A 143179-nucleotide genomic window follows, 5' to 3' on the forward strand; every position below is an offset into this window, starting at 1 on the left:
CCGGTTGCATCTCTGTCTAGCAATGCCCCTGAGCCCCAGGTGGAAACCCCTGAATGCTAAGACAAGACTCGTGGCTCCTTTCTGATAACTGCCTTGCTGTTCTCCCACTGCTTTTGGCTCTGAGTGCTCCTCTTTCCAGATGTTCACAGAATAGCTACACAAGGTGTTTGGGTTGGGGTCCTTCTGAGCAGTCTCTGGTCATGGGGTTGCAACAGGGAACCTGCATTGTGAGGCATTACTCTATAGACTTCCGCACCCAAGCCAGTTTCTGCGGGTGGAACTCTGCTACCCTGGTGGATACCTGCCCAAGAGTTGCCTGTACTCTTTGTACTCTTTCCAGTGGAAACCTGCAGCCAATGAAGCCTTCAATACCTTCAAGTCCAGGTTCACCTATACACTCATCCTCAAAGTACCAGATCCTGATCATCTGTTTGTGGTTGAGGTGAATGCCTCAGATGCTGGGGTTGGAGCTGTCTTGTCCAAAAGGTCCAAAGCAGATCAGATGCTCCACCCCTGCACCCTTTTCTCTCAGCAAATGTCCCAAGCTGAGAGAAATTATGACACTGACAACAGAGAGCTGCTTGCCATGAAGTTAGCTTTGGAGGAGTGGGGACACTGGCTGGAGAGCACCAAGGAGCCATTCTCAGTTTGGACTGTCCACAAGAACCTTGAGTGCCTTTGCACTGCAAAGACACTAAAGTCCCACCAGCCCACTGGTCCCTCTTCTTCACCCTGTTTCATTTGTCCCACAATTCCAGAAGGGGGAGGATCTTACTGTGAAGCCTGTCACCATCCTTACTCCTTTTTGTTTTATCACCACCTGAGATCGGAGAGAGAGTGAGAACCGCCACTTTGGGTCAGTCAAGTCCCAGTGCCTACCCCCCCCCCCCCAAGTGCCTCTATGTTCTAGAAAACCTGAAGTCGGAATTTTTTCAGTGGGCCCACTCCTCCAAGCTCATCTGTCAGCCCAGTCCCATACACACACAAGATTTCTTCCTCCAGCGATTCTGGTGGCCCACCTTGGAGAATGTCACCTGTGACTTCATCAGTGCTTGCTCCATCTGCAAGCAGCAAAAGACCTCCCGTCATGCACCTACAGGACTCCTGCAGCCACTTCCCATTCCACATAGACCCTGGTCCCACATCAACACAGTCATCCTCATTGTAGCTGCTTCAGCAAGATGGCCCACTTTGTGCCCTGTCCAAACTGCAAACAGCCAAAGACACTGCAGAACTGGTCTTGCTCCACAAGTTCTAACTATCCACACGCTGTCCCATGACACAATGCCAGTATTATTATTGTCATTAATATTATTATTACAACATTGTAAGACTTATTTACACAATTGTACCACAAGATGACCCTCCCGCAGTCTAAAAGTACTGGTATCCACAGGTGTCCACAGTGGCTTTGCTACAATCATCTGATCAACATTTACCAATAACAAGAAAAAATGATGACTAGTACAGGAGTTGCAGTCTTTAATTAGCTCAGAGCTAAATTTTAAAGTAGGTTTAACAAAAATACTGGAATTAATTTGGAGAACTTTCATAGAGAAACTGACATGTTAAAAAAATAACACCATTAATTACACTCTTGCGTGGATTCAGCTTGTAAAATGCAGAGCTGTGAGTGACCAGTGGAGGGCAGCTGTATGCCTCAGCTTGTCAAGTGTACTGGATATTAAAAGAAGAAGGGCGTGTGCATGTGTGAAGAGAATCTGTTTATGTGTGTGTGTGTGTGTGTGTGTGTGTGTGTGTGAGTGAGAGAGAGAGAGAGAGAGAGAGATTGTGTGATTGTCTTTGTGTCATTGAGTAATTGTGTGCTTGATTGTAAATGTGTGATTATGTTTAGGTGTGTGTGTCATTTAGTGATTGTGTGTGGAAATGTGTGTGTGTGATTTTGTGTATGATTGTGAGTGAGCATGTGTGTGTGATTGCATGTGTAGTTTTGTGAGTGTGTGTAGAGTGGTTGTGTGTGTGAGTGTGTGGGGGGGTTGTGTGGTCATGTGAAGGGGGCTGGGTGTTAGTGTGTGGGGGTTGTTTGGTCATGTATGTGTCTACATGTGTGTGAGGTGGGTTGTTTAGTTTTGTGGTTATATGCGTGTGTTTGGTTGAAGGTTGAATCTTTTATTGTCCCTGACAACATTGTGTCACACCACGGTGAGGTGGTGGTTATTTGTCTTGTCACTTCCTGTCTTATTGTGAAATATTGACTCTCCTCTCATTTCAGGTCACTTGCCCTTCCTCCTGTGCCAGTCTGATTGTCTGCCCCGCCCTGATTGTTTCCACCTGTGTCCCCTTACCTTGTGTTTAAATAGTCTTTGTCTCCCATTGTCTGCTGCCAGTGTGTTTCGTCTTTGTGCGTTCACCCTTGCCAGGGAGTCAAAGCCCTGCCACAGCCTTGATCAAGTTACGCAGTGGTGCCTGTTGTTTTCTGTTTGCATCCCTCTGAGAGAGTTTTAGGATGTAAGTTTTATACCTTAGACCAGGGTTAGTAGTTTCGTTTACAGCCCTTTTACTTTCCTCCGCTTGGAGTGATTTTTCATTGATTAACTTTCATAGTCCTCAGCCTCCAGTTTTCAGGAGTGCTTTTGAGTTTCCTTCATTCTGTCTTTTTTCCTCCACGGTTGGAGTGATTTTTATTTATTGATAATATTTGATAGCTTTTGTGTTTTCCTCCTTGATCTGAGCGATTTTCATTTTGTATTTGTTTCATAGCTCTGATTAGATTAGTTTAATTTTCAAAGCCCTTTAATTTCTCTGCTTAGATCATCATGAACCCTGCATCTGTGTCCTGTGTCTGAGCCTGGTCCTGTCACATGGTCACCAACATTAACTGCGAAAGTCCGTTTTAGCAGCTCCACAAGACACCAAGAACACTCGACACAAACAGTATAACACAATAGACAGAGAGGGTTGTGGGAGTGTGTGTGATTGTTTGTATGTGTCATTTAGTGGTTGTGTGTAAATGTTTGTATGTGTGTGGCTCATTTAGTGATTGTGTGTGTGAGTGTCATTTAGTGACTGTGTGCACAGTGAATGTGTAAGTGTATTTCTGAGCGAGTGTGGAAGTAGTTGTGTGGTTATGTGATTGTGAGTGTGCATGGGACTGATTGTGTGTTTTCTTGTGTGAATGTGTGTGGGAGGATGTGGTTGTGTGTGTGGGAGGATGTGGTTGTATGTGTTGCTGTGTGGGGGGTTGTATGGTTGTGTAAGTGAGTGTGTGGGGGGGGGGGTTGTTTAGTTGTGTGGTTGTGTGTTTCCAGTAGTTTCCAGATATTTGTCGATCAGGCCGTAGCTAGATTTAAGGACGTGCGTTCTATTGGCGCTAAATTCAGTGTCATGTCCCATTGTAACAGAGGACACTGTTGTCAACATTAGTCCCTCCCAAATATATAATTTTATCGATAGTGCTGCAGGAAACTTAGGAACAACTTTGGACTCTATTGCCCTGTCAAAAAAGAAAACTATGAATCCAAGGAAACAAGCACCTTGGTGCAATTCTGAAACCCGACAGCTTAAACAAAAAAACTCAAAAACTGGAGAGGAGATGGTGCTCCTTCACACTGGAGGAGTCACATATATTCTGGCAAGGTAGCCTTAAAAACTATAACAAAGCCCTTTGAGGAACTCGAGCTGGCTACTACTCAGCACTAATAGAGGAACACAAGAGCAACCCCAGGTTCCTCTTCAGCACAGTAGCCAGAGTGATAGAGAGCCACAGCTCTTTTGAGCCAAGTATTCCTGTTTCCCTGTGTAGCAATGACCTCATGAACTTTTTCAATGACAAAATTCTACTTATTAGAGAGAAAATTCTTCTCCTCTTGCCATCAGCTGACAACATTGCACCTATAACCTCAGAAACCTTAGAGGCAGTTGTAGGCCCTGACAACAATGTCTTCCTCTAAAGCACTTATTGCCAAATGATGGAGCGCGGTCTGAGTCCAGACCAAGTGATGGTTCTGCCCAGACCTGTTAAAGTCTAATATTGAAGAGGAACCTGGGGTTGTTCTTATTTTCCTTTATTAATGCTGAGTAGTAGGAAGCTCTAGTTCCTCAAAGGGCTTTTTTTACAGCTTTTAAGGCTCTCTTGCCAGACTATATGTGACTCCTCCTGTGTGAAGGAGCACCATATCCTCTCCAGTTTTTGAGTTTTTTGTAAGCTGTCAGGTTTCAGAATTATACCAAGGTGCTTGTTTCCTTGGATTCATAGTTTTCTTTTTTAGTTGTGTGGTTGTGTGTCTTAGTGTGAGTGTGTGCGTGTGTGTTATGTGGTTTTATGGGGAAGTTGTTTAGGTGTGTGTGTGTGTGTGTGTGTGTGTGCGTGTGTTTTGGGGGGTTGTGGTCATGTGAGTTTGTGTTGGGGGTTGTGTGGTTGAGTGTCTGAGTGTGAGTGTGTGGGGGTTGCATGTTGTGTGTCTTAGTGTGCATGTGTTGGGGTTGTGTGTGTGTGTGGTTTGTTTTTTAGAATGTGTGGGGGGAGGTTGTGTGGTTGTGTGTGTGATCATGGCAGTTATTTAGTTGTGTGGGGGGTGGGTTTTGTGTTTGTGTGTCTCTCCGATGGGGGCCTGTGGTTTTTTTGTCTGTGTATGTGTTTGTATGTGGGGGCCTGTGGTTTTGAGTTTGTGTTTTTATGTGGTTATGTACGTGAGTGAGTGTGGCTGTGTGTATTTTAGGGGGTTGTGTAGCTGTGTGTCTGCCCAATGGGGGCGCTGCAGCCTCTCCCACGTTACAGCTGCTGCGCTTGTGTGGAGGTAAATAAGGAGCTACGTGCTGACATCATGGTGAAAAGTCATTCATGTGTTTTCAAGACAGATGCAGGGGTGTTTCGCTTTTATGTGGTTCCAAGAAGACATTTCCCTCAGCTGCTTGTCAGGCAATAGTGGTGACGTCACTAGGTCCAGGAGTCGCCGCTCAAGCCACTTAGCCACGTAAATACTTTCTCCGCTTGTTACTTTCAAATTAAAATGTGAGTGACACGTTTCAGCCTGTCTGATAAACTTTCTCTTGACCACTCAACACGGCACACACTTGGAAGTGAGTGGACGCGTCCCTCAGTGACGTCAAGCTTAGTGTGACTAACTGTAAGAAACAGCACAAACTCAACAATGAAGCTAGTTCCGGTAGACGTGGTGGGGTTCAGCGGTCCCAGCTTGACTCGACTCCTGCAGCGGTCTGGATATGGACCTAGGCACCCTGACCGACTGATGGCCGCGGGGGTGTGGATTCGCTCGGTGCTCTAATAGCTGAGGTTGATTCTAGGTTTATTCTGGGTCTAATCAGGCCGTTAATTTCTAAAGAGGTGACGCGTGTCCGGTGAGAGTATGTCTGTGGCCGGGCTGAAGAAACAGTTCCACAAAGCCAGCCAGGTAAGGAGACACTGCTGCTGCCCAACAACCGTCAGGGTTCGGTTGTCACCTGCTGATACCCACCCACACTCTCCTTTTGTCCGTGTGATGTTTTTGTTTTTTTCTGAATATGATCGGATCGTGTCAGATTCCCTTCTAAAAATGTAACGGTCTGATGTCTTGTAGGTCCATCAGTTAAATCAGTCTTGAGGACTGACTCACTTGACAGCTTCTGTTTCATTTGGCTGGAGATGCAAGAACCTGCTGTCTGTTTTTGACTTGTTCATCTCATCCCTTGGTCAGCTGAGCTGAGCTGGACCTCCAGGAAGTGATGTGCCAGGACCTGAGATGATTGTTAAAAGGACAGACGGGGCTTTGAGATGACAGGCAGGACGACTGAGATTATTTACAGGGTTCTGCCTTAATAGCTTTGATGCTGTGGGACATCAGATATTTAAGTCAAAACCAAGAGAATCCTTTGTTGATTGGGGTTGTAGAAAACAGGATGCTGGTTCCTTCCATTCTGTTCACGTTAGAGAGAGCATAGTATTGCACTACTGGAACATGATTTGAATAGAAACATCAGATTGTGACAGACTGGTGCAGAGAGGAACAGAGACACACTACACTATGAGAAAACAGGTCTGTGGCCATCTCCATGCCCATGATTGACCTCATCAGCTAGACCAGGGGTAGGGAACCATGTGCCATGGAGGGCCGTGTGTATGCAGGTTTTCCTTCCAACCAAACATTTAACAGGTGATTCCACTGATTAACACTCTTCTGTGGCTGAAGGTGTGTTAATCAGTGGAATCACCTATTAAAGTGTTTGGTTGGTTGAAGGAAAAACCTGCTTACACACGGCTCTCCATGGCACATGGTTCCCCACCCCTGAGCTAGACTGTCCAGCTGGATGCCATGAATACAAGTGATCCACCTGTGACCCACTTCCTAAAGTTACCAATCTTTCTTTTAAACCTGGTTTTTGGACTGTTTTGCTTTGTTTTTTTAAGAGGAGCTGCAACATACTCAATTTCAAAAATGGTTCTCCAGAAACAGAAGCATGCATATGAGTATTGTATTAAGGCCATTTCACCATGCTGCGCTGATGAAATCATTGATTTATAGTCACAGCCAATGAGGAAGCCTTGTTATGTGACCTGTAACAAGGAGGAGCACACTTTACAACGTGATGTACCTGGAACACAAGTGATCTCATGGAACTGCATGATGTTACACATGCAATGCATGCTATCATATGTTACAGCATGATGCAACTCTTGCAATGCATGTGATCACATGTTACAGCATGATGCAACAACTGGCACAGAGGGGATCCATGTTACAGTGTGATGCAACACAAGTGATCCCATGTAACAGCAAGATGCAACACATGGAAAAGAGGTAGGCACATGTTACAGAATGATGCAACACCTTAAACACATGCTACCACATGAGGGATTTTTTCTTTTCTCCAGACAAAGCAGTAGGATGACGCAAAGATACCTCGAACATGTTTCAGTTATCAAGTTGCCACCTTCTTCAGAAAACATCATCTGATTCGTTATCAGCTTTTTTTTTTTTTGAGGCGTGACGGTCAGATCTGCTGGGATGGCCAGGTGTTGGTCTCTGGAGCAGGGAATCCCAGGTGTTGGAGAGCATGTATGCCCACTTGTCCTCGTTGATTGTGTCACAGGCGCGCTTTCCGATCTCAATAGCCTCCCTGATCCAACGTTTGTATTTATTGCTCTCTGATACAACAATCCTTGCACTGTCCCAATCCATGATGCAGTTGTTCCTCCTGCAATGGTCCGATATGGCTGATTTTAAGTTTTCCTGTTCTGCCTTTTCTTTTTGTGTTCTCGTGAGTTGTTCCGCTGTTTCTTTTTCACATTCTTTTTGATGTTCATTTTTTCTTTTGTTTCAATGTCCTTGCTGTCTCTCCTATGTATGTTTTATCACATGATCTGCATGGTATCTCATATATCACATCCCTTTTCTCTACTTCTGGCAAACAAAAATCTGCTGTTTTGAATCGGTGGGATCAGGACGGAGTGGACTCTGGTGCCCTATCGATCATTTCCTGGGTCACACCACACCTTTACACTTTCAGACAATAACACTGCAGTGCCCTTTTGTCTTATCAAGTCTGATGGTGTGTCCAAGAGGCCTGCAACTATTGATTATTTTAGTATTCCAATCATCCATGAATGTAACTGGCCGATCTTTAACCGAGAGCAGTTGTTCTGTGTGTGTGTGTGTGTGTGTGTTTTGTAATAGCAGCTGGTAGAACTAATAGCAGGGGGAAAAAAACAAAAAAATTAGATACAACAAGTATCCCACAGAAAGGACAGCTGAATCACACAATACAATAATGAATGGATATGTTCATAGTTAAATTAATGAACACAATAATTAACAGGCTAGTAACAGTCTAGAAAAATAAAAGATAAATGTGCCAGAACATTAATTCAGTTGTAAATTTGATTTCTCTTTCTCAGCATTGACATGTTTGACATCACAAAGACAGTCACTACAGTGGAAAGAAGTGAAAGGTGTTCATACTGCAGCAGAGTGAAGTATCTTAGTGTGATACACTGTAGTTTCAGAATACTTGGTTACTTTTTGTTTATCTCTGGTCTAAATCTTTTATTTACATTTTTGTTATTTTAAACATTACTTTATTAATGGCCGTAATAACCAGACAGATGCTTCATGTAATTTCAATATTTATTGTGAAGAACAATGTCAATGTAGGAGGGGGAAAAAAAGAAAAGAAAAGCAGAACCAAAGTGCTGGTAGCATTGCACCACGGTGCCCAGGGTGGGAGACACTTCCCTCTTCCCTCAGTACGAGAATTCATGATTCTGTTGTTCAGGAGAGTTGAGAGCAGTGGATCTGAGCAAAAATCATTTGTTCCTCCAGTTACACATGTTGAAACTCGTAACATTAGCTTAAACATAATCTGTGTATATTTTCAACGGTAGTAGCAGCAGCATGGAGGACAGTGACAGTGTCTCTGATGTACTTGTGCTCATCAGAATGATGCTGAAGCAAATTTGTGACAGAGGTGATAGACAGTTCTCTAATGTTGGCTGCCGTCTGGGCGCTGCTGCTTTGTCTGCCTCTTAGATCTCTGCTACTAGATTACAAACTCACTCAAATTCCACAACAATGGTTGACAAAGAACATCAGAGCAGTCAGGGTTTTTTTTTTCATTTGAAAGTTCCTATATATCAACAGAAAACAAATAGCCTAGTAATCCATCATTTACAGTATTTTAAAAATCGTCATTCTCAGACGTGAAGGAAGAATGAGGCAGTTTGTTTATCAGCCACATAAGGTTTAAAAAAGAAAGAAACTAGTTTGGACAAGATTTTGAATGTTGCTAACAAGACACTGTATTGACAGTAAAAACAAGCTTACAAGACATCCCTCTCTCAAACTTTTACAAATTCAGTTTCACATCAAATTTACCCACTATTGGTAATTGACACACGCCAGTAAACCGTCTTTAACCCAAGAAAGTCCCATCACAACACATGATAGGGCGTAATTAGCTGGTTGAATTATGTCAGCGGCATCTGAGAGGAGACATTAAGGCAGTGGATCAATCTGAGTCAAAGGCTGCTGTAGTAGGATGTCACGACCCCAGATACACCAGGAACAAACTGCCCAGGGCTTCTGCTCAGCAGCAGCTGCCGAGCTGAAGTAATGCTGCTGGATCTTCTAACTCAGGGGTGTCAAACTGACCCAGTAAAGGGCCGTGTGGCTGCAGGTTTTCATTCCAACCAAGCAAAAGCAACACCTGGTCCAACCAATGAGCCATGTGGACACAGCTTGATTGATTTAAGTAGATTCAGGTGTTGCTTTTGCTTGGTTGGAATGAAAACCTGCAGCCACACGGCCCTTTACTGGATCAGTTTGACACCTGTGTTCTAACTGGACTTAAACTCATTTGCTTGTCATGTCGAAGACTGATTGCCAGCTGCTCTGTAGACTTCACCCCTCTGCCTTCATATAATTAGTGTGATGACCCTGGTTGTCACCCTGCCTGGTCTCTTTTTTTCTAAGTGCCTGTAGGTGGAGGGTCGTCAGGGGAAAAGCAGCACACCTGTGCAGATTGGCTCACCTGCCTTTAAAGATGGCTGCCGACCTCAGCTCATGCGGTCTCTGCCACCATGCTGCTGCCTGGGTCCCTTCAGCTCTCGTCCCTTTAACCTTTTTTGATTTATGCACATATACACTCGTCCACACACTCCAGACACCACTGATGCTACTGACTTCAACACCTCTTGATGTTATGTTTGGATGCCCAAATACATGGCCAATAAAGGGTTAACTTACCTTCTGTGTGAGCTTCCATTATAGGATAGATCTTTCCAAGCAGGATCAGAAGGAGTTTCTCATAGCAACTTTAACAGACCAGCTAGAGCAGTCTCAGATTTTGCAAGGCCAAGCAGACTCTAGTCAAGAAACAGTCAGTGATAAGGCCACAGGGGGAGCAGCTGTTGGTCCTGTGTCATCTGGGGGTGTAAGTTTTCTTTTGTCTGACTTTGGTGCGCTGACCTTTGAACAGAGGAAAGAAATCTTGCTGTTACAGAGTGAGCGTGCTAGGGAGCTAGAGTTAGAGCTTGAAAAGCTGAAGGTGACTGCAAAGTTGCGTGAAGCTGAATTGCAGCAGGAGCGTTACAGGTTAGATCTTGTTAGGGATGGTAAGTTTTCTCCAGTGTCTCCTGGGGGTTCCCCAGCCACATTTGATGTAGCTTATAACTTGAGGTTGCTACCTAGATTCAGTGAGAAGGATGTGGATACTTTTTTTTGCCTGTTTGAGCGGCTCAGTCAGTCACGGCAGTGGTCTGATTCAGAGAAGACATTGCTTTTACAGTGTATTTACTGGTAAAGCTCAGCAAGCTTGCTCTGTGCCAAGTGGAGCTGACAGTCAGGACTATCGCAAAGTTAAGTCTGCTGTGTTGAAAGCTTATGAACTGGTGCCGGAGGCGTACCGACAGCAGTTTAGGAGGTTAAGGAAGTCAGAAGGGCAGACGTATGTAGAATTGGTTCGTGAGCTGACTGTGCAGTTTGATCGGTGGGTTTCAGCTTCAGAAGCAGAAAGCCTAGAGAAGTTGAGAGAACTTGTTCTCTTGGAGCAGTTCAAAAATATCCTTCCTGAACGTGTTACCACCTACCTGAACGAGCATCAGGTTAGTGAGGTGACAGAGGCGGCAGGGTTAGCTGATGAGTACACCTTAACTCATAGAATGCATGCAGGGGGGAAGAGTGACTGGGTGCGTAGAGAGGACTTCTCTACCGGCCGCCCAGTCAGGGGGGTCGAGGTGGAGAGCCCAGTGTTTAGGCCCTCACTAGGCTGGCGTGGTAAGGAGACAAACCGGACTTGTAACTTTTGTTTGGGGAAAGATCACTGGAAAAATGAGTGTCCAGTACTGAAAGCTAAAAACAAGTCATTCCGATATAGTCGGGGTCCTAAGTCGGTTGCTCTTGCCGTTTCTGTCCATCCGGTAGTTAGGGATGAGGTTATAGCTGCTGTGACGTTGCATACTGCCCCTAAGCCAGCTGCTGTGGCAGTTTCTGACTCAGGCCCAGATCAGCCCGAGTTACACCCTCCGGCCTGCCTGAGTTGAGAGGACTGTGATCCAGGTTATGCACCTTACGTTTGTGAAGGTCATGTGTCTTTGCCTGGCAGTGACAGGAAAGTGCCGGTCAAGATTTTGAGAGACACCTGGGCGCTGGAGTCAGACATTGTGGAGTCTGTTCTCCCATTTTCTTCAGAAACGGACACAGGGAGTTCTGTGCTATTTCGGGGGATGGGTATCAAAGTGTCGTCTGCTCCTCTTCATCGGCTGATGTTGCACTGTTCTTTAGTGCAGGGTGAAGTTGCCATGGGCGTCAGGCCTGAATTGCCGGTACCAGGAGTTTTGGGGAATGATTTAGCTGGTAGCAGAGTATGGTCTGTCTCCATCACCTGTGGTTACTTCTAAGCCTGTAGTGCGAGAGCTGGCTGACCCCGAGCAGAAGCTCACTGGGGTGTTCCCATTCTGTGCAGTCACTCAAGCCCAGACCGGGAAAGTACTGGTGCCACAGGAGGCCAAAGCTGAGTCAGGGGAGGTTGTTTCGCTTTCTGTTTTTCCACTTTGTCTCTTGCCGTGAGTTGGTAGAGCAGCAGCGAGAAGATCTTTCATTGCAGGAGCTCCAATCTCAAGTTCGCCCTGCCAGTGAAATGACCAGTGCAGCCCATGGGTATTTCCTACAAGAGGGGGTATTGGTAAGGAAATGGTTGCCTCAAGGTGAGAGTTTTGCTGGAGAGCCAATATTCCAGATTGTAGTACCAGCCAAACTGAGAGGAAATGTTTTGCAAACAGCTCATGATGATGTTGCAGGGCATTTGGAAGTGCAAAAAGCATACAACCGGGTGCTGAAGTATTTTTACTGGCCTCGGCTGAAGAGGGATATCGCTGCATACATTAAGACTTGTCACACTTGTCAGTTTACAGGTAAACCAAACCATTAAACCTGTTTCATTTGTCTCCTATTCCTGCAGTGTCCGCCCCGTTTGAGCACCTGCCGATAGACTGCGTTGGCCCTTTGCCCAAGTCTAAATCTGGGAGCTCTTTCCTGCTGACCGTGATGTGCCAGATGACGCGGTATCCAGCTGCATATCCCCTGCGTAATATAACGACTAAATTGGTGGTGAAGGCTTTGAGTCAGTTTATCTCAGTCTCTTGTATTCCTAAGGTTATTCAGTCAGACCGGGGTACAAATTTCACTTCACAGGTGATGGCAGAGATTTTGAAACGACTCCATGTGAAACATTCCACCTCTAGTGCCTATCATCCTCAGAGCCAGGGAGCTCTTGAGAGGTTTCATCAAACCCTGAAATCATTGTTGCGGTCCTAGGAGGGGTTACTTTGGTTATTACTGGCTGCCGGGGAGGTGGTTCATTCCAGTACAGGTTTCAGCCCAAATGACTTGGTTTTCGGACACCATGTTAGAGGCCCATTAGCGGTACTGCAGGAGGAATGGCAGGTACCTTACCCTCCAGTTAGGCTGGTGGACTATGTTAATGGTTTTAAAAAGCGGCTCTTTGAAGCTGTGAGGATGGCGAAAGAGAAGTTGGGAGCTCCTCAAAAGAAGATGGAGGGGTTATATGATCGGCGTACTGAAGCACATGTTTTTTCCCCAGGTGATCAAGTGTTAGCCTTGCTGCTTCTGGTGAACTCCCCTTTTCAGGCTAAGTTTGTGGGTCCCTATTTGGTGGTCCGGCGGATGACAGAGTAGAATTATGTCATAGCCACCCCAGATAGGGGGAAGGCTAGTCAGCTGTGCCACATAAACCTGTTAAAGCCCTATTTTTCTCGCTCTTGTCCTGCAGAATTGGGAGTAGGGGTAACCTCAGTGGCTGTGGCAGCGCCTCCTTGGGTCACTGGGACTCAAAGAAGCCAGGGTTGAGGAGCTTGAGGTCACTGACTGTATGATACAAGGGCGGTTGAAGAATTCAGAGTCTCTGAATAAGCTTGAGTTGTTGTTGGGTCAATGCCACCATCTGAGTGAACTGAGATGTGTTCTTTGATCAGGTCATATACTTCCCTTTTTTCAGATGTTCCTTCACGAACAGACTTGGTGGAGCATGACGTTGAGGTGGGAGATGCTGCCCCTGTAAAGCAACGCTTCTATAGAGCCTCACCTGAAAAACGTGAGCAGCTGGAGTCAGAGGTCAGATATGTTGGAAGCAGGTATTGCTGAACCGTCCTATTCTATGTTTGTTGGTTGCAAAGCCAGATGGCACCTTTAGGCCTTGTACTGATTTTAGGAAGGTGAATGCCATAACTAAGCCAGATAGCTATCCCCTTCCTCGGATGGAGGATTGCGTTGATCAGGTGGGTTCAGCCAAGTTTGTAAGTAAATTTGATCTCCTTAAAGGTTACTGGCAGGTACCCCTGACTCCACGGGCTCGAGAGATTGCTTTGTGTTTCACATCTTCTGGGTTGTATTCATACACGGTGATGCCTTTTGGGTTAAGGAATGCCCCTGCCACATTCCAGCGCCTAATGAACAGGGTGGTTTCTGGACTTAAAGGGTGTGCTGTGTATTTAGATGATGTGGTGGTGTACAGTAACACTTGGCCAGAGCATGTGCAGCATGTTCAGGCCCTGTTCGATCGTCTGTCCTGGGCAAACCTCACAGTGAACTTGGCAAAGTGTGAGTTCACCAAGGCCACTGTGACATACCTGGGTAAGGTGGTTGGGCAGTCACAGTCGCTGTCACTGGTCATATTCAACGGACACATTTCTGCTTGTCTTGTCTTGTGCCTAATGATAGCACCAGAATTAGTCTTCCATGAACCAGTCTGCCATCCAGTCCCCCATCAAGCTGGCTTGCTCTCCCTGCCTCCCCTACCAGAAGCTTCCTTCTTCAGCTGTTATTAACATTTCCGTGTTTCCCACATTTTGTATTGTAAACTGTTTTCTTGTCTGTAACAACATCTACTGCACGTCTGTCCGTCCTGGGTGAGGGATCCCTCCTCTGTTGCTCACCCTGAGGTTTCTCAGATTTTTCCCTGTTAAAAGGGTTTTCTATGGAGTTTTTCCTCAGTCGATGTGAGGGTCTAAGGGCAGAGGATGTTGTTATGATGCCATGTGAAGCCCTTTGAGACAAACTGTTTGTGAAAACGGGCTATACAAATAAAATTACCTTACCTTACCTTACCTTGTGCGGCCTGTACAGGCAAAAGTGGAGGCTGTTGAGGTTTCCTCCTCCCACTACTAAGAAGGAGCTTGCTAGGTTTCTGGGAATGGTTGGTTACTATCGAGGGTTCTGTGAGAACTTCTCAGCAGTAGCTGCTCCATTAACTGACCTGGTGAGCCCAAAGGTGACATTTCAGTGGTCAGATAGATGTCAGAGAGCTTTTGATGGGGTTAAAGCGCTCCTATCTTGTACTCCAATGCTTGCAGCTCCCCGTCTTGATGAGCCATTTCAGCTCCAGGTGGATGCTAGTAATACAGGTGCTGGTGCCGTGTTATTGCAGCAGGCTGTGTGTGGTACTGAGAGGCCGGTCTGTTATTTCTCACGCAAGTTTAACTCCTCTCAGTTGAACTACTCGATAGTTGAGAAAGAGGCACTTGCATTAATTTGGGCCTTACAGCACTTTGAGGTATACATTGGTAGTGGGTGTAGGCCTCTAGTGGTGTATACTGACTACAGTCCTCTAACGTTTCTGCATTCCTTACAGAATCCTAACCAGCGGCTGATGAGGTGGTGCCTGTTCTTACAGCCTTTCTGTGACGTATCTAGACATCTGGCACCTGAAAGGGTCTGACAATGTTGTTGCTGATGCACTGTCAAGAGCGACACCTTAGCGTGGTTTTGGTTCCCGTCTCCCTGTCTTCCACTGCTTCTCTCTCCTGCCTCTTAAATATGCTTCTCAGGTGCCCAGTTGCCGAGTCAGAGTGGGTTAGCAGAAATTGGGCAGAGGTAGCTGTGTAGCCTTAGCGCCTGGGTAAGATGCTTTGGTTTTCTCTATTGAAGGGGATTTTGCTACTATATTTGTTGGAGTTCCCATTATAGGCTTGGTCAAGGATCACACCCTGTTTTTATGGGGGGGTTGTGATGACCATGGTTGTCACCCTGTCTGGTCTCTTTTTTTCTGAGTGCCTGTAGGTGGAGGGTCGTCAGGGGAAAAGCAGCACACCTGTGCAGATTGGCTCACCTGCCTTTAAAGATGGCTGCCGACCTCAGCTCACGCGGTCTCTGCCACCATGCTGCTGCCTGGATCCCTTCAGCTCTCGTCCCTTTAACCTTTTTTTGATTTATGCACATATACACTCATCCACACACTCCAGACACCACTGATGCTACTGACTTCAACACCTCTTGATGTTATGTTTGGATGCCCAAATACATGGCCAATAAAGGGTTAACTTGCCTTCTGTGTGAGCTTCATCTTTTGATTCAAGCTTGAGCCGGCTTGTAACATTAGTGTGAGCTTGGGTTACCATGCATCCCTTAAAAAATGGAATCATCCTGGATTTGACAATTCAATGTCCCATTTTTACTGTAATTTCATCTCACACCCATTGCGCAAAGAAACCACCCTACTATACATCGGCTTGTCTTCACCACAGATCGTCACTCCATCTCTGCCCAAGACCAATACGGCGATAACGCCTACTAAAATCTTTTTGTGTGATACCAGGAATCGCTGTGCTACCCATGAATTATGAGTCTTTTACCGTTTGTCAACTTTGCAGGCTTCAAGGCTGCCTATGTTTCCATTGGAGGAAAAGAACTGATGTTATATTCTCAATCAACATGGAAAATAGCATTGTACCTTTTATAATTTTAAGTGTTTTTTGGGGATGGGCCTATTGTGTGTTGTTTTTTTTTGTAGCTTTTTTTGATTATAAAAGCATTCTCAATAACTTGATCATCATGAGCTGTCATGATAATCATGAATGTGTCCTGTTTGTAATGTAAATAAAATAATTGTTTTATGATAAAAGTTAAATTCCACTTTGAAATGAGATCAGTATGTTCCAATGAAATTTTGATAATATAATTAGAACTATGGGGATTGTATGATCACAATTATGTCAAACATAATAAAAACAATACATTTTCCTACTGTCCAATGCCTAGTGTTAGTTTTATATTTAAGAAGCACACTGTCCCATATTGATTAGTTATATAAAATTTTAACAATAAAATGCCTTTTTAATTTGATTTTGATTTGAGGTGTTTTGATTGTCACTACAGTTGTAGGGCTTGCAGCTTGCTTCCACTTTTCCTGTGTTGCTGTAAGCGTGTGATGTCACTCCCTGTTACTGCGTGTTGCTGAACATAGTGCCTTGCTTTTTTGCGCCAGCTAAAGTTTGATCAGCCCTGCTAATTCCTTATTAAGCTGATTAATAACCTGCCAAACCTACATACATAATTGCATTATTTGGCCGAAGTTTATAAGACCATCTGTCTTGTAGCGAATGTCTTTCTCCACTTTGAGCTAGCGATGGCTTCTCTCTTTCGCTCTCCTCTCTCCGACTCAGTTTGCCATATGTTTAGTTACTCCTCTGCCTCCTGTAATGATGCTGATAAGTGTGTTAAATGTAGTTTGTTTGTAGTGCTGGAGGTGAGGCTTGGCAAGGTTGAATTGGACCTGCGGTGGCTCCACACTGATGGATCCAAACAATTAGTCACTAGAGCTAGCTAGCCCCCATTAGCTGGTGCGGACCTCCTAGCTTAGCTTCTAGCTTAGCCCCCACTAGCGTTCCCCTGGCTGAATCAGGGCAGCTGAGTGACTGTCTAAAGGAAGCATGGTCCTAAGCAGAAGCCTACTGTCAGTGACCAACCACCGGTTGATGTTTTGAATAGGTTCTCCCCACTCAGCGACACACCCGCTGAGAAGACGACTGGAAATTGGAAGTTCCATTCTGAGAAATGTGAAATTAGCGACACCAGCGACCACAGTCAAATGTATTCCAGGGGCAAGAGCGGGCGACGTCAAGTCAAATCTAAAACTGCTGGCGAAAAGTAAACGTAAATATGATAAATTTGCTTTTCACATTGGTGGTAATGACATTCGACTATGCCAGTCAGAGGTCACAAAATAAATGACGAGTTGGTGTGTACATTTGCAAAGGCAATGTCAAACTCCGTAGTGTTTTCTTGACCCCTGCCTAATCAGACCAGTGACGATATGTTTAGCCGCATGTCATTATTTAACCCCTGACTATTGAGGTGGTGTCCAGTAAACCAAGTGGGCTTCATAAAACTTTCTGGGGGAGACCTGGTCTGCATTCATCCTACGTTGGATGGAGCTGCTCTCATTTCAAATATGGCCCAGTTTATGATAGAACCAAAACCCTGACAACCCAGAGTTCAGACCTGGAGGCAAAGCTGACGTCTTACACGCTTCTCTGCGTGTCCACTCGGGCAGTTACCCACCTAAACCTCACAGAGACTGTGTCTGTCTACCGATTATGTCAGTTTATTCACTCTAATTCTATTGTAGAGGAGTCAATAAGAAAAACATAATCAAAATTAACACGTCCACCAAATTATTTCAAAGTATATGAAAATTAGATGGAGACTATTAGATATCAGATCTCTGGTGCCAAAAACTGTTTTAGTAAATGATTAAATATCTGAAAATTTCATTGACTTGCTCTGTCACACTGAAACCTGGCTGTGTGAAGATAAGAGTCACGTGAATCCTCAAATTCTTTGAGGCTCTGGTCAAGGAGGTGGAGTTGCTGCCATTTTTGACAGAAGTCAAGTGATAAGTCCCAAACCCAAAATAAGTTTCAGTTCATTTGAAAGCCTGATTCTCAGTTTGTCTCATCCAGCCTGGAAAACACTATAGCCGCTTTTATTTATTATTGTGAACCACCCTCCTGGTCCTTACTCTGAATTCTTATCTGAATTCTCAGAGTTTATATCCAGTTTAATTCTTAAAACAGATATCAGCTGCAGGGTTACTTGTGGTCCCAAGAGTTTCTAAAAGTAGAAAGGGAGCCACAGCCCCCAGTTATCAGGCTCCCCTCCTGTGGAACAGTCTCCCAGTTTCAGTCCGGGATGCAGACACCCTCTCTATGTGTACCAGCAGACTTAAGACCTTCATTTCTGATAAAGCTTGTAGTTAGGTCTGGCTTAGGCTAGCCCTTAGATATGCTGCTATCGGCTTAGACTGCCGGGCTATGTTCCATGGTGCACTGGGCTTCTCTTTCCTCTGTCCTCCTGTATGTGTTATACATAAATCATACTCATATGTGTTACCAACTCGTCTTCTTCATCCGACCCTTTGGGCTCCTCACATCCCAGATCCCAGGTGCTGCCAGAGGAGGCTACAGACCTGAAGAGCCTCAAGCTGCCACCTGTAGCACCACCTGCTCACATCCCTGTCTGTCCATCAGTCTCTTCCCTTTCTCTTCTTCTTGAACTCTCTCCCTCTCTTTTCCTCTGTATATCTGATTTCCGCTGTTATCTGTCTTTGTCTCCATCCCACTCTCCTGCTGTCTTTCCCCCAACCAGTCAAAGCAGATGGCCGTCCCCACTGAGCCTGGACCTGCACAATGTTCCTGCCTGTTAAAAGGAAGGTTGTGGTCGCTGTTGTTGCCTGATGTGCTGCTGATGGAGAAATGTTGGGTGCAAATTGATTGGAGTGTGGTACTAGACCTGCTCTTCTTGTAAAGTGTTGTGAGATCATTTTGGTTGTGATTTGGCGCTATATAAGTAAAACTTACTTGACATGACTTTTATTATTAGGGCCTGAGCCAGAAGGTACTTCTGGCGAAGACCCTATTATGTTTGCTTGGCAGAGCAACACATTAGCAGCACTAAAAACACTAAAAACACCCACTAAACAGTGTCCCAGGCCCCCCCAACACCCATGAGGCAACTGGGCCAGACGGCCCGGAGCCAGTTTTCACATACACACCCATTCAAAACCTGGTATTATACTGTTCTTGCTCTCAATGAGTGCGCGCTATATGCGCATAATGCGCATAACGCGCATAATTAGGGCCTGAGCCAGAAGGTACTTCTGGCGAAGACCCTATTATGTTTGCTCGGCAGAGCAACACATTAGCAGCACTAAAAACACTAAAAACACACACTAAACAGTGTCCCAGGCCCCCCCAACACCCATGAGGCAACTGGGTCAGACGGCCCGGAGCCAGTTTTCACATACACACCCATTCAAAACCTGGTATTATACTGTTCTTGCTCTCAATGAGTGCGCGCTATATGCGCATAATGCGCATAACGCGCATAATCTAATTTGACCCCCTGAACATGCATGAAATTCGCTGAAATTTGGCACAATCGTTCGGTATGTCTCAACATTCACTAATCAAAAACAAAAACGCCACTAAAGTCTATAGCGCCACCTAGGGAGCCACACAAATAAAAGATAATTTTTTTTAATTTCGCGCGCTATAACTCCTCACACAAAACTCCCACAGACATGGGACCAACACCGTTGGACTCGTCTCATCAAGACGAACAATTCTTACACTCTGACCCCTCACCTATCTCCAACAGAATGTCCACAAATTGGACAAAACTGTCAAAATCAGGACTTTTTTTACTCCCCGAACAAAATCTATCTCCTCCTAAACCGTAAATGCCAGGGCTTCCAAACTTTCACACATTACTCTCCCAACTGTGCTCTTCAAAAATCTTTAAAGGCTAATATACTACGCGCTCGGTTTGGATTTTATAAGCCCTCAAAGTGGGGGAGACACGTTTTACGCTTACAATGGAAGTCAATGGGGAGGCCGTGTCCTCTCATGGTACATACTCTCGAACAAATGCTTCTCACGTCTATACCATACATCGCACAGCTTTTAAAAACATATCACTGTATTCCTGACAAAAATCCCTACAAAAATATGGTATTTTGTGTTACTTTCCACCAACGTAGGCCGAGTTATTCAGCTTTTACACACTACATTTCTCTTAATCCTCCACTCTCTCCACTCTAGCACAGATCAAAGAAAGTGCAGCGGGGGAGGGGTTCTTAATGGGCCAGCTGGCAGCTCTGCTCTCAGCTCTGCTCTCAGCTCTGACAGAGATGGCAGAGATTTGTTTACTGTAGTCATGGAAACCACAATTGGAGCTTCTCTGCCCTCACGTACATACTCTCAAACAAACACTTGTCGCTTCTAAATTAAAACACTCACACCTTCAAAAAGCACACCATTGAATTCCTGAGAAAAAACTCTACGCACTGATGTCTTTACATTCCACTTTTGACCCATATATGCAGAGTTATGACTGTGTTTCACAGTTAAACTGCCAAATCCTCCTCTGCTCTCCACTCTGACAGAGATGGCAGAGAGCGAGCAGAGAAGGGAGGGGCTCTTAAAGGGCCGGCTCTCAGCTCTGCTCTCACACTGTGCAGCGCACTGAGGCTCGTATGTCCTAAACTACAAGGCCTAGGGATTTGCCGATTACACCGTTGGATTCGGGCCGGTGTCAAGGACGCGGCCGTAGGCCGCGCGGGGGCTCAGGCCCTAACAACGCTGCTTGCAGCTTTAATCTGAATTTACTATTTCAACTGTTTGACTTCTTTTTAGTACATAAATTTGTTAAAGGACCAATATTGTAGTTCAGCCTGTGTTCACGCACATGTAAATAATTCAAACTGTTAATTTGTTGTTTTACTTCCCCTGCTGTAGGTTACAGCAGTTGAGTTAATGCAGCTGTATCACACTGTGAAGCACATGCAAACTTAATCAAAGATTCTGCATGATTTCAAAATTGGAAAGAAAATGTCCCCAGGAGGAACAAAGGCACAGCTTAAAGACATACTTGCTCTGAAGGTAATGGGTAATGTTCGTAATGTGTCAACATCAGGTAAACCCCTCCCATTCTCCATATGAACTAATGCATCAAATATAGGGAACAGGAAGATGTTTGCCAGTCCATGGTAGGGCCAACACATATAGACGGACAACCACTGACTCTCACAGCCACACCTATGGTCAATTTAGAGTCATACAGCAATCCCTTGAAAAAATGTTCTTGTCAGTAGAATAAATGACTGCAGCAAGTGCAGATAATATGAAGGTAAATGATGGAATCTACAACTCTGTTTTCACCCCCCTGAAGAACTGTAAAGCATACTGTCGACCTGCTCCCTGTAGATATGGAAAATGTTGTTCTGATGATTTATGGCTTCTGTTCCACATCTGCTTGAAGAGAATCCCTCAGAGACTTTTGCCGGCTTTGCCATGTGGAGTTTCATGAGATTCTGAGACACATTACAACAATGTGGCTTTCCTTAAATCCAGCCATCACCCACCTCATGCTGATGTGGACTACTCTGAGGGCATATTTATCACCCTGGGGGATGAGTGTCCCAGACAGATCAGAGCTTGGTCAAGGCTCGGTGAAGACACAGCTGAGGAAGGAGGTGATGTTGTGGAGGTTTACCACCTATTTTGCAGGAACATCCTCTCCCTCTTTGATGGAGCTATAAAGAAATTGGAAAATGATTCAACTGCCTATCTTGAGTGTCATTCCATCATTGTAACCTCAAGCAAAAACTCATGCAGAGACGGGATTCTACAATTTCATTTAGTAGACACTTTTGTCCAAAGTGATGTACAACACAAGGAAGAATTTAGACTGGAGATAACCGGTTTTATGGCTACTGGATAACAGGGAGGCTTCAGCGTTTCTGTCCACAGGATGCAAACATGGCAATGGCAGACTTCACAGCATTTCAGAACACTGCCATTGCATACGAGGCTTCTCTCTGTTACATGGCACACTTACCTTCAGTGGTATTGATAATGTCCTCATCCTTAAAGTCAACATGGATGAACTAAATGATGAATGCACCATAGCAAAAACCACTCTGAAGGGGCTCAAGACACAATTTCAGAAGATGAAAGTCCAAAGGTGTAGCATCCAGTTGGATGTCCATTTTTCAAGCAAGTGACTTGCTTAACTTTCTGTCCATCATCAGCCACATCCTGAGCATTCCAGCTTCCATTGGTTATGTCAAAAGGACCTTTTTCAAAATGGCCAACAATTGCCTGACAGCAGAACCAGATGCTCCATGGAGCTCCTGGTCACTCTTAACATTGACAGATACTGTGTTGAAGTTTACCACAGTATATTGAAAGACACACAGCTACTTAGTGCTGCAAGATGTGACAAGAGGTACACCTGGAAAAATAAGTACCACACAATGAGGAAGACAGAAAAAACTGTTTACCATAAGAGAGCCCCTCCTGTCAGACATCTGAAGACATTAAAATACTGTTTGGACCAAAAAATTCTGTGTCTGACATGTTTTCTTTTTGAGCCCAGAACCAGCCTGCAGCCTCTCCTGCCCTCCACTGCTGTTGCACTCAGCTGCTTCTGTTTATCAGTCAAAGATACTCAAACACAGCTGATATACAGACGCACATTCAGGAGACGTTTATTGTTCCTCTTCCTGTAGGAAGGCACTTTATATAATCTATCTATATATATTACTAAGACTTGTCAAGAAAAGATCCAGTAATTAGTGCAATTTGGGGGAAAGTCATTATTTTCTCATTATGGAAATAAAAGTTTCCATTGTTGAAAGATTTATTTATTATGTTTTATATTCTGTCAATTTTTTGCCCTTAAACTGAAAATTGATATCAACAAAATTGGTATCAACAAATCACACCAACACCACACCACACCAACAAAATAATCAGTAATCAGTATCAGCAAAAAAAAATGCAATCGGTGCAGCTCTAATCATTGTTCATGAAGCACTTTAAATTTATCTATGAATGTAAGTTCTTTCTTGCACATTTAAATGAATGATTTATCAGCAGTGGTGTAGCACCCTGGAGCTCTGGCCCATTGTGGTTGGGGTCCCAAGGACTGCAGGGCAACCTTTACGTTTATACATGAGAGGTGGCAACACTAGCATGAGCTTTGAAGCTTTGTTGCAGGTACCTGTACCTAACAAAACACGCCTGCCTTGAACTGCAAGTGAATCAAACAGATCTGATTTGTTTGTAGAGCTGTTCCAGCCCTTGAAGGTGTTGGTTTCAAGTCATAGCTGCTGTAACTACAAGATGGGGGACTCTGGAAAACCACCTGCTTGTTTTGTAGATATGAAAAAACACAGCATCTTAGCTTCACGTGATCCTGCACAAGTGAACATTTATACCCTGGTTACACTGCTTCTGTAGCAGTTGACCAAGCAGTTAGTATGCTGCCTGACTTATGGAATGGTGATTCAGAAGGAGAGTAAGATCATCAGCTTCAGGGACGCAAGTGGACACGTGTTTCTCTGCTCAGGATGTGTCTCTGGTGAGCAGTTACCTGGACAGGAGTTTCAACCTGTCATGACACCTGCCAAGTCTGTTTTCTGATAAATCCCCTCTTTTTGTTGCTGTGAAGCCCATCCCACTTGTGCTTGGAGTCAGAGAGCAGTCGAATTCCCTGAAATGCAATGGTGGTGTATGGTGCTGTGTAGTAAATATAGCGAAACAATACACCACCTGCTGTCTCACACACACTTACTCTCCAACCTACACACACAAGGGAACTCCCTCATCCAGTGGGAGACTGCTGACTCCTGATACTCCACAGTCATGTTAGGTATGATTCTGTTACTGCTACTTCCCCTCATAAGTTCTCAGACACAGTGGACAGATGCAAGATAAGAGCATTTGCTAGGCGGCTGAAAACAATAGCCCAACAACAGAGAGGCACATCACAAGTCATGCATCCGCTGGAGCGCCCAGTGACCCAATGCGTGAAGCCGAACAGTTCAAAGCCCAGGAGTATTTGCTTGATTTTAACACTTTTATTTCCAGTAATAAAATGCCGTTAATATGTTTTCTGTGAAATTATGTCCTTGTGTACCCAGTAGAGGGCGCTCCGACTTCTCTCATGTCACGCCCCACAGCAACCCCACAAGTGAGAGTGAAAAAGTGTACAGTACTTAAAAGGTAACAGCGCACGCATACTAAAACCAAGCAGTTTGCCTCAATGGTAGGTTTATATTAACTTTTTCTTCGTCTTCTTCGTCGTCCTCCGCTTCATCCGGTGGGTCCGGGTCGCGGGGGCAGCAGTCTCAGCAAGGAAGCCCAGACTGCCCTCTCCCCAGCCACTTCAACCAGCTCTTCTGGGAGGATCCCGAGGCGTTCCCAGGCCAGCCGAGAGATATAATCCCTCCACCGTATCCTGGGTCGGCCTCGAGGCCTCCTCCCAGTTGGACATGCCTGGAAAACCTCAAGAGGGAGGCGCCCAGGAGGAATCCTCACCAGATGCCCGAACCACCTCAACTGGCTCCTCTCGACATGGAGGAGCAGCGGTTCTACTCTGAGTCCCTCCCGAATGACTGAGCTTCTCACCCTATCTCTAAGGGAGAGCCCAGCCACCCTGCGGAGGAAACTCATTTCGGCCGCTTGTATTCGCGATCTTGTTCTTTCGGTCATTACCCAAAGCTCATGACCACAGGTGAGGATTGGAACGTAGATTGACCGGTAAATCGAGAGCCTCGCCTTTTGGCTAAGCTCCCTCTTCACCACAACAGACTGGTTTAGCAACCGCAAGACTGCGGATGCCGCCCCAATCCGCCTGTCAATCTCCCGCTCCATTTTACCCTCACTCGTGAACAAGACCCCGAGATACTTAAACTCCTCCACCTGAGGTAAGACTTCCCCCCCGACCCGGAGTGGGCAAACCACCCTTTTCCGGCTGAGGACCATGGCCTCAGACTTGGAGGTGCTGATTCTCATCCCAGCCGCTTCACATTCGGCTGCAAACTGTCCCAGCAAGAGCTGGAGGTCGTGGCCCGATGGCGCTAAGAGGACTACGTCATCCGCAAACAGCAAAGACGACATCCTCCCGCCACCAAATTTTATATTTTATATCAACTTTTTGTGAAATAAAAAAAATAACTTAATAAGTCACCCATTTCCCATGACATGCCTTGTTGTGTCTGTCACGCTTCACTTCTAGTAATAATATCAGTCGAGTGTGAATATGTTAGCAAGCTAAAGAAAGTCAGGATATCCTCGCATAAATATTAGCTACCTTGCAAAACTATTAAACTGAGTCAGTCACGGCACCATGAATGATGTAACAGCAACGTAACAATACCTCAAACTAATATTAAGCTCACCCAGGCTGGTATCAGACTACATAAAACCGGAGCAAATTAGAATGATGCTTCATCGCCGTACAAAAACTTTTGTGTGCTGCATTTGTTTTCAGCAGCGTGAAGACTGTTATTTTTCATTTGTGGCGTTGAGGAGGAAAAGGCGTTTCTGGTGGAAGTTATAAATTACCGGAGTTAAGAAAATGGGAACGTTGCATGTTGCGAGGACATGAGAGGCCTACTACAAATCCTGTTTTAGACTTTTATGACGCTGTTTATTCACCTGCCTCTCACCTACAGATACAAACTTACTGACCTCTTAATTAGACACTGTGCAATGTAATTCACACCGATAAAAGCCCTACTGTGAATTCTACTTAAATGTATTACTTTGTAAATGTTGACACGAGGGTTGTCAAAAGTGTCGATACCCAGATATTATTCAGTACTATTAGCATTGTCACTCATTTGCAAAAGTATCGATACCAACGGCACCGTCTTCGCCCGCAGTTGTTCCACAGCCTCACTCAGCACCGCCGCACATGCACTACCTCTTTGCTCCTCCTCGTACTAGAAGCTCGACGTGTGTAGGACAGAGCTGGCGAAACATGACAAGTGCTGTTGCTGGACCTTCGCGACCAATTTTGGTCGAAAATGTCAAAACCGAATGCGCAGCATGGAAGTATTATGCACACGAGGCAAACAGTGAGGGGAAGTCGTAGGTATTAACAGGCCTGTTTGCAAGCACAGCTACAAGGCAGTGGCAACAAAGTCAAGTAGCACGAGCAACTTGACAAAACACCTGAAAGATAGACACTCCATTCTGTACACCGACTTTGCGAGAGGTCACTAAAGCTCACATTTCAACAACATTGAAGTATTAAGCATTATTATGATCAGCACTCTCAAGTTTGCTTTCTCTGTGGGCGTGAGATGTGAGAGCGGGGAGTTGGATCATAGATGTTTTGTTTTGTTTGTACTCATTTTCAGCTATTTTTCCCAGCATCAGCTAGGCTACATGCTATATACTTCACCATGACTGAATGTGATATTTAAGGTTGACAAAGACAGTCATGTGCAAGAAGCGTTTATATTGACTGTATCATACTGCGAATGTGTAAGACTAGAGGGCTCTGAATTACGTTGACTGACGCAGGCGCAGACCTTAATGTCAACCGCTTAATTAACTCGTGTTATAATTGATGTCATATGTAATTCTTAAATATGATTAAAGGCTGCACGGTGGTGCAGTGGTTAGCACTGTGGCCTCATAGCGAGAAGGTTACGGGTTTGACTCCCGGCTCAGGCACGGGATCTTTCTGGGTGAGTCTCCATGTTCTCCCTGTTCCTGCGTGGGTTCTCTCTGGTACTCCAGCTTCTTCCCACCATCCAAAGACATCAATTTGGGGATGAGGCTGATTGAATGCTCTAAATTGACCGTAAGTATGAATGTGAGTGTGAATGGTTGTTCGTCTCTGTATGTTGGCCCTGTGATAGACTGGCGACCTGTCCAGGGTAAACCCCGCCTCTCGCCCGTAGGTGCTGGGATAGGCTCCAGCCCCCCGCAACCCTTATTTGGAAGACAACGATGGATGGAAATATTGTTAAAAAATATTTTCATGCCTATTATTTCTATCATATTTTTCCCTGTGGTATCCAAAATGCTATTGAGTATGGAGTGTTTTCCTTGGCATAGGTGTGGAATATTGAAATTCTAGTGCTGTAACCCTTGTTGACACTGTCAGAGAGACTTCTTTATGTTACTCAGATAATACTGGGTGTTGCCCTTTCATTTAACAAAATTTAATTTAATTAAATCTTTGTAAAAAGTTTTTTTGGAACTATATTTAAGCCATCAAAAGCAGGTATTTTGTCTTTTTATATATGAAAAATGTAAAAAAAAAAAATTTAATCGGCTGATATATCGGTTATCGGAATTTTTGATTCCCCAATATTTATTTATAGGCTTCTGCCACAAAAAATCCATATTGTCAGGCCCTAGTTTTTAATGGCATGAAGGCAGTTAACCAAAGATGGTGGAGGGAGCCGAGTGGACGTGAGGTGCTGAGGTAAAGCTGGGAGTCATCAGCGTAGCAGTGGAAGTTCAGACCATGATGGTGTATGAAATGGCTGAAGGGGAGCAGGTAGATAGGACTGAAACCATGTAAGTGCTGTACCGGTGATGCCAAGGTGATCTGATAGGTGTCTGAGGAGGATCGTGTGGGAAACTGTGTCAAAAGCTCCAAAGAGGTCAAGGAGAATGAGAATGCTGATTTTGCCAGAATCTGCAGCGATGAGGATGTCATTAGTTATTTTGATTAGGGTGGTCTCTGTGCTGTGGTGTGCTCTGTTGGCTGATTGCAGGAGTTCATAGAGCTCCTGGTCAGACAGATTTCGATGAAGCTGGACACCCACTGCTCTTTCCAGAACCTTGCTGATGAAAGGAAGATCAGGTGGAAGTTGTTGAGATCATCAGGGTCCAGACCAGGTTTCTTCAAGATAGGAGTGATGGAAGCTGTTTTAAATCTGGGGGGGGGAACAGATGCCAGGGAGGAGCTGATAATGTCAGTGATGAGGGGGCAAATGGTGGGGAGGCAGGCCTTTAATGGAGTTGACATGGGGTCCAGCAAACATGTGGAGGCTCTGGCCTTTGACATCAGCCTAGAAACTTGTCTGGCAGCTCAACAGGATACTAATGTCTATAGCTTCAGGTTCGTGCCTGTCCCATTCATGACTGCTGCTTGTGTCTCAGTCCTGTCCGAATATTTCAGTGGCTCAGTCAACAGACTGTCTCTTTTTAGGTGGTCAGGTATTCATACTAGCTTGGTGCTGTGTATTGTGTTCTCAATTGTGCTCAACTCCCTCAGCAAGGCCCTACCATTTCCAGGCAGTTAGAGAATATGTCTGTGTGAGGACACACAGTGTGAAGAAGAGGATTCCTGCACCTGTGGGTGTTGGCCAGTGATTCGCCTCCTCGAAAGATTCCACTTTGTTGGAGTCCTCCAGGTAGACGTTAGGCTCATGACTTGTCCAGACCTCCAGAAGGCTGCTGTTAACCTAATCTCTGCTTTACATTCCTGATTGTGAGCTGTTATTTATGAATGAATCTTCCTGTCTTTCCTATTAATGCCTTAACCTGAAACTGCAATTCCTTCCTAAAGGTTAAGGACATCTCACTTGTTCACGTTGATGTCAAGTAGTTTAATGAACTGTCCAGGATTAAATTGCTTCATCTCACTATTAGAAAGATTGAAATTTAGAACAGATGTTACAAATGTTTCAGATTTCAACTATAAACAATTTGAACAGAATTTCTGTGTCCTGGCAGTTTCACATCCATCACTGACAGTTTTGAACTGTGTGGCTGATATCACAGTATTTTTTTTTCCAAAATGGTGGTTATGAGGTTTGGTTTTGATCTCGTAGGTCATAATAACCCCATCCTAAGCCATAAGCAACATAAGCTTAGTGAGCTCAGTTTGAGACCAGAGGAAAGTTTGCACCAGCTTGGTGCCAGTTTTTCCATCTAAAGGACAGGTTTTTTTTTTTTACATGGAAACAGGAAGAACGGGTTATAATTTAGGCACTGACTTTGAACCACCGGATTCATTAAGCCAGTTGTTGGAGGACTTACTGTCTTACTAATTTGCCATCCCTCAAAAATTCCTTGCTTTTCCACTTAAAAGCCTCCTCACATGCACAAACACTGCAAGCCATATGCACTACTGCACTGAGAATTTATTGAATTCAAACAGTTTTTGTAAGGTTTTTCCAGAAAAATTCTTTATAAGATATTGTTTAATGTCCTTTTAGACCTGAAATCTGTTAAGTATTTTTACTAGTATTAGTACTGCAAATGCTAACAACTCTAAACATCTGAAATGTGCGAAGGGTTCACCGGGCTTTTTTGGAGGAAGGAGAGTGGTAGAAGGTATTTTGTGAAAGGCAGTCCCTGAGCAATGCTGGTGGTGGTTCCATCCTACTTTCTTTAATCATAAATGGCCTCATTCTCTCTGCATTAACGGTTTTTTAATCCTCCGGGGTGAGGATGCATGATATTGGATTTTTGGCAGATATCCAATATGCTGATATTTTACAACTCTTTTGGCCGATAACCGATACCGATATTTTTTCCTCCACACCTGATTTCAGAGATCATCTCGTTTCTGTTGTGGATTCAACATACAGCATTATTCTGCATACACTTAATCATGTTGGCTCGCCAGCAAATGCAGACATAAGAGAAAGGTGAAAATGATTTAACATCAGTAATCGTTCCATGAGCAAGCCCTCAAAGGCAGTTGTGATTGTAGCTGCAGTGATATATCCTCGGCACTCTTGTGCATGAAGGATAGCCTTTTTAAGTTCAAAGTCTTTGTCTATCATTGTGCCATTAGGCTCAGTGTGTTACCAGGGCTAATACTTGATGCCCAAATGTCCGAGGTAAAACTTACCCATGTGACATCAGTAATGAGCTTCTCAATGTTGCTAGATGTGACTGCTTGCAACTCAGGCAAGGCTAAATCAGAAAGATCCCTCAGACTGGGGACCATGTAGTTAGGCTCAATGAAGTCCAAAAATCTGCAGAATCCAATGTCTTCAACAAAATGGCTTGTCCAGAGCAATGCACTCACAGCAATCAGTTTCTGAGTGATGCCTTTTGCTCTTGGATGGTCACAGCTGTATTTCCTGGCTTTATCCAAGGATTGGAGAAGAGACTGCTGGTGAGGGTTGTTTTTTTTGTCGCCACCAATGACCTGTTGTTTCTCACTTTCCATCTTTACAGCCAGAAACTCGTGACGGTTCTTGAGATGGATAATTAAGTTTTTAGTGTTGAAAGACTTAGTATTAGCTCCTCTTTGCATCACCGATGCAGAGCAGTCATTGCAAATAGCAGTTTTGACATCCGACACTAAAGAACTTCCACACTGTTGACATTTTGGCTCCTCTGTCTCCTCTGCTGCAGGAAGACACATGTGACATCATCACTCTGTGCTTTTGGCCACATCCTCACACCAGGAACATGATGTCGAATTTGGGAGGTTGATCAAGGAAGCAAAGCCTATTATTTTATCGGTTAAATAAATGGGTGGATATTTTGGAATGGCCAAGGGGCGGCTGGAGCCTATCCCAGCGGCTACGGGCGAGAGGCAGGGTTCACCCTGGACAGGTTGCCAGTCCATCGCAGGACAAACAACCATTCACACTCACAGTCATATCAACGGTCAATTTAGAGTACCCTATTAGCCTATTTCCCAATTGCATGTCCTTGGACGGTGGGAAGAAGCCGGAGTAGCTGGAGAGAACCCATGCAGGCACAGGGAGAACATGCAAACTCCACACAGAAAGATCCCGTGCCCGAGCCAGTACTCGAATCCGGAACCTTCTTGCTGTGAGGCGACAGTGCTGACCACTGCACCAACGGGCTGCCTGGATATTAAAGTATGGAGTGTAAAATAGTGACAGAAACAGTAATTCAGCAGCAGTCACTGCGAAGCTGCTACTTACTATCATGTGACCACCAAGATAATATTAGGCTGTTCATAGGTTATTACACCATCTAGCCAGGGAAAGCTAGAAACAACAGAATATCTGTGATGTGCAGCCACCGTGTGAACTTACTGCTGTTCTGCATCCCTCTGGAGTGTCTGGTTTTAAATGTGTTGGTGTGGTTAGTGAGGCCAGTGGTCTTCACATTGTCCTGCTAACAGACACTGAAACACTGTTCTTCTTGTACTGACTCTTGTACTGTGGTTTATATTTGTGTTCAAGCAGCTCCTCAGTGAAAAGATCAGCAGAGTTGAGGGGACGAAGCTGGACGAGAACTTCATGGAGATGGAGCGGGTGAGTTGATTTTACTGGCTCTATGTTCTCAGTGATTTCAGGCTTTTATGTGAAGTGCACCATCCAAACAATAAGCTTGTCAGTCATTACTGTTCATGTATTTGGCTTCAGAAGTATTTAAAACTGAAGAGTGTGTGACCACAGTAAAAAAACAGAGGTCATTTTTGCAGCACAATCACCAATATTACTAACCAGTCTTCATGTCAGATTGCACTTTGTGATGTCAACCAGGAAAAATACTGACATACAGCAACATTTATTGTCTGTTTTTGTTTGACCTAAATCAGAAAATTGTAGTGACCAACAAGTCAGTGTTGGACCTCTTGTCAAAAACCACTGAGTACCTGCAGCCAAATCCAGGTAAGATCCTATCAGGATGCTTCTCACCAATCTTCTGTTCACATTAACAATGCATTCCTCTTGTCCCTGCAGCTTCTCGAGCAAAACTCAACATGCTCAACACCGTTTCCAAGATCCGGGGGCAAGTGAAGACCACAGGTTACCCCCAGACTGAGGGCCTACTGGGAGACAGCATGCTGCGCCATGGCCATGAACTGGGAGAGCAGTCCGTCTTTGGTGTGTTGTGGAACCACCAGGCCGCTGTTTTCCACAGTTTTTATAACTGTGTACAGCAGTAACATTTGCACAGATGATGCACAGGCAGGAAGTCTACATGTGCTGTAAATTATTCACCCAACATCCATCCGAAATCAGGTGTCAAGTGTCAGGTTATAGATTCATACACACATGTCACCTGCAGATCACTTTCATAAATGTTACTTTCCAAAGTGAACTGTGCAGCTTCTGTCTGCACTGTTTAGTGTAAGGTTCAGCAATTCAAAGTACAACAGCATACCAATCTTCTTCTCATCTACGCATTTTGGAGCAAGACTAAATTTAAACATGACAGACAAAATTATAAGAATGAAGCATTTAGTACACAGAATATCAGGAGGCTTCCAATCACTTCCATTTCCTACAACTTTAATGTCCTTTTATTTGTTTTTAAATCTGTTTATTCCATTTTCTCTTTAATCTTCCCTGCGTTTGTATATAAAGGATCCCACAGGTACAAAAGTGTTGTAGTTGGCTCATTCAAGCCTGATAAAAATGAAGTTTTTTCTTATTTAAATGAATGTAGTTCATAGTTACCTCATTTACAATTTTTTTTGCCACTACTCATGACCTGTCCACTATTTATCAAAATTGTATTTTTATGACTTGACTTGCCTGGCGAATACAGCTGCAGTACTGAGCATCAGTAGTGACATACTTGAGAGTAATGTGCCAAAAAGGACCCTCAGGACACTGAACAACATCTGCTTAGAGAGGGTGAACACAAATGTGCTGTCTCTGTGGATCAGGGTGGCACATATGAGGAGCAGCCTCAGTATCGTTCAACAGCCTTCAAATAACTCAAAAGAACCAGGAACTCTCTGAGAGCAAATTGATGAAATGTGGTGGTCCCCATGACATAGGAGTAATGTCACCTGTCACCAAGCATTTTCCACAATTAAATACCAGTTGGATAGTGTATATTAGTAACGTTATACATTTAATATTTATATAATATATATATATGACAAGAAAGCATCCGACGGCCTGTGCAGCTATGTGTCCATCTGAGGACTGGGTCTCTGTGTCTCTCAGGTTGTTCTCTGGTGGACATGGGTGAAGCCCTGAGGCAGATGGCCGCTCTGAAGGACTCCCTGGACATAAATGTCAAACAGAACTTTATTGATCCCCTACAGAATCTACAGGAAAAGGACCTGAAAGAGATCACAGTACGTTGAAACTTCCTGTAGTATATTTTACTTATCTTTATCCATCCATCCATCCATTTTCTACTGCCTATCCTGTTAAAGGTCATGGGAGGGCTGGAGCCTATCCAAGCAGCCTTCGGGTAAGAGGCGGGGTTCCCCTTGGATGGGTCACCAGTCCATCTCAGGGCCAACACATATAGACAGACAACCATTGGCTCTCACAGCCATACCTACGGTCAATTTAGAGTATAGATTAACCCTTAGGGACCCGAGCTGCTTTTGGGGTAATTTTACATCCTTTGCTTTCGAGCTATTATCTTGGTCATTGTAAGGTCAATCTCTACATGCTATATCTTGTTTGGGTTTTTTTCAGGACAGTCTATGCTGTCCAGATATGCTATCAGTTCACTTGGTACTGCTTAAATATATTTTATTTAAAAAAAATGTTAAAAACAAAAAAATTGTATCACAAAAAATTTGGATTTTCTACATGTTTCTCATCATAGGTTTCCAGCACACATATCTTTGCATATTGAGCTGGGGGAGTTTCCCTGGAATCTGACAATATAAGCACCATGATGATGGGATGTTCTATGACACAGCTGGGTATGTTAAACAAACTAGTGAAACTCGACTTGATGTAGCCACCTGTACCTGCCCGACGTATGTGCAGAACGTGATCAATCTGGATATTGTGATACGTTTTCAACCCCAAATAAAATTATCCATAGGCCTACCTTATGCAGGCAGCTACAGACAGGTGCCTGCCCTACAAAATACCATAGACCTAAGACGGACAAGACTGAAATTACTGCTCATTGTCACTGCTACTGTGTTTGTCAATTCATGTCTGTCCACAAGTAGGCTAGTTGATGAAAGCAGAGCTCCAACCAAAGAGCCTGCAATCATTGAACAAATCTGATGTGTTAGCCTATATGAATTTTGGATGTCTGGGGCCAACTATTTCACACTGTTTGCACTGTGAACTTTATGTAATTAAATGTATTTAAGTAATGTCACTGTGTGTGTGTGTGTGGGGGGGGGGGGGGTCGCGTCACATCATGTCATGGTAGATGCACCATCTATTTTCTACTTTTTTGTCCTTTGCCAATCACACCTATGATTATCCTATCTTGTCCTACAGCAGCCTTCAACTGGTACCTGAATGTGCTCAAGCACTGTGCTAGGATTTCCATCACCAGGCAGTTTTAGCTTCAATAGATAGATTGAGATCAATAGATAATTACAGATCTGTGGAATATTTTCTTGCATATTTTAACTGTTACATAGCAGGAAATGCTTACATGTATGTATAAAACCTTATAACAGGGCTCTACTCTTCAGAACAGTTGATCGAAGCGAAGTAAAATCTGGTCAACTGGACGTAAGTAACTTACGTCCAGTTGACCAGATTTTACTGCCGAATGTACCTGCCGAATTTGTGTGCACCAAGACACCATTGCAGGTGGAGCAGGTGGATGTCTGACATGATGGAGGTAGAGGTATAAGATGGTGGAGGTGAAGATGTTGGAATTGGAGCTTGAGGTCTAAAATGGAGGAGGTGTTGGAGATGGAGGAGGTCGAGGTCTGTTGTGTTGGAGGTTGAGATGTCAGAGGTGGAAGTATGAGGTGTTGGGAGTGGAGGTCTGAGGTGGAAGAAGAAGTCTAAGATGGAGCAGGTGTCTGAGTTGGAGGAGGTGAATGTCTGAGTAGGAGGGGAAGACTGAGTAGGAAAATATGTTTGACAAGGAGGTCTGAGGTGCAAGAGGTGTTTGCGATTGAGGTCTATGGAGGAGGTGGAGGTGTGAAGTGTCAGAGGCAGATGTGGATGTCTGAGGGGTCACAGGTGAAGATGTCAGAGGTGGCAGGATCAAGGTGTTGGGGGGGGAGGTCTGAGATGGAGGAGGAAATCTTAAGTGACAGAGGTGTCTGAGGTAGAAGTCTCTCAGAGTTTAATAAAAGGAAATTATGGCAAGGCAAGGCAAATTTATTTGTATAGCGCATTTCATACATAGGGCAATTCAATGTGCTTTACATTAATAGATTAAAATACAGGAAGGAAAGAAATGAAGAGAAAAGAAAAGAGAGAAAGTCAGTGCAGACTATGAATGGGCACATGAGAAGAGGAAAGTTTTCAACCTGGTTTTGAAGATATCCACGCCTGGTGAAAGTTTTACCTCCATTGGTAGCTTGTTCCACTGATTTTCAGCATAGTAACTAAATGTCCTGGTTAAGTTGAAGGAAATTGTGGCTCATCCAATTTTTAATTTGCTCCAAACACTTATACAGTGACTCAACTGAACTTAATTCCCCTGGCGACACAGATACATAAAGCTGTGTATCGTCAGCATAGCTGTGGTAGTCAATATTGAACTGCTTTAGAATCTGACTCAAAGGTAACATGTACAAATTGAACAGAAGGGGGCCTAATATGGACCCCTGGGGGACGCCACTCGTCATTGCCAGTTCTTCAGATTCATAGATGCCGATTGTAACAAGATACATCCTGTCTTCTAAGTAAGATCTGAACCACTTGAGGACCGTTCCTGAGAGTCCAACCCAGTTTTCTAACCTGTGCAGAGTGATTCCATGATCAACAGTGTCAAACACAGCACTAAGTTCTAATAAAACCAAAATAGATACACGGCCAGAGTCTGTATTCAGTCTTATGTCGTTTAACACCTTAACCAAGGCCGTTTCAGTGCTGTGGTGAGGTCGGACACCTGATTGAAATTTGTCCAGAATGCCTACCCTGCCCAGAAAGACATTCGGCTGATTAAATATAAATTTCTTGATGATCTTGGCTAGAAAAGGGAGGTTTGAGACTGGTCTGTAATTATTCAGAATTAAGGCATCTTGGTTTCTCATTTTTAGAAGCGGTTTCACAGCAGCTCTTTTTAGCATCTCTGGAAAGACACCTGATGACAGTGAACTGTTTACTATTTGCAGTAAATCAGCTTCCACTGAGGGAAGAACAGTTTTTAGAAAGTCAGATGGCATTACGTCCAGAGTGCATGTTGTTGATCTTAAATGATGGACATTGTCTTCCAATACTTTTGAGTCAATCAGATTAAACTCTGACAAAACAGTTGAAGGATTAGGTCTAGCAGACAGGGAAACCTCCATGTTCAACTGTGTGTCATTGATGTTATGTCTAATGGTTTTGATTTTGTCAGAGAAAAAGTTAACAAATTCATTGCATTTCTCTACGGAGAGAAATTCTGGGTTTATTTGTTGAGGGGGGTTTGTAAGTTTATCAACCACAGCAAACAGAGTTTGCGGGTTGTTGACATTGGTGCTAATCAACTCAGATAAGTGCTGCTGTCGGGCGTTGCAGAGCACACTGTTGTACTCTCGTAACATGTTTCTGTACAGCTCATAATGAACATGGAGCTTGGTTTTCCTCCATATCCGTTCAGCCTTTCTACATTCTCGTTTCAGGGCTTTGACGGCACTAGTATGTCTCCAGGGAGGTTTCTGCTTTGTCAACTTCATTTTAGATTTGATAAGTGCCACAGCATCCATTACCTTTAGAATTTTTGAGTTGAATTGATTAAGTAGTTCATCAACTGACTCAGCCCTCAGTGTATCTGCTGTAGCTATAGCTTCCATAAAATCTAAGGCTTTTTCTCATTTATGCATCTTTTTTTTAGAAGTAATGCAAGGAGTTTTAATGTTTTGAGTTAGGTGCATATCAAAGAAGACGCAGGAATGGTCAGACAAGGCCAGATCTGTAACCACAACAGAAGAGATGTTGACCCCTTTGGAGATAACCAGGTTCAGTGTGTGACCTTGAGCATGCGTTGGCTCATGTACATGTTGTAAAAAACCAAAAGTGTCAAGAACAGAACAGAAGTCCCTGGTGTTAGCATTCATTGAGTCGTCAATGTGAATATTAAAGTCCCCTGTTAAGACAATGCAGTTAAAATCAGTGGACATAATTAAGAGTAACTCAGCAAGGTCCTCGTTAAAGTCAGCAGAGCATTTTGGAGGTCTGTTGGGTGTTACGGCCACAGTGCTCGGCCCCTTACCTCGCCCGGACCTCTGGGGATCGGAATAGAGACATCCTTCACATTTTCTGGATGACTATGGCCAGAGGGTCATGTGTTGGTGGGGAGATAACGACTGCCTCCCTGCTTTTGCTGTTGTCCTTGGTGGTTATCATCACGCAGTTGTTCCCGAGGGTGTGACGTAAGTTGGTGGCGAGCAGTCTGCACCCCGTGATGTTAGGATGGATCCCATCTTGTTTGAAGTGGTCACTGCAGTTCCAGAAGATGTTGAAGTTGTCAATAAACTTAATCCCTTTAGTGAAACACGCTGAGGTCAGCCAGGATTTTAGGGCAAGGAGCCGGCTGAAAGACTCTGAAACGCTGAAAGATTCCCTTTCCCAGAGTTGGAATGGGGCCTGAGATGAAGATGTTTTGTCATTGAGAGACATTAATTTTTTCCAGTAGCTGGGAGAAGTCTTTAAAATCTCAGAGCCAGTTTTCATCCACAGAATGTCAAAAGACCCAGTATGGATGATAATGTTCATGTTGCTGGGATGTGTGGATATGATGGTGGGGAGTATCGATGTTAGCTCCTCCACTGTTGTGTCATCCACAGTTAGATTTTCCGTCCTTTGCATTCTGAGTAGCCTCGTGATAGAGTCTCCAATTAAGAGGGTGTCTGGCTGGTCATGTCGAGGCATGGAGTTTCTTTCACTTGTCTTGTTTCTCCTGACCTTCGGCTTGGCTGTTCTCCTGGGGCTTTCTCTTTGTCTCTGATTGACTCGTGTGTTTGAGGTATGATTGACCTCCCGAAGTTCAGGCCAGTTCTCCAGTTCAGGCAGATTTAGAGGATCATACCTATTGTGCAGAGAGAGCTCAGCCGGAGGAGTGAGTGTAGAGGGTCTATTATTTGTTTTCTTACTGGTTTTGCCTTGGCGACACACAACATCCGACCAGCTTCGGGCTGGAGTTGATACTTTTGGTCCGGCTCCGGTGCTGTTCCAGTCTGACACACTGTTACTGATTCTAGATTTTGGGCCCTCAGCAACTATCTCAGTTACATTAGGACAGATAAAGGGAAGAGTAGTAGCTAGGTCTGCAGTAGCATGTCCAGCATGAGATGTGGCACCAGGTACTTGTGTCAGTTCATTCCTATCTTCTGCAAATATAGAAGCTGCTACTGCAGGGGTGGGCAACCATGTGCCATGGAGGGCCATGTGTACGCAGGTTTTCCTTCCAACCAAACCCTTTAACAGGTGATTCCACTGATTAACACTCTTCTGTGGCTGAAGGTGTGTTAGCAACTGCTGTCTCCAGAATTTTGGAGAGAAAAGGAACATTTGATATTGGTCTGTAGTTGGCCAAAACTTCTGGATCCAGGGTTGCTTTTTTGAGAAGGGGTCTAATTACTGCCACTTTAAAGACTGTGGGATGTAACCAGATAACAGTGACACAATGATCATATCTCAGAGAGAGGTGCTAACGAGGGGTAGAGTGTCTTTAAGCAGCTTAGTTGGGATGGGGTCCAGAAGACAGGTGGAGGGTTTAGAGGAGGAAATTATTGTACTAAGCTCATGAAGGCTAATGGGAGAAAAACTGTCAAAGTGTACACACCACCACGTCCCACCTCTACCTGACATTGCCACCTGGAACACCTCACCTCTCCACCTCTGTGACCTCAGACCTCAATTTCCAGCACCTCCTCCACCTCAGACCCACACCTCCTTCACCACAGACCCCCACCGCCAACAACCAGATAACAGTGACACATTGATCTTCTCCAAAGCCCCTTTCACACTTCACCAAATATGCAGATGAACACAGTGTTTGGGCACTCTGAAAGTGTCGCCTCGGCATTTTGACCCGCATCCACCGACACTCCAAGCAACCCGGTGTTTTGCAGCTCGCCTCAGCTCTGCTCGGTTCGCCTGCTGTGTGAAAAAGGCAACCTGCTTTGTCTCAGGTTTCCTGTGATATGACCTGTTGACGTAGAGCTAATTTCCTGTTGCATTCTGATTTTGTGGCACCTGTCAGGCTGTCATTGTGGAAGCTCTGGAAAAAAACCAAAAAAACAAAAATTGGGCTGGGCTGAGCTGGGCTGGGCTGGGCTGGGCTGGGCTGGGCTGCGCTGCGAGAGCTGCTCACTCTCTCACTCTCAATAAAGTCTTCCTGTTGATGTCCCCAAGACACTATTTCACTCCTTTTTTTCAAACAATTTACATGTGGATTATCTTACGTGAATTAATCGACATCATGCTTGGGAAGTCAAGTCAAGTAAATTAATTTATTTGTCTAGCGCCAAATCACAACAAAAGTTATCTCATGACTCTTTACTAGTAGAGCAGGTCTCACATCCTGCAACAGCAGCAACGAAAACCTTCCTTTTAATAGGCAGGAACGTGTAGCAGATCCAGACTCAATGGAGACGGCCTTCTGCTTTGACTGGTTGGGGGGAAAGAGAGCAGGAGAGCAGGGCAGAGACAAAGACAGATAATGGAGGAAGACAGATATACAGAGGGAAAGAGTGGGACAGAGATAAAGAGAGTGATAAAGGGAAGAGACTGATGGACAGACGGGGACGTGAGCAGGTGGAGCTATGGGTGGCAGCTTGAGCCTCTTCAGCTCTGTACCCTCCTCCAGCAGCACCTGGGATCTGGGAAGAGGGGAGCCCGAAGGCTCCGGAGAAGAAGACGAGTTCGTATGAGTAAGATTTATATTTGACACATACAGGAGGAAAGAGAGAAGGAGAGAGAAGCCCAGTGCACCATGGGAGATCCCCCAGCAGTCTAAGACTATAGCAGCATATCTAAGGGCCAGCCTAAGCAGCCCTAACTATAAGCCTGATCAAAAAGGAAGGTCTTAAGTCTGCTCTTAAAGGTAGAGAGGGTGTCTGCATCCCGGACTGAAACTGGGAGACGGTTCCACAGGAGGGGAGCCTGATAGCTGAAGGCTCTGGCTCCCATTCTACTTTTAGAAACTCTAGGAACCACCAGTAACCCTGTATCCTGGGAGCGAAGGGTTCTAGCTGGGTAATAAGGGACCATGAGCTCTGTCAAATATGAAGGAGCCTGACTGTTGAGGACTTTGTATGTTAGAAGAAACTCCCACTAATCGGGGAACCCGACGTGAACTGCACAAGCGCGTGTTTCTAAACAACTTGTGTAGCGATCTACCACATCTTTTTATCGATCACGGCAGCGCACTGGCAAGATTGTGACGTCTGCAAGCTGCTCACCATCTGCGGTGAAGAAGAGATCCAGTGGCAGATTTCTGGAACCGTACAGGACACTGTGATTTATGGCATTTTGCTTCGCTGCTTTCGTGCTCAGACATTTTCCAATCTGCATGAGTTTGTATGCTTTGCAAAAGAGACAAAATTGCAATGCACGCAACGACAATGAAAACATTAGACTCAACGACGTCCACATTGTCATTTGTTTACCTTGCAGTGTTCCCGCGCACTTTTGTGTGTTATGATGACATTGTCAGCTCAACGACGTACAACAGAGAAAAACATAGGCACACAGCCCTCACAGCGGGAGCTCAGACCCACGTCTGCTGGAAGCTTGAATGCGCCCTAATACCGAGCAAAAAAAAACAAAAACCCGCTTGGACACGCGTGTTTCAGTTTGAAAGGGGTATAAGAGAGAGGTTCTAACTAAGGGTAAAGAGTCTTTTAGCAGCTTAGCTGGGATGGGGTCTTAAAGACAGGTGGATGGTTTAGAGGAGGAAATTATTGTACTCCGCTCATGAAGGCTAAGGTTTCTGGGGTTATACATGCCATGTTGTCAGCTGATGGCAGGAGGAACATTTGTGGGTTTCTTTGTTTTCTTGAACTCAAAATCACTTGAGAAGTTGACTAACCCAGCCAGGGATAGATGCAGCCCTGCTGGTCACTGCCCGAGGTTTGTTATTTCTGCTGATGTGTGCTCAAAATTTTTATATCAATATCTCTTTTCTCTTGCCTTTTCTTACTTTTGTCTTTTATTTTATGGTCTTTGATTCACCTTTCCATATCCTCACATACTACCGCATCAAATATGCCATCCTTGGGCCATGCTGGGGTCATCCCTTTTGTTTGCTTCTCCCACTTTTCAGAAATTTATAAAATTTGTTTTTAAAAGCTCTGTTTTTTTGGCCTCTTGGAAAAAAATTAATTTCTCTGTGCAGGAGTCAGGGTGAGCACAAGTGAGGGGGGGCTATTTTTAACTTGCTGCATCTGTGTACTTTCTGGGCCGGTTGCCAACAAATGAGTCAACTGTACTACAATACACGTGTACGCCTTAATCACTCCCACTGACCATTCTCACCAATCACTTCAACCACTCTTCAAACATCCAACACTTCTCTCATACCCTCACACCCACTTCCAACTTTGCAATTCAAATATGCAGTTACACATGATCTTTAGAATAAATGCACATTATAGATTAGCTAGATAAAACAGTTTACATGAACAAAGTGTTTACATTTATGGACTAAAGTACATTAATTCTTTTATTTAAAACAAATGCATTACAAGTTTTGTGTGAAGGGAAAGAATGAATTTTTGCTTTTACAAAATGTATTCAAGCTTTAAAATTGCAACAGTTTTAAACACAGGTTTTACTGCTAAAGAATCAACATAACCCACCAAGATTTATATGATGTGTAGTTTAATAACTCACACAGCATTTTTCTCCCTCTCCTCCTTCTCAACCACACGCTGGGATTAGGTTCAGTCACACAACAGATATTAACACACATGAGGTAGAGAAATTAGATGTTGGAGGTGGAGGTCTGAGATGCAGGAGGTGTTGGGAGATGGAGGTGTGAGATGAAGGAAGAAGTCTGAGATGGGGTCTGAGTTGGTGGCGGAGTGAAATGTTGGAGGTTGAGGTTTGGGTTGTTGTGCGTAGGTGTAGATTTGAGGTGGGGCAGGAGGATGATTAAGGTGTTGGAGGTGGTGATGTCAGAGGAGGTGGATGTCTGAGGCGGAGGAGGTGTTGGAGGTTCAGGTCTGAGTTGTCAGTCTGTGGTGTTTGCAGAAGAATGGCGGAGATATACAGTGATCTGTAAATGTATGTGTCCCAAAGCAAACCTCTGTGCCCACATTGGGCAGAACCAGAATGTTAAATCTCTTCTCATAAAACAAGTCAAATAAAATGTTCATCACATGAAATCCAGGTATTATCAGATCAAAAGTTATCATTCTATACTTTTGCCTTCTTTGAAAAAGAACTAAAACTTGAAATATCCTCAAATATTCGTTCAGAAGAACCTTTCATTATCGATGTTTCCACATCAGTCAGTGAACTTTTAGCTCAGACCATAGTCACGTTAGCAGCTAGCAGTGAGGGTATTAGCATGTGAACATTTAATGATCAGCATGTAAAATGTCACATTTGCTAATAAGCAACACAAAACACAAAGTTCAGCTGGGACCAATGTTTTGACCTGATGATGCTAGTGTTGTAAGGGCAGCGTAATTGGCGTATTTCCTCAGTGAGAATAGCGCGAAAGTGTGTGTGTGTAGCGTAGTGGGCGTGAGTGGTGAAGCGAGAGAGAGCGAGCGCAGCAGCGGGCAGTAAGTTCGAGCCGAGCAGATGTGTTGTAGGCAGAGTACTAGTGAAATGTATGTATGCTAAACTGCTAATAAAACAACCCGGTGTCCCAAAGACCCAAAAAGCCACGTCTCCTGCTGCTATTCTGGACGTTTGTGGGGAGTTGGTCCCGAGGATAAAATAAGTATTGGACTTCGGCCCTGGAAGAGAGAGAGATTCCCCTGTGTCCCCCGACTACGGTCCGGAGACTGCACAGGAACGACCAACACTAGTAATGCTAGTGAGTGTTTATGTTGTGCAACAACCCCCCCCCCCCCCAACACACACACACACACACGCACACTCCTACAGCAGATCACTGGTCACATACTGTTACCCACATTGGTTTCTGATAAACCTGTGACATAAATACCAAAATGACAGTATACACAGCTATATTGTAAAACAAACCTCCTGTGTTTGTGTATGTGTGTGTGTGTTTGTGTGTGTTTGTGCGTGCATGCAGCACCACCTGAAGAAGCTGGAGGGTCGGCGATTAGACTTTGACTATAAGAAGAAGCGTCAGGGGAGGATTCCTGAGGAGGAGCTCCAGCAAACACTGGAGAAGTTTGAGGAGAGCCGAGACCTGGCAGAGAGGAGCATGTTCAACTTCCTGGAGAATGACGTAAGAGAATGAGCAGCTGATTTTACATCTTCACATCAGTTGTTTCAGACCACTTGAGTCACCTTCTGTTTCTGAACAACTCGCAGCTATACTCATCAAAGGACAAAGCTTCCTCATGTTCAGTTAGTGTATTGCTGCTTCTGCTGTGGAGGACACTGTCCAATTAGTCTGTCTTTGTAGATGATGGGCCCATTCTGGTTTTAGGTTGTATTTAAAATCTGTGTGTGTGTGTGGGGGGGGGCACAGGTGGAGCAAGTGACTCAGCTGTCAGTGCTGATTGCTGCAGCCTCAGAGTACCATCGGCAGTCCTTTGAAATCCTGGAGGAGCTCAATAGAACGCTGCAGCACAGGTGAGGGTGAAGCCTGTGGGTCTATCAGGTGTTTTAATACATGTTCAGGAAGCATGTACATTTGAAGACATGCATAACAATGTAATGTAAATCAGGTAAAAATGTCTTTAAATATGAAGTATTCATAGTAATTGCTTGAATTTAATTAAACAAGCAACAGCTGAAGTGAAGATGAAGAGGTGGATTCAGAGGTACATGAATATACGTTTGGACCTCTGGTCTTCATCATCACTTCATCAACTATCTACGCCTTCATCAACTACAGCTACAAATGAACTGTCAGATGTGTCTGTGTGTGTCTGTGTGTGGGCATGTGCTATCTATGACCTCCCCTCAGGATTTCCTCAGCCAGCAGTCGACTCAGGAGAGAATTCAAACCCAAGTCCAGCAGGATCAGCATGGAGATGCTGGACAACATTCACCATAATGGCCTCTCCTACAGCTCCTCACTCAAGTCAGCAGGTGCAGCTGCTTGCCTGTTATGTCTGCTTGCATTCCACTGGTGTGTGTCTGGTCTTTGTGACGTCGTTAGTCTCCTGTCTGTCTTCCGCAGACGTACACTTCAGACACAAAGTCAATGGTACGTCTTCTTGCATTTAGGTCTTCATGCTGCTTGCCTTCATGCTACATGCTACTTGCTGCATGTAACATATTCAGGTTCAGATTCAGAAAACTTTAATTATCTCCCTGGGGGTAATTAAGGGAGCAGAGAGCAGTACAGTTGGTTACAATAGTTACACAACAATGTATATAAGGTGAGGAAGTGCAGTGGAACGGTCCATACATCCTAGAGTTAGCAGCAGTTACCTTGTAAAGTGCATAATAGAAGTAGTAGTGCACAATAGATAAGTAGTATATTTAAAATATTGCACTGAGAAGTACTTTTGTTCTTTTGCATACCACATGCAACATGCTACATGCTAAATGTGCCTCTTACCAACCAATCAAAAGTAAAAAACTTTTTTTTTGTTTGGCCAGTGGAAAAACAGCATAGAACATACCATGTCAAGTCAATTTTATTTATACAGAACAAATTCACCAAAAAATTATCGAATGACTCATACAAGCAAAGCACGTTGAGAAGCATATCTTTAAATTTATTTATTAAAGAAATTAGTTCCCCACGAGATGGCACACCTGAAACAGCACTGATGGAAGAACTGTCTTTTTACAGGCAGAAACATTGACTCGACCCAAGCTCTGTGGAGGCAGCCATCTGCCTCGACTAATAGGGTTAAAAGAGTGTAGGAAAGAAGGACAGATAGATACAGCAATACCATGTCTAGCGAATGACTGGGTGGTCAGCTGACAGCCACCTCCATCAACTCTTCTCATAGTGAGGTCCCAATAACAGATGGAGGGATAAAAGAACTAAAGAAACTAATATATCACTAATTTACTGAATATATGGATTTCTTCTTAATGAACAAAGTGAAAAAAATAAATCACATATACAGATAGTGTCCTGATTGATTACTGATTACTGTTTAATTCAGTTCATCCACCAGCAAACAAAGACAGTGTATGTTGTTGTATAGTAGGCGGAGGGAACATGTTTGGACTTACTTCAGTCCTTGTGGTCATGTCTGAAGTCACCAATAAAACACATACCAACTTGAAAGCCACTAGCACCTAGGACTCTGGAAGAGTGTGTGTGTGTGCATGACTTTGTTTTGTCTTGTGTGTCTCACCATCTCCATGTGTGTTCATGTCCCACCCAGCTGATCATATAAGCTCCGTCTAGCTGGTGTGGACTGATGGTGCCATCATCCTGAGTATGGTACGCTGACACCTACTTGTCAATGAATATGTACTGCTTCCAGCCCTCAATCACAGACCCCTCATTTTTCATCAGTGGGTGAAGTTTGCTACGTTTTTATGGAGATTGTTTGTATTGACAACTGAGCAACAGTCCTATTGGGTGGTCTACTTCACTCCTTTATTGATATATTCAAGGTTAAGTCACTCATGAGCAGTTTTTGGAAGAAACACTCAGTTTCAGCCATTGTCTCAGACATGACACGTGTCCACTACCTTACTGATAGAGCTCTGAAATCACTGACTCATTATAAACTGATCATCTGTAATGTGGATCAGCACACTGGTATTGTGACATATACAACATACAACATTATCCTAAACTTTAACCGCCTCATCCAACCCTCATGGTGATAAAAAAGTCACAAATAAAATCACTTGTTGCACTTGTATTCATGGTGATGATGTCATCATCACGCTCAGACCAGTTGAGCATGTTGAATCCTGAGTGACGTGTATTGGCAGCGCTGCCCCTCATTTAAGCATTTGTTGCAGTATGTTTCTGGTATTGATAACATTAAGCAGACAAGTGCTGCACCTTCCTGTCCTCAGCGGTGTGTGTGTGTGTGTGTGGGGGGGGTCCTAAATTGTCATGGAGATAGATTATTATGAACTCCACCCACTAATGGAAATTGAATGGGGGTTGAGAGCTCTGTTAGAAGTTTGAAAGTGAACCTGGAGTTTATTCCCAATTTGGTTAAAACTACTGAAGGTCTTGTTATGGTGTTATGGGTGAACACAGCACATGTTGAAGTCACATTTCTTGATCATGGAAACATATCAGGACAATTTCATGTATGAGGTCATTTCCTGTGTTGGGCTGCAGAGTCAGAGGTTCTGGACCAGCCGTGCTGTCGCTCCCTCTACAGCTTTGAGCCAGAGAATGAGGGTGAGCTGGGCTTCAAAGAGGGCACCATCATTATCCTCACTAACCAGATTGATGAGAACTGGTATGAGGGCATGATCAACGGCGAGTCTGGCTTTTTCCCCATCAACTACGTGGAGGTGATGGTCCCCCTGCCAAAGTGAAGATGCTCACAAGACCTCTACAAACACTTAGCCTCTGTTCTCCTCAACCTGAGGCCACATGGAATCTCCACAGTGCCCGCTGTGCCCCGAACTAGATTCTGTGAGCTGACTCTCACTCTGAGACAGAGGAAGAAGTTTAGTTCCAAATCAGCTGAAGATTATATGTTGCAGATTTTTTTTGTATTTTTCAGTGGATATTTATGCACCTGAAGCCAACTGAAACAGAGCCATTAACTGGGACGCTTCACCAGGCTCTGCCTTGTCAGGCTCCTCCTCATCAGGTATCTCCTCACAAGGCTCCACCTTGCTAGCTGCTACCTGGGTGGGCATGTCCCTCAGATTCCTGCATCATTTTTGGGTGTATAGCTGGACCAGATTTCACTCTTATTCAAGAGCTGATTTCACATCCTGGGCTTTTGGTCTGCAACAATTTTAGCAACATTCCAGGGGTTTATTCATTGCATGCCCCCCCCCCCCAAAAAAAAAAATAAAGTCAGAACATCAATCCCCTCTTTACATCCTGCATCTAGGTGTCCCAAACCTTTGTCAGCCACCCTGGGTCTTCGTCAGGCATTCTGGGCTTTCATCAGGTGTCCTGAGTCTTTGTAAGTCATTCTGGGCCCCTGCCACACATCCTGACCCTTTCTCAGGCATCCTGGGCCTTTATAAAGCGTCCTGGGACTTCATCAGGCATCCTAGGCCTTTGTCAGTGGTCCTGGGACACTATCAAGTGTCTTGCATGTTATTCAGGCATCACAGTCCTTCACCAGGTGTCCGGAGCCTTTGTCAAGGATCCTGGGCCTCAACCAGGTGTCCTGGACCCTCATCAGGCGTCCTGGGCCTTCATCAGATGCCCTGGGCTTTGTTAGGCATCCTGGGCTTTGTAAGGCCTTCTGAGTCTCTGCCAGGCATCTTGTGCCTTCATCAGGCATCCTGAATCCTCATCAGTCATCCTGAACCACTGCCAGGTGTCCTTTATCTTCTTCAGGCATCCTGACCCTTTGTCGGGCATCCTGGGCCTTCATCAGGCATCCTGAGCCCTCGGCAGATGTGCTGGACCTCTGCCAGGTGTCCTGGATCTTCTTCGGGTGTCCTGGGCCTTTGTCAGGTGTCCTGAGCCTCTGTCAGGCATCCTAACCCTTCATCAGGTGTCCTGGGCCTTTGCCAGGCCTTCTGAGCCCTCAGCAGGTGTCCAAGACCTCTGCTAGGTGTCCTGGATCTTCTTCAGGTGTCCTGGGCCTCTGCCAAGAGTCCTGGACCTTTTTCAAGCAACCCTAACTCTAGCCCTCCGCCTCTACCATGTGTCCTGGGACTTCATCAGATGTCCTGGACCTTCATCAGGTATTCCGGGCCTTTGTCAAGTGTTCTGACCCTTGGTCAGGCATTCTGGGCCTCTGTCAGGCATGCTGACCCTCCATCAGGCATCCTGTACCTTCATCAAGCATCCCTTGGCCTCCCAGATGGGGTCTGCTGCATCACTGCATCACTGACGCTTGTCTCAATCTGGCCAGTTATGATCACATAATCAGTTAACAGGTTACCTATATTCCCTCAGCCAGTTGGTGTGATGATGTCTGGTGTTGAGCTGCCAAATGTCAATCTGGATTCAGGTAAGAGAACATAAACAAGCCCTGATCAGCTAATAAAGCCTTCGCTTAGCCTTGGCTTTGTTAGTTTCATGTACCTCAGTGAGTGTGAAGCCTTACGTGGCCTTCAGCTGAAGTTCTGCCAAGGTTAAAGGATCTTTACGGGTTATTCATCCTCCATCTTGTTTTGCTAGCTTGGTTGTGCTCATGATAACATCACACTCTTCACATTTGCTCTCACTCCCTGATGGCCTCAGAGTGTTTGATGATGTTATCATAAGTGAAATGTGAAATGTTGTCAGCTTTTCCCTCTCACACAAACATTTTAGTGGCATTTCTGTGTGTTTTTAATCACGTGTAGTTGAACTGTGGTTGGAAGGCAATCATGTGATGATGTTCACCTGCTGCCATTACCCCTGTTTTTCTTCCTTAACTCTGCTGTCTCTGAAGGTCATTGCAATTGGAATGACCTTCTTCTTATGTTGCACCTATATTGTAGTGCTCCACTCTAAAAACAGGAGAGTGCTGCCCTGAAACTTAAGAATGTACCAACTCCACATGTTCAATGTCATGTTAGTGTTGCTTTTGTAAGCCGTCAAAGGTCCTGCGATGTAATCAAACGGGTCTTCTCCCAGGATTGATGGACTCTGTCTGAGCTAAACATGGTCAGACAGCTTTTTCTTTATCACAAAGAAACTCTTACTTAATGTTTGTTTCATTCATTCTAACAGCAGCATGAAAGATGATAGTCCAACTTCTGTCTCAAACTTCTTCTTCTTCTTCTTCTTCTTCTTCTTCTTGTGGTTGTTACATAATTTCCTCATGAATTTTGGAATAAAATCAAAAGTCATCTAACTCTGTTTACACCATGTTGTTAGGTTTCCAGTGTTCTGTGAATTATCTGGCAAAAATCTGTTGAGACTATAGAAGTGTAGCCTGACAGGATAGTGCTCTGTGACTCTGATGGGGAGAATAACTCTTTCAAGACCCTTTGCACCCTTCAACCTGAAATATAAATAGACCAACCAAGTCCAACAGTAGAGATCCAATGGCAGTGATGATGCCAAGGAAGAGGATGTTCACAGCAACTCTGAAATGCTTTTTCTTCTGCAAGTTTGACACTCCATCTCATGTTTTTTTGGGGGTTTTTTTGTGGGCGCTGGGGGATGGTCCAATTGGTTTGTGATATCTTAGACGATTGACAACATCGTATGTAAAACGTATGTTTGCTTGCTCAAATGTTCATAGTGTTGCAAAATAAAGGGGAGTGTGATCATTTATTTTGGATCTGGGGAGATCACATACTTTGAAGAGCATTAAAACCTTCATCTGGTTTCATGCTAGAAGCCACATTACCAAGGACTGGTCAGACTGGTCAGCCCTGATCCTCTGTTTGCCCTCTCTGCTCATTTGATATCTAACATCAAAACAGCATGCTAATTTTTTTATGCAAAAGATGTTTTGTAGATGTTGTAAATGAATATATGTATAAATTTATTGCGGAAATAAATGACTAGCACATATTTACCAACAATTACCACATGGTTTTTTGTTTGTGTGCAATGGTCCAGTGATTGGTCTGCTTGTTTGCTGCAGGATATGTGCCCAAAGCTTCTTGAAAAAAGGTTTTTCAATAAAACCTTCATCTCATCACTGAGGGGGAAAAAAAATCACTGAACTGTTGTGGCTGAACTAATTTTAGACCCCTCTGTTTATGTGGGCCTCACCAAACAGTTGAATGACAAAATACATTGATAAATGAATACCAAAAAAACTCAGGAAATACTATGAAGCATTTTCTAACGGCTTTTTATTTGGAAGTTAGTCACTGAGAGTGTTCTGATCCGGTTCACACCTGGACGCTCAGAAAGCACAGAAGATCACAGCAAATGTTGATGTATCTTTTACCAGATTATGAGCATGAATTTTCTTTGTGTTCTTTCATCACGCTATGGGAAACACACTGACATCTAACTTGACAGGACTGATCATTTGGTTGATTGATTAATTAATTGAATCTACCTCCAAATTTGGACTTGGGACAGACTGAATAAGCAGGTGATGACAAACTCTTCAAGTTCATCTGAGACAGCAGGACAGAAGCATGTAGTAAAAATGATAATCATTGATGTGCACCAACATTTTAATTTTGTTAAATGAAGTCAGACAATCAAATCTATGTGAGCAAGTGGCCAGAGGTGAGGTGTTTATCGTCCTCAACTCTTGAAATCAAACTTACCTGTCATCATAAAAAGGCTCCCTCAGCTTTGGTGCATAAACTAGCATTTATTAGCAGCAAGAGTTTGGTTTGGTGAGCTTGATCCAGGTAGAAGGAGTTGATGGAGCACGGCATGTGATTGCCTTTACATGAAGTAATAAATACACTGAACACATTTGAGACAGAACCAATAACTACAGTCCTACTTCATTTCAAAACCTCTGAGAGGAATTTTGGTCAACCTCAAAATTTACCATTTTCATTCCAACCCTATTAGCGTTAGTGAGGTGGAACCAGTCGACTACAGGGGACATCTATCATACATTTTTCTACCTCAAAACCAATTCAGTGAAGGCAAGTAGAAGGTAGATTTTGTTGGTGACACCTTTGGCTCTTGATATTCTGAACGTGGATGAATCTAGTTTGAAACTATTTTCTTTCAAAGAAACCATGCCACTAAAACTGTGGATTAGCCTGATTCATGGTTTATGTGCTATATCCAGACCTCAGCACCCCTCTGTTCAGACACCCTCCCCTCCCTCTTACTCCTCAGGGGTTGCCTTTCCTCTTTATGGCAGTCCTGTCTTTTTGGATACTCCTGTCTGGACTCTCTGGCTTCCCCTGATGTCTTCTTCATTCTGCCAAAATTGGCAGCAAAGGTCCAGTCTGGCTGGTGACCCACCACCAAGTCTAAAGTGGGTAAGGAGGTGGTGCTGGTCACATCCTTAAAACCTAGAGTGGAGGTGAGGTAGGGGCTGTCTGGTGCAAAGGTTTCGTAGCCCCCTGTCATACCTGGACAGCCTCCCCATGATGCTGTCTCCCCCATCCTGACTGCCTGGCGGAATTTCTTCCAACCCAGATGGTTGAGCTCCAGCAGGTTGAGCAGGATGCAGAAAACTCCCACGCAGAACATGAAGAGGAGGAAAATGGTCTTCTCTGTGGGCCTGGAGACGTAGCAGTCCACTTGCTGGCTGCAGGGTGCAGAAGAACACAGAAAGTGGACTGGCACCTGGAAACCAAATAGCTTCCACTGGGCCAGGACAAAGCCCACCTCCAGAACAGCACGGAGGCACACATGGAGGACATAACACTTGGACAGGACACCTCCAGAGACCACAGGACCCTCTGCTGTCTCCTCTTTGTAGCTGCAGTCTTGAGCTTGACTGAAGGGTACTTTGATGTCAGTGTCTGCCCCCTGTAAGCTCTGGACAGTGATGCCCTCCAGGACATCTGCCAGACTGTGACCCAAATGCTTATGGGAGCGAATGGAGCAGCTGTCTGAGTCACAGCTCCGATCATTGGCCACCTGTCCACCGTCTAGCCCAACATCCAGGCCTGCCCGTCCAGGGTAGTCCCTGCACCCTTGCCCCTGCCTCTGGGTGGTGCTCTGGGGCATCTTTGACAAGTTGTGCCACGTGTAGATGATGAAGCAGAGAGATGGTGTCGAGACACTGATGATGTGGAAGACCCAGAAGCGTGGTTGTGAAATGGGTGCAAATGCATCATAGCAGACTGTGGAACACCCAGGCTGCATCGTGTTGCACACAAACATCTCCTGCTCATCGGTGTACACATCTTCAGTCGCCACAGCGACAATGAGCAGCCGAAATATGACCATGACGGTGAGCCACAGACGGCCAATCATGGTGGAGTGCTGGTGTACAGCATCCAGCAGGCGCTTGAGCAGAGTCCACTCCGTCATGGTGGTCTGTGGCCGCCAGCTGCCTCGAGGAGGGACAGGCTGCCTGGAGAAGAGCTGTCTGCTAGGGACACGTCCACCTCTCCTACAAACCCTGAATCTAAACTAGAACAACCCACATAAACCACTTTGCTCTTGAGTTTCCCTGCTGCCTTTCATTTCTCAGCCAGCTGGTTTGTCACCAGCCAGCAGAGCAAACCTTCCTGACTGTAGCTGCAGTAGACATCCTCCCTGCCTCCAGAGGGGTGGAGCTGGCCCATCTATCATAGATAAGGATGTCCACTTGGAACACTCACTGTCTGTTATGTCTTTGGGATCCATTTTAAACCCAGCAGACGTGGCTGTCCTCTCATGGAGGACCCACTGATAGTGCCGACTGAGAGCATTCTTCACTGATTAGCCCTCTGACAGCTAATCATGCAGAGCTGCACTGGAAACACTAGTGCAGATGACCAGCATGCCTCACATCACATCCTGAAGAACACTTGAAGATGATGGGTGCACCAAAAATCAAGAAACAAGGACACCCCCCTCACACACAAACACCCCACCCTCCTATCTGTTGTTTAAAAAAAGACCCTTTAAAGGTCTGCAGACATCACATCTGTGTGCCCCCCAGATAAAACTCTCAATGACCCTTGCCTTTACTGTCACTCTCTGGTCTCTCCACCACTTTCTATTTATGACCTAGATAGAAACACATATGATGTCACAGAAGAGCTTCTAACATGGGAGCTCAGCAGACCAATGTGGCCTGGACCATCCTGGACGAGGGCTCCAGTAGGAAGCAGGAAAAAACCCAGAGGAGACATTCACGAGATATTTAGCTTCAGATCTTCTCACAGAATGTTGACTTTTCTGTTTAAGATGTCAATTCAGAAAAATTGAGCATTTTTCCCAAATGACACCAATATGCTTCTGTACATCCATGGACATTTTGACATTTTTAGTGTGTAAAAAGAAAAATTGGCCCTGCAAGACTTCACTCCATCCTCAAACACGCACACATGCACACACATGTATGTTTTTTTAACCAATGCAACTCATGGTTGAACTACACAGTTAACATTCATTCATCTTCAAATCAGTAATCAACTGGAAAGCCATGAGTGGCTTTAAGTGGGCCCTCCCATCCATCGGGGCATGACACAGCACAGTAGATCATGCAATGTGTGGAGGACTAACACATCCACAATGTGGCGTGAAAGTCACCTACTGCATCCAGCAGGTGGCACTATGACCAAGGGTCAACACTGACTTGTAGATATCTTCATGGAACATACATTTTCACCAAGATGGAATTTTGTGAAGAGTCTCTTGAATGTTTGAGCATATTGAGTTCTGAGCAAGGTGAGCGGTTGACCTGACCACTGAGAAGAATCATTCCTCCACCTGAAGACTGGAGATTTATGATGAATCTATGTGACTATGTGTATGTGACTGTGTGTTTATGTGAGAGTGTGTGAGTGATTGTGTGAGTTTGAGAGAGTGTGAGAGAGAGTGTGTGAGTATGAACAAGTCTGTGTATGTGTGTGTGAGAGAGGGAGAGAGAGAGATTGTGTGAGTGTGTATATGCGTGTGCATGAGAGAATGTCCATCCATCCATCCATCCATCCATCCATCGTCATCTTCCGCTTATTCCTTACTAGTAAGAGTTGCGGGGGGATGGAGCCTATCCCAGCATCTACAGGTGAGAGGTGGGGTTCACCCTGGACAGGTCGCCAGTCCATCACAGGGCCAACACATAGAGACAGACAACCATTCACACTCACAGTCACACCTACAGTCAATTTAGAGTATCAATCAGCCTCGTCCCCTCTTGATGTCTTTGGACGGTGGGAGGAAGCCGGAGTACCCGGAGTGAGAGAATGTGTATGTACATATTGGTGTGTGAGAGAATGTGAGTGTGTGAATCTGTGTGGGTGGGTGGGTGGTTGTGTGAATGTACTGGTGTGTATAAGTGTATGTATGCGTTGTTTTGTATATGATGGAGTGTGTGTGTTTGTGAGTGAGTTTGTGTATGTGAGAGTGTACAGGAGTGTGAGTGTGCGTGTGTGTGTGTTGGTGTGTCATTGTGTATGTGAGTCTGTGAGTTAGAGCCAGTTTGGGAGTGCTTGGGTGTATGTATGTGAGAGAGACAGAGAGAGTTTACTGAAGTTAAGCAGACATACTGATAAACCGGACTTTTATGTTGCTGAGTGTATTTTAAGTGTATTTAAAATGTTGTCACTTCTTTTAACCTGGATGACCTGTTCCCACCTGGATGCCTTTTTCTCTGTTCCATGATTGTTATTAAATTATTTATTTCATACTTTTTTCTGAATGCACTTTGATAAATGCACCATTTGAAAGACATCACTCCTAAAATAATGTGTCAAAGTAAGATCACGCAGACGGATATCATTGTCGTTTTGTATTCATTTGTTTGAATTTCCCCGTCGTGGCACTAAAACAGGGATATCTTATTTTGAAAATATCTCCGGAAATACTTTGCATCGTTTTTCAATGCCCCTCAAGTGCGCCCAGTGCGTCTACTAGTAACAGTGATTGGCGTCAGCTGCGCGTGCCGTCTCCAGTGTGAACGCGTCGTCGCACGTTGTGACGAGCGGTACCGGGTTTCGCTAGTTCGGCCCGTTCCCGGGGAGCTCCCAGTACATGCGGCCTTGGTTTCGTCAACGACTCGACCCATCAGTGTGGGTTATTGCCGAGCTTTGTGAAGCCCGCCGCCACCACCATGGCCTCCGCCACCTCCACCCCGTCCAGCGGGCGCTCCGCCAACCGCCGCAGCTGCGCGGCGGGTCATTCCGCGCCCAGTAGCCGGAGCCCAACCTGCCGCTCCCGCATCCAGGAGAAAGATGACCTCCGACATCTCAACGACCGCCTCGCCAACTATATCCAACGTGTGCAGGAGCTGGAGAGCGAGCGGTCCTCCATGCTGCTGCAGCTGGAGGAGAAGGATGAGTCCAAAAGTCGAGAGATGGGTAACGTGCGGCGACTGTATGAGGAGGAGCTGGCCGACGTCAGGAGGTCCCTGGACGAGCTGGCTGGGGAGAGGGCCCGCCTGCAGATAGACTACGGCAATGTGTGCGCCGACTACAGCAAGCTCCAGGCCAGGTGTGTGTTTGTGATATAATTTATAATCCGTATACAAATTGTTCAATTTGCCATGTCTGAGTTTGTATTATTGATATCACAATTTAAAGAACTCAAATAGAAATGTTGTAGCACTTCATTGTATAAATTGATCAAAAAAATGCAAGATATTGTTTGATAACATGAAGTAATATCAAAACAAACTATTTAAACAAATTTCTGTATTTATGAACATGCAGTGATAAAATAAGAAAAAATAAGTTTCTAGAGTGAATATTTGATCCGAAGATGAGTTTTAACTGGAAATATGAGTCTCTAATAAAGACTGATGTGAGCTTGTAAACATGGACACTAACAGCTTTGAAAAAGAATCAGTTTTATTTCCACATCAGCTCTTACATCCATCACTAAAGTTGAATAACCTTTTAATGAGGGTAAGTGTTAAAAGGCTCTGAAATCCCAACCTCGGTATGTTTGACATAGGGGTGTGGAGTCCTGTTGGGGGTCTGCTCTGGTCTCAAATTGTGCAATCCTGTTCAATGGAGATCACAATTTATGATCCAAAAGGATGGGACGAGTCTGTAAGATGGCAGCAAGCAAGGCGGATGGACAAGTTGGTCCAGGGACCTCCTGACGTCGGCCAGTGGTCCAAGTTACAGGGGACCATAATAACTAACGGACAGGCAGATGAAACGCTGCTCTTATAAAACTGTTAAGGTCACCATGTGACTGCACTGTGTTACATTTACATAGCCCAGACTCAAGAGTTTACAGTCAGGTTTGATATGAAGCTAATGATGCTAACAGTCACATAGCAACATTAATGCTGCGGACTCACCATCCCCCAGACTGCTTAACAGCGTCAAGCTCGCACTGCAAATGCTGCTCACCACTCCTCTTTAATGGCAGCTTTTTACAGAAGGTGGAAACTACAAACATGGCAGCACAGATGGTCGAGTCTAAAAGATATTTAGGAGTCGGTTTCATTTTACCAGTATAAAACAGGAGAACCCCTGATTAAATACTTAATTACTATTAAATAATAATAGACGATTCAATCATCTCTGGAAAAAAATCATCCTGATCATCCATTCAGTCACTGATTGGTCCTTGAACAACCAGGTACTTATGCAAGGATGTTTTTTGTGGACTTCAATTGTGCTTTTGATACACTCTTCCTCCTTCAGACTGTTGTCCAAACTGCATAGTCTGTGTATCGGTGAGCACACCTGCAGATGGATAAGAGATTTTCTCACTGATCGTCTGCAGTCAGTCAGACTGGGGTTCCATCCCTCCTCGGTCCTGACAGTGAGCAATAGTGATAGACTGATGTGGAATTTTAGGGCCGATTTCGATTCCAGTTCTTTTCCATCACCCTTAGCCGATGGCTGATTAGGGACTGCTGATTTTCTTGAGCTGATACTGCTTTTGCCCCCTCAATTCATATGAAAAAAATAACCCAATGATAACAAATATTACAGGTCAAGAAACAATTTATTGAACAGTGCAGTTTAAATAAACTAAACACACGTATTTAAACATAAATAAAACAAATATTTTAATATAAATAAAACAACTGTATCACAACAAGCCTTCCCCAAAGTGGGCTCAGTGAAATGTTGCCACACTGGGTTTCGTTCAGCAGCCATCTGTATAAAAAAATAAAAACACAGATTAGTATCAATCTTTTAGTATCATCTGGCATTCATGTCACCCTTTCATCAGTATCTACAACACAGCCTTGATGATGCATTGCCGACATATAGGACGGATATAATCATTGCAAAATTTCCTTCCTAAGTGTGTGTGTGCAGTAGGGCTGCAACTAACGACTATTTCAATAGTCGACTAGTCACCGACTATTGAAACGAGTAGTCGACTATAATAAGTCTCCCTCGGGACGAAAAGAATTTTGAAAAATTCAATTGGCTGGCGCGCTCGCGTGTGTGTTGTCCAGTGAGAAGCAGACTGATGCAGCCACTGTCTGCTCCAAAGACCCTTTATTTCCTGTCTGCTGTCACTGTGTGGTGAGTCAATGATGTTGCGTTGACTGTGTGTTCACACCAAACGCGAACGCAAATTTCGCGTCGCGTCATTCGCGCGAATTTGATCATTCTAGTGTCCATTTGTGTCATTCGCGCGAATAAGTGAATTTGCTCACCTCCCGAGTAGCGAGTATTTCCGACTACGTTTCTTTGCGCCATTTCGCCATGAATATTCAAACAACTGTTGCGTTGTACCTGCTGCGGAAGTCCGAAATAGGTCGGAAAACTAAACGCCGTCGTATGTGGGTTAACAACGCCATCTAGAGGCGAGCTCAGCTCGGTGAAGTTCACCGCTCGGTGAACCGAGCTCCTCCGGGGGCTGCGGTGGAGAACTGCCGCTTCCAGCGGTGTTTTTGGATGACGACTGGCCAGTTTAACGACCTGCTAGCTAGGATCGGTGACAGGATTTCACGAATGGACACCAACTTATTCAACTGGTTCTTGTAATTTTGACACGTAGTGTCGTATCGCACCAGGTTCCCACTCATAGTCAAAATCAACTTGTCCTCCATCTTGTTTCAGTCAGCTGTGACGTCGGGACATCCTCAACGCTGATTGGGTGTCTTGACGTGAATCTTTCGCCAAAGTTGAATATTTTCAATGGCGAAATTTCACCTCGCGAATTCCGCACTGCGAAGTGCAATTAAAGAATACACTGACGCAGATTGTGCTGCAGAAATGTTAAGTACAGTAAATTTACTTCAATACTGTCCACCACTGTAAATATCTTTTCAAAAACTGCTGTTTCATTACATGATTTCTATTGAGATGTTTTGTTTTGTTTTTTTTTTAATTAAAAATCGGGACGGTTCAAAATGGTTTTCTGGACGTTTTCGGGAGGATGGGGAAAAAAGTTAGTTTTAACCCCTGATATGACCTCTGACCTTGTCCCCTCCTCAGGAACCAGAAGAAGGAGACGGATCTGGCCAATGCCTTGATACAGTGGAGCAAAGTTGAAGCTGCACTGAGTGCTAAGGATGCAGAGTTCATGAGGCTGTTGTCGGAGAACAGCCGGCTGAAGGACAGCGTGGCAGACCTGCAGGGCCAGCTGGAGAATGTAGGAACTAACTTGTTGTTTAGTTTCAGCATTGATGTGCACATTTCTAAAATTATTATCTTCTAGTAGTATGAAAACATGTCTGGCTCAGTAATTGTTAGTAGGCCAGCTAATTTGCTTGTATAAATATTTCATTAATATTTTCTTTCTTTTAATTCATATTATCCTTTCTTCTTCCCCCTGAAAATGCTGCTGAAACTATTTAAATTTCCCCTGTGTTATAAAGTATTCTTATTCTTATTAAAGAAAGTAGTTATAATGAAGAGTAGCATCTATTATGGCGCTGAACTTGCTTGCTTACTAGCTTAACTTGTATTATGACTACAGGTTAGCTTTGTCACACATTCCGCCAGAGATCACTAACATTAGTCCCTTTTCAAGAAGCTGTATCATACCAGAATGTCATCAAGTCCGGGCTGCCAAGGGGAGCTCATCCTTCTCCAGAAATCCCTGCCACTTGTCGATTGCTGCAGCTCACCATCTGACACTTTTAGATGAAGCTAGGGGAAGTTGAGCCAAACAAGCCAGTCTGCTCCCATTCACAGACAATGTCAGGATTGATTCAAGTTAGTTTTGATAGAAGCCAACCCCAAAGCAACGTTGTACATATTTGTTGTCTTGAACTGGCAGCTTCTTTGTCATTCTGATAGAACACTAACTTGTGGCCTCGAGTCTCCTGTGTGATTCTGTTACTGCACAATGTCATCTAAGCTGATCAAAACTTCCACTAGCATGTTGCTCAGGTACTACAAGCTAGCTTGGAATTCTCAGTCAGAGGCAACAAGACCAGAGAGGACATCTGTGGTGGAAAGTAAGAGAACCACTGACCATGTTAATGTGGATCCTATGATCTGATTTAACGACCTGATTCAGACAATGATTACATTTACAACAAATACCAAATTCCATATATCAAATAGAGGTTGCATCCCTCTAAAAGCTGTGCATTCCACAGTGACCATGAAATTATGACCTTTTCACTACTTAAATTTTTAAATTCTTCCAGAAGGTCCGGTGGAAGTTAAAGCCAAATTTGAAGAAATTCCCTCCAGTAGTTCCAGAGGGATCTGAGTGATAGGTGATGGTGGCTAGCATGGGAAACCAGACCCATAACGACCTCCATTTGGGATAGAGTGTAGACTGGTAGTCCCAGTGGACGTGGTGTGGGTGCATTTAGAACTAGTTGAGCTGTCTTAAACAAGCCAGCACTGACGTTACTGTATGATGTAAATGTAAAAAAAAACAGTGCTACGCCTTGTTGTTAATGACTCATGTGGACCTTGTGAAGTACATCTAAGGATAAAGAGTGGAATAAGTACACTGAATTAATGCTTGCTTTACCATTTTCTTCACCAAAAGGGCAAACTAATAATTTTCTACCAAACCCTGCTGGTTGTAAAGCACACATTTACCTTCAATTCGTAGTTTTGGGCATTTTTCATGTTCCAGCTTTAATATCTATATATAAAAGTATCAAGAACTGCTTGGATTGCTTCATCAAATTCCAACATGGCCACAACGAGTGAGCTACCTTAAATGAGTGCTTTACTTCTGAGTCGCCAAACACGCCACTCCCACTCATCCCTGATGATATGAAAATTTTACTTGTGGAATCGTTAAAATGACTCAGGTCGCCAGACTGAAACTCTGTGAATCTGTGTTGGACTAGATGTCAATCAGCCCACCAATGAATCAAATCAATCTGATGAAAGTGTGTGCTTCCTCACCAGGTAGAGGGCATTCTGACAGAGGCTAAGAATCAGCTGAGCTCTGAGATCCTGAGAAGGGTGGACATGGAGAACCAGGTGCAAACACTCAAAGAACAGTTGGAACTCCACAGGAACATCAATGAACAGGTGTGTGTGTGTGATGCACTGATCAGTGTCCGTCAGCTGCAGCTTACACAAGTGCCGCTGGGCCTTGTATTTGATGGGTATTCTAAGCTGTTACCTGAGACGGATCTTTGTCCAATTCTTTCATAGGAAATCCTGGAGATCCGCAGCAGACATGAAAGCCGTCTGATGGAGGTGGACTCAGGGCGACGACGAGAGTTTGAGAGTCAACTAGCGGAGGCGATGCAGCAGCTCCGGGAGGAGCACGAGTCTCAGCTGAAGCAGTACAAAGATGAGCTGGAGCGGACGTTCAGCTCCAAGGTAGCAGAGTGAGACCTTCTAAAGGCTCTGACACTTGAAAAGGGCTGCATGGCATTCTTTCTTCATTGCAGCTCCAGAACGCTCAGCAGGCTGCGTTGGACAAAAACAATGTTGCATCAGCCACCAAAGATGAGTTGGAAGCCACTAAAGTGAGAGTGGAGACACTCAGCTCCCAGCTGCAGCAGCACCAAAAAGATGTAAGCACTCCACAACCACACAAACATCAAGACCTACCATGTAGATTCAGGTGTTTTTCAGTGTCAGGGAAAGAAGGTTGCAACCTCATTGAACCCTGCCTATGTATATCCTGGGGAGTCCTGAATCACCCACAATCCTCTGGGCACATAATGTGAGAGAATTGTACATAATGAGCAAAACAAAGGTGAAGCACCAGCATGGCTGGTGGTGCAGTGACCAGGTCACCTCGGTTGAAGTCAGGTTCCAACTCAGTAAATATGTAGAAATAATAAAAAGCAGATTTCCTTTTCTGGCTTAAGAGCAGAAGTATACACTCACTTTTTTGAAGGTAAAAGCTTTGTAACGCACCAGTTTGAGGTAAATGTCATACTTTCGCTACTGATTCACTGTTACTACTACCTGTACTGACTCATTTACCAATACTGATGCTCGTTACTACTTTTTAAATTTTAGCATAGAATTGAAGGTGGGACACAAGGACACACAATTATGTTTGGGTCCAAGAATGAGTGACGCCACATCCCCTCAGACCTACAGCCCTCTGAAGGAGTCTGCATGAGAGGAACACACTCCTCATCCTTTTTAGACCATGAAAATTATGTCAAAATGACATCAAACAAGTGACAAGTTTGTCACCTGTGCACGTGTGTCCTATGTGTTGGTCAGTATTTTCTGAGGGTTAAACTTGTTCAATGAAAGTGAGAATAATTAGCATTCCCTCTAACCTGCTACAGCATCATGCTACAACCAGTTAGTTGAAAAACCTGATCGGTCGTGCTCTTGTCTCTCTTTCAGAAACTGGTGTTGGAGGCCCGTTTGCAGGATCTTGAGAGGACTGTTGATAGAGAACGGGAGGTCTGGCAGCAGAAACTGGGTCAGAAGGAGCAGGAGCTGCTGAGTATGAGGAGCCAGATGTACAGCCAGCTGGAGGACTATGAGAACCTGCTGGATGTCAAACTGGCCCTGGACATGGAGATTAATGCCTACAGGAAGATGCTGGAGGTTGAGGAACAGAGGTTTGGATTTGTCTTCTAGCCCTTTGAATGTCTGTCCATCAGAACTTGGAATCTGGATCTTGGGTGTGTCTGTCAGGTTGCAGCTGACTCCCAGCCCTCCTCGAGCTGCAGCCATCCCCCGGACACATGAACAGAGCAGTCGCAAGCTTCGAGGGAAGAAAAGGAAACATGATGGAGCCTCCGGAAGCTCCCCCGCCTCTAAAATGGCCAATCATCCAGCAGAGCATGCAGCAGTGGGCGTGGCCGAGGTTGACGTGGACGGAAAATACGTTTGCCTGAAGAACCTTTCTGAGACGGTAAAATGGTTTCTCCCCTTCATGAATGACTGTGACTCTTCTACACCAGCTAGCCAGGAACTGCCAGAGGTGAGGTGGTGATTTACTAACTAAACCAGATCTCAGGTGTCCTAAGTCCACTCAGCTGTTCTCCCTCAGCTTTTTCAGGCTTTTGGGTGGTTAGCTACAGGATAGTGGAGCAGACGGGTATGACCAAAATGCCAGCAGAGGAGACATGAAGCAAATGTGCAAGCAAGGGTATGAGGCTGGTAGTTCTTGGAACTTTCGCAATAATTCAATCAAAGCTTTTTGACTGAACCCAACCTGAAAAAACATGAGTACAATTCGTGTTTCACATTCTCAACCAGCAGGGGGCAGCATACTGCCTCAAAGCTTGGCTGTCCATCCTCATTTTAAGAGAAGACATGCTAGCTTCTGCAGGATGAGGTGAGGTTGGAACACTACAATTTCATTTGGCAGATGCTTTTGTCCAAAACGGCGTACAACACAAGCAAGAATTAAGACTGGAGGGAAAACCTTGGTTACTATGACAAAGTGCTTCAGGTTGGATTGGCCACTGGTGCTGCCATCTAGTGGCAGAAGTGACACTTTTTTTTTCTTAAATCCACCTGTAGATCTACACTCTCAGGTCAGACTTCCCTTTGCTGGAGGAGAGAGTGTATCACTTACACTTGGTAACTCTTGCTTCTGTGAGCACAGCCGCAGGGCTCTCTCTGTTAAGGAGGCTTCTTGGTGGGAGGAGCCTTTAAAATCAGGTCCTCCAGATACGATGCATTTGCACACTTCATTGGAAGACCTGTCATTGAAAAGGTTTTGCCTTATAACTTGAAGAGTCTGTGAGAAGGATTCAGTCCTGGTGGTCCTAGAAACAGAAATGTGGTCTGATGGTGTAGCATCATTGACATGCAGACCCTTCAGCTGCTTCTGTGATGGTGCAAAATATCCTGGGACTAGACCTGAGATGAGTAGACTCATGGCACCTTCACGCCACAGTGACTCAGCATGGCCCCCTTGTGGAATAAAGTGGTATTATGAGATCAGCTTGACGAGCATCAAATCAAAAGCCTTTGTCATTGTATAGCATACAAAGAAATTGGAGTGCAACTCCCTTGGTGTAATTTTTCAAATGACAGTGCAAAAGTTTATATATATATATATATATATATATATATATATATATATATATATATATATATATATATATATATATATATATATATATATATATATATATATTAGAGCAGCGAAATATCAAAGGTGAAACATAGTGATGTGAATTTAAAATTGCACATGGAGATTGAACAGTTATTGCACTTGAATGAAAGCAACCATTATTGCACATTATTTTCTGTTGATTATCAATGATCAATATACATAAACACATGATTGCAGGGGTGAACAGAGTCCTTGATTATGTTGACTGCTCTGCTGAGGTAGCGAGAGCTGGCAATGTCCTCTAGGCTGGGCAGAGAGCAACCAGTGATTTTCTGGGCTGTGCTTACAGCCCTTGTTAAGGTTCTTTTCATTTTCAGAATTTGTTTCGTTTTAGTAAATTCATATTTAATGTCAAAAGGAAATGATTTATTATAGTGAGCAGCATTACTTTTGGAATATGAATGTGTTTGTCCTGATGCCTCTAGGAGCAGTCACTAGGAGGCTGGGTGGTTCAGAGGATGTACTCGGACTCTGGAGACATCATCTTCCCCCTCCCCTCATCCTGTGTCCTAGCTGGGGGACAGAAGCTCACGGTAAGCATGTCTCTGGTAAAAGCAGTGTTCCTGTCAACACTCTGTAAACCAGTGTGTGTGTTGGTGTGATCGGTAGATCTGGGCTGCAGGTGCAAAGGCAGAGGCTGAACCTGGGGACCTGGTTCTGCAGGGCCACAGGAGCTGGGGCCCCATCACTGACGTGAGGGTGGTCCTCCTTAATCCCAGTTTGGAGGTAGGTGAAGCAGACCCGACACCCTGCCTTCCCCTCCTCCTCCCTCAACAATTGTCCATCATCTGTACGGAATCTTCCTCATGAGTTTCAACAAATTAAATGAAAAAAGGTCACCCCATTTATAAAAGCAGAATTCGGGTCAAGTCGTGCTGCCCAAGTTGTACCTCAGGAGTGGCGAGTGTGCATGTATGTTTTTCCTTCTAAGGAGGTTGCAGAGCGGAGAGTGTGTGTGCAGAGCCGAGGAGGCCAGGATAGTGAACCGGAGTTCGAAGAGATCGTTGAGGGCAGTGACATCCAGCACTTTAGCAGACAGGTACAAAAAGACCTGAATGTCTGTCACGAGGGTCACAGGAGTCCCAAGGCTCCCGTCACGTTAAGTTTGTTGATGTTGTGTTTCCTCTGCTGACACTGAAGCCAAAGAGGAAGAAGAAATGCTGTTCTGTGTCCTGAGTCAAAGCAGACAGCAGGTGGGTGAAGACCCCTGCTGGAGACACTGTGTGCTGCCTGGCTTGTGAAGCTTTTCATCAGCACGCCAATGGCTGCATTCCAGCATGCTGCTAAAGTCTGTCGCCATGATGCTTCCATTAATCAACACACTTACCCCAGCCCAGCACTTTTTACACATGGAACACGTGTGTACAAATGTGTGTGCTCCCCTTTGTTTTCATTTCTTTCTGTTTTTGTTTGTGTGTGTCATAAAGATGACAGATGGATGGATGGATGGTGTTTTAGTTGACCCTCAATGAGGTCCTCACTGTGGGGAATGTGGGCTTGTCTTGTTCGCCCCGTTGGGCCCACTACAAACGCTGCACAAGGAATGCCGGAGAGCTACTAGAGGTCACCAGGTTACATTTATAATGTCCTCCGCGGGGAAATTGTTGTTCCTTTGTTCAGTTGAACATGAAGAGAACTGCTAATGAAGTTTCCTATGTAAGAGGTCCTTCATCTAGTCTCTAACCTCCTGATATAACAGACGCACATTAGTTAGGCTTCCTTTATATGTCCCACCACTTGTCAGCATGCACATTAGCCACTAGTACTATTACTACTGCTATTACTGCTACTGCTACCACTACTTCTACTACTATTATTACGACTGAATGAAACTATAAACCAACAGAGCTGTTAATTTGAGTGACTCTGTGTGACCAGGAGTCAACCAGCACTTAGGCATCTCATCCCACCATCACGCCAGCCATGTTCCCAGTAACACTTGTGGGGTAGAAAACAAAGTCGACCCATCGAGTGTGATGACGCACAAACATCTTCCAGTTTTAAAAAGATTTCAGGTAAAAGTCCACTCAGTATGTCAACAGCAGAGGGGCACCAGAGTGTATCTGATGACATCATCAGGTCTTGTTTCTTGAGCAAGGTCCTGTTGGAGCACTGCAGAGCAATCCAATGTTCTAATTACTGTATTGCTCTGCCCATCACCAGGTACCTGTTTGTGCATCTCATCTTCATTATCTTCACAAGTATCACCCACCTCACCCTCAGTATTCCTCTGTAATCACAGCTGTATTTGAGATTGGCTTCAGCTATCAAAAAATTTCCATTAAATAATAGGACGCCGCTGGTTGATGACATCATGGCGTAAAGCTGTAAATCTGATACTGCAGTGGCCCTTATATGTGAGGTCACATCGGCTTCATGTTCATTCACGAGCTGCTTTGACCATTCAAGTGTGAATGAGAGCGGGATATTCACGTGTGCATTTCCTCATCCCAAATTACTTGAAGCTCACAGGATTTTATAAATCTGAATATTTTTTGTGCACGTCCTTTTTTTTGTGCATGCACTTTTCTAATAAGGATGACATGGCCTGCTTTTATAAATGTGGCCCCAGAACATCAGTGAAGTCACTGACATACATTTCCTCAAATAGAAAGTCAACTACTGATTGAATGAACTTTGAATATTATCAAAACTCAAATTGCAAAACATTTGTCTTGGGTTTTGGGTTTGTGCTTGTGTTGAGATGACTTATTTCACTCAGTCGTATGTAGGTTCTCTTCAGGTGATGCCTGTAGTGCCATGAAGCTTGAGGTCAGTCTGTTATCCAGTGTGTTACTGACTCCATCTACTGGCTTTGTGTTCAGGGCTAACCAGAAGCTGGTATCACACCACACAAGTGATCTCAGCCCAGTAACCTTCTTTTCCCTCAGGATCTATCGAAGGAGGCCAGCTGTGCTGTCATGTGATTGCTTGTCCATCGTCTGTTCTCCAATGCCAAAGCCTTACTGCAGTGTTCCCCCAATAGCAGAGGATGGGAGTTTATCTTCCGTCTGACCTCATTTAATTGTATGTGTGAAATCTGTAAGCTAAATAAAGTTTTTCTAAGCAAAGTTGAGTCACCATATTTATTACAACAGGAGAAAGTGCATTGAGTTCTGTTGAGAAGTGATGTTGAAAGTGTTACTTGGATGAGTCCAAGTAGTATGTAGTATAGACACTGTACGTTCATAGTGGCCTTGGTTCCGCCAGCCAACACTGTCCCACCACACATCCGTATCCCAAAAGTTCAGCATGCATGATCAGCTGATTGATCTGGTGTTTGAAAAGGGTGAAGACCACTGTTGCAGTTTGTTGGAGCAAAGAGATGGTCTGCAATCATGTTGGCCTCTTTGAGGTGACACTGTACACGACCTTAGCAAATGTCATTTTGGGGTTGGGTGCATTCAAACAGTCTGTTATGCTCAGGAAGAATATCAGATGGGACGCACAAAAGGAAAGATACTTGAGGAGAGATGTGACGTCAGTTTTATATGTTTGTGTCTCCAAATCCCTCCATCACTCTGTGCTGGCTCTGTCCTCATAGAGCTGGTCTAGAATCTGCCTTTTTCTATGAAACTCCACCCAGCAATTCTCCATGAACCAGCACATCTTAGACAGCAGAGATGAAAACCTTCCTTTACCAGTAAGGAAGGTGGAGCAGATCCAGGCTCAATGGGGACAGACGTCTGCTTTGACCTGCTGAAGAAAGGCAGAGTGAGAGGAAAAGTAGGGAGAGGCAGAGTACATGGACAGACAGAAAGGAGGGAGCGAGACAAGAGAAGCTGACAGGAAAGCAGGACAAAAGAGAGGGATGAGGGTGAGATGGAGGACAGGCATAGAGAGAAAGGAGGCAGAGGGTGGACAGAAAGATGGAGAAGAGACTGAATAGAGGGAGAGGGAAAGAGATGAGTGATTGACAGATTGGGACCTTTTAAGAGGCAGAGAAAGATGATCAGAAAGGCAGGGATGGAAGATGGGGAAAAAACGACAATAATGGTAAACTAGCTACCAATAACATCTACCATCTACTGAAGCATAACCTTCTGCAAATTATGAGCATTAAAGTGCTAATACTGATACAAATCATGCTGATATCACTACTAGTGGTAGTACTACTAGTACCAATACCTTCAACAGCTGTATCAGTCAGGGATCTGGGATGCGAGAAAACACTGAGACTCAGGGGAAGAAGTCAAGTCAACATGCGGTTATAAAACATGAATGAGGACAGGAGAGAGAGGCCCAGTGCATCATGGCTGTTTCTGTGCTATGATGAGCCCTGAAACCTGACTGGAAATCCTCTAATAGGCTTTTGCTTTGAAGAAAGTCACAAAGCTGTTCAGCAGCTGCTTTCTCCAGAGTCTTGAAAAGAAAAGGAAGATCACATACTGGTCTGTAGTTGGTAGAACTTCTAAATTACTGCTACTTTAAAGGACTGTGGAATGTGACCAGATGACAGTGACATGTTGATCATATCTAAAAGAGTTGCTAACTAGGCATAAAGAGTCTTTAACCAGTTTAGTAGGGTGACAGAGTCTAGGTGACAGGAAGATGGTTTAGAGGAAGACATTGTTGTACTAAGTTGGTGGAAGTCAGTGGGATAAGTCCAGGTGTGTGTCTGGCCTGCATGCATCTCTAAGGTTCACCTGGTATCAGCTGATAGCAGGAGGAGACTAATTTGATCTCTAATAGTGACGTTTGATCATTAAAAGCTGATAAATTCATTGCTACTCAGGGAAATATGAGCACTTAGCTCAGTAGAGCTGTGGCTCTGTCAGTCTGGCTACAGTGCCGAAGAAAAACCTGGGCTTGTTCTTGTGTTCCTTTATTAATGCTCAGTAATCAGCCGCTTTAGTCTGAGTTTTAAGGCTCTCTAGCCAGATCACACCTGACTCTCGCAGTGTGGAGCAGTGCCATATCTTGTCCAGGTACTGAGCTGTTTGTTTCAGCTGTCGGGCGAAGAGTGAAATAGCTCCAAGCACAATGGTGACTTTCCTCTTTGACAGCATCTTTAGACAGCCTCCCTACAAATGTGTCAGGGCCTGACTGAGTGTCTGCGTAACTGAGTTAGTGACCAAGCGTGACTGAGATAGTGATTAATTGAATGAGTAGGCGAATGAGAAAGTGACTTAGTGAGTGACTTAATGAGGGAGTGACTGCCTTACTGAATGAATAACTGGGTGACCAAGAGACTCTGAGTGAGCGAGTGACTTAGTCAGCGAGCGATTGATTGACTGAGTGAGTGACTGGGTGACTGAGTGAGTGAAAAAGTAAGACAGTAAGACATAGAAGAATAAGTCAAGTTCATAACATTCAGCTATGAGACAGGAGTCCGTATGAAATGGGTGACTCTTTCATAACCGGAAACGTCATCGTTGAGGACTGACGACTGTCAGTGACAGACAAGACAATGGCTTTCTGGCGAGCAAATATCAAAATGTCACCTTCAGCTGTGGTGATTTTTCAACTCAAGGTTATCATAGTTTTTGAAATCTCTATTTAAATACTTACATTTATGGATGTCTTTCGTGGCTTGTGAATTGTTCCCCACCATCTTACTGGTGATTTGCAAGGCATTCTGGGAGATTACTTGTAACACTCGCTTTGGGGTGTGCCTCTGAAAAACTCCATTTGGAGGGCCATATAGCCCCAGCACTCCTCCCTTCCCTCTGCCTCAACAAGAATTTGGACATCCCTACCCTATGTCTGAACATGCAAACAGAGGGGTAGTGACAAGTGGTAGCGTTAAGGGGTGAATTGGGATTGGCCCATGAATGTGGACAGAAGGAGCAAATGGCAGCATAGCTAGGGTGGGGGGCTAGCCTGAGCACACCCTAACTGTGAGCTTTATGTGTCACATGATCTGTAAATGTTCAGCAAACTTGAGCCCTTTAATGATTAGCAGAAGCAAGTCAAGAACAACAGAAGAAGCAGCTACCTCATTCACTCACCGTTTTTTCTTGGTCTTTTATAACACCATTGAGTTGAGTTTTACTATGTATTTAATTGTGTATTACCTTAGGTACCAGAAAGATAAAACACTTGCACAATAATAGTTGCTGACCATGAAGTCTAATGAAATCTTTGCTCACTGTGCATGAAATGTTGCTCAGTAATGTACATTTACACCCCTGTAACTTCAACTTCATTCACATAAAAAAAGCAAACAAATTTATCAGAGTAGACATATTAGAACTGTAGTGGTGCAAGAGAAGACTTTACTTCTCACTGGAATATATTTCATAAACAGTTTTTAGAAAGCAAACTTTTTTGTATCATCCATTGTCGTCTTCCGCTTATTCCTTACTAGTAAGGGTCACGGGGGGGGGGGGGGGGGCTGGAGCCTATCCCAGCATCTACAGGCGAGAGGCGGGGTTCACCCTGGACAGGTCGCCAGTCCATCACAGGGCCAACATACAGAGACAAACAACCATTCACACTCACATTCATACCTACAGTCAATTTAGAGTATCAATCAGCCTCGTCCCCTCTTGATGTCTTTGGACGGTGGGAGGAAGCCGGAGTACCAGAGAGAACCCACGCAGGCATGGGGAGAACATGGAGACTCACACAGAAAGATCCCGCGCCCGATCCTGTGGCCTCATTCTTTAAATTTGTTCTTTCTGAGGATGTTCAGTCTGACCAAGTCTCCGCCATCAATGGGGCTCTGACATGTTCACCAAGACTAAAGGAAATAAAAGACGGAGCCCCCATTTGACTCTAGATGGCGTGGTAAAGAACAAATATGGATACAGCCTGAGTGAGAGAGGGGGAACACGTAAATGAGGTCGACCATCCAATGTTACTCAGCCTCATCTATAAAGTCATCTTAACCAGTATTACATTTAAGTATTTCCAGAGAAGGAGTTTGATGATTTTAACTTGGAAATATATTAAAATGTTTATTTGACTCCGAGTTCGACGCTGGGCTGCACAGTGGTGCGGTGGTTAGCACTGTGGCCTCACAGCAAGAAGGTTCCGGGTTCGAGTCCCAGCTCGGGTACAGGATCTTTCTGTGTGAGTCTCCTTGTTCTCCCCGTGCCTGCGTGGGTTCTCTCTGGTACTCCGGCTTCCTCCCACCGTCCAAAAACATGCAATTTGGGGACTAGGCTGACTGATACTCTAAATTGACCGTAGGTATGAATGTGAGTGTGAATGGTTGTTCGTCTCTGTATGTTGGCCCTGCGATGGACTGGCGACCTGTCCAGGGTGAACCACGCCTCTCGTCTGTAGATGCTGGGATAGGCTCCAGTCCCCCCGCGACCCTTATTAGTAAGGAATAAGCGGTAGACGACGATGGACGATGGAGTTCAACGCCAGATGCTTGGATGGTGCTCACTCCCAAATACTAAGATCTCAAATAATATTATTCAATAATCAAAGGAGTCTAAAGTTAAAGATTTTTAAAAAAAGCTAAGATTAAACATCATGTTCAATTAATATTGAGGTAGAAACTTTATGAGTCACCGTTTTATAAGAGCAAAAACAATTGGAAGAAGACATGCACTTAATTATGAGTTGAAGCTACATATGTATACATACAACACACACACACACACATATATATATATATATATGTATATATTTTACTGATGTCAAAGTAGAATACAATGGAAATGTGAGGGAAGTTGTGCATGTGAGTGAAATACTAACATGTACGCTATGTGACCAATGTATTGTTACTGTGTGACTGTGACAGCTGTCAAGGACAAATCTTCAGCTGCCACTAAACTGGCAGCAGCAAACCCTGGGCAATATTCACATTCCCTGTATCCCTGCCATTATCTGTCTCCTCTTTCAGCAAGGCCACTCTGGCTCTCCCTCAGCTGCATGGCATCATCACTACTTGTAACTGTGTCACAAGTTGGTTTCCTATGAATAGAGTCTGTTCTCATAGCTCTTAACACATTTTTCAACAACCGTTTGCTCTCGACTGGCTTTCATTTCTCATGATGATTTAGGAGAAACACTTCAGATGAGCAGCAAACTTTCATTGAGCCTTTTTTTGTACTGGCCTTGCAATTAATTTAGGAATGGACTGAAGATCTACACCAGAGAGATGATGGAGTCCAACAGCTGTCCAGATTTAAAACAACAGAGAGGACAAAGCAAGTCACTTAACAGCCTGCGGGTGAATATTCACAACAAGATTTTTGTGGTGGATAAAACCAATCTTGCTCAGCATTGTGAGTACTTCAGGGCATTGTTCCAGTCAGGAATGAGAGAATGCAGAGAGAACGAGGTCCTGTTGCAGTGTGTTGGGGCTCTGGGTTTCTGTGTAATGATGCGAGTCCTGGATGGAGAGCACCCTGTGCTGGACAGTGACCAGATTGTGGAAGCTATTGAGTGTACAGCATTTCTTCAGGTGCCTGCTCTCACAAAGTACTTGATCAATATTGTGAATTCTGAGAACTGCTTACTAATGTACCACACAGCTGCCACCTATGGGGTGTGGGAGCTCTATCACAATTCAGCCTTATTCATCAGAGATATGTACACGGAGATGAAGGAGGACGTTCACATTTTACCAAAGATGTTGGTTGAGCATATTGAGTCTCTCGTCCCGAGTATGTACATGGCGGTGTGTAGCCATTCGCCTTCCAGTGAGCTGCTGCAGGACTTCCAGAGGACAGTCTGCTATTTGGATGAAGAAAACAAAGAATGGAAGGTCCTGACGCATCTACCCCTTTGCTCCAGCACGACAATGGCAGGTGTGACTGTCCTTGACAACAAACTGTTCATCATCGGAGGGGTTCATGATGTAAGCAAGCGGGTAATAGAAACTGGTTTCTGTTACAATCCTGCAACAAATACATGGGTCCAAATCTCTGGCCCCCATCAGCTACGCTACAACCTTACGCTCATAGGTCATGAGGGCTGTCTTTATGCCATAGGAGGTGAGTACAACAAGCAGCTCTTGTCATCTGTGGAGAGCTACAGAGTGTCGAATAGAAGTTGGCATTTTGTCTCCCATCTCCCCTGTCCTGCAGCTTCAGTTGTGTCTGCTGTTGCCATGAGCAGAATATTTATCTGTCTCTGGAGAGGTAAAGGTGCAACAGATATCCATGAGTATGTACCTGAAAAGAACCAGTGGCTTTTAGTCACCACAATCATCCGTGAGTATAGTTATGGATTTAATATGGTGGCTCATAAGGATAATTTGTACATGATGCGCAATGGACCCTGTAATGACTTCTTATTGTGTGTGATGGACTGTTACAACCTAACTTCATGCCAGTGGACAACCATGCCAGGCCAGTACGGCAACAGCAAAGGTTCTCTTCTTACTGCTGTGGTCAGAGGAGACTCTGTTTTCACCCTCAGCAGAAAGGTGACCACCGAGTACACAATTGAAGATCACAAATGGAGGCTAAAGCGTGAGATGAAAGGTTTTGGAAGGATTGGATCCATGTACACATTTCTGATGAGACTGCCTAAAGTCACAGCCCCCATCAAGGGGCAGACTCTGGATTTGACCCAGAGCCAAAATGACCTTGTTGATTGTCCAAGATTCTCCATGAAATGCTTCAATAACTTTTAAAGACTCTTTAGAATACCTGACTAATCTGCTGAAACAGACATTGCCCTAAAGAGTCATTCTGGTTTACCACATAGTCTATTTTTCTTAGATTTGGCCATTAGTAATTAAAAAAAAAACTGTGACAAGGTCTAAAAAAACATGAGCAGTCACACCTTCAGATGGGTTTTATACATCCCCCCATCAAACTCAAATACCATGTATACCTCACAGTTCACAAACTCATTTCCTGATTCAATTCTGAAATAATGCTAAAATTCTATTTCCTCAAGTGGCGTGTGTAAAATTTTACCTCAAAATAAAGAAATTCTGATGACTGAGCTAAATGTAAATGGATGATTTCTTCTTGTTGGAATTAGTTTGGGGATTACAAAGTTTGAATAAATGGCAACTGAAAATGAATTATTACTCAGTGTTATCTTCGCTGCTTATTATGGACTTTGTGGATGTTTAATGGACTGAATCTTCTCTTAGTGGAAACTTAAGTCTGATGGAAACAGAAAACAAGCCTTGTTAAAAAAAAAAAAACATTGAATTTGAGATTTTGGTCCTGCAACCCCTGAATAATTTTTATTAATTTAAATTCTGGAACAGGTATTGATGAGTTCACCTCTTGCTACTCCTTGCTGAGATCTGTAGACATCCATCCCTATTAGTTGCAACACTAACAGAATCTGGCGGGAAATAGCAAAACACCTTGGGAAAACACTTCATCATTGCCATTAACACTGACTAATAATAAATAGTACGCCCCAGGCATTAAAAGTAGTATTTTTTGATAGATGGCATATGAAAGGTATAAGACTTATTCAGAATGTAATCCCTGGGTAACACATAGATGTCATTTCAGCAGCTACAACAAAAATATGACATTGCATCTCACCACTTTTTTGGATACCTTCAAGTCCTTAATTTTACTCTGTCAAAGACACTCCCATTTCTAGTGACGGATTTATTTTTATTGAATTGAAAGGACACGAGACATTTTCTTTCTCATTCACTGTTCTATTGCAGAGATCCATCAGATATCAGCAAGGTTACACAGAAGTGGGAACATGATCTTGGTGGCTAATACGTCGAAGATGATTGGCATGAAACAATAACCTCTGCCAAAATCAAACTTACCTGTAACCATCCATCGTCATCTTCTGCTTATTCCTTACTAGTATGGGTCGCGGGGGGGCTGGAGCCTATCCCAGCATCTACGGGCGAGAGGCAGGGTTCACCCTGGACAGGTCGCCAGTCCATCACAGGGCCAACATACAGAGACAAACAACCATTCACACTCAAATTCATACCTACGGTCAATTTAGAGTATCCAATCAGCCTAGTCCCCAAATTGCATGTTTTTGGATGATGGGAGGAAGCTGGAGTACCAGAGAGAACCCACGCAGGCACGGGGAGAACATGGAGACTCCACACAGAAAGATCCCGCGCCCAAGCCGGGACTCTAACCTGGAACCTTCTTGCTGTGAGGCCACAGTGCTGACCACTGCACCACCGTGTAGCCCTTACCTGTGACCAAATGAGAGAAACCCATACTACTCCACAGATCCCATATAACACCATCTATTCTTGATAAGATGGATCAACACATCGCTCCTCTTTGCAAATGTAAATGGACTGTTGGGACATACAGTCACTGTTTCTGGGAGTGATTTGAAGGTTCTGGAGCAATGTGGCACAGGAACTGGGTAAAATTCTCTCATTGAAAGATACAAAGGATCCACATCTCTTCATATTAGGCTTGCCTTAAAAAACATTGTCTCTGAGTTGATCTGATTTCAGACTTTGCAACAAACTTCTGTTTCTGGCTAGGAGATCTATTTTAAGAGATTTTGAAAGAATATGGGCAGAGTTCCTGAGGTACTTCGGAACACTAAATCAGGGGAGATTTGCCCTAGATTGGAGTGACTCCCTCCACGTGATCCATCAGCATATAATGTGCTTATCATTAGGTGCTTTCACACTGGCCACCGAGACGCTAATTCGCCCAATGGTTTCAAACAGTGTGGCAAATCGTGGGTCAAATTTGGCGAGGCAATTTTCCTCCTCTGGGGGTACACTTATTGCCACCTCCACTGCGTGAGGTGGGCGGAGGTGTCGATAACGCAAACTCACCAACATAATGCAATGACCGAGGTCAAATGTTTTCTGTAAGTCTTCACAAGATTTTCACACACTGTTGCTGGTATTTTGGCCCATTCCTCCATGCAGATTGGGGCTGTCGCTGGGCAACATGGACTTTCAAATCCCTCCAAAGGTTTTCTATAGGGTTGAGATCTGGAGACTGGCTAGGCCACTCTAGGACTTTGAAATGCTTCTTACAAAGCCACTCCTTTGTTGCCTGGGCAGTGTGTTTGGGATCATTTTCATGCTGAAAGACCCAGCCACATTTCATCTGCAATGCCCTTGCTGATGGAAAGGTTTTCACTCAAAATCTCAATACATGGCCCCGTTGCCGTCAGTTGTCCTGGTCCCTTTGCAGAAAACAACCCTGAAGCATGAGGTTTCCACCCCCATGCTTCACAGTGGGTATGGTGTTCTTTGGATGCAACTCAGCTTTCTTTCTCCTCCAAACACAATAAGCTGAACCCTTTTAACCAAAAAGTTCTATTTTGAAATTTTCTCAGTCCTCTTCTGGATCATCCAAATGCTCTCTAGCAAACTTCAGATGGGCCTGGACATGTACTGGCTTAAGCAGGGGGACACGCCTGGCCAACCCAGTCTCATGTCAAAACGTAAAAAGGCTACGTTTGTCCACAGGTCAAAACGTATCAGTTCTATGCTAAAGGCCTAAAAATTGTGAAATGGGTACGTTTTTTCCCCCTTTTCTTTTCTATTGGAGCGCTGGTAGGTCATGTGACTCTTTCATGCGGGCATCTCAAAACAAAAAACATGGCGGCCGCTCCTGTCATTTTCGGAGGAGAGTGCCTTATTCCAAGAGAGTTTTGATTTAATAAAGCATTCTGATGACATTTCTAGCAAGAATTATGCATTTTGTTTTCATAATCTTCGCTCAGTTCTTGTGTATAATCTTTGGTTTGTTCGTTATTACGATGAATCTTTCACCTCTCGGCAGAGAGTCGTATCAGTGTCACTATCTGCTGTTGCTATGTTGGTTGCTAAGGACGCCATTACGGACGAGCGTCATTTCAAAAAAGGTTTAATTTTAAAAAAAAAAAGCATTTTAAGGACATTTCTGGCGAGAAATATACATTTTATTTCCATAATATTCGCTGTTCAATAAAAAATAATATGAAATGGATTTTAGTGCCCCAGGAATTACAAACATCTGCTTCTGCAAGAGTCGGCCACCCGTTCTTCTGTGAGAAAATCCGGAAGTTGGATCCGCTCCGAGGAAAAACTTTATCTTTTGATTCATAAGACAATCAACAAATTCATTTAATTTCTGGATGTTTATTCTACCTACAAAGTACATTTGTAACCATTATACATCTAACAATCAGCATTAAGAATATAAACAGTATATAAAAGTTTTTAAAAAAATTTCCTCGGAGCGCGCGACAACTTCCGGATTTTCTCACAGAAGAACGGGGGCCGACTTTCACCGAAGCGGATATATGGAATTATTTTTATTGAACAGCTGTAGTCAACAATCACACAAACAACAACAAACAAGCGTAGCTATTTCATATTTTGATGGTAATTCCTGGGGCAGTATGTTTTATATTATTTTTATTAGTCAACAATCCCACAAATATATCATCAACTCAGATAGCGACGCAATGTAAAGACAAAATACAATAACATAAACGCCATTTACGTTTCCGTGGTTTTAATCATAACAACTGCAAAAAACTTGGAATGACGCTAGTAGCGTCCTTAGCAACCACCATAGCAACAGCGGAAACCGAGAGGTGAAAGATTCATCGTAATAACGAACAAACCAAAGATTATACACAAGAACTGAGCTAAGATTATGAAAATAAAATGTATATTTCTCGCTAGAAATGTCATCAGAATGCTTTATTAAATCAAAACTCTCTTGGAATAAGGCACTCTCCTCCGAAAATGACAGGAGCGGCCGCCATGTTTTTTGTTTTGAGATGCCCGCATGAAAGAGTCACATGACCCACTAGCGCTCCAATAGAAAAGAATAGAGGAAAAAAACGTACCCTTTTCACAATTTTTAGGCCTTTAGTTTAGAACTGATACGTTTTGACCTGTGGACAAACGTAGCCTTTTTACGTTTTGACATGAGACTCGATCAACAACCCAGTCTCGTGGGGGAAAAAAACGTACCCATTTCACAATTTTTAGGCCTTTATCATAGAACTGATATGTTTTGCACTGAGTGCAGAAGTCACAGACCCTGATTTTGCCCAGTTTCACAAGGGGATAGTTTTTTCTCTTTTAACCTAGGAAGTTGAAATTTTAAGATGTTGTTCTGTCCTCCATAAGGATCGCATCTGTTGTAATGCAGTACTACTGTACATGCATCAGAGACATTCAGTTATTGATTGCCTGAATGATTGAGTTACCCATGCAGAGGAACAGCTTTGTTGGAGCAGTAAAAATACACATATTGGAACGAAAAAAAAATTACATTTGAAAAGATATTACATGACATTACCAGCACAATATATGAAAAACAGTTAGGATAAATTTAACTTGCCAAATAGTTTGGATTTCTTTAATGATATCCTTGATTAACCCAGACATCAGTGTGGTTTGTTCCACTCAATAATAAATCTGTAAATATAGCGTGAAATGGTAGAACTAAAAGGCCACCTCTGAGTGCATGAGTTAGCCTCTGTGACATGTGACGTCAGCAGACCGCGCCCATTAGTTTGAATCATTGTTTATATTCTTAATGCTGATTGTTAGATCTATAATGGTTACAAATCTACTTTGTAGGTAGAATAAACATCCAGAAATTAAATGAATTTGTAGATTGCCTTATTAATCAAAAGATAAAGTATTAAAAATATTTGTTTTTTTTCCTCGGAGTGAGCGATAACTTCCGGATTTTCTCACAGAAAACGGGTGGGCGACTTCACCGGAAGCAAATATTTGTAATTCCTGGGCACTAAAATCCATTTCATATTATTTTTTATTGAACAGCGAATATTATGGAAATAAAATGTATATTTCTCGCCAGAAATGTCCTTTAAATGCTTTTTTTTAACAAAATTAAACCTGTTTTGAAATGAGGCTCGTCCGTAATGGCGTCCTTAGCAACCAACATAGCAACAGCAGATACGTGACACTGTAACGACTCTCTTCCGAGAGGTGAAAGATTCATCGTAATAACGAACAAACCAAAGATTATACACAAGAACTGAGCGAAGATTATGAAAACAAAATGCATATTTCTCGCTAGAAATGTCATCAGAATGCTTTATTAAATCAAAACTCTCTTGGAATAAGGCACTCTCCTCCGAAAATGACAGGAGCGGCCGCCATGTTTTTTTGTTTTGAGATGCCCGCATGAAAGAGTCACATGACCTACCAGCGCTCAAACAGAAAAGAATGGGGGGGAAAAAACGTACCCTTTTCACAATTTTTAGGCCTTTATAGTAGAACTGATATGTTTTGACCTGTGGACAAACGTAGCTTTTTTACGTTTTGACATGAGACTGTGTTGGCCAGGCACTGCAGGATTTGAGTCCTTGGCAGCATAGTATGTTACTGATGGTAGCCTTTATTACTTTGGTGCCAGCTCTCTGCAGGTCATTTACTAGGTCCCCCCCCTCGTGTGGTTGTGGGATTTTTGCTCAGCGTTCTTGTGATCATTTTGACCCCACAGAGTGAGATCTTGCATGGAGCCCCAGATTGAGGGAGATTATCAGTGGTTTTGTAGGTCTTCCATTTTCTAATAATTGCTCCCACAGTTGATTTCTTCACGCCAAGCTGCTTACCTGTTGCAGATTCAGTCTTCCCTGCCTTGTGCAGGTCTACAATTTTGTTTCTGTGTCCTGTGACAGCTCTTTGGTCTTGGCCATAGTGGAGTTTGGAGTGTGACTGTTTAAGGTTGTGGACAGGTGTCTTTTAAACTGATAATGAGTTCAAACAGGTGCCATTAATACAGGTAAGGAGTAGAGGACAGAGGAGCCTCTTAAAGAAGAAGTTACAGGTCTGTGAAAGCCGGAAATCTTTATTGTTTGTAGGTGACCAAATACTTAATTTACCGAGGAATTTAGCAATTAATTCATTAAAAATCAGACAATGTGATTTCCTGGATTCTTTCCCCCATTCTGTCTCTCATAGTTGAAGTGTACCTACTGTCTGATGAAAATTACGGGCCTCTCTCATCTTTTTAAGTGGGAGAAGTTGCACAATTGGTGACTGAATAAATACTTTTTTACCCACTGTATATGTTGTACGTCACTGTTCGTCATGTCACATGTTTACACCCATTCAAGTGGCGTGGGTTTTTTCTTTGGAAAGAGGAATATTATGCCTCCATTTCACAAAGACAAGATGGCAACTTCCCACCTGTACTGGGCTGAAAATTTGGATGTCTAAAAAGGGCTGTTATTACCTGTATCTTTTCCCCTCCCTCTTCGTTTTGTTTTAATGAAATGATTCAATTTATGTATGCTTATATTTTATACCTGTATATCTTTATAGTGGCGGGATGGCTCAGAGGTAGGGTTAATGGTTCGATCCTCACTTAACCTGGTGACCATGTCGGAGTATCCATGAGCAAGATGGTGAAACCCTAATTGCTCCTAATGGCCCTGTGATGGAATGGCAACCCATCCAGGGTGAACCCTGCCTCTCGCCTCAACGGATAAGTGGTATAGAAAATGGATGGATGGATGGATATCTTTATAGTATTGTTTCTATTTTATTTTATTCATTTAATTTATTTGTGTATACTAAATTTCAGTTATCTACTATATCTATCTACTTGTTATTGGCCAACCACTTTGTAATTGTCCAGTGTATTTTCATGAATCCTTCTTCTACTGCACATGTTTGGGAGATGGCACAGTACATGTATATGGTGACTGACGTGGTGGGTGGGGATGGCTGAGGGATTGGAGCGGAGGGAGTCGGCAGGGTGGGTTGCAGGGGTGGGTTTTTGGGTGAGAACAGCCGAGATTTTCATGAAGCCATTTTGTTTTGGATAGTGGTATATTTTCATTTGTATTTTGAAATCTTTGTGAATGCAGAGCACTTGTTTGTTGTTAATGTTTATGTTAAAAATCAATAAACTATGTAAAAAAAAACACTGAATAAGGTTGGAGCACAGAAGAAAACCTAAATAAATATGGGGGTTTTCTCACATATTGGTTACACATACAGTATGTAGACACATTCAAGACAAAGAAAAACTGCCTCTTTGTAGTTTTGTTCAATCGCTTTAATGAATCTGTCACAATTAAAACTACAAAGATCATTTATGTTGCTGAACAGATACCATGACCGCAGTATGAACATAAACTCTTGTAACTTGAATCATGAATAGCATGGAAATACAAAATAAACAAAAACATTGCAAAATGGGTGCCATTTATCTTACTAATGATTTACATGTTTTGATAAATGTATTTGTATCAAGAATATACTTTTCCTGTGTAAAGGCCACTGACCCCCTCAGCTGGCTGTGTTTGGGTCTTTCGAGAGCCTTCACCAATAGGAGTGTGGCACTGTCCAACAGGACACGTGTAAGAAATAACCCAGGCAGCAGTTCGCTTATCTAAGCATGTGTTAATGTGCCATCACGCTACACGCATCATCAGTTCCTCCAGGGCACGCTCACGGTGGTTCTCATGGACCAACAGTACTTCTTTGATTGTATTCTGCTGGAAGCCCATTTCATTGAATTGGCTGAGGAGGTGAAGAAACTCCTCTGCCTGAAGAAAACAAGATGTGATCATGTTTTTGGTGCTCTAATGGTTGATTGTGCCATACAGGTGCGCTGCCAGAGAAACTTACCTTTCTTTCACAATTCTGAAACATCTCCAGGGCTTCTTCGACCTGAGCTATGTCATGACCCAGCTGGCATAGATGCTCACATGCTACCAGGTATCCCAGTATCTGGGAAGAAAAACACTTATGATCATTAATAAGGAACATTTTAAGTCTGCGTTGTCCTGTAGGAACAATCAGTAAACTCTTGGAACTCATGAAATTCAGTTTAGAGTGTCAGAGCTCCTCTAGCACCACAACACTAGTTAAAATAGAGCCACTTTTATTCTGCATGTCAGAGTGGCTGATTTGAAAAAGGCCCGTTGGTTAATATCCCCAGCATATCTCAAGCAACACCTGTCCCTCAGGGATTAGAAGTCTCTGCATGTGCCCCCCCCCCCCCCCCCAAAGTGACCCTTTGGGCAATTTTTATAAATTCATGAAAACAACTGCGTGGCTGAAGTCATAATATTAAATTTAAATGACATGGCAAGAAGTGATTTGAGATCAGTTTAGAGGCCCAGCTCTTGTATCTGAGATCACACATTAAACTGGAAATACAATATGTGTGAGAGCAGTGTGACCTCGACAGTCATGCATTAGCAGCATGGGACAGTATTACGCTCATTAAGTACTTAGTTGTTCCCTTCTGGTGAAGTCGTATTGAAGTGGCTCAGCAGCTGCCGGCAGGTCTGATTTCTAAATTCATTCCTTGACAGACATTGAAAAGCTCATCTGAAGAATCCAGTAGAAGAGATTAATGCAGGATTCTCAATCTCTTTTAGCCAAATGTATAAAATAATACATGTTGTGCAGATATCTCTATTATGCATGTACTGCAGTTTGAGCTTGAATTGACATCACTGTCCAGTTTTACTAGAGAGAAGAAGGTGATCTGCAGAACAGACAAAGGTAACTAATGAAAGTGGGCTACTGTCTGCTCCCAGAGGGCTTCCACGGACCTGCTCGGGGGTCTGTCTGCCCTTCTTCTGCAGGGCGATAATGGCAGTGTGGAGGGGGTAGCCCCTGGCAGTGATTGCCCCAAGAAGCTCCCTCTCCTCTGTGCTGAGAGCTGACAGCAGTTCAGATGAGGAATCCCAACTGGACGAGGGGGGCTCCAGGGGCGGTGGAGGAAGAAGACTTCCACTGAGGTCCAGGCTGGGAACCGCCTGGCAAAGGACATATCACAGTTAGCAATTTCTTTGTGTGTGTGTGTGTGTGTGTGTGTGTGTGTGTGTGTGTGTGTGTGTGTGTGTGTGTGTAGGTCTGTATGGGGTGTGTTGGTGGATATATGTGTGCTGGGTGCTGGGGTATGTTTTTTCTGGTGTGTGTGTGTGTGGGGGTGGTTTGGGAAGGGTTTTTTTCTGGTGTGTGGGGGGGGGGTGCAAGCATTGGAGACATGCATTGCAATGCAGCTTTGGAGAATACGACAATTTCTCTTTACATATTTTCTTATTGTGTAAATGCTTTGAGATGTAAATGAGTTTTCCAGTTTCTTCTTCTTTATCTTCTACTGACAAAATTCTATCAAAAGCCAAAAGAATAAGAGCATATTGAAAGACTGTGTCAATGAGCCCTTGAAGATCAAATGTATTCCAACACGAATATAAATAAGTTAGCGTGTATGTGCAGTGTTGGCCAGTGTCAACATTCGATACTCAGTCCCTGATCCTGGTCTTTTCCTGGCTTACAGGAAAGCCTCTCCTCAGCCACACTCATCATTCCCCTCAGAGGGTGACATTGACAACCAGTGCAGTGCTTCTAGTACACATGCTTCACATTTTCCCAACAATTTCATTTGCGCATTTTTAGTGTGCTCAGTGGCCCCCATTTATCAAAGGAGTGTACAAACCACCGCAAATATGAGTGGAGAAATCAGCATAGGACAGGACGCGTGAGATTTACTAAACATGTGTATCACACCTATCCCAGCATAAGAACGACCGGCTGTTGACAAATTCGGAGGCTGAACTCTATCGTAATTATCATATCACGCCCTCTATAAATGTGCAGTTTAGAAGCCACACCCCTAGAGTTCATGAAATGGAGAGAGCAACCCAGCGGAGAAAAAAGACTCTTCAGAGGCTGAAGTGAAGACACTCACGAGTCTGGTAGACATGCACCATTTCATATTGTTTGGTAGCCTGAAATCAGGTATAAAAGGGAAACAAAAAATGTGGTGTGGAGAGAAATAACAGCTGCGATCAACAGTGTTTCCACAGTCAATCGGACAATGTCATAGTTAAATTTCTACATCCGTGATGGTTAATAAAACATTCGATGGTTAAACATTTGATACAACTTATTTTAATTCAATTAGAATAAAAACTTTTATTTGCAATAAGGTCAAGAAGAAATGGTCTGACCTAAATGACTCACATCGAATTGTTAGAGCTATGTGTCCAACAATTAAAATAATAATTGTGTGTGTATCTCATGGATCAGATGACTCTGACCATGCAGTGCAGAGTACCTACGCTGCTATTTTGAGAAATGAAAGACCCGTGCGTGCCCTCATGCCATCGGGTTATCAAATTCAGAATACTCACTCTGGCATTGCTGATTACTTGAAAATTAACGGAGCAATAATTTTTGCAATTGATTAATGTGAATTGCGTAATCATTCACGGATGGTGGCGTCATACGCACATGGGTACAATCAATCGCTCCAATCACATTTGGAAATCACATAAAATTCCCTTTTAATCACAGTTTACTGTGCATCATGATACAGGAATTGAATACACTCAGCAGAGAGGGAACTGATCGTCCTCTAAACTGCTGGCATATTTCTGCTGAGTGACGGCTGGGTTATTCCAGACCTATCACCAATAGGCCATTGTTCCACATGGTATGTTTGAAACCAGGATTTTCATAATGTCTTTTACATTCTGTGGTTTTTCTTGATGAGTTTGCATGTTCACTTGTAGAAAACACTGGAAATTCATGTGTGTTCCTGTAAGCAGATGAAAGCTGATGCTCATCTTTACAATCTGATGTGAGCTGTGCATGCATGAGAGACAGTCTTTGACTTTGAACAGATATTTCCAGCTTCACTGTGTCAAAATAAATGATGATGGATTATGAAGCTTTCTATAGACAGTTCAGGTTTACACACTCTCCCTACAGCTGAGTGGACTGCAGCTGTCCTCAGCTACATTCTTATTCTTCTGTTGCCACAGGTTGAGTCCTTGACTGAAGATGTTCATCTGCACCAGGATTGTGGACCCTGACTCTCCAACAGCCCTTTGAATTCCTTTTACATTAAGAGGACCTTCCCTTTTTACCAAGAGATATTCTGGTTATAGACTGCTTTCAAAATATATTTTGGTATGAAGTGGCATTGGGCTCTGTTAGCCATGTTTATGATGCTAGCCCCAGCAAGGGCAGCTGCCATGGCTCACACTTAGAAATCAGGCACAAAATGGCAACCCCTCTCTCTGGAAGCTGGTTCATTTCCCAAAGAAGCAAACCTTGATGCCATCACTGATGGCCTGCACCGGCTGTGAATAGTCCCAGATTGAATTTTCACCCAGATTCTGATTGCGGTCTCCTGCTCCAGGGTCAACTGTCACATCTTTGCTCTGGTACAGGTGGCCAGAGGGTCAGAAGCCAGAGATGAGCACTGTCTGTCACTGGACTCAAACCTATGACCTAAAATACACAGGAACTAGCATCAGTCCAAAGGTGTCTGGGAGGGAGATTTACCCACTGTGTAGCGCTAACTGCTGGCCTCTGCCACACCCGCTGGCCTCCACTACACCTGCTTTCAGTTACTCTGGGTGGGAGCAGTATAGTGAAATGTGGTGATATCCATAAGCCAACAAAATCAGTACATGGTTCCTGTGGCCAAAATTATCACTAGCCCAAATATTGTAGTTCAGAGCCACTAGACAGGTTCTCTCAGGGTTATATTTGTCACCTATGATGCATGGAAGTAATAGTTACTGTGTATCATTTTATTTGTATGATGACTACTTGATGTCTAGTTGAATTTGTACATTTAGATTTTTTCCATTGTTCAACTACTCTGGAGCCTGGAGCGGAGATCAGGGCCCTCTAACACATCTGTACAGTCAGCAGGTGTAGGTAATCTGGCATCAAGACATACCATCCACCCATCCATTGTCTTCCGCTTATTCCTGTTAAGGGTTGCAGGGAGCTGGAGCCTATCCCAGCGTCTACAGGCGAGAGGCGGGGTACACCCTGGACAGGTCCATCGCAGGGCCAACACAGAGTAACAAACAACCATTCACACTCACAGTCAATTTAGAGTATCAATCAGCCTCGTCCCCAATTGCATGTCTTTGGACGGTGGGAAGAAGCCGGAGTACCAGAGAGAACCCACGCAGGCAACATGCAAACTCCACGCAGAAAGATCCCGTGCCCAAGCCAGGACTCAAACCCAGAACCTTCTTGCTGTGAGGTGACAGTACTAACCACTGCACCACCGTGCAGATCAAGACATACTTCTCTAAGTCAAAAGTCCACTCTTAGTCGTGGACTTTTGACCTTTTAATTTGTAGAAGTCATTCTTAATTTTGTGTTTCTTTTCTTGGTGGTGCTTCTTGTCTTTCCTCAGTGTCTTTGTAATTTTATATTTTAGACTCTATTCTGCTCCTGTTTCAGTTTGTTTTCACTTCCGTCCCTCCTTTGTTTGCTTTGTTTGTTTCCTGCCTTGTTTGAGTGCTTCATCTGTCTTGGGCTGCATTCGAATTGCCAAGTAGGTCTGATCATAGGTCGTAGGCTGTCCAAAACCACAACTGGCGCGAGTAGCGATCTACTTCACAACCTAAATTCCAGCCTAAACACGCCCACATTGTAGGTCGGTTCACATGCATCCTACAGAGCAACCTATGGCCCACAATGCACCGCAGACTTCTTCTTCGTCCCTTAAAAACTTGTGGACACGCAAGCCAAGTTTGCGCCACCAACAGTCTACCATTCTTATGCAACATGAACATTTATAGTCATTGTTGATGACTTACACGTGCGTTCATGTGCTTAATAACAGAGAATGAGTGAAAGGTGCATTCACAGTGGAGTGCAGTACAACAGCCAGGCTTTCATTGGTGCTGTCTACCTATTTGCGGTATCTGTGCTCTGCCAGCAGAGGTCGTGCTTCACCACCAATCTTAGGGTGTCCCAATGGTGCCCCCGTGTTTAGGTTGTAAGAGCAAGCTGTAGCGGTAGGCCTTCGTCAGTTCATCATTCCTTGTCAGCCACACCTTTGCTCCCAGTCTTTCTCCTCCTACCATCTCCTTCCTGCCCTCCTGATCTCCACCTGTTTCTTGTCATCAGAGTTATGCATGTCTTTCTGAGTTTGGACAGTTAGCTTTTGTTCTATTTTGTGTAAGTAAACATTCATGTTTTTTTCATCCATGCCTCAGGCTTAGCATTTGGGTCCAGCTCCTCCACCAACCTTAAAACCTACATCTTTAAAGGGTTTTATTCTATGTCATTTATTTCTTTTTAATAGGACAGATTTGAAATGTGAACACATACTCTCTGAGAATCACAGCTGAATATTTTCAATCATTAGTGTTGAGCTGTTGTATTCAATTGATGATTGCGTTTGATTTGATGTGATTTTCTTACCATACGTGTTAGTTTCTGCTCATCATCACCTGTAGGTCTGGTGTCAGGGCAGTGTGAGGTCCAGTTCTTGGACTGACTGTCAGCTCTGGTATCATCCTGCTCAGATGTGCCCAGCAGGGAGAGGCGCAGGTTCTTCCTGCGTTGGTGTGGAAGGCTGCTGAGGCAGGTCGGAGGGTTCAGCAGGTCTGGGACAAAAGCCTTCTGTGATTTCCTCTGACCTCGCTGGCATGAGGCTTCAGAGGCATCAAGCACCAATGATGACTGGGCTTTCTGCCCTGAGCGCTCTCCTTCCTCTTCAGAGTCTGAGGCCGCAAACTTGGTGCGAAGTACAGCAGGGTTAAGGCTGTGAGATCGCTGTCGAGGATTGGGCTCCCAGAAGTCCGAACTGTGGCGGCTGGCCAGTCGGCTCTGCTGGGGGCTGCTGAACATCATCCAGTATGGGGGGCAGGAAGCGAGAACTCCTGATGCAGGGGGATTCACATGAGGCTGATGCTGGCTGCTGAAGCCATTCTGCAGGCCTGTGAGCACCCACTTCTCCAGACTGAACTCATACTGTCACAAGGAGAAACGACACATCAAGCAATGACACACTTTGCATGTTCTTTTCTTCTAGTCACACTGTGTTGGATTGATTTTATATTGTTCAAATGGTAAAAGCCACTTCCAAGTCTTCATCAGTTCAGAAAGACAGTACCATCACGTTCAACATGGCTGCCAGTTACCATTGAAATACAGTCCTCGGACTGGACCAGCACCAGGTAAGAACAAGGTTAAACACAGGCCAAAAACAGATCAGATACAGGTCAGATACCAGTCTAACGAATATCTGACGCAGCCCTGACACACGTCATAAGCAGGTCTGATGCAGGTCTGATACAAGACAGATACACGTCTGACACAGGTCAGATACAGGTCTTATACACGTATGATACAGGTCTGATACAAGTCTAACAAATATCTGACACAGGCTTGACACATGTCAATAGCAGTGCTGATATAGGGCCAAGGAAGGTCATGAGCAGGTCTGATACATGGCAGATAAAGGTCTGATACAGGTCTGACACAGGAAAGATACATGACAGAAGCAGATCTGATATATTTCAGAAGCATGTCTGATGCAGGTCACATACAGATTTCCTCTAGTTCTGTTAAAGGCCTGACACATGTCAGAAGCAGGTCTGATACAGGCCAGATACAGGTCGGATACATGTCAAATGCACATCAGAGGCACGTCTGATACAGGCCAGATACAGGTCGGGTACATGTCAAATGCACATCAGAGGCAGGTCTGATACACGTTTGATGCAGGTCTGGTCCAGGTCTGATTCACATATGATACAGGTCTTCCACAGATCAGCTCTACGTCAGTTACATGTCAGATACAGGTTTGAGACGTGTACAATACAGTTCATGTCTGATAAAGGTCTGGTATACTTCTGATACAGGTGTAATAAACGTCTGATATATGTCATATAAAGGTCAGATACAGGTCTAATACACACCGAGTACAGATCTGATACAAGTCTAGTATAGGTGAAATACACACCTGATACCGGTTTGATACAGGTCTGATTTACGTCTGATACAGGTCTGATATACGTCTGATACAGGTCTGATATACGTCTGATACAGGTCTGATTTACGTCTGATACAGGTCTGATATACGTCTGATACAGGTCTGATATACGTCTGATACAGGTCTGATTTACGTCTGATAAAGGTCTGATAGTCTGATACAGGTCTGATATACGTCTGATACAGGTCTGATATACGTCTGATACAGGTCTCATATACGTCTGATACAGGTCTGATTTACGTCTGATAAAGGTCTGATAGTCTGATACAGGTCTGATATACGTCTGATACAGGTCTGATATACGTCTGATACAGGTCTGATTTACGTCTGATAAAGGTCTGATAGTCTGATACAGGTCTGATATACGTCTGATACAGGTCTGATACAGCTCTGATATACGTCTGATACAGGTCTGATACAGGTCTGATATACGTCTGATACAGGTCTGATATACGTCTGATACAGGTCTGATACAGCTCTGATATACGTCTGATACAGCTCTGATATACGTCTGATACAGGTCTGATATACATCTGATACAGGTCTGACATACGTCTGATAAAGGTCTGATACAGGTCTGATATACGTCTGATACAGGTCTGATATACGTCTGATACAGGTCTGATATACGTCTGATACAGGTCTGATACAGGTCTGATACAGCTCTGATATACCTCTGATACAGGTCTGATTTACATCTGATACAGGTCTCATATACGTCTGATCAAGGTCTGATTTACGTCTGATAAAGGTCTGATATACGTCTGATACAGGTCTGATATACGTCTGATACAGGTCTGATACAGGTCTGATATACGTCTGATACAGGTCTGATATACGTCTGATACAGGTCTGATATACGTCTGATACAGGTCTGATATACGTCTGATACAGGTCTGATTTACGTCTGATAAAGGTCTGATAGTCTGATACAGGTCTGATATATGTCTGATACAGGTCTGATATACGTCTGATACAGGTCTGATTTACGTCTGATAAAGGTCTGATAGTCTGATACAGGTCTGATATACGTCTGATACAGGTCTGATACAGGTCTGATATACGTCTGATACAGGTCTGATATACGTCTGATATACGTCTGATACAGGTCTGATATACGTCTGATACAGGTCTGATACAGCTCTGATACAGGTCTGATATACGTCTGATACAGGTCTGATATACGTCTGATACAGGTCTGACATACGTCTGATAAAGGTCTGATACAGGTCTGATATACGTCTGATACAGGTCTGATATACGTCTGATACAGGTCTGATATACGTCTGATACAGGTCTGATATACGTCTGATACAGGTCTGATACAGGTCTGATACAGGTCTGATATACGTCTGATACAGGTCTGATTTACATCCGATACAGGTCTCATATACGTCTGATACAGGTCTGATATACGTCTGATACAGGTCTGATATACGTCTGATATATGTCTGATATACGTCTGATACAGGTCTGATATACGTCTGATACAGATCTGATATACGGCTGATACAGGTCTGATTTACGTCTGATACAGGTCTGATATACGTCTGATTTACGTCTGATACAGGTCTGGTACACGTCTGATACAGGTCTGATATACATCTGATACAGGTCTGATATACGTCTGATACAGGACTGATATACGTCTGATACAGGTCTGATATACGGCTGATACAGGTCTGATATACGGCTGATACAGGTCTGATTTACGTCTGATACAGGTCTGATATACGTATGATTTATGTCTGATACAGGTCTGGTATACGTCTGATACAGGTCTAATATATGTCTGATACACGTCTGATACAGGTCTGATATACGTCTGATACATGTCTGATACAGGTCTGATATACGTCTGATATATGTCTGATATACGTCTGATACAGGTCTGATATACGTCTGATACAGGTCTGATATACGGCTGATACAGGTCTGATATATGGCTGATACAGGTCTGATTTACGTCTGATACAGGTCTGATATACGTCTGATACAGGTCTGATATACGTCTGATACAGGTCTGATACAGCTCTGATATACGTCTGATACAGGTCTGATATACGTCTGATACAGGTCTGATACAGCTCTGATATACGTCTGATACAGGTCTGATATACGTCTGATACAGGTCTGATATACGGCTGATACAGGTCTGATTTACGTCTGATACAGCTCTGATATACCTCTGATACAGGTCTGATATACGTCTGATACAGGTCTGATACAGGTCTGATATACGTCTGATACAGGTCTGATACAGGTCTGATATACGTCTGATACAGGTCTGATATACATCTGATACAGGTCTGATACAGCTCTGATACAGGTCTGATATACGTCTGATACAGGTCTGATATACGTCTGATACAGGTCTCATATACGTCTGATCAAGGTCTGATTTACGTCTGATACAGGTCTGATATACGTCTGATACAGGTCTGATATACGTCTGATACAGGTCTGATACAGGTCTGATACAGCTCTGATTTACCTCTGACACAGGTCTGATATACGTCTGATACAGGTCTGATACAGGTCTGATATACGTCTGATACAGGTCTGATACAGGTCTGATATACGTCTGATACAGGTCTGATATACGTCTGATATACGTCTGATACAGGTCTGATATACGTCTGATACAGGTCTGATACAGCTCTGATACAGGTCTGATATACGTCTGATACAGGTCTGATATACGTCTGATACAGGTCTCATATACGTCTGATCAAGGTCTGATTTACGTCTGATACAGGTCTGATATACGTCTGATACAGGTCTGATATACGTCTGATACAGGTCTGATACAAGTCTGATATACGTCTGATACAGGTCTCATATACGTCTGATCAAGGTCTCATATACGTCTGATCAAGGTCTGATTTACGTCTGATACAGGTCTGATATACGTCTGATACAGGTCTGATATACGTCTGATACAGGTCTGATATACGTCTGATACAGGTCTGATACAGGTCTGATATACGTCTGATACAGGTCTGATATACGTCTGATACAGGTCTGATATACGTCTGATACAGGTCTGATATACGGCTGATACAGGTCTGATATACGTCTGATACAGATCTCATATACATCTGATACAGGTCTCATATATGTCTGATACAGATCTCATATACATCTGATACAGGTCTCATATACGTCTGATACAGATCTCATATACATCTGGACACACTTACAAACAAGCAAGATTACTTGCTTTCACAGACCTGGAACTTCTTCTTTAGGAGGCTCCTCTGTCCACCACTCCTTACCTGTATAAATGGCACCTTTTTGAACTCATTATCAGTATAAAAGACACCTGTCCACAACCTTTAACAGTCACACTCAAAACTCCACTGTGGCCAAGACCAAAGAGCTGTCACAGGACACAAAAAAACAAAATCGTAGACCTGCACCAGGCAGGGAAGACTGAATCTGCAATAGGTAAGCAGCTTGGTGTGAAGAAATGAATGATGGGAGCAATTATTAGAAAATGGAAGACCTACAAAACCACTGATAATCTCCCTCGATCTGGGGCTCCATGCAAGATCTCACCCTGTGGGGTCAAAATGATCACAAGAACGCTGAGCAAAAATCCCACAACCACACGAGGGGGGGGGGGGGGACCTAGTAAATGACCTGCAGAGAGCTGGGACCAAAGTAATAAAGGCTACCATCAGTAACATACTATGCTGCCAAGGACTCAAATCCTGCAGTGCCAGGCGTGTGCCCCTGCTCTGTCATTGCCAACAAAGGGTGTATAAAGTAAAAAGTATAAAGTATTGAGATGAACTTTATTTCTTGACCAAATACTTATTTTCCACCATAATTTGCATAAATTCTTTAAAAATCAGACAGTGTGATTTTCTGGATTTTTTTCTCATTCTGTCTCTCATAGTTGAAGTGTACCTATGACGAAAATTACAGGCCTCTCATCTTTTTAAGTGGGAGAATTTGCACAATTGGTGACTGTCTAAATACTTTTTTGCCCCACTGTACATGTCAGAAGCAGGTCCGACACTCGTCTGACACAGGTCACGTTCGTTACACATCTGATACAGGCTCCAGTATTACTGCTCTTTCATCAAGACAACATCCTTGAGCACATCTTAAAAATGTTCATCTTTTTTGGAAAATTGTATTTTCAGCAGAAAAATAGTCAGTTGAATTAGAATTCATGATCACTAGGATTTTTACTTTACTATCCCTTCGTGCTCGTTCAGCTCCACCTGCCGTTTAAAAATGTGTAGCTCTCCAACAAATGGTCATGAGAGTTAAGTAACCATGAAAGTGGCCCTTGAGGCATGGCGGTGAACACTTGCTCCTGATGTAAATTCACATGTAGATATAGTTCATACATAAACTGAGGAGCACACATACCTCAGTCTCTTGCAGTAAACTTATGTAATCAGGAATCACCAGTGTTGTGTTGTCCTCGACATCTTGTGAGACACCCAGTGGCATTTTCAGAAGAACACCTTCCATATCGCCCAGTTCACTGAGGACAGACAGATAGTTCATCTCAATGTGAAAATGTTTTACTGAACAGTTGTTCTGACAGTATTGCTTGCATTCCTTCACTTATTTATATCATTCAGTTTCAGAAAACTCCATTCATCCCCATAAGAGGAAATTAAGGGAGCAGAAGGTAAGGAAGCACAATAACACAACAACAATACGCTCACTAATTCTTCTGATTAACAGCTTCACCACTGAAACAAGTTGACTCAGACCTTTGCCTCCACTACAGAAACATGTGACAAACATCCTGAGAGACAGAAAACAGTACCAGAGTTTCTAACTCTCAACCTGCTGGTTGAGTATCTGATTCAGGTAATTTAAAGCTTTGGAGGACTGTGGAGAATTTCTTTATTCTATGTAATATTCATTGAATACTTTATTAAGGGGGGGTCTTATGAAGCAGGTGCTCCAATTCAAGTACAAAAGAGAGACTAAAGATTGAGATAAATAGTTAAATAGAAATTTGTGAAATACAAGATGTAAAGAGGCAGCATGTGGCGCAGTGGTTAGCACTGGTTATTTATGTTTGTTTTATTTGGAATTTCTAGTGTAAGAGAGGACTAAATGGTGTTCTAATGATTTTAATTTGGAAATGATATTTTTTTGGCACACAAATTACAGTATTTAAGTATTTTTTGAAGCAGTACTATCTGCATAAAGTAGATATTGAAGCTAAAGCACTCGCAGTCAGAGTTTGTTGTTGACCTGATGCGGCTCTTCTATTATACTGCAGTTACAGTTTGGGACTAACAGATACAAATGCCAGTCTAAATTAGGTCTACTTTCCCAGAAATACATCTCCCTCTTGTTCCTCTTACACTAAATACAAGTGCATTTCTATATCGGTTGGTTGTTACATAACAAAAAGGGAATCATGTGCAGCTCAAGGATTAGATTACAACATGTGAGTTTAACAACTAGACAGTGCGATGCTCAGTATTCAATCAGGAAAAGTCTTAAAGCTGTTCATAGTTGATGCACAGGATAATACAAAAGTCCGTAGGAGTGTTCCACCAAACCACCGGAGTGTCCCACCAAACGACCAGCCGGATAGGTTACTGGATTTAATCTCCTCCATCCCTGCTGTCCTGACAAAGCTGATCACAAAAACCAGGCAGATGGTCCAGGACTTACAATACCAGAGAGACCAGATGCTCCATACTGATGACGTGGGCACCAAGTCTCAACAGTGATCCAAGGTCAAACATAGATTACAAATTCTAATTCCCTACAAATATCAACGTTGTTCTTCTCCTCTCAATATTCAGTGTATCAGTGGAAGTATCCATCCATCCATCCATTTTCTATCCCGCTTATCTGTTCAGGGTCACCAGGGGGGCTGGAGCCGTTCCCAGCTGATATTGGGTTGGCAGGGTTCCCCCTGGACGGGGTCGCCAGTCTGTTGCAGGGCCATCAGGAGCAATTAGGGGTTCAGTATCTTGCTCAAGGACACTTTTGACATGGTCACCGGGGGAAGTGAGGATCAAACCAGCGACCCTTTGGTTGCGAGACGGCCTCTCTACCTCTGAGCCATGACACCCTTTGTCTAAGTAGAATTTTTTTATACATAAGATATGACTTTAGAATGGTGTAATATGATGTTAGTTAAGTTTCTCCACAGAAAACAGCAGAAAACTGCCAGAAAATCCCTGTCACCAGTCCACGTGATTGTTTCAGCTTCAGGGACCGTTGAAGGTTGGATGTCATTCATGCTTCTTCCTTTAAACTGTTTATATCCACAACAGAAGATTACTGTTTAACCTATAGCATGATAGGAAACTGCTGTGATTACTGTTACTAGAAAAAAAAAATCTGTAAACATTTATATTTTACAACTATAGGAACATTTACTGATCTTGAAAAAAATGTATGTGTGTAACTGTTAGATTGTGCATATTGATACGTAAACTTCTATTTGATCATGCCGATGTTAAAAGAAAGCTAAGCCTACCTGTGTGTCCTTTGCTGGCTCCTCTCAGCTGTGTTTCGCTGACATCTGAAGCTACTGAGACCAGTGACATCACTAATCTACACACTTATCAGCTGCTTTACTTCCCACGCACACGCTCAGTGTGGCGCGTAAACAACAAGTGATTACACCAAAGGATCAGTGGGACAAACCAACAGTGAGACTTAAAGTCTGTTTATCTTACTGATTTTTTTTTTTTATTATCAGAGCCTCAGCATCTGTGTCAAAGTGTAGAGGAGAACCTGTGGTGGTCTTGAGGTTCCAATAACTGTCCATTAGAAGACAGAAGAAAATTGGTTTCCCCATCAGTGAGATCAGGTTCCAGTTACACCTCCACCCATCTGAGTTTAACTTGAACATCCAAGAAGTCAAAACTCGCCAAATTTGGCCAAATCCTAATTAGCCACCATTCAAAACATTTATAAATATCAACCAAGACCTTCAAAAAACGTATAAAGATTTCACTTTTCATCTCAAGTGGTAGATTTCACATGTGACACAAATCCACGATGGCTTCCACCGAGTAAATTATGCGTTTGTTTGTTTGTTATAAGGAGGTCATGTAATCACCATAGAATGAGTCAAAGTCAGAAAAAGCTTTGCCAATTTACATGTTTTATCATAAAACAGAACTGGACTGATCCAACTGGGATGGTCCGCTCTACATAGTCCAATCGGGGGGGTCCAGTCTTGATGGTTCAAACAGGACAGTCAAATCCAGATGATCCGTTCTATATAGCCTGATCAGAACTGCCTTATCTAGATGGTCCAATCTGGATGAACTGATAGGGACCGTGATTTACAAGGTCAGATCTGTACTGTAATTAGGAAAAATCTTGTGAAATTGTCATGATGCTGTTTTGTAGTCTTAGAGAGCCACATAGTGGGCATTTTTAGTCATTGCCCATCATTATTGATCTTGTTCATTTGTTTAGTTCATAATTTCTCCTTTATCAGATTATAGGAAACCTTTAAATCTGTGAGAGAGCAGAGCACTTTGTCTGTGGTCAAGTCAGGTCAAAACTCGGCTTACTCTTACACAAAACACAACCAACATGAATTTTAAAGTTTCAGTTGAGACAAATATGAACATTAATTTACAAACAATAAAAGGTTTCTACTGCTTATCCTGTGGAAAATGGATGGACTTGCCTTGGTGTTATTACTGGGCCACTGAGAGAACATCCTATTTATTTTCCAGGTTTTGGTGTTTCAGGGGGGTAGCCGGAGCTGTAAGTCTCTGCTTGCTGGGCTCCAGGACCTCCGGCATGGAAAAGTGTTGGACTTCCTGGTGTCCTTTCTTTCTCCCCCAAATCGTTCTGGAGCTCTGAGAACTGACGAACTTCTCTCTGAGCTGCCTTGAGCTGTTCCTCCAGCCTGGTCTTCAGCCTCCTCTCCCATGGTGGGTGACGCTCCTGGTGGCTTCTGCTGCACCAGCAGGATCACTGATGCTGTGGTGCTCGTTGGTCTCAGTCAAGGTAGCAGTTACATCTCTGTGCTACAAAACCATGTGGAACAATACCTCTGTGTTAAGATAACTTGTTGTAATTATGTAGTATAATACCTCTATGTGACTATAACTCTGTAGTACCGGTATTATACCTTTTGGTACTATGTGTTACTGTTACTTAGTAAGTAAGTAGTAATACTGTAATTCTGTAATATTATCCCTCTATGGTATTTTACCTCTGTGTGACTAAAACTATGCAGCATAATACTTATTTTAACTCTGTATTATACTAATGTGTTACAATAACTTGGTAGTATTATACCTCTGTGGTGCTATAATTCAGTAGTATAATACATCTGTTACTGTAACTCTGTAGTGCTGCACCTCTTTGGTACTTCATATTCTAGTATTATACTTCTGTTACTATAACTCTGTAGTACAATACCTCTTATTATAACTTTTTTTAATTTTACCTTTTTGGTACTGTATCTCTGTAGTATTATACCTGTGCGGTATTATACCTCTGTTACTGTAGTTATGTACCTCCGTGTTACTATAACTACATTGTACAATACCTCTCTGTCACTATAACTCTGTGGTATTGTACCTCTGTGGTATAATGTACTAGCCTTGCAGTACTTGTCCCTGAGTTAATAGAAGCAAGTGACCACATCCCAGCAGGTGGCACCAGGCCCTGTGAACCAGTCACACACAGACCCACTAAAGCTAAGTGGGACTGAAATTATTAAACGAAAAGAATCAGAACATTAATCTTTATTCCATCGTGCTGGCTCAACACTTCAAGTTCATGTGTTGTTGAGATGGCTCAGTGTCCGGAAATGGTTCAAGATTCAACGACACATATTCCCCACACAGAGACTTAGTGGGTCAGGCGCTGTCACTGAGGAGAGCTGATGCCCAGAACGGGTCTGAGGGGATCTCTGGCAGGATCCAGCTCTGAGGAACCGCTGTCCCATCAGGATGATCTGCTGCTGCCAGGAACATGTCCCACTCTCTCCTGGAAGAAAAGCAGATAAGAGTCCCTCAGGGCTTGATCCACCAGGCCAGTCCTGTTGTGGCCATGACAAAACTGCTCCAGCTGTGCGGCTGCTCTACGTTAATATCCTGACACAAGGAAAAGTGTCCTAGAGATGGTTCTCCACTGCTCTCTAGCTAGGCCTGCCTAGTCAAGGTATTTAGATGTATGCAAGTGTGTAATAGATGCAATGCTACACTACTACAGTTTGAGTTGACACCATGATCACTTTCATTTAGCATATTTTATTAGATCGGTGATCAGCCGATCTGCGTTCACAATCCCCGATCCGATCTTGAAAAATATCAATAACGTCATACATTTATAGCCCGCAGTGTATAAATAAAAGGTGCATTTCTGCCCCCTACTAGTCATCACTGCCATGGTCCAAATGGACATGATGTATTAAGGTCAAAGGTTGCCGCCGGCCGCACATGGCTCCACATTTGTAAACAAAAAAACTGTGTCGGCTGAGTGGCGACTCTACGAGTTGGAAGATGAATGCAGGCCCGCAGCAAAATGCAAAGTCTGCAAGCAAATGGCTTCACATAGTGGCAGCAACAGAGCTTCTACAACACAACTAATTGAATTCGGCATCTCAAGAAACACGAAGCAGAATATAAGGAATACAGCGCTGCTACCGATTCAAAAGCTGGTCTGACGCAGCAGCAGTTACGAGCTACTGTCTAGGCACTTCATAACGAGCACAGCAATACCGGAACTTTCCAACAAAGTTGGGACTCACGTACAGGATCTTCTGTGTTCTTCAATTTGTAAATTAAACAAAATGGTGAGGAAAAGAAAAGCATGGATTGACCCCTGAAGCAAACAATCCAATTTATTTATTTTATTTATTTTTTGCAGTATTGCAATGCACCAAGAGAAAAGTCGGAATCCAATGGATTCAGTTTATTCAAAGAAAGAAAAAAGATCGTTAAAAAAAAAAAAATCAGGATCGGCAATTACTCATCATTAAAAAAATCAGGATCGGATCAGGACCACAAAAATGGGATCGGGACATCCCTACTTTAAATCAAACCTGAACGTACCTCATGAGTTTATTGAGGTTCTTCTTATATGTCCTCCAGTAGAGGACCGACCTACATAGTCCCCCTGGAATTAAATGTCAAATGATGTCAACATTAGTTGACGGAGGTTCATGGTATGAGTTTGATCGCTGGATTCATTTTTGTATTGATGTGAGTTTTGACAACTGTGTTTATTCAGTATGAGTCTATCAAGAACAGGGGTCTGCTAGTACATTAGACTCCTGACTCCTGTAGACACCTGTCCTCCATTGACACCTCAACCCTAAAGTTTCCTGTGTCCGATAGACACCTGAGCCCTGTAGACTCCCGTCCCCTATAGATTTCGATCCTGTCCAGTGTCCTGTAAACTCCTGTCCCCCAAAGACTCCAGTCCCCTACAGACTCCCGTCCTGTCCAGTCACCTATAGACTCCTGGTACAGGACTTAAAGACTTATATCCCCTATAGACAACTGTTCTCTATAGAATCCCGTCCCCTAAATACTGCTGTCTTGTCGGGCCCTCTATGGACTCCCGTCCCTCTACAGTTTCCCATCCTGTCCGGTCCCCCAGTAGATTCCTATCCTTTAAGGCAGACCTGGGTATTTTTAAGTTCGTAGGCTAAATCCTGCCCTTTTCGCATCCTTGTCCAGCCCACGGTATGTCAGTCATAAACACAAGTGTACAAGTTTTTATGCTTTGCATGAAAAACAACTGTGTTGCGTCTATTTTGAAAAGCCTGGCTCATTTTTGCATAGATGCGCACATCTGCATCTGCACAGCGACAGGTGATGCTAGCCAGTGACCCCTGGCCCCTTAAAATGTCAGCTCGTATCAAAAAAAGAAGTTGATTTTGAATGCTGTGTTTTCAACGTGACATGGACTGCTAAATATTTCTTTACAAAAGTCAGAGGTAAAGCCATGGGCCTAGTTTGTGGTACACAAGGTGTTGTATTTAAGGGTTACAATCTGAATCGCCGCTACACCACAGACTGGACTGAACAAGTAAACTGAACTGAGAACATCAAAAGCACTTGTTACTTTTTGTAGGAAGTTTATCAGTTGCTTATCTTTAACATACTGCAAAACACCTCTTCAGTATTTGTGGAGGTAAAAAAGTTCAAAATAGAATGAAACAGAGATGTAATGATTGTTTTTGTCGAAAATTGTTCATTATTTTTACATCATTATTTTCCTCTCTGACCATCACCACAATTCATAAATTTACATAGATTTACAGAATATTCTTATACATGTGATTACCAGTAGTATCTAATCACAATGGGAGAAAACTGACCAGAAGTTGTTGTTGGCCGAACCAGAAGTTGTTGTTGGTTCAGCCCTCCAACACAGTTCCGATTTTTCATGTGGCCTGTAGAAATTAATTGCCCAGCCCTGCTCTAAGGACTCCTTTCCCCCATGGACTCAATATCCTACACACTCTCGTCCCTAACATTAATTCTAGACTGTTAATTGAAGTTGTATGGTACTTCAACTTTGCGCTGCCAACGACAAGCTAAACAAATGAAATACAAATGATTAATGATCACAATTAACTACTCTTAACTACTCACAGTAAAATTAGTCATGATGAAAAACAATACGTTCATTAATTTGTTTTTGTAATTATTCACTTTAATTTTGACAAATCTCAACCATCTCTTTTAAAACTCACATGACTAACACAGTTATTACTTTTGTTCAAAGTTAATATGTTTGTCAAACTTCAAGTGAGAAGGAGGTTTACCTTATTTGTACCAAAGCGTAGAGTGAGTGCTCGGCCTGAGTGTAGTATTCTCTGAATGATTGCAGGACAGGATCAGCAAGAAACCCATCTGCGAAAACAGAGAAACAGCAGAAGTATTATTTCTCTGCTGGAGCATGGCTGACATTCAACAAGATTAGTGAAACATCACAACGTCAGAACACATGAAATCGCAGTAACTAGTCAGCTGGCCGAAGCAGTTACCTCCAAACAACATGACGTCCACCTGCTGTCTTCTCTGTATCTGTGTCTCCTTGTCCTTCTTCCGTCTGGTCTCCTGGTCTCTCTTGCGCTCTTCCTCCTGTACGCCCTCCAGCATCACCATGAGGGCCTTCTCCTCTGCTGAGTAAATGACCGTCCTCTTCCTCATCACAGACCTCAGCCGCTCCAGCTGGCTAATGAAGGCCTCTCCACTCTCTCTCTCAGTGAAAATACCTGTAACACACACACTCTTTTTGACTTCCCATCTCACCTGTGACCATGAATTCAGATAGGGATCTTTTTTCTTGGGTTACCTTTCCTAGAAGCAGCCTCTTCTCTCAGTTTGCGCAGTTTCTCCAGCGACCTGAGAACATCCTGCATTCGCTTCACATCAGCCTGCTTCTTACGCACCTCACACAGAACCGTGTCTGCAGCCAACTTCAGCTCCTGCTCCTGGAGATACAGACAGATTTGAATGTAAGTTATTTAGGTCAAGGGTCACGTTTCCTGATAAGAAGCCTTCGAGAAGTAGAGGGCTTCCAAACATAAGCTTGAGAACAGGCAAGGCTGTCAGCTGCCTGCCAGGCAACAAGAGGCCCCCAGGGGCCTACATCTTTCCTCCACAGCCCTTCCTCAAGATGTGGGTTAGGGTAGTAGGTCTCAGTAGGACCCCTTCCAGGAGCTCAGCTAGCATTAGTTAAAAAACGAGCAAGATCCTCATTATTCATCTGGAAGTGACAAAACAATCAAGCAGCAGTGTGGAAGGTGGAGTAGTGGAGGGGACAAATAGGAAAATTAATGAGAACTAGAGAACTGAATGCAGAAAAAATGAAGAGCATTCAACAGAGGGATGTGAGCAAGTAGGACGTGTGAAGATATGTCACAAAAATCAATATGTAATCAGTGTTTCCATCAATGCAATGGCAGCAAATGGGTCTCATGAAGCTGTAAGAAGATGGCAGTAAATGCGATGGTACGCATGACTATGCAGTAACAAACAGGAAAAGGGAGAAAATGGATCAAGGTCTGTGGGAGCCATCTTCAGCAGTAGTTGTAGCTGTCCTCAGGTACCAGCTACTATTGCATATACCATTGGATATTCACCAAAGAGCTGTCTAAGGACACCAGGGACAAGATTGTACACCTGGCATGTTAGACCACCAGATTGATTAAGTGGCTGATAACAAGACCTAACAATAGGTATGGGCGATCTGGACTAAAACTAAAACCTCAGATTTTACCCAAACCAGTTCCAGACCAATGACAATACTACTCCTTTCTGAGAAACAAACTTCTTGCTCTCGTTAGCCATGTTGCTGCTATGCATACGCAGGAAACAAGGGGGAGGGGTGAGGGGGAAAGCTATGGAAGCTCCTGGAGGACAAAAGGTGCGCCATAGCAAGAAGAGTAAAAATTTTTATTTTTAAATCGTCCGCAACAAAAACACTCAAATTAATAAATAAAATCGAATGGCACAGAGGCATTCATCATGGCAGCACAAGAGTAGGCCCTTAGCATAAGAGCCATAGAGGCCAAGGTCTACGACACCAGATCAGCCCCAAGGTGCAGGCTGTGTAAGGATGCTCCTGAGACAATCCAACAACCAGTAGCAGTTTGGAAGATGCTAGCCGCAAAACCATGCATGGAGAGGCACAACCAATTGGCGGGGATAGTGTACAGCAGGGGTCCCCAAACTTTTTTCTGTGAGGGCCACATAACTTTCCCCTTCTCTGATGGGGGGCCGGGGTCAGTTTGTAACAGAAAAAGGGTGATAATCATGGGGTTGCCTAAATGTAAAAATGTATTGTTTTCCAGAATGCCACACAACCAAATAACCCTCTCTGGGTTCTTTACAGAACAAAAGTCAGGAAATCTATAATGACACTACCAAATAACCCTCTCTGGGTTCTTCACAGAACAAAAATCAGGAAATCTATAAAAACACTCCCAAATAACCCTCTCTGGGTTCTTCACAGAACAAAAGTCAGGAAATCTAGAATGACACTACCAAATAACCCTCTCTGGGTTCTTCACAGAACAAAAGTCAGGAAATCTATAATGACACGACCAAATAACCCTCTGTGGGTTCTTCACAGAACAAAAGTCAGGAAATCTAGAATGACACTACCAAATAACCCTCTCTGGGTTCTTCAGAGAACAAAAGTCAGGAAATCTAGAATGACACTACCAAATAACCCTCTCTGGGTTCTTCACAGAACAAAAGTCAGGATATCTATAAAGACACTCCCAAATAACCCTCTCTGGGTTCTTCACAGAACAAAAGTCAGGATATCTATAAAGACACTCCCAAATAACCCTCTCTGGGTTCTTCACAGAACAAAAGTCAGGAAATCTATAATGACACTACCAAATAACCCTCTCTGGGTTCTTCAGAGAACAAAAGTCAGGAAATCTATAATGACACTACCAAATAACCCTCTCTGGGTTCTTCACAGAACAAAAGTCAGGAAATCTAGAATGACACTACCAAATAACCCTCTCTGGGTTCTTCACAGAACAAAAGTCAGGAAATCAAGAATGACACTACCAAATAACCCTCTCTGGGTTCTTCACAGAACAAAAGTCAGGAAATCTAGAATGACACTACCAAATAACCCTCTCTGGGTTCTTCAGAGAACAAAAGTCAGGAAATCAAGAATGACACTACCAAATAACCCTCTCTGGGTTCTTCACAGAACAAAAGTCAGGAAATCTATAAAGACACTCCCAAATAACCCTCTCTGGGTTCTTCACAGAACAAAAGTCAGGAAATCTATAATGACACTACCAAATAACCCTCTCTGGGTTCTTCACAGAACAAAAGTCAGGAAATCTATAATGACACTAGCAAATAACCCTCTCTGGGTTCTTCACAGAACAAAAGTCAGGAAATCTATAATGACACTACCAAATAACCCTCTCTGGGTTCTTCAGAGAAAAAAGTCAGGAAATCTATAATGACACTACCAAATAACCCTCTCTGGGTTCTTCACAGAACAAAATTCAGGAAATCTAGAATGACACTACCAAATAACCCTCTCTGGGTTCGGGTCTAGGATTTTTGTCTGGGGGTTGCCAGATAGGGGCACAGACTGCAGAAGGGTGGAATAGAATGTCACATTCTATGCGTGTATGAAATAGTTACTAACTGACTGTGTGTTCACACCAAACGGCAATGTGAATTTTCGCTTAGCTTTATTCACGAATATAAACATATTGATCCAGCGATCAATTTCGAAAAAAATTACAATGGAATTCAATGTCGACTATTGCGGGCCGTAGTTTGGGGACCACTGGTGTACAGTAACATCTGTACCCAGTATGGACTAGAAGTACCCAAATCCCAATGGGACGTACCACCAAAAGTGGTTGAGATCAACAGGGCTAAGGTGCTGTAGGGCTTCAGCTTCCAGACTGACAAACAACCAACTGGACATTGTAGTGGTGGGCAAACAGCAGAAGAGGGCAGTGGTGATGGATATGGCGGTACCAGCTGACACCAACATCAGGAAAAAGGAACACGAGAAGATTGAAAAGTACCAGGGGTTAAAAGAACGACTAGAATGGATGTGGGAGGTCAAGGCTGACGTGGTCTCCGTGGTTGTAGGAGGTGACCCCCTAACTGGGAGAGTGGCTCCAGAAGTTTCCAGACATAAAACCTGAATCCTCTGTCCAGAAGAGCACAGTCTTCGAAACAGCTAAGATGCTGTGTAGAACACTCAAGCTCCCAGGCCTCTGGTAGAAGACCTGAGCTAGAGGAGGACACAGAACCACCCTACAAGGATGAGAGTGACATTATACACACACATATATACATATACACATATTGTGTCTTTATCGGCCCTTACATGTATTGTGTGGATATGCAGGAGTACAGGAAGTTCCTAATATGCACTATGTACAGTTACTATTCTATGAGGGTTCTACTGCAACCACGCCTGTACCCTGTGTCTCCACACAACCCCACTTAGCTCAACATCAGAACTTCACAGGAGCCAGGAACCTCATAAGACCTTACAGGACCCTTTACAGGAACTGGGAACCTCACAGAAACCCTTACAGGGACCTGGGACCTCACAGGAACCCTTACAGGGACCAGGAACTTCACAGAAGCCAGGAACCTCACTAAAACCTTTACAGGGGCCTATCAGTTATCAGGAACCTTCCATAGGTTAGAGACTTTTGAATGTCCCTGCTGGAACTCTATGAGTTGAGACAGCTTCTGTAACAATTACAAATAACAAACCTTCTTCCTCTCCTCTACTTGCTGTATCTGCTTCATCCTCCAGCCATCGATGGCAGCCTCCTTCTCAGTGATGCTCGTCTCTCTCTGTCGCGCCTCCATGTCTATTCGTCTCCTGCATCTTGATCGCTGGACTCTGGTCTTCTTAATATAGGACAATTTAGTCACAAAAGAATGGAACCATTCCGCTTGGCTGAGACGTGACACTGTGGTCTGCAGCTCAGATTTTATACCGAGAGCTGTTAAGTAAGAGTGATTCCAAACATCCAGGTTGTCCAGGTTGGTCTTCAGGGTCTCACAGGACTGGGACAGTCTGTGAACGAGTTGAGTGGCTCGGTCCAACTCATCTCTCAGCTCCAAGACACTGACCTGGCTTTCTCGCCGGCTCAGCGGCTTTCGGGAGATTCTGTGTCTTTTCAGTAGGAACTGTTGGAGCCAGAGTTGATCCCGCTTCCTCTGGCCCCTCCGCTCGTCATCGTCTGTAGAACACGGAGTAGCCGGTTGTTCCTGCTGTCTTGGACTAGCGTCTTCCATGACCTGGAAGTGACTTCGTGGAACAGGAGTAAACTGTGGGCTGAACGTGTGGAATGATGGCGGTCCAGGGAAGTGGCCAGGTGGCGGCGGAGGGACAGACGGGTGGAACACGTATGGCGGAACCAAAGGAGGGCTACCAAAATTCCCGGGAGATATGGGAGGCATCGTGCACCCGAATCCCGCAGAGGGACCGTTGTATCCAGGCGAGGTTGTCCAGCGACCCGCAGCCAACTCCATCATTGGTGGCCTGGACGTGTCCGGAGTCTCCTGGTAATAGACGGACCGGGCCGGCTGCTCCGGGGGACCACCTGGAAACGAACTGCTCATTGTCGCTGATAACAGTACACCGACACAAACTACGACAAAGCGATCAGTGTCTCTCTGCCGCCATCATTCTTCTTCTTCTTCTTCTGCTTAAGCTTCTTCTTCCTCTTCTTTTAAGGTCTTATGGCGGCTGGCATCAACTTATAGGTGCATTTGCCGCCACCTACCGGACTGGAGTGTGGAGCAGTAGATAAACAGTTACAGACTATATTTATAAGGGTACCAAAAGACCCAAACCAAAATCAGAACAAAAAGAAAAAGGAAAAACCCATACATAATTAAATAAACCACCAACTAAATCCCCTCCATTAAGCTTGTTTTTCTCAGATATTTCCTTACGTTCATTTACATTTTCTGTCCTTTTTAACAGATTCCCTAATGTGAATCCAATTTTTTCCCTTTGTAGTCCTGTCTTTAACATTCTCCTCTCCCTCTCATATTCCTTACACTCCATCATCACATGCTCTACTGTTTCCTTTTTATTACACTTTCTACAGTTACCTGTAGGATGTTTCCCTATCAAGTGAAATATGCTGTTTAACCCTGTGTGTCATGTACCAGCTGGTGTATTTCCAACACCAGGTCTTGTCTGCAGGATTTCATGGTTTTTATGCTTTCTAATGCTGCCCAACTGTCCGCAGCCACCAAAGAGTGCATTTCGCTATTTCCCTTAAACCATTTTAGTGCAAGAATGATTGCTACTAACTCCACTGAGTAAACTGATGCATGATCTGTTATTCTTTTCTTAATTTCTATTCTTTGCTGTGGAATGTACACCGCTGCCCCGGTCCTTCCAGTTTCTGGGTCTTTTGACCCATCTGTAAAAATCAATAATTTATCCGTGTAACTTTGCTCGAGATATTTTTGCACCATTGCACCAATGTCTCTTGCTCTTGTTTTCCTGTTTTTGATCCTGTTCTGGATTCCTAAATCAACTGATGGCTCCTGGAACACCCATGGTGGAGTGTCTGTGAGTGATACATTCATGATGTAGTTCATCTTGTGTAACCCAATATGTTCCGCTCCAATATTCCCAATCCAACCCAAGTTCCAAAAGCTGGTTTTATGGTGTTCTGCACACTCCTTTATGACAGCCTTTGCTGGGTGCGATTGATGATGTCCCTGCAGGTAAATCCAGTGCTCTAGTATGATCTTCTGCCTTCTTGATCTCAAGGGTTCTTGCCCCATTTCAACCTGTAAAGCTGCTCCAGGAGATGTTCTGAAAGCTCCACTACACATTCTCAGTGCCTTCGCCTGCTCTGCATCCAGTTTTTTCAGATGACTCTCTGCTGCCGACATGTACGCCACACTGGCATAGTCTATTCTTGATCCGAGCAGAGCTTGATAGACACTTATCATGGCTTTCCTGCTCGCTCCCCACTCTCGCCCTGCCAAACACCCCATCAGGTTGTTCACTCTTTTACACTTGTCCTCCACTCTTTCTATGTGCTCTTTCCATGTCAGTTTTTCATCGAGTAAAACCCCCAAAAACCGAATAACTTTTACCTGCTCTCATTGCTGACCGTATATTTTTATTGACACCTCCTTATGTCGTTTTGCAAAACACATTGCTTGGGTTTTTGCCACCGATACTGCAAATCCCCACCTGTTCGCCCACTCTTCTACTTTCCTTACTGCTGCTTGTTGTTTCCCTTGCAAAAATTTTTGATTTCTTCCCCTCACCCACAGTGCCCCATTATACGCAAACAATGACTTACTTATCCCTTCTTCCACCCCTTCAAATATATCATTTATCATACAATTAAACAAGACTGGACCACAAACACTCCCTTGTGGTGTTCCATTTTCTACCTCGTACACCCGTGAATACTCCTTCCCTACTCTCACCTCTAGTGTTCTCCCAAATAGAAAACCCAACACCCAGTTGTAAAGCTTACCTCTTACTCCCATCTTTTCTAACTTGACTAACAGCCCTTCTTTCCATAACATATCATACGCCTTTTCTATATCCAAGAACACTGCCATCACCATCTCTTTGTTTGTTTGTGCTTTCCTGATTTCTGATTCTAGCCTTATAACTGCATCCATGGTATTTCTTCCCTTACGGAACCACTCTGATACGGGGACAACAGCTCTTTGCTCTCCAAAAAACCATCAACCTTTCCGTTACCATTTTTTCCATTGTTCTCCCTCACTGTGACGTTAATGCTATCGGCCTGTAATTTGATGGATCTGTTGCTTTTTTACCTTGTTTCAAAATAGGAGTGATTACTGAGTGCCTCCATGCTTGTGGTACCTCCCCTGACTCCCATACGCTATTGAATAATTTCAATATTTCATTCAATGAACTGTGGTCCATACGATCCAACCTGCAATAGCAGATATCATCTTTTCCTGGTGCTGATTCCTGGTTCTGGAGATGGCTCTCCTTAGCTCATACATGCTGAATTCTAGATCCAACTGATCCCCTCTTACATCCTTTTTCTTGTTCACTGACGGATTTTGCTCCAAAATGTTCTGCCGTTGTAGTTAGATGTCAAGATGTCAAGATGTGTTTTATTTGTCACCAAGGGATCGAGCCCAAGGCGAAATGCATTACACAACTCAAAGCCTGATCCAACTATCACAAGCGGTCACAATTATTACAGATTGAAAGTAATAATGGTACACTCCAGAAATTTAACAACAGCACATATACACTTGTTGTGTGTGTACGCTAAACTTGAGCAGTCCGATGGCCCAATGTAGGCAAGTGAGAGTGAGGCGTCGCAGCGGAGCCGCGCCACCAAGCCCGGGCGGGGCAGGCTGCAGCCAACAGGCGCTGCCACCCCAAGGGAGGTGGAGAGGGCAGAGGCGGGGGTCAGGAACACACGGGGAGGGGGGGATAGTACCTGCCATTTGCGTCACCAAGGCAGGAGGAGTTCTCCTGGAGGATAAACGCAGTTTTGCCTCTGATGAGATATTATTTGAGCTCTGCACCTGTATGAGTGATTCTGCCAACAACTCTGCCTTTTCTAGTCTGCTCACTGCAGTTCTCTCATCTCTTCTCAATATTGGGATTGTCATGGTTCTTCTCATTCCACTCATCTTTTGAATCATTCCCCACATGTCTGCCACCTGCACCTCCTGTCCTATCCCACTGCAATACTTCCTCCAACACTCCCTCTTTGCTGTTCTGACTGTCTTCCTCACCACTGCCTGTGACCTTTAGTATTGTATCAATGAATCCATTGTATGGTTTTTATTTAATGCCTTAAACGCCCTATTCCTCATTCTTATGGCCTGTTTACATTCTTTATTCCACCACGGCATTCTCTTTTCCCTTTTACCCCCTGACACTTTTGGAATAGTTTCCTTAGCTGATTGTATTATTGCTGTTATGCTTCTGCTTCTGCTGCTGCTTCTGCTGCTGGAATTTCATCTTCTTGTTTTTTGTTTCGTTGGTTTGTTTGTTTTGCAATATCAGGAGCAGCAGACCGCCACCTACAGGACCGGAATATGTAAAACAGGGTCCACCTCGTGTCCACCTCATGCAAATTGAAAATAGCAAAAACCTCAATGGAGCAATGGGATCTAAAACGAATAAGTTCTTCAAACATGATTTTAGCTTTTACTTAGTTTCATTTGAGGTTCACCTAAACAAACTCACAGGCAGGTTTGTTGGTGAAGTATTTCTTTTAAATTGTGGGGTTACCTTGTGTGTGTGTGTGTGTGTGTGTGTGTGTATGTGTGTGTGTGAGAGAGAGAGAGAGAGAGAGAGAGAGAGAGAGAGATGAGAAGATAATGATTGATCTGTCAATTAATAAATCTCTAATTGTCCAAACTATGTTGCAGTACATATTTGTTACAATCCATGAATTCAGTTTAGCTTGAAAGCAGGAATCAGATATTTTAGTGAATACCAGTATATTATCAGTTTAGTTTAGTTTAGAGTTTATTGCCATTTGTACAGGTTAAAAACAATTTTAAACAAGTACATTGGAATTCTTGTGCGTGATCCTGAGTCAGTTGTAACAATAAAACCTTATCCTAAAAATAAATAAATAAATAAACTTAGAAAAAAAACACAAGGAAAAAGAAGAACAACGTGATTATATACAAGGTGCTAAATATATACAGGGAATACAAGATATGTAGGTGCAAATGTCGCAAAATTTACAGGAATTTACAGTCAGGTATATTACAAAAGTGCTGCACATTATAAAGAAACAGCGAATAAACTCGCTCAGCCTATTGAGTGTTTTGTTTTGCTCTCATCTTCCTTCACTCCAACTCAAACAGGGAGGAGGCTTAGCTATGCACATGCTCGTAGATACTGACCTGATGGCATCGAAATAATACGCTTAGATTAGAAAGAGGAGACGAGGACACCCCCCCCCCCCCCACACACACACACACACACCCTTCCATGCTGCCCCCTCTTGGCCATAAGAAAGAATACAGGTTTACTTCAGTTTCTAAAAGGGGATGAGGACAGATAGATGGTCTTTATTTGGAGGGTCAGCGCATTTTAATGAACAACAGTTTAAATACAGTTGTCAATATGTTAGCAGTACTTCTAATTTACATTTACAGGCCAGCTTCTTTGTCCAGTGTATTTCCACTTTTTGTTTTATGGGCGCCTCTAGTGGTGTACATGTGAATTCAACTTTTAAATTACATGACAAAGTCAAAGTAACATAACTAAAATGTTAAGATGCTAGACGTTTAGAAGACTTTGTAATTATATTTGATTGACCCATACATGCATATCAAAGTCAAAGTTATGGGTCAGTGCAACTGGAGCTCATGCGCACTTTTTTGTCTGACAATTTAAATTTATTGTCTCATAATTAAAAAAAAAATCTTACATTTATTTTTTACATCAGAATTTTGACATTTAATCCTTTGGTAACGTAATCTTTATCCCATTATTTGGAATATGTCGGGTTTCCCATGGCTGCCTCATCGGTGGGCGGGGCAACCTCAGAGGTTTGCGGAAGTTATCAAAACGGCAGTCATATGACCAGGCTACCGGGGAAAATCCTGGCTAGACATGGATAAAATTCGACCGACGCGGTAACTCACGTCCATATCGAAACGGTGCCAGTACCCTCATCAGTTACCGTACATGATAAATATATATTTGTGGCGTTTTGGTTTTTAACGTGACGTCAAACTTTGCTGAAATGGTCGCGCAGTGCTGCTGCTAGCAATGTCGCTAACACTCCGGGCAGTGGAGGCTCTAACTTTGCTGTCCGTGAGGGAAGTGCGGAGTTGAACTGGTTGTTTTGTGCTTATGTGTCCACAGATGGAGGAGATTAAAGTTTCTCCCGACTACAACTGGTTCAGAAGCACAGTGCCTCTGAAAAGAGTAAGTAACGGTACTTCGCCATTTTACTTTTAGTTTGTCATGTATTACAATAGGATTGTTATTATTTTTATTATTATTTTGTATTCACGGTGAACTTAAGAATGACCAGTAGTTTGCAGTGTCACCTCAAACTCTGCAAATAAATGTTCTTCGATGAGGAGCAAGAGTATGAAGTCGAGACTTGGATCCCTCTCGCTCGCTAACGGCTTCTGAGATGCGCTCTCCGTCTTTGCGTTTGTGCTGGGACATGAATGGATGAATGGTCTTTATAATTGCCTCATCTTCCGACAAACAGGACCCCCACCATACCATCAGCCATCCCTGTGACACAATAGTTAGTATTGGCAAAAAAATGTCGACCTTCCTCATCTCCATCCCTCTTGAAAAATACAGGTTTTAGTTGATCCATTCTTGTACTTTAAATTCACATCGAGTCCTCTTTACAGATTCACTCAACATTTTTTAATTCTTTTTTTATTTGCAAACATTTAACAAGACATATATTGGAGTAAAGTGCACTATGAATAATATAACAAGAAACTAAACAACCAGCAATAAAGACAACAACAAAAAGCACAATAATGGTACAACAGCAAAAAAGGCAAGCAGAACAAGTAGTAAAACAAATGAGACAGGAGTAGGGAGTATCAATCAACTGCTCAAACTGTATGGTGAGGACTACTGTTTCTTGAGTGTGTGGATGAGTAAAATGTTTGGGGCAAAACCTCATGTAGAATAAAAAAAAAAGAATAAGCAATTGAAAAAGAAACAAAATACGAAAATAATTAAAGTAACAATAATAAAAACATTCATGCTTTTAAGACATCACTTGTCAGGTTGAGGGTATGGGCTCACAGGCAGTAAATGTAGGGCTCTGAGAAGAAGAGGGGTCCAGGTTGCTTTAAAATAATGCCTTTGGTCTTGGAGAGCGGCTGAGAGCTTTTAGTGACAATTTATTGTGGTTAAACAACTGTTTTAGTTTTCCCAGTTAAGTTATGACACCATTCCCAACCTGCTGCAGATTTTCCCTAGAACCAATTATATCTGTATCCTATGCCAATAAAACAAATTTTAATATGCATGAAGTAGGGTACAAAGATAATGATATGCCATGAAAGATCTGCATTCTTGACACTTGATTGCAGTGTATCACTCACCTGGTGTCACCTGGCTGAGGGGGCAAGACTTTACTGTAGGGTGGCACTTGCACCCCCTTTCCCATCTGTAGATCCGCCCCTGCTGTCCACCACTGTCATAGTTGCTGTTTTGGAGAATTTCAGTGAGCAGTGGTGGCTGCCTGAAGGTTAGAGAAGTGAGACTGTGATTGGAGGGTTGCCAGAATAACCCAGGGAGGGGAAATGGAGAAGGAGCCTGGCCCCACCCACTGGGGTGCCTTGAGCAAGGCTCTTTTACCAAACATTTATAGCAAGCAACATGATAGGAGTGGGATCGTTTTACACATTTGCAGATACAGCCAGTATTGGTAAAGGCATTAAACATCCAAACACATCCACTTGTTTTGATTTTTGTCCCAATCAGATTATTGTGGATGATGACGACAGCAAAGTGTGGTCCTTGTATGATGCAGGCCCAAAGAGCATCAGGTGTCCCATCATTTTCCTCCCCCCTGTCAGTGGGACCGCAGAGGTGTTCTTCCAACAGGTGCTGGCTCTGACCGGCTGGGGCTACAGAGTCATATCGGTGAGTGCTAGAAAGGAGGCATGAGGTTTGGATGCTGTGGTGACGAGGCCCAGTCATATTTAAACAATGTTCCCTTTGTAATTCAGCCAAACTGATTTGGACCCCGGAACTAGAATTGGAATGACAGTGGCACGTGATGAGGAATGTGGAGCACTGCTGCTCTCTTGCTCATGTGCACTTCAATAATCAGGACCCCTGGCCAATGTGGCTATGTTTGCTGCTCTATTATTACAATGTCTGATCATGTGACGTGCTGATAGACAGAAACTATTACTCACAGCATACATTTGGTCACAGATGTTACATCACAGATCTATTTTTAGCTCGTCTTCGTCTCATTTTAATCATGAAAAAAAATGGTGGTTGAAATATTTTGCCACAGTTTGGTCAACACTGTGCTGGCTCTGACCGGCTGGGGCTACGGAGTCATATCGGTGAGTGCTAGAAAGGAGGCATGAGGTTTGGATGCTGTGGTGACGAGGCCCAGTCATATTTAAACAATGTTCCCTTTGTAAATCAGCCTTTATTCTGTACTAACTGGCACCTCGATGAAGCACTGTTGTGCACAGGGAGCTACAAGTCTTTTATTGTAGACAATTACTTCGAAAGATTCCATCAAATTTTAAGCATTTGATTTGACTCTCAGGGCTAGTATAACCTAAATTGTGTTCATTATTGCATGTGAGTCCAAAGGGAGAGGACAATCTGAGCAACTGGGGCAAATGGCAATACACTGGTGGCAGTGGCAGCTATTTTGAAAAATGGCTGCCACTGCCACCAGGCTATGTTGTGACGTCCAAGTTTGTTGTTAATAAATCTAAAAACATAGCAACAAAATTTAGTGCTTTTACCACAAAATAAAGACATTTTAGACCTTGTAATTACTTTGCTCAAATCACTACTCCTGGGAAAACTTAACTTGTGTTTGGTCAAGACTGATGTCAAGACTAGGCAGCTGAGACAGTTGGTGCCAAAGGTCCGGTGTGATGGAGTGTCGTGTGTATTGTGTAAAGTGTACCACATAGATAGGACTTTTGATAGAATAAATGCTGATGGTCAATTTTGCTCTCAGCTACAGTATCCAGTGTACTGGGACCTCATGGAGTTCTGTAATGGATTCAGGAAGCTGCTGGACCACCTGCAGTTGGATAAAGTGAGTTTGCAAATTGTTTCTCAGCCACCTTCCTGTCACACTTATTACTGATTCTTAGTTTGTGTTATGATGATGGTCTCTCTCCTGCCCAAGGTTCATCTGTTTGGTGCATCCTTGGGTGGGTTCTTGGCCCAGAAGTTTGCCGAAAGCACCCACAAGTGCCCCAGAGTACACTCACTGATACTGTGTAACTCCTTCAGCGACACCTCCATTTTTAATCAGACCTGGACAGCAAACAGGTATTTTATGTCACATGGGCAGGTCTTTTCTTTTACATGTGAAATTATGACTTCTGGTGTTGGTTGTTCAGATAAGACGAGATGGACGAGAGTTCTGTTTTCATGAGGTATTTATTCATATGACGTCACGTTTTACACCATGCTTGCGTTTGGCTGTAAAGAAAAGGAGTACAAGTTTGTGTCTCTCTTATATCTCTGGCAACATATGCTGGACATTGCAACTCACCCCGTACATCGAAATACGATTTTGGGGCCCCGTTTGTTTATCCTTCAAGACATAACAGGCCAGGGGTTCCCATCCGAACCATAGGTACCATATATGGGAATTCTTATATCTACAAAGTTCATGCACAGTTCAAATATGACTAAAAGAAAAAATAGAAACATCATAGCGGATCATAAAAAACATCCTAACAACATGTGATGATAACAAATCATGTTTCCTTTTCAGTTTTTGGCTGATGCCAGCTTTCATGTTGAAGAAGATTGTTCTGGGGAACTTTGCTAAAGGACCCGTAGACCCTAAAATGGCTGATGCAATTGACTTCATGGTCGATAGGGTAAGAGGACGTTTGTGTTTGTATGTTGCAAAATCAACATTGAAAAACATTTTTTGTTGCCAAGTTGGAATTGTCAACGTTATGTGATGTTACAATTTTACAGCTAACCAAGAAGTGTTTCCTAAACCAAAGCAATTTCAGCTCTTCATCAATATTGCCACTATCAGTAAGAGCTGAATTTGAAGATAAAGTCACCCTTCATGGATGAAACTTCTCAAATAATACTTTGGTGTACATCTGCCAAAATGTGAACTTTTACGACACCATAAGAATGGCACAACTAGGCTAGGTCAGCTTGGCAATCAGATTGTTAATCAGCAATTGATGGACGAATCAGGATTCTTTTTCCAAAGACCTTTGGAACACCTATTAAGTACTTTACAATTGCAAGATGTTTTTAAAAAGAAAAAAAATCTCTGTGCTTTGCACTTGCATGCATTTAGACATGTGGTTTCTATTGGAGCAACATTGCAATTGATTGTCAAGATGTAACGTGATTGACACTGCACAGAATAGTAACAGATTCTAAGGGTTAGGTTTATGAACCATGTTCAGCTTTCATTTTACATTATTCACAGAAGTTTGGTCACTGCAATATTTATTTAAATTGGTGTCATTCACACAATCCTTTGTTTCCTTGAATCCGTTAAGGATGGGGGTCCACAAGTATGCTGCTGTGGAAAGAGATGTGGAATACTACTACTGTTGTTGTGGTATACTACTGTTTATGTTTCTGTCAAGCATCTTTTTTTTGAGATTGTAGGTGTTTAGATATTTGATTTGCGGTCTTTTTAGCTAGATGACTCACAATTTGCCAACCTTCCGTGAAGCAGTTGACTGTGGAAAGTTTCCTCTAGATTGTCACAGCTGCTGGCGAGTGCAAAGACTTTATATTCAGCAAATTGCTAGTTGGCGTAGCTGTCGCTGCTAGCAGGAGCTCAAATCTCTGACAACAACTCATGTGTCATCATTACAGGGCCATTGGAACCACCAGCAAACCTCAACCTGATATTTCCACATAAAGACTGTTATCCACAGCCTCGTCACTCTAACCAACGTTCTTGTCACTACAAATGTGTTGTTTCATTTCCTTTTCATGTTGACTTGCTGCTTGATGTGTCTCAATTTAGCCTGGAATCATAATCTGGAAATGGCTGTAAGTTTCTGGAATAACCAAAAATTCACGGATCCGCTCTTGCATCAATTTTAGGAGAAGGGTCCAGATAGTTTGGAAAATTAGGTTTTTCTCCTTTTCTCTTAGTCAATGTAGAAATGCAGTTGTAGTTTTGGTCCTTGGATACTTAGCTTGAGTTCCAGAGGTCTCTCAGCTGTTCCGTAGAGAAACTGACAAACTGATCACCATTAGCAATCTCTAAAGGCAGGTGAACTCCCCTCAGTTAGATAACCAAGTCACCGCCACTGTTGTAACCTGGTCTTCCTTATGTCGTGTGAACTTTAGTTGGAGAGCCTGAACCAAAGTGAGCTAGCGTCCCGGCTAACTCTCAACTGTCAGAACTCATACGTGGAGCCTCACAAACTAAAGGATGTTGCTGTCACCATCATAGATGTAAGTCCTGATTTTGACAACACCTGAAATCATCCATTCATAAGCTCAGCTCAGCTCACCTCTGTGTTCATGTGTTCATTCTCCTTAGGTGTTTGATCAGAGCGCCCTCTCACTGGAAGCTAAGGAGGAGATGTATAAACTGTATCCTCATGCCAGACGAGCTCACCTGAAGACAGGAGGAAACTTCCCCTACCTGTGCCGCAGTGCAGAGGTCAACCTTTACATCCAGGTGAGGTTCACCCTCTCCCCAAGCATCTTTACTTTCCAAGTGTGATGTTCATATTATGCATGAAAAAAATCTGCCACTAAAAATAAACAGATGCATGTTTTCTATGGCTGTGCAATATGCATACAGAAATATATTGTAATATTTATTTCAGATGGGTACTCTCGCGCCTAATATCAATACTACATTGCCATTTATTGGGATAAATTGGTATCACGTCCTTGCTGCTACTCAGCCCTATTTGAAAACCTCCCGATGGTACTTGGTTCAGGTCTTTTCATGGGATGAGGTGTCAATTTGATAAATACACCCTTTAAATTGTCAAAATCCAGATTACTTTTTCACACTTCTGGCTTGGTGGACTCCATAGTTCAGGGGAGAAGGTCCACCAAATTAGCATTTTTAATTTGTCCAGTTTGCTTTCATTCTGTCACCAAACATTATAAACAATTGTCAAGCGGTCAGAACAGCGACACTGCCAGGATTCCACATCTTTAATGATTTCATATGTTTGACAGTCTGAATTTGTCCTCTTCAATCAATCGTAGGGTAATACTTCAGTGCTTATTTCAGAGCTTTTAACTTTTTTGTCATATTTCTCACCCTCAATTCTTCAAACTCCTGCAACTGTATCCACACCTTCAGCTTCAGTGTCTCTATAAAAATGACCTGTGGCATCATGTCAACACTCTAGTTTTGTACAGTACAGCATTTAATCACCTTTTATTTGAGTTAAGAGCGCGAGTTCAAACAAAGAAAAAGCCGCCCTCCTCTTCCTCTCTCTCCTCGCTCATCATCACCTGTGTGTCAGTCGAATAGTTTCCAGTTCGCTTCCTATACTTGGTCCGTTTCCTATCACACGTCAAACGAACCGCACTGTGGTCCACTTGGAAATGTACCAAGTCCACCTCTTCAGGAGATCTCGGTCCGCTTGCTTGGCCCACATCTAAGTGCAATTGCTGCTGTCTCATTACGAAGCACCAGGGGGACTCGGGCGATTCAACCAAAACTGACGAGACAGGAGTGAAAACCCCTTTTAGATTCTAGGAGGACCAGTCAGAAACATCTGATGGGTGAACTGAATCCTGTTAGTGTCTTTGTATGCAGTTTTTTTTCTCATATCACACTGTTGTCCATGGTTCTACATTGGCAGATTCATTTGCGTCAGTTCCATGGGACCCGCTATGCTGCCATCAACCCTGCCATGGTGAGCGCAGAGGAGCTGGAGGTCCAGCAGAGCCACCTGAGTAGCTAAGACTCAGCCGTTGACCAACTCTTTATTTCCTACGCTCTTCAATTTACAGGACGTTCTCCAAAACAATCAGCTCATCAACTGAGAATATTTTTATTTTACAGACAAAGCAATATTTTGATAATTACTTGTACATAATTGTTACTTGGCTGCTTTGCTTTAAAATTGTATGACATTGCCAAATGTTGAATGGAGTTGATGGTTGTACTCATAAATTCCTGCATTGATTGCCTCAATTGTTCATTTATACTTTATTCGGTTGAGCTAGTTTACAGTGAACAGAAATATGTATGCACTGGTCTGGGATCAGAATGTCAGTGTCAATGTCAGTTGCTCTGTTGTTTTGAATGAAACTTCACATGCAAGTAAAAAACAAAACAAAAAAATCCCCTGCCTTTATAGTAGAATGTTAATGTCATGACTGCTTGCATCCTGACACCACACATCATGGTAGCTTATAACTGCCTGGGGCAGCGAGACCTTAAATGCAATTAGATTAGGTTTGTTGTGAGTTGGTGTATACAGCAAATTGTCTTGAACTTTTCCTAAACTTCCTCAACAGAAAACGTTAAAACGATTTCACAGAAACACCAGAAGCAGTTTAAACTTTGGCTTTATTAACATTTAATGTCAAAACTTTTAAAATCAATTGTGCCTTAAATATGTGAACTCAATGTTACAAAAAATTATTTGTATTTGTAAATGATTATTGTTCAAGTCTAAGTTTTAAGTTGTTTCAACAAATAAGGTGTACAGAAAGGTGAAGTTCAAATGTAAAACCTATTTGCATAATCACTGCAGTGACATCTGTGTCATATCTGTGCTCCTTAACTTAAAATCTGCTAAATATTTCACTACAACTAAGAACACCAGTGAAGAACTGTACATTTTAAACAGAAAGATGTTGTGAACGTTTATCTCCATATTAACAAATAGTGCACCCGAACAGATGAATTCATTTTTGAAATATTAACATTTGTCACTAATAAGGCATTAAAAAGGTTAACCTCTTTCCCTTCTACTTTGAGAGCCCAGAGGAATAAATAGTACAAGTCTGTGTGAAGGAAGCGGACCTTTCCAAATACCCACCAAATATCTAACATACTACTTCTTTCATCTACACTACGATATTAGAAGACTTCATCTCAGTAGAAAAAGGTACCCAGGTCTCCCATGCCATTGCGTTTGAACTGATTTCCCTGGATAGAGACAAACATCTGATGGTCCATCAGGTCTTGGACGGCTCGGCTGCAGGATATCTCTTTGCTTCTGCTCAGCTGCCGGCAAAACTGCCACTTCCTGACCGAGGTCACGTCTCCATCCACGTGGTTCTCTGCTGACAACGGAGTGTTGTTGCTGTGTGTCACTTTGTCTTCAGCTGTCGCTTCAAAGTCTTTCACAGGTTCCTCTGGGGAAAACAAATACTTGCTGAGCTCTTGAACATTCTGACTAACTTGTCAAAACCCCCAAATATTTTGTGTGATGACTATTAAGAGTGAAGGTTGGTTTCATGAAAAATTCATTATCAAGACAAAAAGGGAGAAAAGAAAAACGCATTTTTTTGTTAAGAGATTTTCAAGCATAAAATGTATTTGATATTTGTGTTTCTGATCAGACCCATCAGCACCAGCATCAGTTCAGTTACCTGCATATTTCCGAACATCTATCCAAGATCCCGGCACCCTTACTGAGGAACACTTATCACATCTGAACTCCCAGGTTTAACCAACAAGACTAGAAAGATATCACCAGACCCAGACGGAACCGTGGTCTCATACAATGACACTTCACATGTAATCCATTCCAGGAAGCAGTTCAGATGGTGGGGAGAAACCCGCTGCAGGACAACACTCGAGCCAGCAGAACCAGGTTCTCCACCTTTGTGTTTCACTGGACCTCTGCAGTGGAGGTTTCTACAGACAGAAAGATGGTTGGACCACTGACTTGCCAGTGTCCCCAGTAGTGGCCAAACAGTTCATGAAGGGAGATGAGAGGCAAGCACAGGACCTTCACAGGACCCCCCCTCAGCCACTGGGGTAGATGTGTAGATGACACCTGGGTCCAAATAAAAGCCAAGGAAGGTGAAGCACAAGCTTTGAGTGATCAGAACACTAAACCACCAGGCTGAGAATGTACCCACATGGACAGAAGGGGGAGAGAAGGAATAGAAACACATCAGGGAAGTCCTTAAAATCTGCAACTACTCCAACTGGGTCTTCATCAAAACCTCCAAGAGACACAGACAAGGCCAAGGAGAGGAGACAAAAAGGAACAACATTGTCATTCAGGATGTGGCAGGATTGTTGGAGAAACTCAGGAGGATCTTCAACAAACACACACCCCAGTCCACTTCAAACCAGTAACCCTCAAGGCAAAAGCTGGTCCCCCTTTGGACTAAACACCCCAACACCCGACAAGCACCCTAGTCAATGAGGTCTGGTGCAGCAGGATTGCCCTGACCTATACATAAGCGAACAAAACCTCCATGGCACAAACTGATGCCCACCAGCTCAGGTCCAGACTCTGCTGCCCCCCAACACCTAGAGGAAGAAGGACATTCTTGTGAGGACTGCAAGTCCATATCTGGACCAGAGAAGACAGTGAGAAGCCATCTAGGTCAGACTGGAGCGCCTGTCCCTGAGCAGAGGAAGAGGCCTCTACTGGTCCCCCACCTACAATGCGGTCCTCAGCCCACCCATCCACACATGGATCCCCTCTAATGACCCACATAGGTACCAGGTAGGCCAATGACTCATGTGACCTAACAGCCTTGTAGAAGGTCACACCCCCTCAGAGTGATAAAGGCCTGCAGCTCCCCACCACAGACTTTAACTAAAGAAGCCTCTTGATGAGAGGGGAATCTCAAATAGTCCAGTTGACTGCTTGGCAGTACTTAAGAGTTTTTTTCCCCCTCACTAGTTAACTAGATTGTATATTATAAAAAAAAATCGTATCAACAGTACTGGTCCTGGTCCCTAGACCACCAGAGCTTGTGAATCTGGTGCACCACCGTCCCCCTGGAGAACCACAACATCCATCATTCTGCTGCATCCTCTGGTTCCTGTAGCTGCTTCTTCACTTTTTTCTGGACCTAAACATGCAGTATTCTGTCACAAGGTCCACAACAACACCCCCTACTGCACACCAGTGATCGCCAGAAAATTCCATCAATGGCAGATCAGGGATTTAATTGTTGATTCTGTACATGAACCTGCATCACATGTTTAAACCTTCTGATCATTTTTCTCAGTATGTGGCTTTGAGGGTCTACCCACCATCACTCTTATCCGCAGGAAGTGGGTGGTCTTCCCCGTTGCTGGGTTTGACTAGAATCACACCATAGCCTTCGTTGTTATGGATCACGTTGTTCTCCATAATGATAGATGGCATCACGTCCAGCTCATCCGCAAAGTCCTGCAGATACAAAATTCACTATCTTTAAAAACAATAACAGTAATCTCATATCACATTCACCTTGCAAGAGTAGAAGAGTGATGATGATAAATGTATTTATTTCAAATGAAGATCAAATTTAGAGTGGAAAAGATCTGTGACTAAAATGACTTCGGAGATGGAAACCTCTGCAATTATTACGTGATTACGGCAACTCAAACTCAGAACTCATATGTGACCTTGGCCACTCAGTAAAGGGTCACACGCTCACAGGGTCCAAAAACCTCTACTAAGTGATAACCAAAGAAGCCTCTGCGATCAGACCCGAAATGTCTTCAAGAAAATGTTGACAGTGCCTGTGACCTGATGACTGAGAACATTCACCACCTAGGGAATTTGTTTTTCAATCACAAGTAAAAGCGTTTTAAATGAGAAAGCAGTACGATAAAATTCAAGTCATGACAATTAAATTATTCTCCATGTTAAATGGAGTAATTACAGTAATTTTCATGAGTCACACTGGATGTGATTAAAAGAAAAATGCTGGAATGGAAAATACTTTATTCATTCCTCTAAAACAGGAGCAGACAAACGCCCCAATCTGCACTGCAGCTAACTGGACCATTACACTGACCACACTCGTATGTCCAAGTCTGTCCTACAAACACAAGAGCACCAAATGTAGCATGTGGCTTGAGTCAACGTGAAAGGTCAGAATTCCAGGAAATGGATCAAGTTGTGTTAGTGAAAGTACTATGTTACAGATGGAGCCTGGAGGGACCATCCCTATGTCTGGATCCCCTCCTCCTCCAAAACCACCAAAAAAATTTGAAAGATAAACCAATCAGACCTCCATTCTCACTGCATCACTAAAAATGATGAAAGGTCAGCAGCATTTGAAAAAGCATTTTAATTACAGCTGAATTTGTACACGGATCAGTCAAGGAACACGATGCAAATGAAGCACGAACGTAGGGCCCTAACTAGAGGAATGGAGTTCTCCTTTCATGGAACTCTCTTATTCCTTCACAATTTCTTTAAGGACAGATCATTACATTTATACCAAGAGTTCATTGTCTGAACCAGTCCCAGAGCCGGAGTCATGTGGTACCTTGATGAGGATCCCGTCCTTACAGTGGTGGATGCCATTGCCCACCAGCTTGCAGACACTGCCAGGGTAAATCTCCACACCAGCCCCCTGGAGAGAACACATACAAATGAGTACAAGACCTCCCATCTGTGTTAACACAAACTAAAAACAGCTGATAATTGGCCCCAATTTTAAACTTTTACAAATATCTGTTACCAGTGAGGATTAAAAATAATGATGCTGTGTGACAGCTGTTGTGCAAAGAGGAAAAACCAGATTTAATGTATTTGTGTGCACCAGCAGGAATTCACACTAACTGGTGTGAACTGTTTCACACAGCACTGGTGATTTTCCTTACTTCTGTTGATTAAGCCAGTCATAGTACACAGCAGTAACATGTTGTGAAGAACACAAAAAGTCTTGCGAAAACAACTTGACAGGTAAATGAGAGATGGTGAACTGATCAAGTTGTCTCTCACATTGTTTTTCACTTCATATCAGACGTTATCACCAGATGTCTAGTCGTGAGCCACAACTCTTCCCTGCAGTTCACCAGTTTTGTCACGTTCCCCCTCGCCGGAGCGAAGAGGAGCGCCAGACCAATGACATCACTCTCATGGCTGAAAAAAAAACTCCAGAGCAGGTGGCCAGTGATGTGTGAACATCCCAGTATAGTTTTCTTCCTTTAGCTTCAGGTTGTGGAAGCACAGCAGAAAATTCAGACAAACACCGATCACCTTCATCTGTCTTATCTTCATAACGTCCGTATGACCGCTGCAAGTATGTAAATACTGATCTTCATGACAGCGACAGACAAAATAACCATGACAACACTTGGGTGTATTTCCAATAATCTTCACCTTGCAAAGACAACAAGTGATGACACCACGCTAGTCAGATGTCAAGACATGAATGCTGCGTTGACTCTCCTCTGATGTCACTCATTCATAGCTGCCTCCATCACACAGTAACGTGGTTGAATGAGGCCTACAACTGAGCCTGAGCACCTTCTGGCCTCACCGACATGAAAACATGGTTTTGCTCATCTTTATCTTCACTTGCACAATTACGATCTGTCTGGCAATGTTTGCAAAACTCTCAACTTCTTAAAACTTGACTGATGCCACATTCAATTAAAACCAAGATGGTGTGACAGGTGATGTCCAGTTCTCAGTTCTGTTCAAATTGGAAGAATAACACTATTTTTTTCAGACAAAGGCTAAATCATTCTTGATGAAATGTCAATCAGTGTTTTTCCATCCAAACTGTATCCAAAATTATTTTTTTCAGCCAGAATATTTGTAGTAGGCCAACCAGGTCCACGTGCCACAGGTCACACACCTAAACATTCCGTCTTCACTAGGATTTTCCTCAGGTGCCACACAACCTGTATTATAGTCTAAGTTAATAAAATACTGTCTATACGTTTTTTGTTTTTGACTCATAGCTACAGAGAATGGCTGCAGAGCACTGAGAGTGAGAGTGAGAAAAGAGAATATCAATTAGCTGAATAAGAAATGACTGATTTAGAAATGACAGCACCCAGATGAGTGAATCCAGATCACTGTTGTTCTACAATTAACAGTGCAGATGAATGGTGATCATCAGACATGTAATGTTTGAATTACAGCTGCAAAGACTATGAAAATGTTTGTATGTCATCTAATGACAGAAAAGGCTGAACGCTGACAGCTGTTTCTGTAGGGTTTTACTCCGATTGAATCAGTTGTCTTTTGACAGATCTGAACATAGCAATTATATTCAATAGTTGGTCTTTTGGCAGAGTGCTATGACATGCACAACTCCAACATCCCCTGGACACCTTCTTTCATCTCCATAACATTACTAAGATCAGACACATCCTGTCTCAAGAAGATGCAGAGAAACTAGACTATGCTTTTGTCACTTTCAAGTCAATTGTCAAGTCAGTTTTATTTGTCTAGCACCAAATCACAACCAAAGTTATCTCATGACTCTTTACCAGTAGAGCAGGTCCAGTACCACACTCCTTCAATGAATTTACACCCAACGATTCTCCATCAGCAGCACATCCTGCAACAGTGGTGAAGCAAACCTTCCTTTTAACAGGCAGGAACGTGGAGCAGATCCAGGCTCAATGGGGACGGCCTTCTGCTTTGACCGTTTGGGGGGAAAGAGAGTAGGAGAGCAGGGCAGAGACAAAGACAGATAATGGAGGAAGATAGATATACAGAAAGAAAGAGAGAGACGGTGATAACAAGAGTGATAAAGTGAAGAGACTGATGTACAGACAGGGACGTGAGTAGGCGGTGCTATGGGTGGCGGCTGAAGGCTCTTCAGGTCTGTAGCCTCCTCCAGCAGCACCCAGGATCTGGGATGCGGGGAGCCTGAAGGCTCCGGAGACGAAAATGAGTTAGTAACACATATGAGCATGATTTATGTATGACAAATATAGGAAGACAGAGAGGAAAGAGAGGAGGAGAGAGAAGCCCAGTGCACCATGGGAGATCCCCCAGCAATCTGAGCCTATAGCAGCATATCTAAGGGCCAGCCTAAGCCAGACTTAACTATATGCCCGATCAAAACGGAAGGTCTTAAGTCTGCTTGTACACGTAGAGAGGGTGTCTGCATCCAGGACTGAAACTGTGAGGCAGTTCCACAGGAGGGGAGCTTGATAGCTGAAGGCTCTGGCTCCCATTCTACTTTTAGAAACTCTAGGAACCACCAGTAACCCTGCATCCTAGGACTGAAGGGTTCTACTAGGATAATAGGGGACTATGAGCTCTGTCAAATATGAAGGAGCCTGAGTGTTGAGGACTTTGTATGTTCAAAGGATAATTTTACATTCTATTCTAAATTTGACAGGGAGCCAGTGCAAAGAACCTAGTACAGGAGAGACATGGTCTCTTCTAGTTCTGGTTATAATCAGTAATCAATGGACTAGTTTTTCTGCATCTTCTACAATTCTACAATTTCATTTAGCAGACGCTTTTGTCCAAAACGACGTACAACACAAGCAAGAATTCAGACTTAAGGAAAAACCCATAGTAGCGCAAAAGTGCTTCAGTTGTGATTTGGTCACAGGTAGTGCCATCTAGTGGCAGAAGAAGTGTCGCCCCCCCCCCCCCCTTTTTTTTGGACAAACATACAACATCACACAACACAGTTAGTGCTACATAATCACTAAGTGCTGAGTCTTGGACCCTCTGACTTATTCTACCCCACAGGACAAAGAGGAGAAGAGTCAGGTTAAGTGCCTAGGTGCTCTCTGAACAATTGAGTCTTCAATTGTCTCTTAAAAGTAGAAAGGGACTCAGCAGAATGCCCAGAGTTCGGTAGTTCGTTCCACCATTTGACCTGTCTTTTTGAGACAGGATGTGCCTGATCTTAGCAATGTTACATAAATGAAAGAAAGCAGTCCTACAGATTTGCTTAATGTGGGAGTTAAAGGACAGATCCTGATCAAAGAGAACTCCTACGTTCCTTACAGTAGTGCTGGGGGCCAGTGTAATGCCTTCCAGGGTACCTATCTCATTAGATAGGGTGTTTCTAAGGTGTTTTGGGCCCAGCACAGTAACTTCAGTTTTATCAGAGTATAATAAAAGGAAATTATGGGTCATCCTTGTTTTTATCTCCTTTACACAGGCCTCCAGTTTAGTCAGCTGATTTGTTTCATGTGGATGCATTGATAAGTACAGCTGTGTATCGTGTGCAGAGCAGTGAAAATTAATCAAGTGTTTCCTTATAATGTGACCTAGTGGAAGCAGGTATAGGGTGAAGAGGACTGGTCCAAGCACAGACCCTTGTGGAACACCATAACTGACTGTAGTGTTTTCAGAGGGATTATCATTAGTGAGTACAAACTGAGATCGACCTAGTAAATATGACCTGAACCAGTTTAGTGTGGTTCCTTTAATGCCAATGACATGTTCCAGTCTCTGTAATAGGACATGGTGGTCAATGGTATCAAAAGCTGCACTAAGATCTAATAGGACCAGCACAGAGACCAGTCCCTTATCTGATGCTAGTAGGAGGTCATTGGTAACTCTGACAAGTGCTGTTTCTGTGCTAGGATGAATCCTGAAACCTGACTGGAAATCATCTAATAAGCTGTTGCTGTGGAGAAAGTCACAGAGCTGTTTGGCAACTGCTTTCTCCAGAATCTTCAACAAAAAAGGAAGATTTGATATTGGTCTGTAGTTGGCCAAAACTTCTGGATCCAGGGTTGCTTTTTTGAGAAGGGTTTTAATTACTGCCACATTAAAGGACTGTGGGACGTAACCAGATAACAGCGACACATTGATCATATTTAAGAAAGTGGTGCTACAAACAAACTAAATTTAACACACTTATCAGTATCACGAAATGAGGCAGAGGAGTAACTAAACATGTGGCACACTGAGCAGGAGAGGGGAGAGTGAGAGGGAGAAGCCATCGTTAGCTTAGAGAGGAGAGTTTACAAGGCAGAAAGACTGTCGCTAAAAGATAGATGGTCTTTTAAACTTTGGCCAAATAATGCAATTATGTATGTAGTTTGGTTGGTAATTAGTAAGCGTAATAAGGAATTAGCAGGGATGATCACACTTTAGCTAGTGGAACGAAGCAAGGCACTATGTTCAGCGACATACATAAACAGGAAGTGAGGTCACACACTTACCGAAAGGCAGGTAGCAATACCAAGCACAGAGGCTCTTCACAATGGCAGGAGACAGGAAACAGGTTTGTTCCAGGCTGTATTAGAGTGATTCCTGCTATCAGCATGTACCAAGAGTCTCCAAAGACTCTCTCACTGCTGATGTACTGACCAGAACAAGTTGAAGATTACAGATCTCTCCTGTACTGGCTTCTCTGGACTGGATCCCTGTCAGATCCGCAACAGAATGCTAGATTCTTCTTCTAACATCCAAAGCCCTCAACAATCAAGCACCTTTATTCCTGACAGAGCTCATAGTTTCCTACTATCCAGGTAGAAACCCTTTGCTCCCAGGATGCAGGGCTACTGCGAGTTCCCTTACTCTCAGATTTTACCTGAGTAACTACATTTAAAAACCAAAGTGTCACCACTCACCTTGGAGCCATAGAGATCACACATGTTCATGGTGAGATGGGCAGAGGTTCGGACAATAACTCCAGTGGTTTCACACTGCAGCACACAGTTCTCCATGCTCAGATTTCCCTGACGTACGCCTGCAGTCACCAGAGAGCAAAGACTCAGCATGTCTGGAACCTCAAGGGTTTAATTAGTTTTTGACTGACAGCAAAAGGGAGCATCCAAGGCAATGATTAACGCATGGGACCCATCTTTAGACCCTCTACTTACATAGAATACCCTCAATAGCGTCATGTTGAATAAACTTGATGTTGGACAGTCGGACATCATCTCCCGTGGACTCCACAAATGAGTCCCCTTTGCTTTCCTTCTCAATCACCACCTCATCAGGTAGACCAAAGCCTAGAGAACACACACAAGAACAAAAAAAGGTATACATGTGTATACAGTATATATATTTACACATACATGTATACACAAACACATACTGTATACACACACACACACACACACATATACATATATATACACAAATACACACATGTGTTCCTCCTGGAACCGTCACCTTATCGTGGTGGAGGAGTTTGAGTGCTCTAGTGACCCTAGGAGCTATGCTGTCGGGGGCATTTCGCCCCTAGTAGGGTCACCCAAGGGAGACAGGTCCTAGGCGAAGGGCCAGACAAAGAACGGTTCAGCAGACCCTTGATGGAAGGAACAGCGAGGTGTTTGGTTAACCAGCCTGGAGAGGCACCGGGGCCCTGCCCTGGAGCCAGGCCTAGGGTAGGGGCTCAATGGTGAGCACCTGGTGGCCAGGCCTTGGTTGATGGGGCCCAGCTGGGCCTAGCCCAAAGGGGAGACATGAACTCATCCTCTCATGGACCCACCACCCGTGGAAGGAACCAGAAGGGTCCGGTGCTTTGTGGCTTGGGTGGCAGTTCAAGGTGGGGGCCTTGGCTGTTGGATCCCCAGGCATCTAGTCGGCCTCATCTCGACACACAGCACCGGGTCCAGAACCCAAGTCCTTCAGAGGGGTTGGACTCTCTCTTTTGCTGGAGTTGTTTCGGGTGAGAGGCAGTGGGCCGGGTGGGATTTTTGATCGCCCCCAGGCTTTCTGCCTGTACGTTGGGGTTTACCACAGTGGACAAAAGGGTTGCTTCCCTGCGCCTTTGGGTCGGGGAACGGGTCCTGACTGTGGTCTGTGCTTATGCGCCGAACACCAGTTCTGAGTACCCACCCTTTTTGGAGTCCTTGGGAAGGGTACTGGATGGTGTCCGACTGGGGACTCCATTGTCCTACTGGGAGACTTCAACACTCATGTGGGCAATGACTGCGTGACCTGGAAGGGCGTGACTGGGAGGAACGGCAGGCCCGACCTGAACCCAAGGGGTGTGCAATTATTGGACTTCTGTGCAAGTCGCAGTTTGTCCATAACTAACACCATGTTGGAACATAAGGATGCCCACCGGTGCACATGGCACCAGGACATCCTTGGCCGCAGGTCTATGATCGATTTTATAGTTGTATCATCTGACCTGCGACCGCATGTTCTGGACACTCGGGTGAAGAGAGGAGCTGAGCTGTCAACTGATCACCATCTGGTGGTGAGTTGGATCAAGTGACAGGGGAAGATGCAGCGCAGACCCGAACGAGTCGTGAGTGTTTGTTGGGAACGCCTAGTGGAAGAACCTGTCAGAATGATCTTTAACTCCCACCTCCGGCAGAGCTTTGACCACATCCCGGGGGCAGTGGGGGACATCAAGTTCGAATGGGCCATGTACCGCTCTGCCATTGTCAAGGCAGCTGTTGTGAGCTGTGGCCGTATGGCTGCTGGGGACGGTCGCGGCGGTAATCCTCGAACCCGCTGGTGGACACCAGAGGTGAGGGGAGCCGTCAGACTGAAGAAGGAGGCTTACAGGGCATGGCTGGCCTCTGGGTCTCCAGATGCAGCCGACCAGTACCGTTAGGCCAAGCAGTATGCAGCCATGGCAGTCGCCAAGACAAAAACTCGGGCGTGGGAGGAGTTCGGTGAGACCATGGAGAATGACTAACGGGCGGTTGCCCACACTGTTTACAGTGGGGACGGGAGGCTGCTGACGTCAACTGGGGAGATAATTGGGCGGTGGAAGGAATACTTTGAGGAACTCCTCAATCCCACCAACACGTACTCCATGGAGGAGACAGAGTTTGGGGAGTGCTTGGGGAGGGGTCGTCCAATCTCTGCGGCAGAAATCACCAAGGCAGCTAAGCAACTCCGCGGTGGCAGAGCTCCGGGGGTGGATGAGATCCACGCTGGGTATCTCAAGGCTCTGGACGTTGTGGGTCTGTCTAGGTTGGCACTTCTCTGCAACATTGCGTGGACATCGGGGGCGGCGCCTTTGGTGTGGCAGACCAGGGTGGTGGTCCCCATCTTTAAGAAAGGGGACCAGAGCGTGTGTTCCAGCTATCGGGGAATCACACCCCTCAGTCTCCCTGGAAAGGTGTACACCCGACCTTCAACTCTTGCTGGGACAGTTCGCAGCTGAATGTGAAGTGGCTGGGATGAGAATCAGCACCTCCAAGTCTGAGGCCATGGTCCTCAGCCAGAAAAGGGTGGTTTGCCCACTCCAGGTCGGGGGGGGATGTCCTGCCTTAGGTGGAGGAGTTTCAGTATCTTGGGGTCTTGTTCACGAGTGAGGGTAGGATGGAGCGGGAGATTGACAGGCGGATTGGGGCAGCATCCGCAGCGTTGCTGGCGCTAAACCAGTCCTTGTTGGTGAAGGAGGAGCTTAGCCAAAAGGCGAGGCTCTCGATTTACCGGTCAATCTACGTTCCAACCCTCACCTATGGTCATGAGCTTTGGGTAATGACCGAAAGAACGAGATCGCGAATACAAGCGGCCGAAATGAGTTTCCTCCACAGGGTGGCTGTGCTCTCCCTTAGAGACAGGGTGAGAAGCTCAGTCATTCGGGAGGGACTTAGAGTAGAGCCGCTAATCCTCCAGGTAGAGGAGTCAGTTGAAGTGGTTCAGGCATCTGGTGAGGATGCCTCCTAGACACCTCCCTCAGGAGGTGTTCCAGGCATGCCCAACCGGGAGGAGGCCTCGGGGCCGACCCAGGACATGCTGGAGGGATTATATCTCTCTCTATATATATATATATCTTATATATCTTACATATCTTATCTATCTATCTATCTATCTATCTATCTATCTATCTATCTATCTATCTATCTATCTATCTATCTATCTATCTATCCACACACACACTTTTGCTAGCAGCAAAAAGAGCAGTCCCTATGTTACCTGCCTTGTCCAGGAATGAAACCCAGGTCTCCAGTGCCAAAATCAGTGGGGTTAATCACTGAGTACACACCCCCCCCACCACACACACACACACACACACACACACACACACTTACCCTCCACAGTGATGGAGTCTGGCAGGAAGATGCAACTGGTAACTCTGTAAGTCCCTGGAAGGATAATGACCATGTCGCCACAATGACATGAGTCCACTGCAGACACAGGTTCTCTATGAAACTAGACACACAGACACACACACACATTCAAACACACACTACAGTTTGCTGAGCAAAGTTAAACATGTTCATAAATGTACAAGTGAAGTAACAACATGGGTACAAGTATAAACAGAAATAATGACAGTATGTATACTTAGCTGAAATTTTGCTTTTGCCTACTTTCTGTAAACCTACACACTGCAGAACAGTTGTGAAGAGCCATAACAAGAGTTGAAGAACTGTATCTTTTTTAATGATGCATTTTGCCTTTCCTTGAAGGTAGACTGAGTCGTAATGAAGGATTTACTTCACCTCTCAAAATGTTCATTAACTGCTTCTGGAAATCCAATCATCAATCAGTCATTGATCCCTTCAGCCACAGATTAATGATTGGGAACAAACCCAGGACACAGGACAAATTCTCTAAGCCTGTTTGAGAACCAGATATAAAATGGCTCCAGCTTTTTGAACACAACACAACATTCAATAGTCTTTTTTTTCCTCATTTTAGAAGAACTTCAGCTGCCTGATACTAACCTGGACTTCAATGTCATCAGTGGACCACTGAGGCAGCAGCCTGTCATTAAGGAGGGACTGGAGCTGAATGGTGCTGCAGGAAACTGTGACTACATGGACCACCCTGATCCCTGATGCTCTGGGCCCACGGCTCTGGACACTCTGCTGCCTGGCATTACCCTTGTAGCCCAGCACATACCTGGAGTTGGTGGGGAAAGTAGTTGACGTTAGTCTGTACCTATATGTACATCTGATAGTGAGAGTGAAACAGTTCCACCATGGAAATCCAAAACAGGAATTATGATGGAGGAGAGATAATGGAACCTCTGCCAACTTGCATCTCTCTAATGTTAAGTTAAGAAGAGAGAACACATCTCTCCCATTTTAGCTTCTCTCCACTGGCTTCCTGTAGGATCTAGAATTGACTTCAAAATCCTTCTACTGACTTATAAGGCTCTCAATGATAAAGCCCCATCCTATTTGAAAGAGCTCATTAGTCCCTACTGTCCTACCAGAGCACTCCGCTCCCAGAACGCAGGTCTTTTAGTGACTCCCAGTATCTCTAAAAACAGACTGGGAGGTAGAGCCTTCAGTTACCGGGCTCCTCTACTGTGGAACCAGCATCTCTCCATGGGTCAGAGCGGCAGACACTCTGACTACGTTTAAGTCCAGGCTTAAGACTTTCCTTTATGACCGAGCCTTCAGTTAGGACTGGTTCAGGTAGCTCTGAACCATTGATAGCTATGCTGCTACAGCCTTAGACTGCTGGGGGACACATCAGGTTACATGGAGCCCTCTCCTCTCCTCTCCTCTCTCCTCCTCTCCCTGCACATTTTTGGAACTGTCATTACCATTACTTGTTGCACTTTGTAGTTTGGCCTTGGTGTCTCGCAGTCTCTCTGTGTTTCCACAGATCCACCAGAGTTCCATCTCTCTGCTCCAACCGCCGCCTGCATCGCCCCCCCCCCACCCCCCCTTGTTTTATCCCCTGCTGTTACACCGGCCTGCGCTCCCCTCCCATGAACCAGTCTGCCATCCAGTCCCCCATCAAGCTGGCTTGCTCTCCCTGCCTTCCCTTCCATGAACCAGTCTGCCATCCAGTCCCCCATCAAGCTGGCTTGCTCTCCCTGCCTCCCCTTCCAGAAGCTTTCTTCTTCAACTGTTCTTAACATTTCCATGTTTCCCACATTTTATATTATAAACGGTTTTCTTGTCTGTAACAACATCTACTGCACGTCTGTCCGTCCTGGGTGAGGGATCCCTGCTCTGTTGCTCACCCTGAGGTTTCTCAGATTTTTCCCTGTTAAAAGGGTTTTCTATGGAGTTTTTCCTCAGTCGATGTGAGGGTCTAAGAACAGAGGATGTTGTTATGATGCCATGTGAAGCCCTTTGAGACAAACTGTTTGTGAAAACGGGCTCTACAAATAAAGTTGCCTTGCCTTGCCCAATTATCCCAGAATCTAAACTTCATTAAAAATTAAGTGCCTGACTTACAATGTCCTTCAACAATGGTCTTACAATCAGTGGTCTTTATGTAAAGAAAACAGAACCAAAACAGGTGAAATTGTAATGTTAGAATCAGCCATACCGCTAGAACTACTTTCCTGACTGGGCGCAGTGATTTGTCACAGCACCTCCAGAACAACAGAACCAAAGGTTTGCAGAAGACTAGAAGAAGAACTGCTGAGAGGATTAATGCTGGACACACCAGCATCCTGGACCTGAGCTAGCTGATGCTAACACTTCCCACCCACCACACTCCTTTCATTTACAACCATTAATTCTCCATCAGCAAGCACATCCTGCAACAGCGGCAACGAAAACCTTCCTACCAGGCAGAAATGTCGAGGAGATCCAGGCTCAATGGGGACGGACTTCTGCTTTCACCCACAACGTGTGGTACTTTGTATAACACTATGTGTAAAAGTGTGCGTTAGTGAGTGTAACAGTGTGTAGATGTTTGTGTAACAGTGTAGCGTGTATATATCAGTGTGTGTAAGTCTGTGCTTAACAGTCCATGTAGTGTGTGGTGGTGTGTCTGTGTAAAAGTGCGCCCAGAAGTGTACATAACAGTGTGTTTAGTAGTGCGTAGTAAGTAACCGTGCGTGTAACAGTGTGTTGCATACAGAGCCTGACATGGAAGTGGATTTTCACTCCTGGCTCAAAGGAGTCAGACTGGTACAGTTGAGGGGGTTTTGTGTCTCAGAGATATGTTGTACCCCCCCAACCTACTCTAGTCTGTGAAGGCAGCTTACTGGTTCTGATGTTAAGATTCCTGGCAGCTCGCATCATTTTCAAATGCTTTCAGCAGCCCATCGAGCAGATTTTGTTTGTCTTTAAAAACAAAAACCTGGATTCTTCTTTGTAGTCCACGACCAGAACTGTGTTTTCTACTAAAAAGTACAGTTGTTACTACATGTGATGTGTTCTCAATATTTCTCTTTCCTGGACATTTGTTTGAATTATGAGCCATGAGCACAGTCAATAATGCATCACCTCACCTTACCCATTTTGACTTCAGCACATCCCAATGCATATTGTCAACATAATCAATGCCAGACAAGTGTGTGTGAGCCTTTATCATTATTGTCACCCTGAGTGCTACCAAGCAACACTAAACCAGTCAGAGGAAGTGGGAGTTGACAGTCACAATACATCTTTTACCTCAACAAGGGATTCTCAATGATGTAAAGCTTGCGTTTGAGTATTTCCAGCTGATCGTAGAGCTTCAGGCCCTCCACCATGGACAGGTTATCCAGCTCTGAGTCTGAGTCATTGCTGAGGCCACTACGCAGCACTGAGAACTGCTGGAAGCACTGGGTACAAGTTTCCAGCAGGGACTGATACTCTGCCACAAGGCCCGTTGGAACTCTGTCCTCCAAGATATCGTAGTAACTGAGAAAAGTCATATTACACAGGATTTATGAGTTCGCATTTAACACAAATTCAAGACTACCTCAAAGACACAAAGAATGCTCACAGTCTGAGACGAGGCTCCACGCAACGAACAAAGTAGTCAAAGTCATCATCCTCATCTTCCTCATCCCACTGCCTCCACACATGTTTGTAGAAAAATCTGTAAGTGGAGCACAGGTGAGGGAAAGTAAAGTATGGAAGCAAATGTATAGTTTGGTGTGTCAGCGAATGCCAAACCTCAGGTGCTCAATCGCCAGGGCGGTCTGGTCAAACTCTCCAGACTCTTCATAGACCACCTGAAGTTCCTGCAGGGGGACCTTATATTGGGTTGCCTCTAGCAGAGCTGTCATGGACTCCTCATTGAGTTCGCATCCTCTGGCCTCACACTGCAGAGGCAACCCCAGCCTCACACAAGCCTTGAGATCACTGAAGTCCACATCACGCACCTGAAATCATGACCAGCTGTTCAGCAACACAAGTTATACTGTACTTGAATGATAGAAATTTGTGTCAGCGTCTGGGGGGGGGTCATCAGCTTCATCTCAAATATCTATCAGCCCCTAGAGCCAAATCTGTCAGATGATGTAGACATCAGGTTTGGGAGGGAGGAAGACATTGAAACTTGTGTTATTGTAGTTTGGTTCTGTGTCCGTGGGAGAACTACTTCATTGGCCCAAGTGAGGAGTCTCTGTCAAGGCCTTCATCACCACCTGCATCACTTCTCAATATGCTAAAGACACACCGGTCATAAAAGTCATACCTATGGTCTCAAGTCATGTGTCAACAAGACTTTATCTCTGTTCCTGTCTTTCCTTCTGTATATCTGTCTTCCTCCATTGTCTGTCTTTGTCTCTGCCCCCCCCCCCCCCGCTCTCTTTCCCCCCAAAGTCAAAGCAGAAGGCCATCCCCACTGATCCTGGATCTGCTCCATATTCCTGCCTGTTAAAAGGAAGGTTTTCTTCACCACTGTTGCAGGATGTGCTGCTGATGGAGAATTGTTGGGTGTAAATTCATTGAAGGAGTGTGGTGCTGGACCTGCTCTACTTGTAAAGAGTCATGAGATAACTTTGGTTGTGATGTGGTGCTAGACAAATAAAATTGACTTGACAAATTAACTGCACGTCCACTCAAAAGATGTCTAACTGACACAACAGACTGGGCGCAGCCAAGTCCCAGCTACACTGAGGGCCTAGCCATGCATCCCTCCAATACTTAGAGAATTATTCATCAGGTCAGTATGATAAGTGTTCACAGAGTAGAACCAGCAACATCACTCTTGAATACTCAGAACATGAACAAACAAACACTATAAAAACAAATATAAGATGGGGAAATACTGCCAACCCAGCATGGTCTGTTTCAGCATTATAACAAACAGTGGAACAAAAGTACCTCTTACCCCGGGTCTGTTCCCCTGGCTATGTTCCACGATTCACATCTGTCCTCATGTGCTGTGTTTCAAATGCATTGTGTTTCTTTCCATCATTTATACGTTGAGTTGGTAGTCATGTTGAGTTCATTTTCCGTCTCTTTTGCGACCGGGAGCCTCTACATTTGGTTTCTTTTGAAAATTGACTGGATTCATTATTCCATTTGTTTTGGGACTTCAGTCTCTGGCTCAATCTGCTCTGTGCAGCTTAAAGAAACTTCCATCTAAATGGACTTGCTGCATGTTTTCTGCAGAGGGTCAAGCTGCTTCTTGGGGATTCACCAGCAACATCACACTGTCCCCTGCTGCAGTGCAGCCATCCGCTGAATAGTGGATGTCATGGGTAAAAGCCTGTTCTGACTGTTTTGATGAATGAAAGCTTAGGTCTGAAGCAGTCTCACCTCCACCAGGACATCAAAGACATCGTTGAACCAGAGGGCCTGCCAATCACAGGGCTCCACAACCTTCTTCAGGTAGTCTGCTGTAAAGGTCTTCACCTCTGAAGGCTTACAGTCACCTGCACACAAATACAGTCAAGTAAAAGTACAGAGATCCATCTGAATTGTTAGTAATTATCATCTTGCAGTGCAATACCAAAGCAAGGATGAGTAGAACTGATAATCTGCTCAAAACACACAGGAATGTGACAGATTTACAAGCAATAGTGATGGAATTCTGACCAGCCAGTGAGAGCAAGCTGCTTGAAGCATCACTAAGTGGATGGTATGTTTGCTCATTGCAGTGGCTAGGACTAGCGCCATTTAACTAACAACATCCATCCATCCATCTTCTAACACTTATCCTGTTGAGGGCCTGGAGCCTATCCCAGCTGACTTTGGGCGAGAGGCGGGGTTCACCCTGGACGGATCGCCAATCTATCGCAGGGTCAACACATAGAGACAGACAACTATTCACCTTCACACCTACGGTCAATTTAGAGTATCCAATGAGCCAAGCCCCTTCTTGATGTCTTTGGACTGTGGGAGGAAGCTGGAGTACCAGAGAGAACCCACACATGAACAGGGAGAACATGTAAACTCCACACAGGAAGACCCCGTGCTCCAACCCGCAACCTTCTTGCTGTGAGGTGAGTGCTGACCACTGCACCACTGTGCCGCCTTAACAAACAAAAAACTTTCATAAAACTCTAATTTACAACTTAGGCATAACAATTAATCAAAATCACATTACAGCAGGGTGCAATACCCAAATTAATGGAGGTGCAATGTTTTTAAGTTGTCATTATGTCGGTTGTCTTACACATTAAAAAACTGCAACCAGGTCTTGGCTGCTGTAACCGACACACCGGGAGCACTGTAGACAACTCCTCCTCCGCCACTCTAGGCTAATAAGGACTTCTTTCTCACTCAGAAACAGTAGCAGTACTCTCTGGGGTTGGTTCCCATGGACGCATATCTTCAGTCAGAGCCTGGTGGTGAATGTGTTCTTACCAAGCATGTAGTCCTGGTAGGCCTTGAACCTCTCGTAGAACAGCAGGTTGCCTGTTTGGAAAGTGTCTGGAAGACCTGAATTCATTTGTCCACGGCGCTCACATTTCTGCAGCTGAGTCCCAGCCTTGTTAGTGTTGAAGTGGTCTGTGCCGCTGTCCTCACCATCATCATCATCATCATCATCATCACTTTCATCTTGATCTTCCTCCCCATCTTCATTTTGAAAAAGAACTGTTGGGATTGTTTTGCAGATTTTCAGAATGTGACAGTGAAGCTATTATATTATCATATCAGTAATTCAAAATAAGTCTCATCTACATGCCCAGCAGCGTCCCAGGTTTCCTGAAGGGCCCGAGCAGGTGGTACCTTGTCACACTGGTCAAACAAGTCATGCAACTACAACACCAACTACTGACACACTTGCAGAGGAAGCAGAAACTCAAAACAACCACAGGAAAGGTGGAGGACTGAATAGAAACAGGAGATTTGAAATGGACAATATGATACAATGATGACAACAATGCAAGCACGGAAAGTACTGCAGCTCCTTCTAACAAAGAAGAAGGCCTGCAGGGTTTTAAACAGCAGTTAATCAGTCATAGCTGTAGCTTCATCTGAGGAGCAACAGCTGGTTCTGAGTAGCACGAGATACACTAGCATCCGTCATTCTGATGGTTTGATGACAGCGAGTGAAACTGTAGTGAGTACCAGTACAAGTACACGCCCTGTACTCTACTGATGATGAGAATCCCCAGCTGAATTCTAGTGCCTTCAAGTAGTACGACAAGCTAGTAGAGGTTCTCAGTATACGGTGTTCTTGTAGTTGTGGCAGTGGTATTCTGAAGTGTAGGCCTATCTTATTCGCTCAACACCGTCTCTCAACTATTTGTGTCGAGCGAAGGACAATGATGTGAAAACGTCTCAGACATTCTCCGCGATTTGGCGCTAACCTGCCACTTCAAATGTTGAAGTGAATGTGGATCCACGATCTTCATGACTTCATGCACTACCAAAGTTCAAAGTTCGTTAATCTGACAAATAAGTTACAGCGTCTGCATACAGTATAAATATTCAAAACTACGTCCCCTTTCCAGTGTCTTTACATGTCAGAAGAACCATCACCTTGAGTTATATCGAGCACATTCTGGCCCAAGTCGTTTTCTACGTCGAGTTCAACATGAACGAATGAATCCGGATCAGCTGCCGCAATCTCCGTCATGCCGACGTTCTTCTCTGTCTGATCGCCTCCAGCTGACTGGGGGTCCATGAAGCCTTTCACCCAAAACACTCGCGTTACTGAACCTCGAACGAGGGACACAATGTTTTCAGTTTGACGCACACACACCCTGCTACTTTCAAAATCTCCCCGCCAGTCTGCAGCTCAGCAGCCAATCAAGACAACGGCTAACCCCGCCCCCTCACCGCTGCTGCTTCTTCTTCACCGGATGGCAACCAGCTATAGAAATGCATTACCGCCACCTTCTGTGTTGGAGTGTGAACAGAGTCAACTACCCAAACTATTTCTTTGAATACGATATACTTTTGCTCAATCCAGTCTATTTCAAATACTGAAACAGCTTAGTGACCTACTGATCACCCTCACCGAGTTCCCTCTTCTTCTTCACAGAACCTGCATCCACATTGATGAATTACTGCAATCTTGTGGAACCTGTCAGTTCATCAAGTCCAGACTACCAGAGTCTCTCCAGCAGAAGAGGGTCTGTGCTGGTTGGGTCCTCAGTCATGGAAGGAACCTCACCAGGCTCTGCAGGCCAGAGCCCGGTGGAGTTCTGGGGTCCAGGTGTGGAGCCATCACATGGAGAGTGAGTCAAAGAACGATGAAGAAGTATGGGGAAGAATTGAAGAAAAAAATAACTCTGTGTCATGTGACAGTGAATCAGAAAGTCACAATGGTTTTAAAAACTCAGTGAAAGAAAGTGAGAAGGAAGAGTGGAAAGTGACAATTGAGTTTGGAGACAATATACATCCAGTGAAGCTTGCAAAGGGTCTTCATGACAAAACTGGTCCAATACAAGAGGAAGCAATATTTTGATTGACACAGCTAATGGTGCCCAACAACAAATTATTCTGAAAGGGGAGACCCTGAACAGAGTCTGGATTAGTCATGTTTTAGGAACACATTGTAATAAAAAGCATGGGGTGATGAGTTTCCCTTTGGATATCAGCCGGGAAGATCTTAGGCAACAAATTAGAGGGACTGAAGTGACAGCAGTCAACCGCCCTCCTGCTAGATATCGGGGACAACCAGCTGTCATTTTGTTCTCCTACAGGTTGAAGAACTAATTCCACAAAAAGTTCTCATTGGGTAGATGAGTTTCCTTGTGAGAGCCTGTATGAAGGTTTACACATCAGAGGGTGGGACATACAGTATAGAGAAGTACAACCAGGATGTGCTTTGTGAGCTGGGGGACATGAACATGCTCACTGATGCTAAACTTACATGCTGTAAAGGTGGCAGGGAGCACAATACAACTGTGAGGTTTGCAGACGACACAACGGTGGTGGGGCTGATCATGAGGGGATGAGTCTGCCCACAGGGATGAGGTCCTCTGAGTGGTGCTCAGCTAACAACCTGGCTCTGAACACCACAAAGAAAAAGGATATTATCCTGGACTTCAGGAAGCACAGGACAGATCCGGCCCCTATCCACTTCAGTGGAGACCGTGTGGAGGTGGTCCACACCTTTACCTTCCTGGGCACAGTAATCTCCACTGTTCTCTCCTGATCCGGGAACACCTCTGCTGTCATCAAGAAGGCACAGCTACACTTCCTGAGAGTGGACAGGAGGAACAACATCAGCCAGAAGCTGCTTGTGACCTTCTACTGCTCGACCATCAAGAGCATTCTCTCATACTGCATCACAGAACTGGAGGCAGAATGGAAGAGGCTCAAATGAGTGGTCATGACGGCGCAGAGGCTCATCGGACTCCCCCTCCCCTCCTTGGAGGACATCTACCCTTCTCACTGCCTCAGAAGAGCCGAGGCAATCATAGGCGACAGCACCCACCCCACCCACCGCCTCTGGACCAATAGCGACCTGCTGCCCTCTGGCAGGCGCTATCGGTCCATTAGAACCAGAACCAACAGACTCAGAGACAGTTTCTTCCCACAAGCCATCACTGCACTGAACTCAAAATAACAGACTCTCATTCCACACTGCTGCTATTGTACATAAAACATGTGTGCCTTACTTTGCCATTTACAATGTACAATTTAAATGTAATTATTTGTCTACATTGCTTGTTGTATAGTATTTTCGCTACCTTGTATCATATTTCTTTTAACTTGTACAGTATTTTTTAACTTATTATCTATGTTTCTATCGGAGTTGCACCCCAGTTTCATTGTATCTGACCACACAATGACAATAAGGCATTCTTTTGTATTCTAAAACTGCTCACTGATGATGTGAGGTCCCCTCTCCCTCATGTGGATGTGTTTAGTGCTGGGCGGAGTCCTGGAGTTGCCATTCATACCTGCAGGTAATCCCTCACCTGCTGCTGATCTGCAGTTCATCCATCTACACTGCTGCAGGATGACAGCTCCACTAACGGTGCCCTGTCAGGCATCTTGATCAGGTATTCCTGAGATGGGCACTTAAAGCCTTATGAGCTTTGGGGATTCCTCTTCAGCAAGAACAGCAACATCTAGTGAATTACTGCAGTCAAGGCAGCAATTCAAGGCCTATAAAGTATCATGAATGCGCAGAGGTAGAGATAGTATTTTAATAGTAATTAAGTTTATTTTTTGTGAAAGTAGTAATTGCACCAATGCAGCAGATAAAGACAAGGTTAAGGCAGAAGATTATTTATGCAGCTAAAGAGTTTTTGGAAATCAAGGATATGACTAAAGTGTTACCTGAGATGTTATGTTAATTGCTGTGGATGAGCAGGTCAGCACTTGCATGGCAGCCTCCACCATCAGTGTGTGAGTGTGGGTGAGGCCACACACACACACACACACACACACAATATATACAGTATATATATAGTGGCCTTGATCAGTCAGGCAGTCTAAGACATGATGTGAAAATCTATGTCTCAACTTGTCAACTTGAGTCTAACTGTTTAGAGTACCAATAAATCTGCTCATATGCATCATTACTCTCATCAGCAAACACAGTTGTTGATAGTCTGCCTTTTTTTCTGTCCTCCATCCCTGCTAGTCAGGAAAACTGCTGATACTCATGTACTAATACATATTTACAGGTGAGACATGCCAGGACCAATATTGCAGACTCATTGAACCGCAACAGCCAATCGAGTTTCAGCTGGTAAGCAGCAACAACAATTGTAGCTTTAGCTTCAGAACTTCTCACAGGATTTACACTTTTCAGTTTTCCTGAATTAATAAGAAAATTAAGCCATCGATTCAGAAAAAAACAGCACGTTTTCTAAAGTGAAAGCAATACACTTCCATAGACTTGAAACTTATTCTTTGTCATGATCTTTCCTTCTTCAGTATGTAACTTCTCCTCTTAGTTTGACTGTCACAGTGGTTAATTTACCATGTTGATCCCATGGCGTAGCAGCTGGTCGTCTTCACTGCCATTGGCCTGCAGACAGTCTCCTCCCTACTTTCCTGTGTCAGGGGCCATCCTCCCGGGCAACCCCTCCCATCTGAAGTCCTCCACCTTGGCTCAGCCCCCTGGAGATTAATCACCAGGCCACTTTTCACTCCCATGAAAATGAACTTCCTGTCTTAGTCTTTTTTCACTCCTTTTTGCGTGCTTTTCACGTCAGTTGTTGTCTTGGATTATATCTGCTATTGAAAAAATAATAATTTATTCTTTCTGTCCTGCCTGTCTTTGCACTCTGCATAGGGGTCAGTCTACCTCCATTTCCTCTTTGCAGTCTGATTCAAATGGAGAGACATATTACTGCAAGCAGACCTTCATTTTTTTATTCTGAGCACTCATGCCTCAAATCCTGTGAACAAGAGAAGAAAAGTGTCAGCTAGTTTATCTCAAAGTGTTAGTGGATCACTGATCATCAGTCTGGATTAAAAAAACAACAACTTGGATGACACCAAACTACCTTCAAGGTAAATGTAGGTGGCTGGATCATTCTGCATTCTGAAGACAATCAAAGGAGGTAAAAACATCTTTACAAGCTCAAGACTCCCATGAGTGAGTTCTTGAGAGATAGCCTACACTCTTGGTGAGTCATTGCTGGTGTTAGGTCAAGGGGTTCCCTCTTTCTCTGTTTTAACAGCAAACACTTCAAATTCACACAAAAATGTCTGCTCACATGTCTTCCTGTGACCACTTCTCACCTTGTCATCTGCGTGGAAGAGGTAAGGTATGTATGGTAGTTAACTTTTAGCTTATAAATAAAAACAAGACATTCTTTCTCCTCGAGTAAACCTAACTTTCACAAACATCCGAATGCAGCATCAACATTTCCCTTCCTTCCCTGAAGACAACATAGGGCCCGCCTCACGAAGGCATGACGTCAGCGGGTTCAGGTGAAACAACACACCTTTACCTCGCTTTAGGTACTCCCCTCCTAACTCTCGAATGACTTAAACTGCCGGCGCACAGAAATGCGGAAATAAAGTTGGAGCACATTTCTCCAGGAGATGAACGTACGGTGGAACCTGAGGTGATGAAGGCCTGACCAGAAGCTGCAGGATGGATCGATGCAGTTGTCTTCAGCCGACACAACAACACGGGGACAACTTCAGCATGTTCTCCGCGAACGTCGAGGTGAGTGAACTAAGGAGCTTTCTCTCATCAGCTGGTCCGCCTGCACTTTCAGTTGTTTAGTTTCATACAACCCCGAAATTAGCAACGGTGCCAAACCATCCAAGGACCATGATCAGGACCATTCGCCCAATCAGTCCCATGATGGACCTGCTGTGAACTCGGGACTCTACGAACTAACCGCGTCGAAGTAAGATACAATACAGGACCTCACATAGGAGGCTGATGGGCTGGACTAGTGAAGCGTGTGTGTGGCTGTTGCTGCAATATAGACACTAGAGACTGTTGCTTGATAATGATATAACCTTGAAAAAGGACCAGAAAGAGACCTGGTCCCAGGGTGGATAAGTAGCCCACATCCTTGTTACAGTGGCACATTCAGGTCCGTCAGCCTTTCATGAGAAATCAGTTAAAATTTCTTGGAAAATTAATTGTCATTGAACTGGACCTGAGCTACTGATCCACATCTGTGTTTTTGAGTAAACTCTAAGAGATGCAGTTGATAGTCTGAGCATTCTCAGTCACTGGCAGCAACGGAAGAGCTTGCATTGCTCACATGGTGCTCTCTCGATTCATTGATAAGCAGCCAACATCATTAACGTTTCTGGGTGATATGCTTGGTCGGACTTACACTGCCCCATCATCATCATCATCATTCCCACCCATTGATGTATATTCTCTCCATATGCCGTCTTTGTCTCTTAATCTTGCTGGGTTGTTCACTTGGCTTTTGAGCTTTCTGTCAAGTTACGTGTGACACCATTATGTCATAACAATCAAATCATGGTGCTGCACAGGGCAACTGGACTACCATTATTGTCCAGGCTTGGCATTGACTAGCATTTTCATACTTCCTGTTCCTGTCAGTCAGTTTGCTTGGTGACTTTTCTGATGCTACTGGTACATTGAGCTACTTTGTCACATGCAACTCTTGTTCTTTCCAAATTCCTTCATGTTGGTGAAGTTTTCAACTTGGAGCGCCTATTTTCCCTTGTGGAGTCAGAGGAGCTGTAATTATCTCTCCCAATGGTTGGTAGGTATGACGAGGGGTTTGACATTATCGTCAGGTAAAGTAAATGGTAAATGGTAAATGGACTCAATTTTATATAGCGCTTTTCTACCTTCGCGGTACTCAAAGCGCTTTACAGTGTCATCTCATTCACCCGTTCACACACACATTCACACACTGATGGTGGAGGCTACCATGCAAGGCGCCAACCTACTCATCAGGAGCAATTATGGGTTCAGTATCTTGCTCAAGGACACTTTGACATGGTCACCGAGGTCGAGGATCGAACCAGCGACCCTTTGGTTGCTAGACGGCCACTCCACCCCTGAGCCATGCTGCCCATAAAGCAGTCATTCAAGTCCAGATCATTTGGATTAATTATATATCTAATATGACACATCAGGTACATTCATATCTTACCTGTGTAACATGTTTTCTGCAGTCTAGCATTAGTTTCCCTCCCCAATTTACAATGAGCAGCCTGCAGGTCTTAACTCGGCCTGCAGCTAAACTTCCGTCCCGCCAGTGTCCTCTGCTCTCTTCTCTTTTACATTTAGTAAACCACGTGTCTTACAGCCCTCATAACCTTTAGAGTCCACATTGACTGATAAATGCAGCAGATGCTATCTGGGGAGATTGGTTTAAGACTGGGTGTGGCCACAGCTGCTTCCAGGTAGCAGGTCACATCTGATCCAGATGACTAATCAGCGGTTCTGTGCACCTGTACAGCTTGACTACACCAAAATAATTTAAACTACAAGTCTCATCGATAACACAGGAAAAACAGTGACTGTGGCCCAATCACAATCACCAGAAACAGCAGTGATGAAGTTCTAGGACCGAAAAAATACTCTTTGTAAGTAATGGCCCTCATTATAGTTACAGACAGGAGGCA

The 143179-nt window shown here is 43.9% G+C and overlaps 7 protein-coding genes and 1 pseudogene across 25 annotated transcripts in view; 5 read left to right on the forward strand and 3 right to left on the reverse strand.

The window, feature by feature from the left end:
* Positions 1 to 4832: 4832 nt before the first annotated feature.
* On the forward strand, positions 4833 to 49090 carry sh3gl3a (SH3-domain GRB2-like 3a). Of its 5 annotated transcripts, none has more exons than XM_086222159.1 (10): positions 4833 to 4934; positions 5042 to 5372; positions 30742 to 30813; positions 31101 to 31173; positions 31246 to 31389; positions 32464 to 32597; positions 42614 to 42772; positions 43019 to 43122; positions 43460 to 43584; positions 45767 to 49090. In XM_086222159.1, the coding sequence occupies exons 2-10, from the start codon at positions 5328 to 5330 to the stop codon at positions 45967 to 45969; spliced, it is 1059 nt and encodes a 352-aa protein (XP_086078285.1). In that variant the 5' UTR covers positions 4833 to 4934; positions 5042 to 5327; the 3' UTR covers positions 45970 to 49090. The 5 variants fall into 5 exon arrangements, with proteins under 5 accessions (XP_086078285.1, XP_086078317.1, XP_086078306.1 ...); XM_086222180.1 differs by adding an exon at positions 12967 to 13102 and having other exon boundaries at positions 4888 to 5372; positions 30745 to 30813; XM_086222191.1 differs by having other exon boundaries at positions 4887 to 5372; positions 43460 to 43576; positions 45767 to 45956.
* Positions 49091 to 50266: 1176 nt separating this feature from the next.
* On the reverse strand, positions 50267 to 51475 carry LOC147268726 (gap junction delta-2 protein pseudogene; annotated as a pseudogene).
* A 2507-nt stretch (positions 51476 to 53982) lies between these two features.
* On the forward strand, positions 53983 to 65616 carry lmnl3 (lamin L3). 11 transcript variants are annotated; one of them, XM_086222249.1, is made up of 12 exons: positions 53983 to 54586; positions 57511 to 57667; positions 59398 to 59523; positions 59650 to 59820; positions 59892 to 60017; positions 60814 to 61034; positions 61111 to 61399; positions 62971 to 63078; positions 63155 to 63271; positions 63477 to 63584; positions 63686 to 63738; positions 65437 to 65616. In XM_086222249.1, the coding sequence occupies exons 1-11, from the start codon at positions 54207 to 54209 to the stop codon at positions 63719 to 63721; spliced, it is 1839 nt and encodes a 612-aa protein (XP_086078375.1). In that variant the 5' UTR covers positions 53983 to 54206; the 3' UTR covers positions 63722 to 63738; positions 65437 to 65616. The 11 variants fall into 11 exon arrangements, 10 of the variants coding, with proteins under 10 accessions (XP_086078375.1, XP_086078364.1, XP_086078353.1 ...); XR_015118954.1 differs by having other exon boundaries at positions 63477 to 63738; XM_086222238.1 differs by having other exon boundaries at positions 63686 to 65616.
* Positions 65617 to 70467: 4851 nt separating this feature from the next.
* kbtbd13a (kelch repeat and BTB domain containing 13a) lies at positions 70468 to 72386 on the forward strand. Its single transcript, XM_086192697.1, has one exon. The coding sequence runs from the start codon at positions 70605 to 70607 to the stop codon at positions 72084 to 72086; it is 1482 nt and encodes a 493-aa protein (XP_086048823.1). The 5' UTR covers positions 70468 to 70604; the 3' UTR covers positions 72087 to 72386.
* A 7035-nt stretch (positions 72387 to 79421) lies between these two features.
* Positions 79422 to 104317, reverse strand: LOC147268729 (uncharacterized). Its single transcript, XM_086222380.1, has 9 exons — positions 103362 to 104317; positions 99430 to 99568; positions 99119 to 99349; positions 98897 to 98984; positions 91528 to 91645; positions 85566 to 86117; positions 80930 to 81136; positions 79995 to 80096; positions 79422 to 79912 (listed from the first exon to the last, which is right to left on the reverse strand). The coding sequence occupies exons 1-9, from the start codon at positions 104217 to 104219 to the stop codon at positions 79778 to 79780; spliced, it is 2430 nt and encodes an 809-aa protein (XP_086078506.1). The 5' UTR covers positions 104220 to 104317; the 3' UTR covers positions 79422 to 79777.
* A 4817-nt stretch (positions 104318 to 109134) lies between these two features.
* On the forward strand, positions 109135 to 116464 carry spg21 (SPG21 abhydrolase domain containing, maspardin). The gene is made up of 9 exons (XM_086222321.1): positions 109135 to 109259; positions 109468 to 109530; positions 111070 to 111231; positions 112304 to 112384; positions 112478 to 112623; positions 113075 to 113183; positions 114643 to 114750; positions 114839 to 114979; positions 116130 to 116464. The coding sequence occupies exons 2-9, from the start codon at positions 109468 to 109470 to the stop codon at positions 116229 to 116231; spliced, it is 912 nt and encodes a 303-aa protein (XP_086078447.1). The 5' UTR covers positions 109135 to 109259; the 3' UTR covers positions 116232 to 116464.
* A 344-nt stretch (positions 116465 to 116808) lies between these two features.
* Positions 116809 to 136947, reverse strand: shcbp1 (SHC SH2-domain binding protein 1). Of its 2 annotated transcripts, none has more exons than XM_086222310.1 (13): positions 136673 to 136947; positions 135551 to 135763; positions 134501 to 134616; positions 132908 to 133116; positions 132735 to 132830; positions 132419 to 132649; positions 129776 to 129953; positions 129137 to 129257; positions 126011 to 126142; positions 125759 to 125877; positions 120733 to 120819; positions 119504 to 119642; positions 116809 to 117636 (listed from the first exon to the last, which is right to left on the reverse strand). In XM_086222310.1, the coding sequence occupies exons 1-13, from the start codon at positions 136815 to 136817 to the stop codon at positions 117374 to 117376; spliced, it is 2049 nt and encodes a 682-aa protein (XP_086078436.1). In that variant the 5' UTR covers positions 136818 to 136947; the 3' UTR covers positions 116809 to 117373. The 2 variants fall into 2 exon arrangements, with proteins under 2 accessions (XP_086078436.1, XP_086078429.1); XM_086222303.1 differs by having other exon boundaries at positions 135551 to 135781; positions 136673 to 136944.
* A 4049-nt stretch (positions 136948 to 140996) lies between these two features.
* Positions 140997 to 143179, forward strand: part of LOC147268732 (anoctamin-9-like) — a 43692-nt gene continuing 41509 nt past the window's right edge. For 2 of the 4 annotated variants that reach the window (XM_086222351.1, XM_086222360.1), the window contains exon 1: positions 142949 to 143140. Coding sequence is in view for 2 of the 4 variants with exons in the window: in XM_086222333.1 (XP_086078459.1) it covers positions 141204 to 141278; positions 142240 to 142308 (144 nt within the window). In the remaining 2 variants the exon portion in view is untranslated. Of the gene's footprint in view, positions 141279 to 142239; positions 142309 to 142948; positions 143141 to 143179 lie in introns of those variants that run through there. The other 2 variants (XM_086222333.1, XM_086222340.1) reach the window with 2 other exon arrangements.

This window comes from Aulostomus chinensis, chromosome 2 (genome assembly GCF_037954235.1).
Source record: "Aulostomus chinensis isolate RoL2024-O1b breed Wild chromosome 2, RoL_Achi_v1.0, whole genome shotgun sequence".
Taxonomy (NCBI): Eukaryota; Metazoa; Chordata; class Actinopteri; order Syngnathiformes; family Aulostomidae; genus Aulostomus; species Aulostomus chinensis.

Bases quoted from the DNA above. Each gene is read 5' to 3' on its own strand.
- spg21 (XM_086222321.1), top strand. From the start codon at position 109,468: ATGGAGGAGATTAAAGTTTCTCCCGACTACAACTGGTTCAGAAGCACA. The intron at 114,751-114,838 runs GTAAGTCCTGAT...CATTCTCCTTAG, and splicing joins TTGCTGTCACCATCATAGAT to GTGTTTGATCAGAGCGCCCT. The intron at 114,980-116,129 runs GTGAGGTTCACC...CTACATTGGCAG, and splicing joins AGGTCAACCTTTACATCCAG to ATTCATTTGCGTCAGTTCCA.
- shcbp1 (XM_086222303.1), bottom strand. From the start codon at position 136,817: ATGGACCCCCAGTCAGCTGGAGGCGATCAGACAGAGAAGAACGTCGGC. The intron at 134,617-135,550 runs GTAAGAACACAT...ATTTGTGTGCAG, and splicing joins CTACCAGGACTACATGCTTG to GTGACTGTAAGCCTTCAGAG. The intron at 119,643-120,732 runs GTACCACATGAC...TTGTATCTGCAG, and splicing joins AGGACGGGATCCTCATCAAG to GACTTTGCGGATGAGCTGGA.
- LOC147268729 (XM_086222380.1), bottom strand. From the start codon at position 104,219: ATGAGCAGTTCGTTTCCAGGTGGTCCCCCGGAGCAGCCGGCCCGGTCC. The intron at 80,097-80,929 runs GTCCGTGGAAGC...TTTTCTTCCCAG, and splicing joins GCAGACAGACCCCCGAGCAG to ATACTGGGATACCTGGTAGC. The intron at 79,913-79,994 runs GTAAGTTTCTCT...TGTTTTCTTCAG, and splicing joins TTCAGAATTGTGAAAGAAAG to GCAGAGGAGTTTCTTCACCT.
- kbtbd13a (XM_086192697.1), top strand. From the start codon at position 70,605: ATGATGGAGTCCAACAGCTGTCCAGATTTAAAACAACAGAGAGGACAA.
- sh3gl3a (XM_086222159.1), top strand. From the start codon at position 5,328: ATGTCTGTGGCCGGGCTGAAGAAACAGTTCCACAAAGCCAGCCAG. The intron at 5,373-30,741 runs GTAAGGAGACAC...TTTGTGTTCAAG, and splicing joins AGTTCCACAAAGCCAGCCAG to CAGCTCCTCAGTGAAAAGAT. The intron at 43,123-43,459 runs GTGAGGGTGAAG...ACCTCCCCTCAG, and splicing joins AATAGAACGCTGCAGCACAG to GATTTCCTCAGCCAGCAGTC.
- lmnl3 (XM_086222203.1), top strand. From the start codon at position 54,207: ATGGCCTCCGCCACCTCCACCCCGTCCAGCGGGCGCTCCGCCAACCGC. The intron at 59,821-59,891 runs GTAGCAGAGTGA...TCTTCATTGCAG, and splicing joins AGCGGACGTTCAGCTCCAAG to CTCCAGAACGCTCAGCAGGC. The intron at 61,035-61,110 runs GTTTGGATTTGT...TGTGTCTGTCAG, and splicing joins CTGGAGGTTGAGGAACAGAG to GTTGCAGCTGACTCCCAGCC.